This window comes from Gymnoscopelus microlampas, assembly GCF_963454915.1.
Source record: "Gymnoscopelus microlampas genome assembly, chromosome: 5".
Lineage (NCBI taxonomy): Eukaryota > Metazoa > Chordata > Actinopteri > Myctophiformes > Myctophidae > Gymnoscopelus > Gymnoscopelus microlampas.
In genome coordinates, this window is record NC_139942.1 from 53,911,480 (window position 1) to 54,055,658 (window position 144,179).

The following is a 144,179-nucleotide window of genomic DNA, read 5'->3' on the forward strand; positions in this document are numbered from 1 at the left end:
TACGGGTACTTATTGAGGGCCCGTACATAATTGTAACATCCGTGGCCATGGGGTAAGCACTTTATATTTGAAATCTGAACGTTTATGTAGATGTGTGGAGCAAAAAGTGAGAAAGTGCAACCACCAGGTTGAAGTTCATCCATGACCATCGTAACAGACGACCGTCATGTGATCCATGGCACCTGCCATACCTTGCCATACCAATTGACGCCCCTGAAATGGTCTATGAATGAGAACATGAAAAGGCGACTGTAGCAAGTTCTTTATTATCATCTTTGAAGAAACAAAGAAGCAACAATTGTGTCCCTTAAAAATAACCTTTTTTTTCATATATAAAATTTGAGTAATTATAAACAATGTAGAGTAAAAGGGTTATGCATTCCTCAGTGAGAACAGTTTAAAAAGAACTGTGTTACTGGGCCTTCAGGTTGTGGTTCAAAACCATGGCTATAATGGAAGTAAATTGACCCCTGCCCTGCCTGTAACAATCAACATGGTCACTTCCTTAATGCACCACTACAGTGATGCTATTCAAATTGCACACACCTCTTTTATACTAGCTTTGTATGTTTCTTTTAATGTTTATTTCACATGATATCAAACATTTAGTCGATTTAGGGTGTCTTTAAACAACCAAAGTCATTACATTATACGTTTTGTGTCAACAATGACAGTTCACTCAAATCTCTTCTAGTCTTGGCAGTCCAGTGTAGTCTTATTTATTAGTCAGATCCATTTCCTGCCCAGAGACAGATGGCTCAGAAGTAGAAACGCAGAACAGTTCCTTGAGGTCTTCTTGAGTCAACAACAACTTGAGTACACAATCACAGTTGTTCCTGCAGGTTCAACCTCATGTAGACAACCCCTGGCTGAGGAGGTGTTATTGTTACAAGGTCTGATTTGCTGTTTCTGGCGATCATGCTGGTACAATTGGGAGTTTTCACCACTGAAATTTTAACAAGACAAGAGTCCAAAAGAGTCCTGCTAGTGGCACCCTAGAGGCTTGTACTCCTCCTTAAACAAAACCACACCAAATTGCCTTCCCAAAGGTCCCACGCTTTCACTAGTGTGGGGCTACAAATCCAAACAAAATTGAGATTTAAAAAATACTATAATTAGAGGCAGTCTTGGGAGATACTGTGTGCAAGTGCAAATGTTGGCCTAAGGGTTGCTGCTAGAGGAAAGCCCATGGGGTCACCTGTAAACAAGTATGGTTCATCCTCCAGGGAACATGAAGGTGAACAGTACATTCCATGGCAATCAAGCTAGTGTTTGGGGAAATTCTTTTGGGGGGGGGGGTTAAAGGACAGATCCTTAGAGCCCCGCCACAAGGTGGGGCTAAAAAACAATCCCCAACGGTTTTGTAAATGGTGCTTTTTACATAGATTATGCATATACATAGAACCATGCAAGGCACCAACCTGCTCATCGGGAGCAATTAGGGGTCCAGCATCTTGCTCAAGAACACCTCAACAGCGACTCTAGGGGAGCCCGGGATCGAACTGGGAACCTCTCGGTTTGCCATCCGTCCCCTCTACTACCGGCCACTCTTCCGGCCACTCTACCCCTGACCTGGGGTGAAGAGGGTTGGCAGCCCAGACCACTTCATCCGTGAGGAAGAACTAAAAGCTACAGGCTGCGGTGAAACCTGCAGGGAGGGTTTAATCCACCACGACAGGGTGAGATGTTTGTGCCCAGCAGCAACGACGACGCAACGCACAGAAAATCCCCTACTTCTCCTACTCCCCCGTCTCTAACCCAACAAGAGACAGTGGGGGCAGTTAGCATGCCACTTATTGGACACAGGCTGGGCTCTGATCAGCCTCGGTCGGGTCGTCTGGAGCAGTGGTTCTCAAACATTGTCATGTCAAGGACCCCCAAATTGTCACTTATTAGCCCGCGGACCCCCATTTGACAAGATATGCAAAAGGACCCCCATAAGAGAAGATTTTTACGGCTCTAGCAGTGATTCTCAACCATTTTCATTACAAGTACCCCCAGTTTGACATGCATTATTAGGCTACGGACCCCCATTTAATGGCATTTCTATCTCTTGGACCCCAATTCATATTGTAAAATCAATGTTAATGTAACTCTGAGAGTGTAACAAATGCCATACAGACCTTCCCCGGCCTTCCTTACACGGCCATGGATTTTGTTTGGTTGGAACCAAACAATTTGGTTCCATTTGTTACACTCTCAGAGTTACAGACCCATATGGGTCCATTTGGTTCCTATCCATCATTTAGCTGGGGACCCCCTGGAACTCCCTCAAGGACCCCTGGGGGTCCCCGGACCCCACTTTGAGAACCAATGGTCTGGAGGAGGATGTCTGTTGCAAGACCCCGAAAACACCCAGTGACTCCAGGAAAACAACACCGATGATGACGTGCTCAAGTTTGTGCATCGGTTGATGTCTTATCAACATGGAGAAATCCCATGGCTGAATCAGGGAATCAGGGATTTTTTTTTTAATGGCTCAGGATGGGTTCACATCCTCTGGGGATCACATCTCTTTTCTCCTCCCTCCATCATAATCACCTCCTCCGCAGCAAGGGCAGCAACCGCTGCCTCTCCTCCTCCTGCCGTCGCTCCTCCCTCTTCATCTTGTAGTTCCACTTGGGGACCTGAAGGTGGCCGACGCCCGCCCCGCCTCCCCCACGCCCCCTCCTGTGTGACCGCCTCTCCGGGGTGAAGGTAACGCTGGGCGCCTTGCAGAGCATGACCTTGGGCACGACTTGGCCCGGCCGCACGCTGCTCCGCCGCATCATGTTGAGCGGCAGCAGGCTGGCGCGCCGCATGGCCATGGAGGAGACGGCCGCCACGTCCTGCAGCAGCTGCGGCTGCAGCGAGGCCCGGCGCACCGTCTTCTTGGGGATGAGCTGCACGCGCGAGTTCTGGAAGAGCCTCTTGTAGATGTTGAGGCGCTCGGGGCCCTGCCGCTTCAGCTCCTCCAGCCGGCGCTTGCGCAGGATCTCCTGCACGGCGAAGCGCCGCCGGCCGATGCAGGGCGCGCCGCCGCCGCGGCTCACCGTGTGCGCCGCCGTGGCGATCAGCGGCGAGGCCAGGCAGGTGGTCACGCGCACCATGTGGTCCAGGACGCCGTCGTCCACCGGGTCGATCTTGTTGGAGAAGCGGCAGAAGGAGCAGCAGAGGACGAGGTCGGCCAGGCGCCGCCAGCAGGGCCGCGGCTGGCAGGCCCGCGCCACGCGCTCCTGTGGAGGAGGAGCCAAACACACAGAATGAGTTATTATTTTATTTAAGGATGACTAGAGATACAGCATCATGGTTGTATATGCCTCCACCAACCAGTTGATATTTACACGCTGTGTCTGTCTACACTCAGTATACAGTATGTCAGTGGTTTTCAACCTTTTTCATGCCAAGGACCCCTAAATTGATATACATTTGGCCACGGACCCCCATTTGAAAATGTTTTGTGCCAAGGAGAAGCAAAGATATCAGTTAATTTCCACTTTAAAAAATATAAATATTCAAAGATAGGCACACTTTTTCAATGTTTTTCAAAAATAGCTGATCTACAAGCTCATAGCGCGGCACTCGGTGCCGCGCTATGAGCTTGTAGACTGCTATTTTTGAATAGCCAAAGCTAAGTGGTTAAAATGATTGTGACGCTATGTTCAACTAATTTCGCTGGGGACCCCCTGGTACTCCCTCAAGGACCACTGGTGGTCCCCGGACCACTGGTTGAAAACCCCTGCAGTATGTAGTTCATGAGGTCTTTGGAATTTCATTAAAGAGCTAGACCACTTTGGTAGAGGTTTGGGTTGTGTCGTTACCTTGCCATGATGTAACTCCAAAGGTGGGCATGAAATCTAAATAATTACTCCATTGATTAGAAATCGATCATTCAAAATATATATTATGCTCCTCATTGACTTACATTGTACAGTGAAACAGCTCTCAAAGTCACTCTTTTAGCACGTAAACAAACACAAACAAAGTTGATTCAGACAATATAGAACATCATAGAGCTTTTTTTTATGTTAACATCCTGTTGATTTTGCTATTTTAACAGGAAGTTAACATTTTTATTTAAAAAATAAACAGTACTGGGTTTGGTGGTGTTCTGTATTGTCCGAATCAACTTTGTTTGTGTTTGTTTACGGGCTAAAAGAGTGACTTTGAGAGCTGTTTTACCGTACAATGTAAGTCAATGAGGAGCATATTTTCTTTAACATATTTTGCAAGGTCTCAGAGACATTGACCTTTGACCACCTATTTCTAATCAGTTCATCCTCGTGTCCAACTGGATGTTTGGACCAAATGACATTCCCCCAAGGCCTTCAGGAGATATCGCATTCACAACTCTGGGACGGACGGACCAACCGATGGACGGACCACCAGGAAACATACTGTAATGCCTCTGACCAGGGACTGCTGCCCGTGGAGGCGTAAAAACAGTTATGAACCAGATGTATAATCAGCAAATATTTGATTAGTAGCTAACTCAAGATCTACAAACTGTTCACATTTATTTTCAGCGCGTTAATTTGTTTTTTTTCCCAATCCTTTGTTTTCCCAGCAAATTATTCTATAAAGCAATGATTGCTTAGAATCTTAGATAAAGAACTCTCAACATTATTGCGTGTGTATTTATGTTAGAAATCTTCTGTTATCCCGCACAAACGCTGTAGTTCAATATGAATAATTAAGAACACATTCTCAGTATGGTGACGGTTCTGTTTTGAGGGAAAACAGTGTAGTGATTTAAAGGTTGGGTAAGTGATTGTTAAAATAAGTGTTCAATGGCTCTATATTCTGATAGTACTCATTGCTATATACTAGAGAGTTTGCTCAGCAGCTCTCCATGTCTCTCCAGCTCTTTAGTAAACAGAAAAAGCATTGGTAGCACTTTACAATAATGACCCGTTATAAAGCATTTATAAACGTTTATAAGTAGTTTGTAGACTATTAACAAATCATTAACAACCTGTTTGTTGACATTTGTAAATGATTACTAAAACCTTTATAACTACAGTTACAAATCATTTGTAAAGTATTAGTAAGTAGTGAACTATTCATCAATAAGCCATTTATATACATCTGTAAAAGATTATTAAATCATTTGTAACGACCCATTCTAAAGCATTTATAAACGTTTATAAGCAGTTTTTAGACTATTAACAAATCATTAACAACCTGTTTATTGACATTCGTAAATGATTACTAAAACCTTTATAACTACGGTTACAAATCATCTATAAAGGTATTAGTAACTATTCATGAATAAGCCATGTATAATACATCTGTAAATGATTATTAAATCATTTGTAACTGATGTTACATAATATATACAAGCTATTGGTAGCTTGTTCATGTTTAACATATGCTTTGTTAAACATTCCTAAAGTATCTATAAATCCTTAGTACATGTTATTATGTGCCCTATAGTAAAGTGAAGACAGTTCATCATTTACAACTGTCTGTTAATGTGTTTGTTCATGTTTAACATGCTTTGTAAAACATTCCTAAAATATCTATAAATCCTTTGTACATGTTATTATGTGCCCTACAGTAAAGTGAAGACAGTTCATCATTTATGACTGTCTGTTAATGTGGACTTTCTCCTTACCTGTTGCAAACTACCTGGCTTTCATGAATGCAGACACCAAACAATTACTAGAATTATCATTCATGTTAAGCAAATGATGCGTAAGACATTCGTAAAGAGTATGTAAACCATTTGCAGACGTTATCATGAGCCTGAGCCTAGTTGCTTCTTTTGGGCTTGTTTTCATAGACCTGTCCGCTTGTTTCTTTTGCAAAATCTGGCAACACACTGATTACCTGCATTACACCTGCAGTAGCCTACTAGGGAGGAAGTGAACTGTGATGCAGTTGCAGACTGGACAGAAATATGTCTAATTCATGTTTTATGTGTTTTAACTGTCTTGTTGCAGGTGATCGAGGTAACATAAAATGGCTAATCTTACACACATGAAGTAGCATTATGACTAGGGGGTATTTTGATGGTGGCTGTTTGTATCCACAATGTTTGTTTTGATGTGTAGGCTATTACTAGCCTACACATCAAAACAAACATTGTCCTCCATTGCTTAGCAGTTTAGCTTAGCAGCTAAAGCTAACTTGCACTGGGAGGTGGTGACTGCAGAGGCTCCAAGCTGCTACTCTGTGATTCTGTTGTGATTAATTTCTTTGTTTAAATGTCAGTGTGTGTGCTGTGGCCAAGAGTTGCTACATTTTATATCTTAATAAATTGTTGTATACTTGTATACTATATAACGTTACCTTTGCCACTTTTTGATGTCACATGTTTTACTAATCACTGTTAAACATGAAATAATAATGCATAGTCTTCACTTTACAACAAGGCCCATGATAACGTTAGCAAATGGTCAACACACTCTTTACGAATGTCTTACGAATCATATATTAAACATGAAAGATAATTCTAGTAATTGTTTGGCATCTGCATTCATGAAAGCCAGGTAGTTTGCAACAGGTAAGGAGAAAGTCACATTAACAGACAGTTGTAAATGATGAACTGTCTTCACTTTACTATAGGGCACATAATAACATGTACTAAGGATTTATAGATATTTTACTCTACTCAGAGTCATAAGTTTACAAAATGTACTAAAGTACAGTGAACGTCTGTGCGGTTTGTCTTCATCACTGAAAATAACGTACATGTAAACTGATGTCATGTGCAGTTGGGGTGAAGAAACACAACCATTTCACTCCTAATAATACCTTTTTGATTTGACATCCTGACTTGCTACTGTAGCTGAGGCTTGAATCTGTTACCTGCGGCTCACTAGTCAGTGACTCTATCCATTCACCTACAGCTGTTTCCTTGGAATCTGTGGTTCTGAAACGTTTTGTTGTCAACCCCCCAAATTGACATGTATTTGGGCAGTGGACCCCAATGTGAAAAGATGTAGTGTCAGGGCCCCCCATGAAAAAGATTTATATTTATGCTGTAACACATTTTTTTTAAAGTTATTTGTCTTGTTTGTTGTTCAAGTCAAAGCACCAGGAAGGCTGTACTTGTCAGCCATCTGTTAGCTCAATGGGTTGAGACACAGTATTCATGATCCAGAGGCCATGAGTTCAAATCCCATTGATGTCTTTCCTATGATTCTTTCCTTTGCAGACTGGCTTCCAGAAGATCAACTGAAAAGTACCAGGAAGGCTATATTTGTCATCCAACTGTTAGCTCAATGGGTTGAGACGCAGTATACATGATCCAGAGGCCATGAGTTCAAATCCCATTGATGTCTTTCCTATGATTCTTTCCTTTGCAGACTGGCTTCCAGAAGATCAACTGAAAACTACCAGGAAGGCTATATTTGTCATCCAACTGTTAGCTCAATGGGTTGAGACGCAGTATACATGATCCAGAGGCCATGAGTTCAAATCCCATTGATGTCTTTCCTATGATTCTTTCCTTTGCACACTGGCTTCCAGAAGATCAACTGAAAAGTACCAGAAAGGCTGTACTTGTCAGCCATCTGTTAGCTCAATGGGTTGAGACGCAGTATTCATGATCCAGAGGCCATGAGTTCAAATCCCATTGAAGTCTTTCCTATGATTCTTTCCTTTGCAGACTGGCTTCCAGAAGATCAACTGAAAAGTACCAGGAAGGCTGTACTTGTCAGCCATCTGTTAGCTCAATGGGTTGAGACGCAGTATACATGATCCAGAGGCCATGAGTTCAAATCCCATTGATGTCTTTCCTATGATTCTTTCCTTTGCAGACTGGCTTCCAGAAGATCAACTGAAAAGTACCAGGAAAGCTGTACTTGTCAGCCATCTGTTAGCTCAATGGGTTGAGACGCAGTATTCATGATCCAGAGGCCATGAGTTCAAATCCCATTGAAGTCTTTCCTATGATTCTTTCCTTTGCAGACTGGCTTCCAGAAGATCAACTGAAAAGTACCAGGAAGGCTGTACTTGTCAGCCATCTGTTAGCTCAATGGGTTGAGACGCAGTATTCATGATCCAGAGGCCATGAGTTCAAATCCCATTGATGTCTTTCCTATGAATCTTTCCTTGAGTGGGTTCGATTCCCACTCCGAGTCATGTGTCCCCGGTAACTTGGGGCAACGGATAAATTGACTGATATCCTTCGTGATGCTTCCCTTTGCAGAATAACTTATAGAAAAACAAGTTAAAACCACCAGAAAACCTGTAACTCTCAGCCAACAGCATAGCTCAACTGGTAGAGCGTCTGTCCAATAACATGACTTGACTTGAGTGGGTTCGATTCCCACTCGAGTCAAGTGTCCCCGGTAACTTGGGGCAACGAATAAATTGACTGATATCCTTAGTGATGCTTCCCTTAGCAGACTAACTTCTAGAAAAACAAGTTAAAACCACCAGGAAACCTGTAACTCTCAGCCTACAGCATAGCTCAACTGGTAGAGCGTCTGTCCAATAACATGACTTGACTTGAGTGGGTTCGATTCCCACTCGAGTCAAGTGTAACTTGGGGCAACGGATAAATTGATACCGGGGAAACTTGACTCGAGTGGGAATCTAACCCACTCAAGTCAAGTCATGTTATTGGACAGACGCTCTACCTGTTGAGCTATGCTGTAGGCTGAGAGTTACAGGTTTCCTGGTGCTTTTAACTTGACTTGAGTGGGTTCGATTCCCACTCGAGTCAAGTGTAACTTGGGGCAACGGATAAATTGATACCGGGGAAACTTGACTCGAGTGGGAATCTAACCCACTCAAGTCAAGTCATGTTATTGGACAGACGCTCTACCAGTTGAGCTATGCTGTAGGCTGAGAGTTACAGGTTTCCTGGTGGTTTTCACTTGTTTTTCTAGAAGTTAGTCTGCAAAGGGAAGCATCACTAAGGATATCAGTCAATTTATCCGTTGCCCCAAGTTACCGGGGACACTTGACTCGAGTGGGAATCGAAACCCACTCAAGTCAAGTCAAGTCATTGGACAGACGCTCTACCAGTTGAGCTATGCTGTTGGCTGAGAGTTACAGGTTTCCTGGTGGTTTTAACTTGTTTTTCTATAAGTTATTCTGCAAAGGGAAGCATCACGAAGGATATCAGTCAATTTATCCGTTGCCCCAAGTTACCAGGGACACATGACTCGGAGTGGGAATCGAACCCACTCAAGGAAAGATTCATAGGAAAGACATCAATGGGATTTGAACTCATGGCCTCTGGATCATGAATACTGCGTCTCAACCCATTGAGCTAACAGATGGCTGACAAGTACAGCCTTCCTGGTACTTTTCAGTTGATCTTCTGGAAGCCAGTCTGCAAAGGAAAGAATCATAGGAAAGACTTCAATGGGATTTGAACTCATGGCCTCTGGATCATGAATACTGCGTCTCAACCCATTGAGCTAACAGATGGCTGACAAGTACAGCCTTCCTGGTACTTTTCAGTTGATCTTCTGGAAGCCAGTCTGCAAAGGAAAGAATCATAGGAAAGACATCAATGGGATTTGAACTCATGGCCTCTGGATCATGTATACTGCGTCTCAACCCATTGAGCTAACAGTTGGATGACAAATATAGCCTTCCTGGTACTTTTCAGTTGATCTTCTGGAAGCCAGTCTGCAAAGGAAAGAATCATAGGAAAGACATCAATGGGATTTGAACTCATGGCCTCTGGATCATGAATACTGAGTCTCAACCCATTGAGCTAACAGATGGCTGACAAGTACAGCCTTCCTGGTACTTTTCAGTTGATCTTCTGGAAGCCAGTCTGCAAAGGAAAGAATCGTAGGAAAGACATCAATGGGATTTGAACTCATGGCCTCTGGATCATGTATACTGCGTCTCAACCCATTGAGCTAACAGTTGGATGACAAATATAGCCTTCCAGGTAGTTTTCAGTTGATCTTCTGGAAGCCAGTCTGCAAAGGAAAGAATCATAGGAAAGACATCAATGGGATTTGAACTCATGGCCTCTGGATCATGAATACTGCGTCTCAACCCATTGAGCTAACAGATGGCTGACAAGTACAGCCTTCCTGGTACTTTTCAGTTGATCTTCTGGAAGCCAGTCTGCAAAGGAAAGAATCGTAGGAAAGACATCAATGGGATTTGAACTCATGGCCTCTGGATCATGTATACTGCGTCTCAACCCATTGAGCTAACAGTTGGATGACAAATATAGCCTTCCAGGTAGTTTTCAGTTGATCTTCTGGAAGCCAGTCTGCAAAGGAAAGAATCATAGGAAAGACATCAATGGGATTTGAACTCATGGCCTCTGGATCATGAATACTGCGTCTCAACCCATTGAGCTAACAGATGGCTGACAAGTACAGCCTTCCTGGTGCTTTGACTTGAACAACAAACAAGACAAATAACTTTAAAAAAATGTGTTACAGCATAAATATAAATCTTTTTCATGGGGGGCCCTGACACTACATCTTTTCACATTGGGGTCCACTGCCCAAATACATGTCAATTTGGGGGGTTGACAACAAAACGTTTCAGAACCACAGATTCCAAGGAAACAGCTGTAGGTGAATGGATAGAGTCACTGACTAGTGAGCCGCAGGTAACAGATTCAAGCCTCAGCTACAGCAGCAAGTCAGGATGTCAAATCAAATAGGTATTATTAGGAGTGAAATGGTTTTGTTTCTTCACCCCAACTGCACATGACATCAGTTTACATGTACGTTATTTTCAGTGATGAAAACAAACCGCACAGACGTTCACTGTACTTTAGTACATTTTGTAAACTTATGACTCTGAGTAGAGTAAAATATCTATAAATGCTTAGTACATGTTATTATGTGCCCTATAGTAAAGTGAAGACAGTTCATCATTTACAACTGTCTGTTAATGTGACTTTCTCCTTACCTGTTGCAAACTACCTGGCTTTCATGAATGCAGATGCCAAACAATTACTAGAATTATCTTTCATGTTTAATATATGATTCGTAAGACATTCGTAAAGAGTGTGTTGACCATTTGCTAACGTTATCATGGGCCTTGTTGTAAAGTGAAGACTATGCATTATTATTTCATGTTTAACAGTGATTAGTAAAACATGTGACATCAAAAAGTGGCAAAGGTAACGTTATATAGTATACAAGTATACAACAATTTATTAAGATATAAAATGTAGCAACTCTTGGCCACAGCACACACACTGACATTTAAACAAAGAAATGAATCACAACAGAATCACAGAGTAGCAGCTTGGAGCCTCTGCAGTCACCACCTCCCAGTGCAAGTTAGCTTTAGCTGCTAAGCTAAACTGCTAAGCATGGAGGACATTACTAGCCTACACATCAAAACAAACATTGTGGATACAAACAGCCACCATCAAAATACCCCCTAGTCATAATGCTACTTCATGTGTGTAAGATTAGCCATTTTATGTTACCTCGATCACCTGCAACAAGACAGTTAAAACACATAAAACATGAATTAGACATATTTCTGTCCAGTCTGCAACTGCATCACTGTTCACTTCCTCCCTAGTAGGCTACTGCAGGTGTAATGCAGGTAATCAGTGTGTTGCCAGATTTTGCAAAAGAAACAAGCGGACAGGTCTATGAAAACAAGCCCAAAAGAAGCAACTAGGCTCAGGCTCATGATAACGTCTGCAAATGGTTTACATACTCTTTACGAATGTCTTACGCATCATTTGCTTAACATGAATGATAATTCTAGTAATTGTTTGGTGTCTGCATTCATGAAAGCCAGGTAGTTTGCAACAGGTAAGGAGAAAGTCCACATTAACAGACAGTCATAAATGATGAACTGTCTTCACTTTACTGTAGGGCACATAATAACATGTACAAAGGATTTATAGATATTTTAGGAATGTTTTACAAAGCATGTTAAACATGAACAAACACATTAACAGACAGTTGTAAATGATGAACTGTCTTCACTTTACTATAGGGCACATAATAACATGTACTAAGGATTTATAGATACTTTAGGAATGTTTAACAAAGCATATGTTAAACATGAACAAGCTACCAATAGCTTGTATATATTATGTAACATCAGTTACAAATGATTTAATAATCATTTACAGATGTATTATACATGGCTTATTCATGAATAGTTACTAATACCTTTATAGATGATTTGTAACCGTAGTTATAAAGGTTTTAGTAATCATTTACGAATGTCAATAAACAGGTTGTTAATGATTTGTTAATAGTCTACAAACTGCTTATAAACGTTTTTAAATGCTTTAGAATGGGTCGTTACAAATGATTTAATAATCTTTTACAGATGTATATAAATGGCTTATTGATGAATAGTTCACTACTTACTAATACTTTACAAATGATTTGTAACTGTAGTTATAAAGGTTTTAGTAATCATTTACAAATGTCAACAAACAGGTTGTTAATGATTTGTTAATAGTCTACAAACTACTTATAAACGTTTATAAATGCTTTATAACGGGTCATTATTGTAAAGTGCTACCGAAGCATTTTCAGGTCTGGATGCCAATTTCATCCAATCAGGAGAGAGAACTCACACAGGATACAGGACAAACTTGGATGTGAATTTGGAAGTGATGATGACACATTTGGCTGAATTTGGCAACCCACCTGAGAATGTATTTTCTGTCTGTTTATTAAAGAGCTGGAGAGATGGGGAGACCCTCTGTTACTGATGCAATGATTACTATCATCTCTGTGTGTGTGTGTGTGTGTGTGTGTGTGTGTGTGTGTGTGTGTGTGTGTGTGTGTGTGTGTGTGTGTGTGTGTGTGTGTGCGTGCGTGCGTGTGCGTGTGCGTGTGTGTGTGAGTGGTGAAAAGTAAATCATTACATTTACTCAAGTACTGTACAATTACTTACAAGTACTTTATTTTACTGGAGTATTTCCAATTTTCAGTAATTCACTTCTACTGCACTACAGCTCAGGGGCAAATATTGTACTTTTACTCCATTACAAGTTTTTGAAACCTTAGTTACTAGTTACTTTGCAGATTTTGATTATTATTACAAAACATATATGACCCACTTCAGCTAAATTTAAACTTTGGCTATTTGAAAATAGCAGATCTACAAGCTCACAATGCGTCGCGATGCGATGCATTGTGAGCTTGTAGATCTGCTATTTTTAAAATATTTATATATATTTTATATATTTGAAAACTTGTGAAATGGGACATTGTGCATAATGAGTACTTTTACTTTTGGTGCTTGAAATATATTTTGATGGCAATACTTTTGTACTTTTACTCAAGTAAATTTTGATTACCATACTTTTTGTAACAGAGTTTCTAAATTGCAGTATTGATGCTTTTACTTAAGTACAAAATATAAGTATTTTTTCCACCACTGCAATCATCTGTGTGTGTGTGTGTGTGTGTGTGTGTGTGTGTGTGTGTGTGTGTGTGTGTGTGTGTGTGTGTGTGTGTGTGTGTGTGTGTGTGTGTGTGTGTGTGTGTGTGTGTGTGTGTGTTAGTGGTGGTTATATGAACCTCCAGCATGGGCCACTCCAGAGGGAAGGTGTCACAGAACTGCTCGGCACAGGGCTGGGCCATCAGCCTGTCCATCAGCCTGGCCGTGTCATGGCGGCCGGTGAACAGAGCCCACTCCCTCGGGGTCATCTTACGACCGTAGTCCCGGGCCTCCACCTCTGCACCTACAGACATGCAGAGGAAAGCACATGGTCACGTGTGGGAAGTATAGGTCACACAGGTCACCCCATGGAGACTTGAATTCATGGATATTTTTTTGTTTTTGTCGCTTTTCTAAGCCAATAATTTGATGACCGGCAGTGGTTCCGGTAGGAGACACAAAGAGTCTCCTTTGTGTCTCCTACCGGAACCGCTGCAAGTATGTAGTGGTTGCCTGAAATGAACAAAAAACATGAATTTACACAACGCTGATGATAGTCAGTGGAGCTATCTATGAAATCTATGATTTTTTTTTATCTGCAACACGATTGTAAACAATGTAGCGGGCGTCCCTGCTTCATCTCGCTCTCAGCTAAGGGGTCCTTGGCCTGAACAATGTTGAAGACCCCTGCTATAGATCGTTTGTTCAGTAACAGGAGTCTCCATGTCTCTCCAGTTCTTAATTAAACAGAAAATGCATTTTCAGGTCAGGATACCAATTTTATCCAGGATAGAGAAATCAGTCAGGATACATATTAAACAAGTGCAATTGGAAGTGATGACACAAATAAATGAGCAGACAACATTGGAACTGGAACACTATAAAAATGCTAAAGCTGATAAATGGGTATACTCTCTGCTGATTGGGTGAAATGTTGTGACCTACCTGAACCTCTTTTCGTTAAAGAGCTGGAGAGACAGGAAGACTCCTGTTATTGAACAAACACTAAACAGCAACGATATGTTTGACCATGTTTTTTACCGTTTAACATGAGGGCTCTGACGCAGTCGGCCCGGCCCTGCATGGCGGCCTTCATCATGGCCGTGAAGCCGTGGCAGTTCCTCCTCTCGATGTCCAGGCCTGGGAAGTAGTTCAGCAGGTAGTTGGAGATGGTGATGTGACCTGTAGGAGTCAGAGAACAAAGAGAAGTAGTTCAGCAGATAGTTGGAGATGGTGATGTGTCCTGTAGGAGCAGAGAAGAAGTCATTTAAAACCCATTATCTCATTCAATCCGGGAAAGCATCTTTGTCATTTGTGATGTCTTTGGCTATTCAAAAATAGCAGATCTACAAGCTCATAGTGCGGCACCGAGTGCCGCACTATGAGCATGTAGATCTGCTATTTTTTAAATCGTGAAAATGTGTGTGAATCTTTGAATATATATATAGATTTTTACGGCGAACATTTGTCAAAATGTTTTGTTCCAGGGACCCACAGAAGCAAATATTTGAGTTACAAATGTTTGCTTTAGAAAATATATTATTCAAAGATTTGCACAAATTCTCAAGATTTTTGAAAAATAGCAGATCTACAAGCTCATAGCATGGCACAAAGTGACGCGCTACAAGCTTGTATATCTGCTATTTTTTGAATTGCTTAAGTATACAATAATGTTTTTTTAGCTCAAATCTAAAATGACAAAAAAATAATGGGTTGAAAGGCCATAAAACACTAGGCTGATTATGTAGTTTGTTTTCCTTCACAGGTTACAAACTACAGAAGGGTAAAAGCATTAAACCTTATTAGTATAGTTAGTACACCGTGATGTAAACAACACAGCAGCTGCGGCTAATACAATTATTTGTTGCTTGTTGAAAATAACCGTCTTTCGAGCAAAAATAACGTAAAATCAGTTTACTTTCGGATAGCGATGAAGTGTAAATTAGGCTTTTAAAAAGCACTGTGCTGTTGGTGTGTTGACTCATTTTCTCATTTCACCATGAGGTGTTGTGAAGTACTTTGTCATGAAGGGGGATCAATAGTGCCCTTAATGAGGCAGAAAATGAAGAGCTGTGTGTTGCTATTCATCATCGTTAGCACATGAGAGTGGAGGGTTCCAGGGTTTGATGCATGCGGCTGCATCGCTATTGAAATTAGCTGTGATGATTCTAAAAAGCCCGAGTTATAGCCTTCGTCCTACGCCGGTGTCTCACACCGAAAGTATTGGCCGATATACATGCTCACGACGTGGCGAGGATGCGGCGCGTCGTGAGCTTGTATATCGGTTATTTGAAGGGCGCCACACTGTCGTGTGACGAGGTATATATTGGCTAGCAACAAAAAGTTGCCTGTTGTTGCTGTTGTTGTAAACATTGGGCTCCAATGATCTGCTTTGTGCTCTTGTTTGGTCCCATTTGGGAGTTTTCTGGCTCCATTTGCTGCGACAGATTCAAGCGGAGGAAATGTGAAATATTTACATATGAAGAATCTAACGGGGGCTATTCAGCATCATTTGAATTTTTTTATATAACAAAAGCCTGTCACTTTGTTAAGTGCCTGCCACAAAGTGGAACTTGACATTTTTTTCTTCAATAGATTTTCATTGCAAAAAACTTTAAATCCAAGAACTAATATGCATGTATACGTGATATTATAATTTGTGATTTTACGCTTAGATTCCAGTTGTAGTTGCCTTCCCCGGGATTTCTTTCCGTCATGGTATATACGTAGACTGCATTTCTACACTGTATAGCACCTTTATCCAAAGAGCTTTACTTAAATGTTTATCCCACGATTTGTTCATTTTTCACCCATGTGCCAATTACGGAAGGTGTTATCCTGGGCGCTACTCTCCCTCTGCCAGCCTGGGGAGAGCCCAGAACTGCGCTCATGCTTCCTTCAACACATGAGGCGTGAGCAGGCCGCTTCTTATCACCTGACAGGGGGGAGTTTCCCCGGTAGGACGTATAGCGCGTGGAAGGAACATGTTATTCCAACCAGTTCCTTTCCCCTCCATTGGGCGCCCCGGCTGGTCTCAGTATAGAGACCAGGATTACTGCATGTTTTTTTGTGAGGGTACCTACCCTAGGCCGGGGACACGGGGAGAACATGCAAACTCCACACAGAGAGGCCCTTTCACCAACCCCACCTAGGGTATGGGCACTGATGACACGAAGGAGAGAACACGCCCACAGCGCCAACAGAGTCCCCGGCGGGAATCGAACCCAGGACCTTCTAGCAGATGACAGCACTATACCGATATATCAAATGACAGCACTATACCGATATATCAAATGACAGCACTATACCCATATATCAAATGACAGCACTATACCGATATATCAAATGACAGCACTATACCGACTGCGCCCCTTCCCCGGCATTTCTTTCTGTTATGATAGATGGACTGCATTTCTACACTGTATAGCACCTCTATCCAAAGAGCTTTACCATGCATAATATAGGGGTGATGGGCAACCTTTTCAGGATTTCTTTGTTTATTGAGTCATAAGCCCAAGCAGCAGATCACACACGATAGACTTTCCTGCCCGCAGGTCTTCACAACGTCTTCACGCTGAAGGAAGAAGGCCTTGCGGGCAGAAAAGCGTCCGTTGTGTGTGACTATGATCTGCTGCTGGGGCTTATGACTAAATAAACAAGAACTCCTAAAAGGATCAAGTGAGTGCTGGTGATCTTTTCTAAGAGACTATTTCTGCCAGAACCGTTGCACCCGGTAGACGTGAACTGTGAACTATTCTTCAACAATTCAATTACATTCACCCAGAGCCTTCTATTGGAGAGTTGCGTCAACGAGGAGGCAGAAACAGCGCCTGTCACGTGGTTCATGTAAACTCTAAATAGTGACAAACGCTCATAGACTCAGTGGTGTAAAAAGTACCTGCATGTTTTACTTAAGTAAAAGTAGTGTTGTTATATGAGTAAAAGTAGAAACGTATTGGCATCAAAATATACTTTAAGTACCAAAAGTAAAAGTACTAACATGTTTGAACATAGCAGATCTACAAGCTCACAAGTTGTTGTGAGCTTGTAGATCAGCTATTTTCAAATAGCCCATGTATAAAATAGAGCTAAAGTGGTTAATGTATGTTTTATAATATCATAATTTATATCTTAAAAGTAACTAGTAACTGAAGTTGTCAAATAATAACGGATGGCAGAGGCAGCCATGCAAGGGACCAACCTGCTCATTGTGAGCCAGAGGGCCACATCACATATACTGTCGGACAGACACCTCTTACTGTATGTCCATATTTTAACTTTTTTCGGCATTCAATGTCACACAAAAGTAGCAAAAAGTGTGACACGTTTTGAGATTGTAGATCTGCTATTTTTGAATTGGAATCCTGAATGTTTTATTGTTGCTATCTTTTAATTGGAATCCTGAAAAGGTAACATTTTTATTTAATTTCAAATGTATTTAGTTATACTTATGTTAACTTTATGAACTTAAATACAAATACATTGGACATAAAAAAGACAACTTGATTTTAATACTAGTCATTAAGCTACCAATATAGACTGAAGTAATTAAAGCTGGTCATGTTTGCAATTGTAACAGCTGAAATCAATAATATATCAGTATTCTGATATTTACCTGTGGGCCGCATTAAGTGAAGGTGGGGGCCGCATGTGGCCCCCGGGCCACCGGTTGCCCATGTATGAGTTAGACGTTCAGTCAGTCAGTGCCTTGCTCAAGGACAATTTGACACATTTCCCACTCTATACCTCCTGAGCCACCAACGTTACTCCTGTTATCATGCAAAACGCTCACATAGCATGAAATAGTTTTTTTAAACTACATTTTCTGTCTGTGAAAAAAAATGCTCAATTACCTGCTTGTGCTGCTGTGATGAGAGCGGTGTTCCCCTCGTTATCCTGCCAGTTGATGTCGATGTACGGACACTGGGAGAGCGCCATGACCACGTCAACGTAACCCGAGTAACACGCCACCATCAGTCCAGACTGAAACGACAAAAAGGTCTTTTTAGTGTTGATTGATTGATTGATTGAATATTCTATTAGACAAAAATGCAAAACAGCACGAGTACAGTCAAAGTCAAGTCCTTGCAGTCTTGTTTCCATTGGGGTCCTATGTATTCAATTGATCAACATACAAAAAATAACACCAAAATTCAATATCATCACAAATATGAAACATTATATGTACAAAGTATTCTCCTGAAAAGTGAACTTTCAGGGCTGTTTTAAAGGAAGCCAGTGAAGCACATTTTTTTTGAGGGGTGGGGTCAGGGCATTCCACACCTGGGTGGCAGTGCTGTAGAAGGAGAATTTACCCATGTTTGTTTTAAAGGTGGGTCGTGGTGGTACCAGATTCCATGAAATATCCATGAATCCACAAAACTCCTTATGAGCTCATAATACCGTACCGACATCATAGACTGACCTGGCTTAAAGGGGACACAGGCAGGCAGACAGACAGACAGACAGACAGACAGGCAGACAGGCAGGCAGGCAGGCAGACAGAGAGGCAGGCAGACAGGCAGGCAGGCAGGCAGGCAGGCAGGCAGGCAGGCAGGCAGGCAGGCAGGCAGACAGACAGACAGAGTTGCCAGACAGGGGTTAGGCACGGGTGCCAACGTTGGCACAGGGCAGGGGAGGGTGATCACTGGCACACTGGCATAAGTGTGAGAGAGAGGATTTTTCTTTTAAAATGAAATATTCAAAAAGGTTAAGTCAGTTAAATTAAGTCCCCTTCACATCTATATGCAAATTACACCCTGCACATAATTCTACATTCATACAAACTCCTAACTCTGACTAGGGAGGGAGTCTGGGAGATAGGTGGGTTATTGCTCAGTTGTAAGAAGAAGAACACTGTTCTCAAGCTCCAAAAAACCTAACTTTTTATTTATGCAACGTTTTGTCTTCATCAGGCAAATATTCAGACAGAAAAATAAAATTATGAATTGCCTTCTTTCTAAGCCAGTTGTTTCACTTAGTTTCTTGCTACTGTTGTCATTTTTTTTTTTTTTTATGCAGGCGTGGGATGTGCACACAATTCTCTCTGTGTTATTGCTCAGTTGGAAATATTTAATGTGGCTGTGGTGTCATAATTAGACTTAATGCTGATATGGCACACTGACTACCAAGCAAATGTAAACATGGCACTTCACGTCAAAAAGGTTGCCAACCTCCTGGTATAGACCAACATGCTGGATGTCGTACGGCGTAAGAATCAAGTTCAACTACCATGGCATTGTAATCTAAATCCTGTAGGCATAAGTAGCTGCAACCAAACGAGGTGACGCAACAGGAAGTGCAGTGTCACTGTCAGGTCAATGATAAAGGCTCATGTTCTGTACCCAACGTGGAGTAGATGTTCCAGTGATCCCTGGAACCGTTTGTAAACCTGGCGGCCCTATTCTGGGCATGTCATCATAGATGACATTTTTAATTGTATATCGTTGCTGTCGGGCAGAAACCTTGTATCTCCATATTTAAACTTTTTTATGTTTTGTTGTGAATTAATGCCCAACTTCATCATAGAAGAGTGATGCACAAAAGTAGTGAAAATAGCAGATCTACAAGCACACAAGGCAGAAACCTTCTATCTCCATATTTCAACCTTTTAGGTTTTGTTGTACATTAATACCCCTGCTTCATCATACAAGAGTGACGCACAAAAGTAGTGAAAATAGCAGATCTACAAGCTTGTAGATCTGCTATTTTCACTAATTATTGTTTTTAAAATAATAATTTAAAAAAAATGGTTTTGGACTTAAAGGTTTTCACCTGACAGCAACGATATGTAAAAAGTTCTAATGGTTTCAAATATATCTTTTTAAATGGTCAATTTGATTGATTTTTTTCCAAATGTAGTGAAAATAGCCGATCTACAAGCACACAACGCGATGCGAGGCATTTGTGAGCTTTTAGATCAGCTATTTTCACTCATTTAAATTGTTTTTAAAATAATAATAAAAAAGGAATGTTTTTTTTCCACCCGAGAGCAACGATATCTAAAAGGTTCTAATGGTTTTAAAAAAAAAAAAAATGTAACGGTCAATTTGATTTGATTTTTCCCAAAACAGCGAAAACAGCAGATCTAACAGTGAGCTTGTGGATCGCCTATATCATTGGTTCTCAAAGTGGGGTCCGAGGACCCCCAGGGGTACTTGAGGGTGTTCCAGGGGGTCCCCAGCTAAATGATGGACAGGGACCAAATGGACCCATATGGGTCCGTAACTCTGAGAGTGTACAAATGGAACCAAATGGACCCTAACGGGTCCATTTGGTTCCATTTGTACACTCTCAGAGTTAAATTAACATTGATTTTACAATATGAATTGGGGTCCCAGAGACATACATGCCATGAAATGGGGGTCCATAGCCTAATGCATGTCAAACTGGGGGTCCTTGAAATTAAAATGGTTGAAAATCACTGCTAGAGAGCAGCAAAAATCATCTATTATGGGGGTCCCTGGCTTATCTTTTCAAATGGGGGTCCGCGGGCTAATAAGTGTCTATTTGGGGGTCCTTGGCACAAAAAAGTTTGAGAACCACTGGCCTATATTTCCAGCCAACGCAACACCGTCATTCGATGGATGCTGAAGGCTTATTAGGCAGTTAAGAGCTGAGCCCTTATTTCAAGCTGCTTCTTGGGGGGTTTGCGTCGCTCTCTGTGCCATCGACACTCTCCATCTGTTCGCTGGAGGCTTAACCAACCTGCCTATAAGTGCTTCATGAGGATTTACCTCCACAGGACACCAAGTCCCCTGACCTCCTCAATGAGCAGCTATAGGAGCTGATCTGGAGTCAGTCTGCCTGGCCACACGTCCTAATGGTGTCTGCTGCTGGGAACGTTTTCCTGTGCTGACACGGGTTCAGTTTGAAACTGTCTGGTCATCCAGTTTGAACTCTCTTTATTGACTTTAGAGTTTGACTTTGCTACGCACCGGTACTCGCACGTTTTTACTCAAGTGAAAGTATCAATACTGCAATATAGAAGTACTTTGTTACAAGTAAAAGTCCGGAATTCAAAATTTTACTTTAGTAAAAGTACAAAAGTATTGCAGATCTACAAGCGACGCATTGTGAGCTTGTAGATCGGCTATTTTCAAATGGCCGAAATGTATATAGGGCTGAAGTGGTTTTGTAATAATAATCAAAATCTGCAAAGTAACCAGTAACTGAGGTTTTCAAATAATTGTAATGGAGTAAAAGTACAATATTTGACTCTGAGATGTAGTGTAATTGTACTAAAGTACAGTACTTGAGTACATGTACTTAGTTACTTTACACCACTGAAAAAAGCCATATACTGAGAAATGCGTCTGATCTTGATAATCAATAATTAGTCATGAATAATTGTTGTGATGTCTTGATTTCCTATCCTTGTTTACAGAATCCTCTGTGATCCTCTGTTTCAAAACATTATTATCAAATTCGTAGTAGCTTTAGTGGTCTAATCATTTAAATGTGGGCAACCCAGTTTTATGAAAAAGGTAGTGCACGCACATCCGTTGGTCCAGGTGCTTAGACAAACAAAGTATAATGACAAATAATAAAGTCTGCACACTGGTAGTTGCAAAAAGCTCCAGAATGTATTGCTCGTCAACGTTTCGGCCTGTTCAGGCCTTCAACAGGACATATACGTCATATATGTTCTGATGAAGGCCTGAACAGGCCGAAACGTTGACGAGCATTAAATTCTGGAGCTTTTTGCAACCCAGTTTTAGACATGAAAAATAGACATTTTGGGGAAATGCTGCAGACTAGCATTTCCCCAAAAATAAAGTGCTGTTGGCATGTGGCACTAATAGTTAAATCTGCAGCCCCCCCGTATCCCCAAGCATGTATTATCACCCATTTCGGATGCTGTCAATGCACTGAATGGGACATTATTGTCACGTTTAATCAGACTATTGATTGGTCTAAATAGGTGAGATACTGACCTACTGATGGGGCTCAGTAGGTGTTTTCCATAAAGTATCGTTTTGGACCGCGACGGATGCGCGCTGTCTCAAGCGAACTTGATCCACGAGAGGTGCCACCGAGCTAGCTAAAGCGAGCGAGTTGCCGTGCCGAGCATTGCGAAGTTAGCTTGATCCGACTCAGCGCCGTCCAAGTTATGTACCGATAGGCACAGAATGGTAAATCATATTTTGGGGTGAGCGTTTTCCCCAACTTTCATCAACCTACAGAATAACGACAAAACACCTACTGAGCCCTGTGGGTAGGTCAGTATCTCACCTACTTAGACCAATCAATGGTCTAATTAAACGTGATAATGTCCCATTCAGTGCATTGACAGCATCCGAAGCCGGTGGTATTTTAGGTGTATTATCTGATAAATGATCTCCCTCTCTTTCAGTGAGGGACACACTGTTATTGGACACCTACTCTTTTGTTCCTGTCCGTCTCCTTCACTTCCTCCTCCGTGACTCCTTGCCTGATCATGATCTTGACGATGATGGAGTTGTTGTTGCAGCAGGCCTTGAAGAAGGAGATGGCCTCCGGCTCGGGGCTCGGCGAGCGCTGCCACTGGCACGCCGCCAGCGAGTCGTCCGGCGGGTAGAAGGAGTCGTCCGAGATGATGCTCCGATTGTCCGCATCGAGCGAGTCGATGTCCAGCTCCTCGAACTCCTGGTACACCTCGTCGTCATCTTCCCAGTAGTTGGGAATGTAGTCCACGTCCTCCTCCTCCTCCTCGGAACCCTCGGACCCCTCGGACTCGCCGTCCACCGTGATGATGGTGGGCACGTCTGCGGTGATGGGGTTCCTGGTTCCTGGTTCCAGGTTCCCTGTCTCCCCCATCCCCACAGCACCACCGCCTCTTGCCATGCCATTCTGCTGAGCTTTCAAGGAACCCTCTACGCCTGGGACCTCCGTTGTCAACACCATTTAACCCAAAAAACGTCAAATGTGTGTCCACTGTACCACCGCGATACACGCTCGAATCCTGCCATGTGCCGGCTCCTGGTGCCTCCTTACATGACCCGTTACCCCAGTCGCTGCTGCCAGGTCTCCCTTCTTGCAGGTGGTGAAAAAGTTGGAATCCAAAAAGCAGGGTTCGACAGATGGCTGCAGCAGGAAGTCCTTGAGGTTCACTGGACCTGCTACCAGGCCTCCTCCATGGTCTCAGGTTGTCATTGGCGGCAACAACAACAGAACGCAGAAAAACAACAAAAAAACACACAAAAACAACGTAAAAAACAACACAACATCGTCTAGAAAATGTGTGACCTCTACGTTATCCCAGTGACCAGAAGCAATGCACAGGTTGAATTGTACACTCAAAAGAAAACAATAAATTCTCTGCTATTCATAGGAAAACAGACAGCCTTGAACGCTTGATGCATTCACTATAGAAGAGCTCCATTGTGATCCCTGATAGCAACGTATTCCTTCTTCATGGTGGCTCCAAATCCTACTGTTTCTATGTGCCATGTGGCGTTCTCTGAAATCTCCTTCACTCCACAACCGTACCGGCACTTTGATTGGGAAATCCAGCCCTTAATTAAAGAGTAGCTACAGATAGTTTTGTGGGGGAAGCATCACTCCCTTTGGTTGGAAGACTGCTTTAATCACCAACAGCAGTGTAGACTCCTGTTTGTTTCCATGTTGGAGAAACGTTGGCTTTCTTCCAATGATGGCCAGCAATGACGAGAGCAAGTGCTCTCTTGAACTGACACTTGATAATCCCTTTAGTCTCTCTCTCTCTCTCTCTCTCCCTCTCCCCCTCTCTCTCTCTCTCTCTCTCACACACACACACACACACACACACACACACACACACACACACACACACACACACACACACACACACACACACACACACACACACACACACACACTCTCTCTCACTCTTCCATGCTGCCTCAACCTACCCTAAAGGAAATTCTACCGTGGCCATTAAGCATTTTGTTAATTAAACAGTTGTAATAACATACTTTCAGAAAATCTAAACTATAGACGGTAGAGAGGTTACATTCTGAGAGATCCACAAAACAGTGGAAAGCAGCAACTTGATAAGAGCCAAAATAATTATGACTGAACAATGGGAAGCTTCAGTCGCATTGATTTTGTGAAATACTCATTTTAGTGCCTTTGATTGCACCTGGCACTTGTCTGCTATGGGCAGCTAGTGTGTGTGTGTGTGTGTGTGTGTGTGTGTGTGTGTGTGTGTGTGTGTGTGTGTGTGTGTGTGTGTGTGTGTGTGTGTGTGTGTGTGTGTGTGTGTGTGTGTGTGTGTGTGTGTGTGTGTGTGCGCATGCATGCGTGCGTGTGTATGACCACAGCACTCATTGAGAATAACAAAATGTCTTATAGAGAGTGTATAACATCGCGTCACCAGCCTTTCAACCTCGGAGGAAAGCCTGGTATTCGTTCTAAAATTAGCCGTGTGATTCGGTTTAGAAAAAAGGAAAAAATAACAATGGTGGTTCCGGTTGGCGTGGGATTGTCCATGTTCCCCACATAATGCCAATCAATTAGTTTAGTCTCGATAGTCGCGCCACAAGTTAGAATAAAAGATGGACATACCAAACGACTATCATACCAAAACAAACAAAACGACAGTGGTGGGAAAAGTACTTAAATTCTTTACTTAAGTAAAAGTACCAATACTGCAATATAAAAGTACTCTGTTACAAGTAAAAGTCCCAAATTCAAAATTTACTTGAGTAAAAGTACAAAAGTATTGGCATCTAAATGTACTTAAAGTACCAAAAGTAAAAGTACTAAATATTTGAAAATAGCCGATCTACAAGCTCTCAACGCGTCGCGATGCGACGCGTTGAGAGCTTGTAGATCTGCTATTTTCAAATAGCCTAGGTATAAAATATGCCTAAAGTGGTTAATGTATGTTTCATTATATCCTAGTTTATATCTGAAAAGTAACTAGTAACTAAAGTTTTCAAATAATTGTAGTCGAGTAAAAGTACAATATTTGCCTCTGAGATGTAGTGGAGTAGAAGTAAAAGTATTGGAAATTGGAAATACTCAAGTAAAGTACAAATACCTTAAAATTGTACTTAAGTACAGTACTTAAGTAAATGTACTTAGTTACTTTCCACCACTGCAAAACGATTATACCAAACTAAACACGTTTTAAACTAGGGGAATCATTTTGGAGGTGCACGGTGCCGGTGGTTCGGGCCACCTGATGCCGCCGCTCACTGAAGTATACACTATGGGTTTAAGTGGTTAAAGTTCCTCCAGTCATGTGACCTGATGGTCTGACTGACTTGCATCATCAGGCGGTCTATAAACTCGCCGACCCACAAAGGGGTCCCGACCCAGTGTTAGTGTTTGGGAAACAGTGGCCTATAGGATTAGGACAATAGGGATTAGGACAATAATTATTTTTTGCAAAATTCTATTTCACCTAGATCAGTTAGGCCCATGTTTTGCTGTGCAGAGGACACGGCTGCTCCATATCTACAGTGAAAAATCTGTGATACTTTGGGTATGTAAATTGGACCACAAAGTGTCAAACATTTAGCTCTGCAATGGAAGTCCAGTTTCATTTGTCCTCCATGACCCTAATCTGTGGCCAACTCTCTCCCGGTGCTGTTAAGTAAGTGCTGAGCATTAGCAGAAAGCTAATTGGATAATTCAGCAGAAATAACGCCGGGGTCCTGTTAGCTAAGTCGTTGTTCCTGCAGAAGAAGCCTCAGAGGTTAAAGTATCACAAAAATCAAGACATGGTTTTTTAATAATAATTGGTGGATTTTAAAATTAGCCTATTTACCTATTATCTACTGGCCATATACAGTAGGTGACATTTAATTTGGATTTTATATCTCTAAAACAGGGGTCTTCAACGTTTTCAGGCCAGGGACCCCTTGGCTGAGAGGGAGCTAAAGCAGGGACCCACATTATATATTGTATAAACTATGTTTTTTCTCCCATAGATTTCATAGGCAGCTTCGTAGACTTGTGTCAGAGCACTATCATGTTGGATTCATGTTAATGTGTATTTCCAGACATTTAACCAGGCACTTAAATAACACTTAGCAAATCTGACCTTTCACTCTGTACTTAGTCTGCTCTTTCCCCCCCTGTACCAAACTACTTTGCCGAAAATAGCAGATCTACAAGCGCACAACGCCTCGCAGCGCGAGGCGTTGTGTGCTTGTAGATTTGCTATTTTTGGCTAAAGTTCTCAGAATAGGGATGCTTGGTTGAAGAGGTTAATGTAAAAATGACACAAAGATTTGGCGGACCCCCTGTAGTAACTCCAGGACCCCCTGTTGAAGACCCCTGCTCTAAAATATGTTTTTGTTGAGCCATGAATCTATGTAAATGCAAATGTGGCCACCAGAGGGTGCTGAAAGGAGTTCCCTCTAGGTTGCCTTGTGTAGAAAGATACAAGTTCAAAATAAATGGAATAAACTTTGAACCACAATTATGACTCTTCTACACCTGCATCAATATTTACACTGATCTTAGTATATTTTGTATTTGGCATCATCTATTCTATATCAGTCTATATCAGTCACCAGTAATATACTTTATTTATTTATTTAACTATTGTATCCTAATATTTTACAAATGGCATGCATCATAAAATGCTGGCTTCTGCAGTAAACACATTGTAACTATTAGATGAAAATCTATACCATTAAAATGCTACAAATGGATATTCCAATACAGACTTAATGGGATATTTCACTTTAAAAAAAAACGTTGGGTCATTTTATCGTCTACCTCTAGCTCTGGTCCATAGCCTAGACAGTGGAGTTCCTCTCCCCTTAAGGCTATGCTACCGATGAGCCAATACGACCGCGCCACAGGCTACATAACCGGGTCGTCGGGAGTAAAAATGAAGTAAAAAAACAAAGAAGTAGTGTCTCCGTCCGGTGGATTATTTTGCATTTTGGCCAAAAAGTGTATTTTAGACGTGAGGGAGGGGGGGGGGGGGGGGGGGGGGGGGCTCAGAGTGCTCCCACTTAGTAGAGTTGGCTTTCAACTCCATAAAACCGTCTTTGGTTTGGTGAGTAGCGAGAGTGTATTTCTTATTTTTAATCCCGACGACTTTCCAATACTAAACCCGAACCAAACCCGCACCCTAACCCTAACCACACACGGATGCCACATCGTCGGAGAAAAGGTCTGTCGGATTAACGCATGCCTCCCGGTCGTATTGGCTCATTGGTAGCATAGCCTCAAGGGGAGAGGAACTCCACTGTCTAGGCTATGGACCAGAGCAACGTCTACTCAGGCTTTTATTAGCCCCAGCCCCTCAGACCGTTTTTAAGTTGCTTGATTCAGTATTTAGATATTTGATATTCATTTTATCAGACACGCCCCCTTCCTATACAAACCCATTGAATAAAAAATAAATACTGAATCAAGCAACTTAAAAGCGGTCTGGGGGGCTCACAAAAGCCTGAGTAGACGATAAAATAACCCAAAGTTGTTTTGAAAGTGAAATATCCCTTTAAGAGAGCAGTAGAGCACAAGAGACTAAGGTATGGAACGTGCAAACAAGGGTGGATTACCAAACGGGCCCCCCTGCTGGGTGGGCCCCAAGGCAAGGGCTCAGGGACCCCCTAAAAGCCAGAGCCTCTGTGTGAAGTTGCAGCTATTAACTTTGCATTGGTTTTTACATTTGACACATAGTCAAAGGGCTCAGTCATTCATGTCAATAACAGAGCCCCCCCCAAAGTCCTTCTGAAAAAGCAAAGGAAAAGGGCAAAAACATTCACTTTGAAGATGTCATGATAGAGAGAAAGCATCAGGATGGATGCCTCTGAAGTGAGTGTTGTTTATCCCCTCAGGTCATCTGTAGGACTTCAGCTCTGTGGGGAGACCACAGTTCAAAAAGCAAGAGAAAAACATCAGCATTAAAAAGCTTGCAGCTCGGTCTAATCCCTCCACCACGTGCGCACGCACACACGCACACACGCACACAGCACAAAACACCACGGTAACACTTTACTTTAAAGATCGGGTCTATAATGCATCATAATCACATTCATAAGGCTTCATAACACTCATTCCGGATGGAAGCTGTGAGGTTTCCAGTTCGATACCGGGCTTCCCCAGAGTTAGTGTCGACCAGTGGTGGAAAGTAACTAAGTACATTTACTTAAGTACTGTACTTAACTCTCTCAGTGCCAAGCCACGAGTTATCCCGAGTTTTTTCTGAATGCCCTCAGTGCCAGAACGAAAAATCCCAAGGTTTTTTTTGGAAAAGAATGTTCAGAACCCAAGATATCGTCATCCGAAGATTTGCTGCTCCATTCACTCCTTGTTTAACTTATAACTGAAAAAGTCTGTATCTCGCTTCCTAAGCACTTAAAAAAAAAAAAAAAAAAATGCTGGCACAGTATGAACATATTTTTTTTATTTCATACATTATTACATTATAAAACATACATTAACCACTTTAGCCCTATTTTATACATAGGCTATTTGAAAATAGCAGATCTACAAGCTCAGTTGTGAGCTTGTAGATCTGCTATTTTCAAACATTTTAATACTTTTACTTTTGGTACTTTAAGTACATTTTGATGCCAATACTTTTGTACTTTTATATTTTTATTACCGGACTTTTACTTGTAACAGAGTATTTCTACTCTGCAGTATTGATACTTTTACTTAAGGAGGTCCGCTCCGCCCTTGCCGGCGACCCAGCGTCCTTTGGGCTGCCCACCAATTTCCAGGACCTCCACACCAAGGCCGGTGGCCAAATGGAACATCAAGGGGACCAGGGAGTCGGAGCTACATCCGATGGTCAGGAGAAGGACCTCCTGTGTGATGAGAAGGAATCAGAGGGCCCTCATCAGACTCCCCAACAGTTACGGGTAGTGTGTGACAACATGCTACGGAGACTGGGGATGTACCTGCGCTGTTTAGGGGTAGACGTGGCTATATTGGAAATCAACAATGACCACAGAGTCGCAGCCGAGTTGGCTCGAGCAGAGGACCGCACCATACTCACCAGTGGACAGCCATACGACACTTTGCGGTCCCAGGTGGGCGAGGGTCGCTGTTTGGATCTCAGCGTTTCAGAGAAGGCGATAGACCAGGCCATGGGGGTCCTCAGACACTTCAACATTCAGCTCACTCCCAGTGACATCTTCAGCCACTGTGACGTCTGTAACAGTAACCGGTACGTGAAGCTGCCTAGGGCGGACATGGTCCGGATGCTCAAAGAGACAGATAACTGGAATGCACTGGAATGCACTCTGCAGGAAGACGCGGAGCACAGTGGCTCTTTGACCTCTGGTGTGACCCCTGACCTCCCCAGGTACGCCCCCAAGTGTCACTGGGCCCCTGTGTCAGACCTAGACCCAGACACCCTCACATTCCCTGGGGGGGCTGCCATACAGCTCCGTTCGATCCCATACGATCTATCCAGAATACTACACTTCTTCGTCTGCACTGGCTGTGGGAAGGTGTTCTTTGAAGGCCAGCGCTTCTTTCACATCCTTTCCCAGTTCTCGAGCATTCTACGCATCACTGAGGACAATGTGTGTTTAACAACAGCATCCACTGGTGTTGAACAGTAGTGGTAACGCATTCACTAGCTCATTCACTAGCTCCATTAAGGTAATCTGTCATTCAATTTATTATGATCTATATATTATGATCTAATAACTAATAAAATAAACTAAAAGCTCTAAAAGACACAAACATGTTAAATGTTTAATTCTTCTTCATTCTATCGGGTCATAGGGAGATTTTTGCGCAAACCAATCAAATCCAATATGGCCGCCACAATAGCAGATCTGCTATTGTTTTTGAAAAATCGTGAAAAAAGTGTGCAAATCTTTGTATATGTTTTTTAAACATTTTTAACTCAAATCGATTTAAAAAATAAATAGCAGATCTACAAGCTCATAGCGTGGCACTTGGTGCCGCGCTATGAGCTTGTAGATCTGCTATTTTTGAATAGCCAAAGAAATGTTAAAATGACACAGATGCGCTCCCGGTCTTAATGGGTTAACTGTGAAGATGGTAGGTATTCCAGTCTGGAGGGATTCACATGAATGGTAATACATAGCTACAGTACCCAGAACTAGTTAAGAAGCTTATAGGGAGTAGAGGCTGGCGGGTGGCTGACCATGTTTTGACAGGGATGTTCAATTTAGTTGAGGATACAGATCGTTGCTGTCAAGCAGAAACCTTGTATCTCCATTACATTTTATGTTTTATTATTTTTTGGGGCGGTGTAACCGCCCCCTATAAGTGAGGTTTGGACACTGACCAATCCTGCACCGTGATTGGCCAATAGTCTACAACGCAGTCTACAACGCTAACCCTTCCACAGTCAATGCAAATCTATACTTTTGCAAAGTCAGCCAATCACATTACAGCTAGTGTCATCACCACTAGCTGTAATGTGATTGGCTGACTTTGCAAATTCAGGACTGTGATTGGCTAGCGAAACACATGACACATGTGCAGCCCTATGAATAGCAGTATGGACTTAAAAAAAAACACTTTTATGTTTTTTTTTTAAAGTGCATCACTTCCATCACTGTGATGACCACTGTGACCACACCGCCCACTTCACACTGGGTGTGATTTTTGGGGCGGTGTAGCCGCCCCCTATAAGTGAGTTTTGGACACCGACCAAAAGATTTGTATATACCCCCTAACCCTTCCATTGTTAATGCAAATCGATACTTTTGCAAAGTCAGCCAATCACATTACAGGTAGTGTCATCACCACTAACTGTAATGTGATTGGCTGACTTTGCAAATTCAGGACTGTGATTGGCTAGCGAAACACATGACACATGTGCAGCCCTATGAATAGCAGTATGGACTTTAAAAAAAGTCATTTATCCTTTTTTTAAAGTGAGTCATGTTGTGATGACCACACACCGCCCACTTCACACTGGGTGTGATTTTTGGGGCGGTGTAGCCGCCCCCTATAAGTGAGTTTTGGACACCGACCAAAAGATTTGTGTACCCCCTAACCCTTCCATTGTTAATGCAAATCGATACTTTTTTCATATCAGCCAATCACATTACAGCTAGTGTCATCACCACAAACTGTAATGTGATTGGCTGACTTTGCAAATTCAGGACTGTGATTGGCTAGCGAAACACATGACACATGTGCAGCCCTATGAATAGCAGTATGGACTTTAAAAAAAGTCATTTATCCTTTTTTTAAAGTGAGTCATGTTGTGATGACCACACACCGCCCACTTCACACTGGGTGTGATTTTTTTCTTAAATGAATGCCCTACTTCATCATACTAAAGTACAGTCACACAAAAGCAGCAAAATAGCATATTTTTTGCTATTATTGAAGCATTTTGAGTCAAGTAGTTAAGCGTGCCTGCTGTGTGTTTTAATAAATATTGAAACCAGTGCTCGAGTGGCGCAGTGGTAAAGTCCCTGCCCAGTCACGGAGGTTGTGGGCAGGGACTAACCGCAGGGTGATGCGGCTGTCAGCAGGGAATGTTGCGCGGGAGGAGTAGGAGGCTCTACGTCCTCGAGAAAAGGGGGCTATAAAATGTATTGGCTACTCTAAATTTAGAAAAATAAATATTGAACCAATAAAAAGTACATTGGACCCACTGGAACTCAGCAGTGTTGATTTTGACAGCACATTTTGATTTAGTTTTAGTCATAGTCTTTTAAACATTTTCATATCTTAGACATCCGAAATGTTTTAGTTTTAGTCAAGTTTTAGTCGACTAAATATCATAAGATTATAGTCGACTAAATCTACAGTTGATTTAGTAGTGTATTTTGCCGGTGCCTTGATGGCGTCCTAATGGCTGATTTTACACTTGGTTGCATGCTGAAAATAGCCGATCTACAAGCTCACACGTCACAACACGTCGCAGCATGACGCGTTGTGAGCTTGTAGATCGGCTATTGTTTGTAGATCGGCTATTTTCAGAGCGCAACACTGGAGCGCAACCAAACATAAAATGACTCGTCTTTTAGTTCTACTGGATCTCTTCTCCACTAGTCCCTCACTAACATTTTAGTCTAGTTTTTATTTGTTGACTAAATTGTCAGTATGTTTAGTCTTAGTTTTAGTCATCATAGCTTCGTTTTTATTTAGTTTTTATTTAGTTTTCGACAGTGAAAAAAGGGTTTAGTTGACGAAATCAACACTGGAACACAGGTTCTTCATTCTATTTTCTGAAAAGTAACAGCTTTGGACATACAGGGTTTTGTTAGGATATGCAGGGTCATGCTGGCAGAACATCCACTGCAAAACCCCAGGATTTACAGCAACATGCCAGCACAGTGTGAACGTGATAAATCCATTACATGTCATGGAGTGACAGCAGCATCCTAGAAAAATCTGCCAACAACTGTTGAGATGATTTGGTGCCGTTTGTTAAAGGGATAGTTCACCCCCTAAATTACTTTTTTTCTATGGATTAGTCACCCCATGGAGACTTGAATTCATGGATATTTTTTAGTTTTTGTAAATATCCATGAATTAAAGTCTCCATGGGCTGACTAATCCATAGAAAAAGATGAACTATCCTTTTAATGTAAAGAAGACAAGCATGACAGATATGTACTATAATGTATATTGAACATATGTTTTTATTTCTGTAAGTTACAATACACATTGAATACTATTAAGCTGCTTTCTCTGCATGATATTTCGATACGGTGCAGGCTAATTATACAAGCTTGAATTACCAGTCAGCGATTAAGGCTTGTACTGGCTCTCAATAGTTTATTTACGCGGCTTGGTTGAATGCTTGATTCTGATTGGTCAATCACTGAATTCAGCGGTGTCAGTTATTTCTGGATAATGACCGCTGGGCTCAATAACAGACCTCTGTCTGATCAAAAGGCTCAGAGCACCTGCTGCGCTGCTTGACTTTATGCTGTATCAATATGACAGCCATGTAAACAGTGGTGGAAAGTAATTAAGTACATTTACTTAAGTACTGTACTTAAGTACAATTTTGAGGTATTTGTACTTTACTTGAGTATTTCCAATTTCCAATACTTTTACTTCTACTCCACTACATCTCAGAGGCAAATATTGTACTTTTACTCCACTACAATTACTTGAAAAATGTAGTTACTAGTTACTTTTCAGATATATATTATGATATTATAAAACATACATGAACCACTTTAAACCTATTTTATACCTAGGCTATTTGAAAATAGCAGATCTACAAGCTCACAACGCGTTGTGAGCTTGTAGATCGGCTATTTTCAAATATTTAGTACTTTTACTTTTGGTACTTTAAGTACATTTTGATGCCAATACTTTTGTACTTTTACTCAAGTACATTTTTTAATTCTGGACTTTTACTTGTAACAGAGTATTTTTATATTGCAGTATTGGTACTTTTACTTAAGTAAAGAATTTGAGTACTTTTTCCACCACACACAATGTCATTTACAGCTAAACATTTCTCTCAAGAATGTTTTTGAAAACATTTGAAGCGAGAAATAGACAATGCAGTGACCCGAATATCGATTCTTTACTTGCTGTTGTTTTCCGATGCGACGCCTTTTGCCCAGGACGGACGGCCGCAATTGGTGGAATTCTTTCATCGCGTAAGCCAGTGGTTTTCAACCAGTGGTCGGGGGGACCACCAGTGGTCCTTGAGGGAGTACCAGGGGGTCCCCAGGGAAATGAGTTAACATAGCGTCACAATCATTTTAACCACTTAGCTTTGGCTATTCAAAAATAGCAGATATACAAGCTCATAGCGAAGATTAACTGATATCTTTGCTTCTGGCGGTCCCTGGCACAAAACATTTTCAAATGGTGGTCCGCGGCCAAATGCATATCAATTTAGGGGTCCTTGGCATGAAAAAGGTTGAAAGCCACTGCCGTAAGCAATGAAATACTTCCGCTTCGTTGTTACTTTGTTTGTAGAGCTGCTGTTTTTGTTATGAATGCTCCCCCCAGAATACGCATGCTGGTTCCAAGTGGTTTAGGTCATTGGTTCTCAAAGTGGGGTCCGGGGACCCCCAGGGGTACTTGAGGGGGTTCCAGGGGGTCCCCAGCTAAATGATGGACAGGAACCAAATGGACCCTGATGGGTCTGTAACTCTGAGAGTGTACAAATGGAACCAAATGGACCCTAACGGGTCCATTTGGTTCCATTTGTACACTCTCAGAGTTAAATTAACATTGGTTTTACAATGAATTGGGGTCCCAGAGGTATAAATGCCATTAAATGGGGGTCCGTAGCCCTAATGCATGTCAAACTGGGGGTCCTTGAAATTAAATTGGTTGAGAATCACTGCTAGAGAGCCGTAAAAACCTTCTCCTATTGGGGTCCCTGGCTTATCTTTTCAAATGGGGGTCCGCGGGGTAATAAGTGTCAATTTGGGGGTCCTTGACATGAAAAAGTTTGAGAACCACTGGTTTAGGTGAGGAAGAATTCTTAAGGGCTGAAAGGGTTTTTGTTTTTGTCTAGTTTTTTGTGTTTGTCTGCCATGAGGGAACGGCAGCATTCTCAAATTCACCCTTAAATGATTCCGTTGGCTAGACTGGACCATAAGTAGAGTATATGATTAATTAAGCAAGCGGTGTGTTGTTGAGCTCATCGGTCATTATCCAGGAATAACACACCGCTCAATTCCGTGATTGACCAATCAGAATCAAGCATTCAACCAAGCTGAGTAATAAGCAACAAGGGATAATTGACGGCGAGCCGGTCATTGTTGAGAAATAAACCCACGACAGGGCGATTAAATCCCGACGCCAAGCGGAGGGATTTAATCGCCCTGAAGGGGTTCATTTCTAAACAATGACCGGCTCGCCCGTCAGTTATCCCGCTTGACAGTACAAGGCCCTTTAAATGTTTTAGTGTTATGCCTTAACTAGGACAATTGAGAGTCCTTAACATGAACATAACAAATAAAAATAAACTATTCGGAACAGTTTTAGCGGACCGCCTCTTGCAAAAATCAGGTTATGGCCCATTTATTGCAGATGGTATATTATTAAGACCAGGAACGCATCTGTGTCACTTTTTGATTTGAGCTAAAAAAGCATTATTTTACACTTTGGCTATTCAAAAATAGCAGATATACAAGCTCATAGCGCGGCACCGAGTGCCGCGCTATGAGCTTGTAGATCTGCTATTTTTGAAAAATCGTGAAAATGTACACAAACCTTTGAATATATATATATTTTTAAAGCAAACATGTTTAACTAAAATCTTTGCTTCTGGGGGTCCCTGGAACAACATATTTTGAGATGGGGGTCCGCGGCCAAATACATATCATTTTGGGGGTCCTTGACATGAAAAAGATTGAGCACCACTGATATAGAAACACGCGTTTTTCAGAATACTGTTGCATGGATTTAGGAGACATGTAGAATCGGCTTCAGGTCTTAATGGGTTAACCCATTAAAACCGGGAAACCGGATAGCTATGAGATTGTAGATCTGCTATTTTTGTAATTATTTTTTTAATTAGTGCAAATCTTTGAATATATATATATATATATATATTTTTTAACTCAAATCATTGCTTCTGGGGGTCCCTGGAACAACAACATTTTGAGAAAGGGGGTTGGTGGCAAAATACATATCATTTTGGGAGGTCCTTGACATGAAAAAGTCTGAGCAGCAAAATAAGTTAATAAAGCGGCACAATCACTTTAACCCCTTCATCCATATTTTATACTTTAGCTATTCAAGAATAGCAGATCTGCAAGCTCATAGCGCGGCACGAAGTGACGCGCTATGAGCTTGTAGATCTGCTGTTTTTGAATAGCCAAAGTATAAAACAAAGTATACAAATGTGTGCAAATTGAATATAATTTCTTTTTGAGCGTTAATTTAAACTAAAATCTTTGCTTCTGGGGCGCTCTGGCACAAAACATTTTCACATGGGGGTCCGCAGCCAAATATATATCATGCTGGGGGTCCTTGAAATGTGAGAAGTACTGCCTTGGGGGCCCCACTGCTAGCTATAGTACTGGGCAGACATGAATGACGGCTGAACTCTCAAACAATGTGTTACAAACATTTATTATGAATTGAATGCTGCTAAACCAACAACAGGTGGACCTTTTGATGCCTGACACTGCCTTTTTTTATGTGCAAATATAAAAATAGATCATTTGCCTATATAAACTGTAATAACAAGTCTAAAATGTATGACCAGCGCTGTACATGAGGATACTAAAAAGGTTCACTTATAGAACATCAGCATTTCACAGTTTAAATATGTCAATAATGGCCTTAATAACAACACAACACAAGAAAACTCTCCTCTCCAATTAACCCATTAAGACCTGGAACTGTGTCGTTTTTAGATTTGAGCTAAAAAAGCATTATTTTACACTTTGGGCTATTCAAAAATAGCAGATATACAAGCTCATAGCGCGGCACTCGATCTGCTATTTTTGAAAAATCAAGAAAATGTGTGCAAATCTTTGAATATATATATTTCTAAAGCGAACATTTTTAACTCAAATCTTTGCTTCAGGGGGTCCCTGGAACAACATATTTTGATGGGGGTCCATGGCCAAATACATATCATTTTGGGGGTCCTTGACATGAAAAAGATTGAGCACCACTGATATAGAAACATACGTTTTTCAGAAAACTGTTGAGATTTAGGAGACATGTAGAATCGGCTTCAGGTCTCAATGGGTTAAACATGTCAGACATGTTGTGGTTCACCATCCATAGAAATGTTTTTTAAAGACCAACTGATGAATTAACAGTGGTGTAAAGTAACTAAGTACATTTATTCAAGTACTGTACTTAAGTACAATTTTGAGGCATTTTTTACTTTAGTGGAGTATTTCCAATTTTCAGTACTTTGACTTCTACTCCACTATGTTTCAGAGGCAAATATTGTACTTTTATTCCACTACAATTATTTGAAAACTTTAGTTACTAGTTACTTTTTAGATTTAGATTTGTATCATTAAACATACATTAACCGCTTAAGCTCTATATACCTGTATATTTCGGCAATTTGAAAATAGCAGATGTACAAGCTCACAATGTGTCACATTGTGAGCTTGCAGATCTGCTATTTTCAAAAGATTTTTAGACATTTGTAAAACTTGAAATGGGACATTCTGCATAATGAGTACTTTTTTCTTTTGGTATTTTCAGTACATTTTGATGCCAATACTTTTGTACTTTTACTGAAGTAAATTGACTTCCAGACTTTTACTTGTAACGGAGTATTTCTATATTGCAGCATTGATACTTTTACTTAAGTAAAACATTTGAGTGCTTTTTCCACCACTGTGAATTAAACCTGTCAAACAAAGTGATTCACCACCCATTGAAATGTGTTTTTTTTTCTTTCTTTTTTTACAGTTACAAAACTCTTTCAAACCAAAAGACAAATGCAGTGTCAAAATAAATGCAAACTCAGTTCCTCCTTGGGGGAAAAAAACAAAAACAAAATCCACTGTGAAATACTGACATCTATAATAAAAAAACAGAAAAGCGACACACACCCTGAAATCTTGACCGTGCTGCCATCATGGATTGTGAAATGATTGCAAAATTGCATTAATAAAGTGCAACAGATTGAAAAATTGCGCGTCAAAAAAATCGCCTAAAATAAAATAACACCACATTTCAGAAAAAAACTAAAAAATATCTCTTATTATAAAAGCAAAATCAGTCTAATTGGATTTTTATGAATGAGATCACTCGGAGAATTAACTCTACTTCCAATAGCAGCCGTTAAGTATTAAAACAAAATGAAGATTTTAGACTTAAAAAGCTGATCCTATCGACCATTAACAAAGCCACGTTTTTAGAACATTTAGAAAAGGTTTGGAACGCTGTGTTGTGTTTCTTCCAAAAAAAACATAGTAACCATAGTTACCATTATCACTGCTTGCTATGGCTGGCAAACCTGTAAATTGTATTAGTAAACTGTAGGAATAATGAGGTGTATGTGATTTAGAGATCACACATGTGTTGGGTATAGAGGCCTGTCACAATTATTACATTATTTGAGATAATCACAGAATAATCGTCATAATAATTACCATGTTGAAAAATGCTCATATATTTCCAAACATTCTCAAAAATAGTGGGAAATAGCAGATCTACAAGCTCGTGACACGTTTTGAGCTTGTAGATCGGCCACTATTCAATTTAGTCTTTTTTTTAGGTATACATTTATTAAATTATGCAAGTTATTTATTTGTCATATCTGCCATGTGCACCTTTTGTTTAATTAGCCTGAAAGAAAAACAGAATTATTTTTATCCATAATGTTCCAATTAACGACAAATGCAATTAAATCGTTAATCACAATTATTTGAGCGACAATTAAATCGGCAAGTAAAATGTCATAATGGTGACAGCCCTACACGTGTTGGGTAAACGCTGTTAGTTGCATTTGAGACAATGTGACTCTTCTCTTTGAGTCCAGTGATGGAAAGTCACTACGTACATTTACTTAAGTACTGTACTTAAGTACAATTTTGAGATATTTGTACTTTACTTGAGTGTTTCCAATTTCCAATACTTTTATTTCTACTCCACAACATCTGGGATCCAAATATTGTACTTTTACTTTAGTTTAGTTTAGTTACTAGTTACTAGTTACTTTGTAGATTTTGATTATTACAAAACATACATTAACCACTTTTTTATTTCGGCCATTTGAAAACAGCCGATCTACAAGCTCACAATGCGACGCATTGTGAGCTTGTAGATCTGCAATTTTCAAAATATCTTTATACATTTGAAAACTTGAAATGGGGACATTCTGCATAATGAGAACTTTTACGTTTGGTACCTCAAGTACATTTTGATGCCAATACTTAAAAGTACATTTTGAATTCCGGACTTTTACTTGTACAGAGTATTTCTACATAGCAGTATTGATACTTTCATTTAAGTAAAAAAAACGTGAGTACTTTTTCCACCACTGCTGGAGTCCTTCCTCCACTGTATCTGCAAGCAGGATGATTCCTCTTCTTGTGAAATGTCATAAGAGCTGTGGAGATTACACAACGCTCCCCAACTCTTCCTTTGAAATTACAAGATTTAAAAAACAAAAAAACGATGCAAGAAAAGTCTCGGGCTGTGGCTGCTGCTGAGATCGTCTAAAAGATGACGTGTGTCCTTTCGCTCAGTGACAGCTTGTTGTCGGGCTACATAACAGCTTCACTCCAACAACAGCCAATGAAAATAAAAACACGGCAAATAAAAAAAACTACAATCAAATCACTTCTGCACGACACGTTCCTCTTCAGCTTTTTGACGGTTTGTGTTTTTTTTCCAGCAGTCATTTGAGAAATAAGCCAGAACGGAGACCAACAAACAACTGGGGGGCCAATTGCACCACCTCACACTAAGTTCAAACTTAGCCTAGTTATAGCTTAAATGGCTTTTAAAAAAGCCATTTATAACCCATTTAGCCGGGAAAGCATCTCTGTCATTTTTTGATTTCTTTGGCTATTCAAAAATAGCAGATATACAAGCTCATAGCGCCTTGTAGATCTGTTTTTTTTTTTTTTTTATGTGAAACATTGTGCAAATCTTTAAATACATATATTCAATATGTTCAAAGATTTGCACACATTTTCACGATTAAAAAAAAAATAGCAGATCTACAAGCTCATGGCGCGGCACTCGGTGCCGCGCCATGAGCTTGTAGATCTGCTATTTTGGAATAGCCAAAGAAATCTAAAATGACAAGAGATGTGTCTCTGCATTGAATGTGTTTAAGCTATAACTAGGCTAAGTTTGAACTTAGCGCGAGGTGGTGCAACTGGCCTCTGAAGCGTTGCCATTATAATGCAAAATATCCATGGGTTCCTTTCCTCGCCTCCTTCCTGCGCAGCGGCGCTCTAATCAATGTCACTTTAAGTGTCAGGAGAGCTCAAAAGGACACAAAGAGCCCAAATAAATCTTCAAAGCGGAAGCACAACAACAACGAGGTAAAGGTTTCGCTCGACTTATCCCCAGCTTCCAACCGTGCTTCCCTTACTGAATTATTATATACATCGCGATATATAACGGCAGTTGGGGCTGAATATGTTATATCCATTAAGACCGGGAACGCATCTCTGGTCATTTTAGTATGTCTTTGGGCAATTCAAAAATAGCAGATATATTCGGTGCCGAGCTATGAGCTTGTAGATCAAAATCTCTGGAAATCTTTGAATATATATATTTTTAACATTTGTAAAATATTTTGTTGCAGGGAGACCCCCCAGAAGCAAAGATTTGAGTTACAAATGCTCGCTTAAAAAAATATAAATATTCAAAGATTTGCACACATTTTCACGATTTTTTCAAAAATCGCAGCTCTACAAGCTTATGAGCTTGTGAGCTTGTAGATCTAGAGCTTATGAGCTTGTAGATCTACTATTTTTGAATAGCCAAAGAAATCTTAAAAATGGCACAGGTGCGCTACCCGGGTTGAATGGGTGAAATGAACACGTTCTCGGGGGGCATGTACTGTTAAGTTCAACAATATGCTCAAGAAGTTCCAAGATGTTCTGCTTGCTTTCAAATACGTTTGGCAGCTCGTCAGTGTTTAGTGTATTCATTCGCCTCTTAAAACCCTTCATCTGGTTCCTCCCTCACCTCAGTGCATCGTTCTACCTGCACATCCAAAAGGAGGAGGAGGAGGTACGTAGGAGGAGGAGCTGATCCTTGTCTTCTGCTCCTGTGGGGGGGTAGAGGTACCGTACCAGACCAGACCAGACCCGTCGTCTAGCCCTAGGAGGAGGTGTTGTATGAGGCAGGGCTGGCGATCCTGGCCACCTTGCGTTCGTAGTTCACCAGCCGCTGGCCCACCAAGTACCTAGAATGGTAGAGAGAGAGACAAGAGAGTAATCTGATTACTGGGGATGCAATCTGGAAATGTATTGGGATTGAACCAAAAGGACCCCAAAGTTCTGCTTGTGGTGAGGCAGACTATAGAGGAAAAAACACTGAGGCACTCCATCTTCAGGTGAAAACATTTATAATTGATTTAACAGATGAGCAAGGCAACAGCTGACCGACGCGTTTCGACACTTGGGGGTCTTCAACAGGGTCTTAACACTCAGGGTGATTATTAGTCACTCTTTAAACACAGTTTGTGGGTGGCAATCAAGTGATTTTGACCAATGAATGGATGCATTACACATCAGAGGATGCCTTAGCAACCATAACTGACATCATCATATGCAAATATATAAATACATAATATGCAATAAATACATAATACTTATGAACACCATAAGGGACAAAACCAACACCAATACAATCTCGGAACCCAGAGACAACTGAAAAGGAAAAACAGCGACCTCTGCTGTTCGTTCCTCCTCAGTGATACTCTGGGACAATGACGACGCAGCACATGTGCGCAAGGAAACCGGGGTTTAAGTCTGCCTTCAGCGCTCCACTTCCGGGTGGTGCGACTATGTTTTCATTCCCACTAACAATATTTCTACACGGAACACTAACACCACTTCTCCCAGAGAACATGGATGGTTTTGGTTATAAGCCCACTTGTTTCTATGATGAAAGAGTAAGTTAAAATGTGAATATCTTTCTGTGGTTTTGTCTGCTCCGCGGACGCTATTGTTAAATTAGTTTCGGTTAGTTTCCAGAACGGAAGGATCGACGGACACGTGAATCCCGGCCACTACATTTGATTGGGTAAAGCGCGGCCTGCTTCCTGATCTGAAGCCACGCCCACTCCCACACAGTGTGTACACGTTCTGACGAACCTTCAGGACAGATTCCAACGCAGTGCAGAATCTGTTCTTGAGAGATTAACACCAATATAAATAGTTAACTGGGGAGACAGAAAATGCCCTTATTGGGATTGAACTCTTTCCTTCCTTGCCTCCTGAATCTACAACTCTACTACTCATACCAAGATGTATTCCTTGCAGGAGAATGAGCCATGAAGCTACTTCTCGCTGTCAAGGGTTAACATTATGGTACACAGAACTGTGTATTCAAGCTTCACGCTCATCTAGTGTTACTATTCCACCACGATTATAACCACTGTGGTTGGTTGGTTGTGTGTGTGTGTGTGTGTGTGTGTGTGTGTGTGTGTGTGTGTGTGTGTGTGTGTGTGTGTGTGTGTGTGTGTGATTACTGTACTGACTTGTCATTCTTGATGTGCTCGTACAGGCGCTTGAACTGACGTATCTGGAAGTACAGCACGGCCAGCAGGATGGCCACCATCAACAGGAACGGATAGATCCTCCTCTCAACCAGGGTCTGCATGTCTGTCTGCACGCCTGCACACACACACACACACACACACACACACACACACACACACACACACACACACACACACACACACACACACACACACACACACACACACACACACACACACACACACAGTAGGGGAAGAGGTTTATGGAGGAGATCAAATGAAAATAGAAAGAAACAGAGAAGAAGGCTTCGTTCACATTGACGTCATTTCATGAAATGTAAGCACCAGCTGTAAATGCCAAAAAGGACTCAACACAAAACAAAAGGGTCTTTCTCCTTTAGATATCAACCCATTAAGACCGGATACGCATTTGTGTCATCTTATAGAGTTCTTTGGCTATTAAAAAAAATAGCAGATATACAAGCTCATAGCACGGCACCGAGTGCCGCGCTATGAGCTTGTAGATCTGCAATTTTTTGGGAAAAATCAAGAAAATGTGTGCAAATCTTTGAATATATATATTTTTTAAAGCGAACATTTGTAACTCAAATCTTTGCTTCTGGGGGATTCTATAAATGTCTTCTAAATCCTGACAGTTAAAAAAAAGAAACTTCTGTTGCTATCAGTGGTTCTCAAACCTTTTTCATGTCAAGGACTCACACATGTATTTGACTGCGGAGCCCCCCCCCCCCCCCCCCCCATCTCAAAATATTTTGTTCCAGGGACCACCAGAAGCAAAGATTTGAGTTAAAAATGTGTATTATATATTCAAAGATTTGCACACATTTTCACGATTTACTTAAAAAAAAATAGCAGATCTACAGTGCCGCGCTATGAGCTTGTATATCTGCTATGTTTGAATAGCCAAAGAAATCTAAAATGACACAGATGCGTTCCCGGTCTTAAAGGGTTACGGTATTAATTTGTGTGCTGCAAAAAACTGCTGCATCAGTTTTGGGTCAGAAATGAGTTCTTGCAGATTCATCATCTTCAGGTGCTTTATCTTTCGTTCACTCCACGACCAAAGCTCAAGTGGAGCTTGTTGTAAAACCACGAAACGTCTGATTAGAATGTCTAGACTTGATAAAAGTCTCAAACCTACTTCTTTAGTGTTTACATCAAATCAACTTATAAACAGCCTAAAGTCTGTCTTTGATTATGATCATGTTGTGACATAACAACACAAAAGATTTTGTATACATTTTGAAAACTTTAAATGGGACATTCTGCATAATGACTACTTTTACTTTTGGTACTTTAAGTATATTTTGATGCCAATACTGTTGTACTTTTACTAAAGTAAATTCTGAATATGAGGCTATTTACTTGTAACAGAGTATGTCTACATGTGGTAATGATTTTAACCCATTGAGACCTGAAGCCGATTCTACATGTCTCCTAAATCTCAACAGTTTTCTGAAAAACGTGTATGTTTCTATATCAGTGCTGTTCAATCTTTTTCATGTCAAGGACCCCCAAAATGATATGCATTTGGCCGCGGACCCCCATCAAAATATTTTGTTCCAGGGACCCCCAGAGGCAAAGATTTGAGTTAAAAATTGTTCGCTTTAAAAATATATATATATATTCAAAGATTTGCACACATTTTCAAGATTTCTCAAAAATAGCAGATCTACAAGTTCATAGCGCGGCACTTGGTGCCGCGCTATGAACTTGTATATCTGCTATTTTTGAATAGCCCAAAGTGTAAAATAATGCTTTTTAGCTCAAATCTAAAAATGACACAATTCCAGGTCTTAATGGGCTAAGTGAACACAGTCTCACCCAGCAGAGGAACAATCCCCATAGAGATGGTGTAGAGTTAGAGTTAAGTGAACACAGTCTCACCCAGCAGTGGAACTATCCCCATATAGATGGTGTAGAGGGTTAGAGGTGTAGAGTTAGAGTTAAGTGAACACAGTCTCACCCAGCAGAGGAACTATCCCCACAGAGATGGTGTAGAGTTAGGTGTAGAGTTAGAGTTAAGTGAACATAGACTCACCCAGCAGAGGAACTATCCCCATAGAGATGGTGTAGGGCAGACACAGGGACAGCAGCAGCACACCGATGACCGGGGCGGCCAGCCTCCGCACGATGAAATGCAGGTCAATGTGACGGATACCGTTGGCATAGACCTACAGGGGGAAAGAAAAAACACAGGCTCATTTCAAATACATTCCAATTAACTTCAATTGGATTCTGTACCATCAGAAAACATATCGCCGATTGCCGATATGTTCGCGCTAGAAATGCAATAATGTGAGAACAGCTCCACAGTCCTTTAAGCTCGAGTTATACTTTGCCGTACAGCGGGTCGCGTGTCAAAAATCTACACGCTCACAACGCGTCACTTTGTGAGCTTGTAGATCTGCTATTTTCGGCGCATGACCCCGTTGTACGTCGAAGTATACTTGCGGCTGTAACACGTGCAGTGTTAGGTTACAATAGTAACGTGACTGCACACTGTCAATGAACAAACCGAGATGAGACGGCATGACTGTATTTCTGCTGACATGCACCTGTCTCACTCTCTCACTGACCAAAACCTGTGTAGACAACAAAGAATTGTACAACAGATCACTTCCATAGGATGTTCTTTTAGGACTAAGCTAAGATCACAGGCTAGGAGATGAAGTGAAGTTGAAGCAGAGAAGCCTACCTCAGTTTACAGCAACAATATTATTCGGACAAATAATAATCCATGCTGCTGCGGGATAAATCACCCGCCCGGGCTGCCCTCCCCTGTGACTAAAGGGACTCGCAAACACGAGATGTGTCGCGAGTGAATTCACATTTCAAATGGCATTGATTGACTGGTGATATAAACATAAGCTGACACAAGTTTTAATATCCACACTTGACAGCACAAGTTAAGAATGAAGTGGGGGTGGGGGGGACATGCGTTCCTGCGTCATCAAGCTTGGAAATGCACAGCAAGGATTTACAGAAACTAGAGCTGTAGTTTTTAATATATAAATATATATACAGCTATCATCCAACGTACAGTAGCTTATAAACAGACAACTGGGAAAGCAAAAGTAATTGCCTCTTTCCTCTGCTCTCCTCCACTCCATTCAGTAGCCTACCTACCGGGGAGGGGACTGAGTTCTGTAGCCTAGACTCGTCGGAAATAAGCGCAACAAGAGCGTGCCTTCATCATCATCAATCATTACTAGAATGGCTCAAATTGATTAACATTTTGTGCACGCTTTGTATTGCGCTTTACATTTAATCTGGCTATATTTGAAGAGAGAGTTTAATTCTCGAGGAGGCATTATACATTACATTTATTTAGCAAAATAAAATGACAAATATCGTCCAAAACGCCTAATAGAAACATTCGACGACTGGACTCATCCAATCGTCCAACCTTACTTTGCACTAGAATGACTAACAAACACTAAGGGGAGGCGTTGACACTTTCTCACAAGACGTTTTTGAGAATATCCTAAAAGGAAGGCTTGACGACAATAAATGGGATTATGCTTCTGACACTCAACACTCAATCCTTGCTTTTAAAATATCATTATCATGGCCGACAGATCTTCAAGGACACCCAAACAATGAGACAGATGGACATTTTGAAGTTCTTAACCGCTCTTACCTGCTCAATGACTGTTTTGAGCCACCACTGAGGCCCCATGAGAGTGATGGCAGCGATGATTTTGGCATGTAGCACGCCCAGAGCCCAGTCCTGCAACACACACCATCAAAGACACAGGTTTATTATCTTTGACTGTCAGCCTGTAAATGTTCCCTTTAGCCCATTCAGACCGGGAACGCATTCGTGTCATTTTTAGATGTCTTTGGCTATTCAAAAATAGCATATATACAAGCTCATAGCGTGGCACCGAGTGCCGCGCTATGAGCTTGTAGATATGCTATTTTTTGCAAAAACGTTAATTGTTTTGCAAATCTTTGAACATAATATTCTACAAATGTCTTCTAAATCCTAACAGTTTTTTGAAAAAACTTGTGGAGCTATATCAGTGGTGCTCCAACTTTTCCATGTCAAGAACCATGATATGTATTTGGCCGCGGACCCCCATCTCAAAATATGTTGTTCCAGAGACCCCGAAATGCACATATCTGAGTTAAAAAATGTCACTTTAAAACAACGCTATTAGCTTGTATATTTGCAATTTTTTTGAATGGCCAAAGACATCTTAAAATGACACAGATGCGTTCCCGGTCTTTAACACATTGACTGCCTAGATCGAGTTAACTCGATATTAGCTTTACATCACTTGCCTGCCAAGATCGAGTTAACTCGATTTTAGCAAAAAAAAAAAAAAATCATTTTTTTTTTTATTTGACCCAAAGACCAAGGAGATATGAATTTTCGAAGATCTTTACTCTCATCCACTTCCTTGTTAACTTAAAACTTTAAAATTTTGTATCTCGGCTCCTGAGTACTTTTTTTTTTTTCATTGAAAAATCTCTGGCATGAATAACAATAGGCAGTGAAAATAATTCAGGCAGTCAATGTGTTAAAAAGGAGGGGGGAAAAAGTGTTGTGTTTTGCCGCCTGATAAAATGTGTGTGTGTGTAAAGAAATCAAGTCGCACACAGTCCTACCTGCCAGGGATAGAAGAGAGGTGTCTGGTCCAGAGGGACTCTGAGAGGAGCCACGATGACCAGCTCAAACAGCAGACCCAACAGAAGAGGAATCACTCCGGCTAACAGCACTGCCACCGCCACCGTCTTCACGATCTACAGCACACACACACACACACACACACACACACACACACACACACACACACACACACACACACACACACACACACACACACACACACACACACACACACACACACACACACACACACACACACACACACACACACACACACACACACACACACACACAGGGTCAGAACTTAGCTTAGCACTTAACATAGCCTTGACAACCTTGCAGGCTTGTGCAAAGGCTAAAATGTAACTTAGATAGCGTGTTATGTAGACAGATGCCAGGTCATTGTTGACCTGGCATCCTATAGTGTGTGTGTGTTTTTCAATGTACAGGCTGATGATAGGTTCTTGGTTTACGTATGTATTAGTTAAAGGTAGGGTAAGTGATTTGCATTGGTTAAAATAAGTGTTAAATAGCTCTATATTGTGATAGTACTCATTGCTATAGAGTGTTTGTTCAGTAAAAGGAGTCTCCTTGTCTCTCCAGCTCTTTATAAAACAGAAAATGCATTTTCGTTTCAGTTTCAGTTTCAGTTCCAATTTTATCCAACCAGGACAGAGAACTCAATCAGGATACAGATTAAACAAGTGAAATTGGAAGTGATGACACTAAGAAATGAGCAGGCAAAATTGGAACTGGAACACTATACAAATTAAGCTTTAAAAATGGGTACTTTCTCCTGATTGGCTGAGATTTTGACACCTACCGAAAATTTTATTTTCTGTTTATCAAAAAGCTGGAGAGACAGAGAGACATCTGTTACTGAAAAAACACTCTATAGCAATGATTACTATCACAATATAGTATTTTAACCTTTTAACAAAATACTTTTTGTTTTAACCAGAAAATATCACTTACCCTACCTTTAATATTAGATTAATGGTTTACTTATGTATTACTTTATATGTTAGATGACTATTTCTATGCATTTGATGTATTATCTTGTTGTTGTCCTTGCTTACTGCAAGTCGCTATGGATTAAGAGTGTCTGCTAAATGCCTAAATTGTTAATTCTTCTTGTTATAACGCATGATAGGAAAAAAACATGTCATTCTAGTGTTTGTGGTTTTCATGTCCTCACATGAAAACCTGCTCTAACTTAACAGTTGGAGCAGGTTTATCAACCCTCAGGACCATGAAACCCTTTCCAATGTTCAATGCCAAAAAAAACACAATTAAAATCGTTAATTACGATTATTTGTGAGAATATAATCATCAACTTAACCCATTGAGACCTGAAGCCGATTCTACATGTCTCCTAAATCTCAACAGTTTTCTGAAAAACGTATGTTTCTATATCAGTGGTGCTCAATCTTTTTCATGTCAAGGACCCCCAAAATGATATGTATTTGGCCGCCGACCCCCATCAAAATATGTTGTTCCAGGGACCCCCAGAGGCAACGATTTCAGTTAAAAATGTTCGCTTTGAAAATATATATATATAATATATATATTCAAAGATTTGCACACATTTTCACGATTTTTCAAAAATAGCAGATCTACAAGCTCATAGCGCGGCACTCGGTGCCGCGCTATGAGCTTGTATATCTGCTATTTTTGAATAGCCCAAAGTGTAAAATAATGTTTTTTTTAGCTCAAATCTAAAAATGACACCGTTCCAGGTCTTAATGGGTTAAATGTATAAGGGCGACAGCCCTAGTGGTGTGCAGTAACGTTACCATGAGCGTCCACTCGTGCACTTTGATCCAGATCATGTTGGGTCCCTGGGGCATCCAGGCCAGCAGCACGGTGATGCCCCGTATGGACAGCCAGCACACGTAGAGGCCGCTGGCCGCCGTGTACAGCTCATGGACCTTGGCCCCGCCCATCCAGAAGGACATCAGGTAGCGACCCGCAGACACTGGAAGGAAGGGGAACAGGCAGATTAGAAAGGTAGTGGGGATAAAACAACAGTTTCATCAAACTAATCGATTTAATCGATAACGGATCATTTTATACGATAATTGATGAGTAACCTTCGATCCCTATGATGGCCATGTCATTACAGGTGAAACGTTTCAACACATTTCAAAAATAGTAAAACGTGCTCTTGTAGATCTGCTATTTTTAAGTATACAATAGGGCATAAGTGGTTAAAGTGATGTTCAATAATAAGAGAAAAGAAAAAGAAAAAACTTCTTCATTATACAAATAACTTAAAAAGTGAAATCAGTAGAATAATGGCTAGTAGTAGCCCTAAAAGATAGCGCATACATAGTACAATACATACACACAACTTGACAGCACAAGATCTGTTCCTCTATTTGTGTCCAATGAGTCTGAACATCATCTGAACAACTACACCTATAGGCCTGTCACAATTTTTACATAATCGTCTAATCTCAATCATTTTTGATAATAGTTATAATCGTTTCCGTGTTGAAAAATGTTCACACATTTTCAAATATTAAAGGTAGGGTAAGTGATTTGCGTTGGTTAAAATAATTGTTAAATAGCTCTATATTCTGATAGTAATCATTGCTATAGAGTGTTTGTTCAGTAAAAGGAGTCTCCTTGTCTCTCCACCTCTTTATTAAACAGAAAATGCATTTTCGTTTCAGTTTCAGTTTCATTTCCAATTTTATCCAATCAGGACAGAGAACTCAATCAGGATACAGATTAAACAAGTGAAATTGGAAGTGATGACACTAAGAAATGAGCAGACAAAATTGGAACTGGAACACTATACAAATTAACCTTAAAATGGGTACTTTCACCTGATTGGCTGAGATATTGACACCTACCGAAAAATTTATTTTCTGTTTATTAAAGAGCTGGAGAGACAGAGAGACATCTGTTACTGAAAAAACACTCTATAGCAATGATTACTATCAGAATATAGTATTTTAACCTTTTAACAAAATACTTTTTGTTTTAACCAAAAAATATCAAAATGTCACTTCGTGACGCGTTGTAAGCTTGTAGATCAGCTATTTCTGCTTTTTTTTTTTACATGTATAAAATTATTAAATGTGTCAATAATGTCTCTGTATATTTAAGTTATGTGTCATATTTGCCCCGGTGCAATTTTTGATTACGAAGCCTCAAAGGCAAACAGAAATAAAACATGTATTCATAATGTTCCAATGTCCAACGCCAAACACACAATTAAATCGTAAATCGCAATTATTTGACGGACAATTAATCGTCAACTTAAATTTGTAATCGTAACAGCCCTATCTACACCATGCCAGCAGTTAATGATTTGCTTATTTGATCGCTATAGATACAATATGATAATGTGAATATAGTCAATGTTCCACAGACTTCACTGGAAGATGAAGTGATGCATTTTCTAACCATATCATATAATATTCCTTTTGCTGCTGCAATGACCCAATTCCTCCATGTGATCAATAACATTTAATACACAAACACACATCTAATACACAGACAGAAAGGAGCAGAGATGTGGAGGAGCAGGATGAGAGAGCTGGGGGAAGGAGATGAAATGAGATGAGAGGAGGATGGAATGGAGGAGAAGAAAGGAGGTGCAGAAATCACAGAGTGTGTGAGAGAGGGAGAGATGGATGGGAGAGGAGGGAGGATGAGGAGAAAGCAGTGAGCTATTAATCAGACCGCTCCATTCCTCTGTGTGTGTGTGTGTGTGTGTGTGTGTGTGTGTGTGTGTGTGTGTGTGTGTGTGTGTGTGTGTGTGTGTGTGTGTGTGTGTGTGTGTGTGTGTGTGTGTGTGTGTGTGTGGGTGCGTGCGTGCACCGTGAGGACGATGATCACTGAAAATATTTTGTGACTACTTGAAAAAGGTTAAAAAATGGTTAAAAATCCAGGCACTCAACGTACATTTTTTTAATAAACCTCTGGCACCTCAAGTGTTAAAATACCAAAAGTAAAAGTACTCATTATGCAGAATGTCCCATTTCAGATGTTCAAACGTATAAAAATATTTTGGAAATAGCAGATCAACAAGTTCACAATGCGTCGCTGTGAGCTTGTAGATCGGCTATTTTCAAAGGGCCAAAGCATCTATAGGGCTGAAGTGGTTAATGTATGTTTAGTGATAATACTAGTTAACTAGTAACTATAGTGTTCAAATAATTGCAGTGGAGTACAATATTACAATATTTACAATTAGTACAATATTAGCCTCTGAGATGTAATAATGCGATGATTACTATCATCATCAGTGTGTGTGTGTGTGTGTGTGTGTGTGTGTGTGTGTGTGTGTGTGTGTGTGTGTGTGTGTGTGTGTGTGTGTGTGTGTGTGTGTGTGTGTGTGTGTGTGTGTGTGTGTGTGCGTGCGTGCGTGTGTGTGCATCTCTCTCTCACCTGGCAGGGTAAGGCATGTAAGACTGGCCAGCAGTAACGTCACACACATGAAGACGACCAGCAGTAGGATCTAGAGGAAAATAAAACAAGCCTTCATGAGTTCTTTAAGGCCGTAAAACCATTAGGAAAAACACAGAGCCATTTATCTGGGAGCATTCCAATTACTGAGCTATCACATTAATTGATGTGTCTTGATAAGAGAGTGCTCCATAAACTAAATGTTGCATGACATACAAAGTTTTGTTCCAAAGCAAGATATACAGTACACCAACAAACACTTTCCTCCAATAAAACAACACATGACACTACATTTTAATTCTGTATGATACTTTACAACATGATTTTAGTATTTTCACAAATGGTATCGTCTACATTTGAGGGACATTAACCCATTAAGACCTGAAGAAGCATCTGTCTCACATTTTCATTTGAGCTAAAAAGCATTATTTTACACTTTGGCTATTCAAAAATAGCAGATCTACAAGCTCATAGCGCGGCACCGAGTGCCGCGCTATGCATGGTAATCACTGTTAAAATCCATTATACTGTCATTATAAGTCGCTATAAGTGGTCATTTGTTGCTTTGAAAGACTATAGAGACAATTATAATAGTTGATCTTATAAGTCATTATAGAATGCTTCATAATGAATAATGAATGTCTCTCAATGTCTCTCGATGTGGGTCAAAGCATTATGAGCATTAATGAGTTATTAACTATAACAAGACCAGGAGACCTGGTTCTGCCAGACCCAGAATAAATTCCCTTTCATGCCCATGTATGGACGAAAGGGGGACAGACTTTCATGCCCATGTATGGACGAAAGGGGGACAGACTTTTATGCCCATGTATGGACGAAAGGGGGACAGACTTTTATGCCCATGTATGGACGAAAGGGGGACAAAGCCTCATGTAGGCCAACCCCTTGGGTCTGGCAATTATACAGTGTTATAATACGGATTATTATAATACATTATAAGTATGTTTATAATGCATCATAGACATGGGATGCATAGCAAGTGTAACCGAATCATGCATTTCAAGGGGTATCATTTCGTCCCAGATAGATGAATAACACTGCATTTCAAAATCACTCCAGCTGGTATTAGCCCATTAAGACCTGGAACGCATCTGTGTCACTTTAGATTTCTTTGGCTATTCAAAAATAGCAGATCTACAAGCTCATAGCGCGGCACCGAGTGCCGCGCTATGAGCTTGCAGATCTGCTATTTTTGAAAAAATCGTGAAAAAATATTTTTTATATTTTTTTCAAAAAACTGTTAGGTTTTAGATTTTTTTTAAAGAATCACCTCAGATCTTAATGGGTTAAAATAACTGAGTGAATGAAGGCTTTATAGAAAACTGGTTTTGCTCAAACAGTTTCACACGCGGTCTGCTTTTCATGCTGGATCATGCCACCAGCCCAACAGCAGCACTTACTCATGAAGCATTCATGCTCTGCTATGATAACGTGGGCTTAGTCATTCAAAGAAGAAGACTGTCTGCCACTTCAAATGTTGGCATTTGAATTCAAAAGCAAATTCGATGGCTGCGTGAGAAAACTCACAATTTTACTGCCATTCAGAATAATCCTGCACATACCAAGTGTATGTATGTTCACACAAACTATTGACAGAAGCTTTCATTTGACACTGAAAATAAATCAAATATGTTTTTTTTCCTAGAGCCCGACCACTGCTGCCAGATTTTTTTTGTCCAATGCTGATCCCGGTTTGTTGAGTCCTAGTCCTAAATTAATATAATTATATACTGAACTAACCACTTGAACCCCAGCATTCATATTCTGGGGGAATATTAGCCAAAATATAGCCGATCTACAAGCTCACAGCTCACACAACTCGGCTCGCTTTGACCCGTTGTGAGCTTGTAGATTGGCTATTTTTTGGCTAATATTCCCCCAGAAAATGAATTGGTGTAGACGGGGGAAAAAAACTCTATAGGGTTTAAGTGGTTAACCCAGACCAGGAACGCATCTGTGTCACTTTAGATTTATTTAGCTATTCAAAAATAGCAGATCTACAAACTCATAAAGCTACGGGCTTGTAGATCTGCTATTTTTGCAAAATCTTGAACATTTTTGCAAATCTTTGAATATATATATATTTTTTCAAGCAAACATCTTTAACTTAAATCTTTGCTTCTGAGGGGTCACTGGAACAAAATATTTTACAAATGTTCGCTTTAAAAAATAGATATATATTCAAAGATTTGCACACATTTTCACAATTTTTCAAATAACAGATCTGCAAGCTCTGTTAGCGCGGCACTCTGTCTGTATTTTTGAATAGCCAGCAAAATAAAAAAATTCAAAGATGCGTTCCCGGTCTTAATGGGTTAAACATCTACCACTTACATCATTAGCTGTCACCAAGCTGTCACTCACCTTGACGGGGAAGTTGATAGGTCTGTAGTAAGGCTGAAAGCCCACGGGCCCGCCCTGCTGCAGGATGGCCTGGTGGGCCGCGTGAAGACCCTCCCCTAGGCCGCCGGGGACTCCGTTGTTGTTATGGCGACCGGGAGGGTTGTTGTTGTTGTTGTTGTTGATGAATTGGTTGTCTTCGTCGTCATGGTCGCCCAGCAGGTACGAGTGCAGATCACTATGGAGGAAACACACACACACACACACACACACACACACACACACACACACACACACACACACACACACACACACAGTGAGCCTCGGGAATAGAAGAACTTTAGTGTGATTACTGAAGTATGTCAGAGCACTTTACAGCAGTACTATACGTCTTTCTAGACAAAATGAAGTATTGTTTCACCATGATGGATTACGTGGTTGGAATAAAAGATAATCATAACACCAGCAGTAGGTATCCTTTAACCCATTGAGACCTGAAGCCGATTCTACATGTCTCCTAAATCTCAACAGTTTTCTGAAAAACGTATGTTTCTATATCAGTGGTGCTCAATCTTATTTCATGTCAAGGACCCCCAAAATGATATGTATTTGGCCGCGGACCCCATCAAAATATTTTGTTCCAGGGAGGGACCCCCAGAAGCAAAGATTTGAGTTAAAAATATTCGCTATAAAAATATAGATATTCAAAGATTTCCACACATTTTCTCGATTTTTCAAAAATAGCAGATCTACAAGCTCGTAGCGCGGCACTCGGTGCCGCGCTATGAGCTTGTATATCTGCTATTTTTGAATAGCCCAAAGTGTAAAATAATGCTTTTTAGCTCAAATCTAAAAATGACACAGTTCCAGGTCTTAATGGGTTAAGTAATTTCCATTCACGAATATGGTTACATGTCGCCTTTCCGACGTTAACGAACCCTATACCTAACCCTAACCCTAACCTTAACCGCACGCGGAAGCCACTAGTCGGAGTGGCGAGATGTCGGAATGGAAGGCGGTTAGCCGGTTACCCACGAATATATATATTTTTTAAAATACATTTTATTTTAGAATTTTCATTTCTGATAAGCAGCAAGCTAAATAATGCTTCAATTATTTTTGATCGATATAAGGACAAATTTGCGCGACCGTAAAGACGAAGCGGAAGCGGGGAGGAGGCGTCGCAGTCGCTTTTATCCTCTGGTCATTTTCAGAGCTTCCGTTGCTCCAGACTGTATGACGGAATCATAGAAAATTGTGGGAGACAATAGTCTGGCCAAGCAAGACTACGCCAAATACAACTGTAACTTGTTGCAATAAATGGTGCAAAATCCTGAATTCTCTATAGCTGTAAGGTTTGGTGGGTGGCACCAGTGTTCATTTCGTCGACTAAAACTATGAAAAAAAAAGTCGACTACCTTTTTTCACTGACACAAACTTAAGAACTAAATAAAAACTACGATGCTACGATGAATAAAACTAAGACTAAATATATTGACAATTTCATCACAGACAAATAAAAACTAGACTAAAATGTTAGTGAGGGACTATAGTGGAGAAAGAGATCCAGTAGAACTAAAAGACAAGTCATTTTATGTTTGGTTGCACTCAAGTGTTGCGCTCTGAAAATAGATCTACAATAGATCACAACGCGACGCATTGTGGGCTTGTAGATCTGCTATTTTCAGCATGCAACCAAGTGTAAAATCAGCCATTACGACGCCATGAAGGCCCGCCAATATACATTTTAGTCGACTAAATCAACTGTAGATTTAGTCGACTATAATCTTATGATATTTAGTCGACTAAAACTAAACTAAAACTAAAACATTTCAGATGACTAAAATGTGACTAAAACTAAATGGAATTTTATTCAAAAGACTATGAATGAACTAAATGAAAATGTGCTGTCAAAATCAACACTCAACAATCAGCACTCATCACTCACAGCATGTATCCCACGGTGAAGGTCCAGGCGTGGACGAGGCGTTTGAGCCACTGGCGTGTGTGACCCTGTTCCAACAGCGCCGGCAGGACCACCTGCAGCAACAACAGCTCCAGGGACAGCTCACTGACGGGGGCGTCGCTATAAGGAGACAGGAGATAAAAACGTCTAAGACGAGGAAACGTCTTAGTTCACTTCATTATGTTTAATGTAGGGCTGGGACTTTAACTGATTCATTTAGATTAATTAATTACAGAAAATTAACGCGATTAAAAAAAATTAATCACATTTTAATCGCGCTTAGTTTATGCACCACAGAACCTCTCACTGGACGAGTTTCAGGCGTACCGATCATACCAGTGCACCAACCAACAGCCAACACACCCCAGTGCACGCAATGGGACAAGAAGCCGATCAGACTGCTTTGCTTGGCCCAGTGGATGGGAAATTTAGATTTAAAAAACTCTCTTGATGGAAGCGTGGATAAAAACACGGTTGTGTGCAGAACTATTTTTTGTTGCTTAAACTTATGTATTCAACTCATTGATTCACTCATATACCAAAATCTGTTTTAACTGAAAAGAAATTGCTTCTCAGGTCAAATATTGATATGCGATTAAACATGCGATTAATTAGATACATTTTTTTTAATCGAGTCCCAGCCCTAGTTTAATGCATTCAATCTGTGTCATTTTAGATTTGAGAAAGAACCATTATTTTATACTTTGGGCTATTCAAAAATAGCAGATCTACAAGCTCGTAGCACGGCACCGAGTGCCGCGCTACGAGCTTGCAGATCTGCTATTTTTGAAAAAATCTTGAACATTCGTGCAAATCTTTGAATACGTATATTTTTTTTAAACAACATTTTTAACTCAAACCTTTGCTTCTGGGGGGTCCCTGGAACAACATAATTTGATTGGGTCGGCGGCCAAATTTTGGGGGTCCTTGACATGAAAAAGTTTGAGAGCCACTGATATTATAGCAACATAAGTTTTTCAGGAAAACTGTTAGGATTTAGAAGACATTTGTGAAGATTTGCAAACATTTTCAAGATTTTTTTTCCTCCAAAAATAGCAGATCTACAAGCTCGTAGCGGGGCACTCGGTGCCGCGCTGCGAGCTTGTAGATCTGCTATTTTTGATTAGCCAAAGAAAGCTGAAAATGACACAGATGCGTTCCGGGCTTTATAGAAATGGCGTTTCATCATTCCCTATGGCACGAAAGCACGATCAATTCTCGATAATCTCTTCATCGCCGTGGGAAGCTTACGACCATGGAACATGCAAAAATTGCCAATATATCACTTGAGGCCTTGAGGATGCCAGCTTACGATTTAGCATCCCCAGTTGTAAATTAGTCAACATAATTAATTTGGGGATGCTAAATGGCTCGGGTGGGTACAAATCTTTTTTTTTTTCTTTTCCTTTCCTGGGTTAATCTATCAGTACTGAATGAAGATCAGATTTTTTCTCCAGTACCTGTAGAGCATGACGTTGTACGGCAGGAAGTCTGGCATGAACAGCTTAATGATCCTGACAGGAAGCCACAGCATGAGCAGAACTATGGAGCCGAACACCACCTGAAAATGATCCACACACACACACACACACACACACACACACACACACACACACGCTATAAATAAACTATAAATCTAGTGGGCATACCGCCATACATCATCACTAAATATACTCAGATTAAATTAAATAAAAAAACTTGTACAATTTTTTCACAGAGTTAAAGGTAGGGTAAGTGATTTTCTTTGGTTAGAATAAGTGTTAAATAGCTCTATATTCTGATAGTAATCATTGCTATAGAGTGTTTTGTTCAGTAACCGGAGTCTCCATGTCTCTCCAGCTCTTTCAGGTCAGGATACCAATTTTATCCAATCAGGATAGAGAACTCAGTCAGGATACAGATTAAACAAGTGGAATTGGAAGTGATGACACAAAGAAATGAACAGACACAATTTGAACACTATAAAAATTAAGCTGATAAATGGGTACTCTCTCCTGATGGGCTGAAATGTTGTCACCTAACTGAACATGTATTTTCTGTTTATTAAAGAGCTGGAGAGCCAGGGAGACTCCTGTTACTGAACAAACACTCTATAGCAATGATTACTATCATAATATAGATAGAGCTTTAACCTTTTAACAAAAAAACGTTGTTTTAACGAACAAAAATATCACTTACTCTACCTTTAAAAAAAAAACGGAAAACTAAATGAATCTGTGAAAATTAAACTCAAGAGTGTCTGCCATAAATGTACTTGTTCTCAGGCGTGTGTGAAATTCAAGTAAATGTCTTACAAATACGATATAGCTTCATGCTACCCTGCATTGAGTCTAAGATACCTGCATGATTCTGGCTGTCTTTCACATACATTACATTACTACAGTGTGTGAGGTAAACAGAAAAGAGATAAAATTGTGATTATCCACCTTATCAGACTGTTTGAGTTGAATTTGGTGTATGAACCACCATGGTTGAGACAGAGACAGACAGACAGACAGACAGACAGACAGACAGACAGACAGACAGACAGACAGACACAGAACTGACCACAGAGAGAAGGAACCTCCGGAGGTGTCTGTACACAGGGAGGTGGATCATCTCCTGGACTGGGTTGAAGTCTGGGTCATTAAGGTTCCTCAGGAACCATAGCACACCAGGCCGGAGCACCTATGGAAAAAAACGACAACATATTAATGTAACTTTGCAAGTCAAGTAAAGACAAAGTGCCACTTTCTTTCTCTGCAACCTCAATGATTGTTTGGTGTCTGTTCGGGGTACAGACGATAATGTCCTCCTTTTATCTCTTGAGATTAGGGTTTCATTTAATCAGCTAGCAGGTTTTTTTCTACCGTCCGTGATCTCCCCCCGGCAGGAGGATGAAGGAGATAAGGTAAAGGATATCAAGACATTAACCCTTTAAGACCGGGAACGCATCTGTGTCATTGTCAGATTTCGTTGGCTATTCAAAAATAGCAGATCTACAAGCTTGTAGATCTGCTATTTTTGAAAAATCATGAAAATGTGCGCAAATCTTTGAATATTGTATATATTTTTAAAGCGAACGTTTTTTTAACTCTGCTACAACTTCTGGGGGGGTCCCTGGAACAAAATATTTTGAGATGGGGGTCCACGGCCAAATTTTTTATATTTTTTGAGAACCACTGATATTATAGCAAACACGATTTAAAAAAAAAAAAAACTGTTTAGAAGACATTTGTAGAATCCCCAGAAGCAAAGATTTGAGTGACAAATGTTCGCTTTAAAAATACATTATTCAAAGAATTGTACATATTTTTCACGATTTTTCAAAAAATAGCAGATCTACAAGCTCATATCGCGGCACTCGGTGCCGCGATATGAGCTTGTAGATCTGCTATTTTTTGAATAGCCAAATAAATCTTGAAAATTACACAGATGCGTCCCCCGGTCTTAATGGGTTAACTGATGCCTTTAGAGAGACATTGAGTTTTTGTTGCGTCCGTCCCTCAGTCCTTGAGTTAATTACCCCACAGTAACCTTCAAGAATGTAATCAGCCTAGTCGGACCTGCCAAAGTAAATTGGAGTTCAGGGTTCCCACACACTTTCACTAATGAATTTCCAAAACTTTTCCAGATTATTTAACCCAATTTCCAGGCCTATATAAGAATCATTCAGCGCAATAATGAGTCTCTTACATGTGCAATGCCCAAAGACAGGCAGTGTAGCAAAATTAAAGCATAGAATATAGAATGGTATAATTTCATTCCAAATTTCATGCCAAATGTACTAACTACGCATCACGCTGCAGGACGTTGTGAGCTTGTAGATCTGTTCTTTTTGTCACATCCGGTATAGATTAGGCTGCAATCACGCAGCCCGTTCGGTGAAAAACTACTTAAGTTACATATTTTGTGTAATGTTATACATGTTTTGAAGAACGTTTTTATCAACAAAATCAATAGCCAAAAAATATGCAAAGCCAGTGCCGTGCTATGAGCTTGTAGATCTACTATTTATTTTAAATCGTGAAAATGTGTGCAAATCTTTGAATATATATTTTTCAAAGCGAACATTTGTAAAAAATATTTTGTTCCAGGGACCTCCAGAAGCAAAGATTTGAGTTAAAATGTTGTTTAAAAAAATGTATATGTATTCAAAGATTTGCACAAAATGTTCAAGATGTTTCAAAAATAGCAGATCTACAACTTGTATCGTTGCACTCTGTGCCGCGCTACTATCTTGTATATCTGCTATTTCTGAATATCCCAAAGTATAATATAAGGGCTACAGCAACAAATCTAAAATGACACAGTATGCGTTCCTGGTCTTAATGGGTTAAGTATAAATGACAGTTGTTGTACCAGCCACATTGCCAGGCTTTGGTTTGTGTCTGGTGTCATAAAGTTCTACTCTGAACATGAAGCATGTTGATGTGTTTTAGTACAGGAAGTGTCTGGTGTCATAAAGTTCTACTCTGAACATGAAGCATGTTGATGTGTTTTAGTACAGGAATGTGTCTGGTGTCATAAAGTTCTACTCTGAACATGAAGCATGTTGATGTGTTTTAGTACAGGAATGTGTCTGGTGTCATAACGTTCTACTCTGAACATGAAGCATGTTGATGTGTTTTAGTACAGGAATGTGTCTGGTGTCATAAAGTTCTACTCTGAACATGAAGCATGTTGATGTGTTTTAGTACAGGAATGTGTCTGGTGTCATAAAGTTCTACTCTGAACATGAAGCATGTTGATGTGTTTTAGTACAGGAATGTGTCTGGTGTCATAAAGTTCTACTCTGAACATGAAGCATGTTGATGTGTTTTAGTACAGGAATGTGTCTGGTGTCATAAAGTTCTACTCTGAACATGAAGCATGTTGATGTGTTTTAGTACAGGAAGTGTCTGGTGTCATAAAGTTCTACTCTGAACATGAAGCATGTTGATGTGTTTTAGTACAGGAAGTGTCTGGTGTCATAAAGTTCTACTCTGAACATGAAGCATGTTGATGTGTTTTAGTACAGGAATGTGTCTGGTGTCATAAAGTTCTACTCTGAACATGAAGCATGTTGATGTGTTTTAGTACAGGAATGTGTCTGGTGTCATAAAGTTCTACTCTGAACATGAAGCATGTTGATGTGTTTTAGTACAGGAATGTGTCTGGTGTCATAAAGTTCTACTCTGAACATGAAGCATGTTGATGTGTTTTAGTACAGGAATGTGTCTGGTGTCATAACGTTCTACTCTGAACATGAAGCATGTTGATGTGTTTTAGTACAGGAAGTGTCTGGTGTCATAAAGTTCTACTCTGAACATGAAGCATGTTGATGTGTTTTAGTACAGGAAGTGTCTGGTGTCATAAAGTTCTACTCTGAACATGAAGCATGTTGATGTGTTTTAGTACAGGAAGTGTCTGGTGTCATAAAGTTCTACTCTGAACATGAAGCATGTTGATGTGTTTTAGTACAGGAAGTGTCTGGTGTCATAACGTTCTACTCTGAACATGAAGCATGTTGATGTGTTTTAGTACAGGAAGTGTCTGGTGTCATAAAGTTCTACTCTGAACATGAAGCATGTTGATGTGTTTTAGTACAGGAAGTGTCTGGTGTCATAAAGTTCTACTCTGAACATGAAGCATGTTGATGTGTTTTAGTACAGGAAGTGTCTGGTGTCATAAAGTTCTACTCTGAACATGAAGCATGTTGATGTGTTTTAGTACAGGAATGTGTCTGGTGTCATAAAGTTCTACTCTGAACATGAAGCATGTTGATGTGTTTTAGTACAGGAAGTGTCTGGTGTCATAAAGTTCTACTCTGAACATGAAGCATGTTGATGTGTTTTAGTACAGGAAGTGTCTGGTGTCATAACGTTCTACTCTGAACATGAAGCATGTTGATGTGTTTTAGTACAGGAATGTGTCTGGTGTCATAAAGTTCTACTCTGAACATGAAGCATGTTGATGTGTTTTAGTACAGGAATGTGTCTGGTGTCATAACGTTCTACTCTGAACATGAAGCATGTTGATGTGTTTTAGTACAGGAAGTGTCTGGTGTCATAAAGTTCTACTCTGAACATGAAGCATGTTGATGTGTTTTAGTACAGGAATGTGTCTGGTGTCATAACGTTCTACTCTGAACATGAAGCATGTTGATGTGTTTTAGTACAGGAATGTGTCTGGTGGTGAAACAACACTCACCTCTCTGAGCAGAAGGATGAAGGAGGCAAAGTAGAAGACGTAGACCATGCCCACCAGCCAGTGGAGGAACATGGTGGTACCGGGAGCCGAGTCAAAACTCTGCTCCCTGTCCTTCAGAGTGGCATCAAACATCTCCTACAATGAGACATGATGGGACAGGTTACCATAAGATATACTGTAGGTACTGTACATTAATTTCAGGGTTTCATCATACTTGGCACTACCTAGTACATAGTGTATGATCATTAAATGTGTCAGCGAGGTTAAACACTTAAACCCTCAAAATGTAGTTAACTGGACCTGAGTTGTTCCCCCCAGAATATGGTTCAAGTAGTGTTGATTTTGTCGACTAAAACTGACGAAAATGTTGGTCGACTACCTTTTTTTCACTTAAGAAAACGAAATAACAACTAAGCTATGGTGACTAAAACTATGTCTAAATATACTGACAATTTCGTCAACAAATAAAAACTAGACTAAAAAAAAAAACATTTTAGTCGACTAAAATCTTATGATATTTTGTCAAATAAAATTAGACAAAAAGTAAAACATTTCAGACGACTAAAATATGACTAAAACTAAACCGATTTGTTTTCAAAAGACTATGACTAAAACTAAATAAAACATTTCTGTCAAAATCAACACTAGATTCAAGTGCTTAAACAGATGATGTGAGTGATTGAATTACCAGTGAGCAGATATCAAGCCACCAGCCACAGATGAGTGGGAATAAACCGATCTCCATGACAACCAGTAAGGACACCTGGCATAAGAAAAAAGAAGAAAATAAACACAGCCCTTCAGTGAAAATCGATGGCAGTGGCGTGGCAAATGATGTGTTATTGTGTGGCAGTCAAAGAGTTAAGACTCCATTGCTGGGCCCCTCCCTGTTTACCTTGACAACGATGTAGCAGACGCCCAGGAGACGTCTGGACCTGTGGAACCTCACCAATGAAGCTAACGCCTGGGAAATATACCGTTAAGGAACGTACACAGTAATATCATCCTGGAGCAAAACCACCACCACATCAAATCAACATCAGCATGTCCAGTGTAGATGGACTCCTCAAAAGGGTTTAATTTACTACTATATAGTGTATTCATGCAACGTGTTGTGAGCTTGTAGATCAGCTTTTTTCATCATGCAACCAAGTATACAATCTGCCATTATGATGCCATCAAGGCACAGCCAAAATACATTTTAGTCGACTATAACCTTATGATATTTAGTCCACTGAAGCTAGACTAAATCTAAAACATTTCAGAGGACTAAAATATGATTAAAACTAAACGGAATTTGCTGTCAAAATCAACACTGTCATGCACAAAAAGTAGTTGGGGAAGCAGCTACTCTGGGTTCAGTGCTACTAGGGCAAGGGTCCAAAAAAAAGGATAAAGGATAATTCCTTTTAACAGGTCGTTCATGAAAGTCCTTGCGGTCTTGTTTCCAATGAGAACCTGTGAGCAATTAGGGGTTAAGAGTCTTGCTCAGGGACAAATTTCATTTCATCGATACATATGCTGACCTGGCCTGGAATCGAACCTGGGGCAACCAGGGCCTCTGGCTCCCTAGGCGAGCTCACTAACCATTCAGCTATAGCCACCCCTTTTCCATTTCTGGGAAAAAACAGGGAAGAGAGCCACAGAAGGTCCCATAAGAGGATGATAGCAAGTATGCAAACTAAATGATGTCATGATCAAGAATGATATCAGACCAATGAACTCTTATTCCACGGAATGAATATCATGTCAAAGCGAACTCTTAAATTCTTGGAAGATGGAAGATGTTGTTATGTGCCTGATTGATTGAGAAATGACCAGACATGGATGAGGAAGGAGGGAGGGGCCTGACCATAGGGACTGAGTCAGAGATAAAAAGTGTTTAAATACTGAGTAAAGAGATATGAAATGAATTAAAAACAGCATAGAGCACAAACACTGATGGCATGGCCAGACGCCGCTAAGAAGTAAAAAATGTTATGCGTTGTTCAAGCCCGTCAGTGAACTCGTACAAGGTAGTTAAACTAGCTGTATGGTAATGAAACTCTTTTCCCCCAGGATCTAGTACTGACCTTTGCAAGTCCTTCTCTACTCAGAGAAAGAATGGACAGTAATGGGGCTGCATATAGCCCAGTGTTTCTCTAACTATGAGCAAGGACTAAAAATGGGTCACTCACAGCCTTCCCTGTTCCTCCTGGATACCCATATGACAATAATACACGTTTAATAAGCCCCGGTCCAGGAAAAGATACTACATTTACTTCAGTTTGGGTCTCTCCATGTTGACACGACTACTAGCTTGTTAAATGAGCCTGGATCCCAGAGTTAGCTTGTTAAATGAGCCTGGATCCCAGAGTTAAGACAAGACATTACTTATAGCTTTGGTCCCCAGATGACAAGACTAGAACGCTCCAATAGGCCTGACTCTGAGTGACTCACTAGATTAGCTCAGTTTTAGCCTAAAGAAAAGGTGCAATAACTTTTTTTTTGCCAAAAACAAGAATGTATCAAATACAAGTGACTGACTATGGTAAACGATACAGAGCCACCTCCCTGATCAATAGCACCGGGACAATGTGTTTATTTTGGACCACAATTCTTATCATGAGACGATTCTATGATAACAGATGAGAGAAATTACTATAGTATAACCCTTTTTACAGACATTCCACTCTGGATCTCTCTCTCACACACACACACACACACACACACACTTTTTGTTGTCCAATGTAAAGGATACATGACAGAAGATGAGTGAGGCAGCTAGAAGGATGTAGCCCAGTATGGAAGTGATGAGGCCATCGAAGTGAGACGCTCTGACCTGCAACAACATACAGGATATGACATCATCAAAACAGTGTCCACACAACCCACAATCAACCCATTAATCAAACTGTGCAACAACTGTTGTTTGGCCACGTGCGGTCGGTGCTGTGTACTTACATATTCCTCGAAGCCGAGTCCCACAACCGAGAAGTGGCCAATGTGATACGGACAGAAGGCTACAGGGGGGAAAACAACAACAACACAGAGGTAAAGGGTCAAGATCCTCACTGTACTTCCACCCACTCAGCATATCCACCCAAAGTATCACCACACCAAAATGTGAAATCCAGCGTTGATTTCGTCAACTGAAACTGTGACGTAAAATGTTGGTCAACTACCTTTTTTCACTGACGAAAACTAAATAAAAACTAAGCTATGATGACTAAAACTAAGACTAAATATATTGACAATTTCATCAACAAATAAAAACTAGACTAAAATGATAGGGAGGGACTTTTTATGTTTGGATGTCATTTTAGGTTTGGTTGCGCTCGCATGCAACCAAGTGTAAAATCACAGTAGATTTAGTCGACTATAACCTTATGATATTTAGTCGACTAAAACTACACAAAGACTAAAACATTTCAGATGAGTAAAATATGACTAAAACTAAATGGAATTGTATTCAAAAGACTATGACTAAAACTAAATCAAAATGTTCTGTCAAAATCAACACTTGCACTGAAATCCCACAGCCTCTGTATACTATGGCGATATTGCTGTATGTATGTATGCGTGTATGAAGTGAATTGCTCTGCACATACCGAACACCAGGATGAAGAGAGTGTTCAAGGACACGACCCAGAATACGTGCTCCTGCAGAGGACACCAAGAAGAACACACAACACTGAGCATTCATTCCATTTTAACATCATTACATAGGCAGTAGTGGTACAACAGCAACAACGAATAGATGTTTGTGTTTTCTTACCAGAAACACTAGGGAGCCATCCAGACCCAGCATCTGATTAAAACAAAAAGAGAGAACACCAACTCATTAATATCATCTCATAAGATCTACACCAGTCACATGACAGCCATGTTCATGTTCAATATTGTCATGCCTTTACTCCATCATAATGACTCAGTGGAGTGGAGGGACGAACAGAAAGACCAAAGAGAAGACACAATCGAATATACTGTGGAAAATATCAATAATACAGTATAATAGATACAATGCATTGTAAATAAGTGACCCACCCTTTCCCATGTCAGTTCCTCTGCTGCACGGTCCCACTCCAAGGCATTCCAGTTCAAGTCATCTGCATGGAGGAGAAACGGAGACAATGTAGCTCAGTGGTTCTCAACACAAAGGACCCCTCCCACCAAAAGAAATACTTGGCCTCGGACACCTATCTGAAAAGACTTGCCAGGGACCCTCATAAGAGAAGATTTGTCAAAATTGTCAACATTTCTTTTCAAAAATCGCCGAAAAAACGGTTTCCCATTTTGCTAAGGAAACGTGCTGCTATTTCAGTCCTCTGATTAAAAAGAAGAAAAACACCTTTCAGTTTACAGTTTAGGCATTTAGCAGACGCTCTTAATCCAGAGCGATTTACAGTAAGCAAGGACACAAGATAATACATCATAATACATAAAAATAGTAATCTAATAATAAAGTAATGCATAAGTAAACCTTAGAACCTTAAAAGACCCACTGACCTTGACCTCCATTGTTGCCGTCGGCGGCTTCATCCTCCCTCCCCTCGTCTTCATCGTCCTCCTCGTCTTCGTTCTCCAGGTCGGCCTCGTCTCCCTGGTCGCCTGCTTCATCTGGGTCGTTTGGGGCCGGGTCCTCAGGGGGGTGGGCTGCTGCCGGACCCTCTGGGCCGGGCTGGGCGGGGTCCGGGGCTGCATTACCACCACCTGCATCCTGTGGAGGAATCACAGAGTTTGAATTATGATTTACACACAGCTTTCAGCACCACAGAATGCACATCCAGCCTCCAGAGCTGCTTGTGTGTTGTGTTTAATTATAGCCACTGTAGCAGTGTTGATTGTGACATCAAAATCTTTTTACGGGGCCAGGCTTCCAGCATGGACCCGTATTGTTATTCGCATTATTCCATTTCTTCTTCTTCTTCTTCTTCTGCCGTTTTTGCCAGTTCTGGCTGAACCGTGCATACGCTTTTTATGAAACTCGGCCATATGATAGATGGTCATGAAAAACGATCAAAAAATAAATCTCACAATCTTTCGTCAAAAGGTGGCGCTATAGCACTCAGTTGAAAATGCCAACTTTGAACAGGTACAACTCATGCCCTGTTTTACCTACAGCCATAAAACTTCAATACACACATGCGTCTCCTCATGATGAACAACTTTCACGCTCTGACGTTTGACCTCTGACCCTTAGATCTCCCACCATTTCGAATTATATGAAAAACAGTTAAAACCTATCTCCTCCTGGGATTTTTGAGTAATCTGCACGAAACTTTTTACACATGAACTTTGGACCTATACCAAAAAACGTTTGCAAAATATCTTCCATAAGTGAAAAAATGAAGCTTTAATGAGCCAATGAATATTGCAGTTTTATGACAATTATTCATCTGCCCCTAACACATACATGCAGACTTACCATTCTTTGAAACTTTGCAGAAATGTAAAGGGCCATTCCAAATATCACTGAAACCAATCTTACTCCAATTGGTCAAACGGGGGCGCTATAGCAATTTTTTGAAAATTGAAACTTTAAACAGGCAAAAGTCATGCCTCGTTTGGCCGACAGCCATTAGACCTGCTTACACATGTGCCTTGACTAATGAGGAACACATCTATCACGTTGACCAGTAAGCACCGCCCTTAGATTGTCCGCAATCTTGAGCAGTTTGAAAAACACTTAAACCCAGGATTTTTCAGCTATTTGCGTGAAACTGTATGATCAGCGTGATCTCTTTTTTCAGAGGTTTGTCTGTTGGTCCAATAGTGTCCCGCTTAAGTGTATGTCTCACAACCTCAAGGTCACAGGTTCAAGCCTTACTTGGTGCAGACTTCATCTAAGTTGCATTTCACACAACATGACTATCAATGAATACATTTGCAATTGTTAACTCTCTGCCTGCCAGAGTTTTTTCAGAACAGTCTGTAGCCTCTGCCAGGGTTTTGCCATGATTTTGGTACCTGTTCGCGTAGCCACAGATTTTTTTCCTCCAGTATGATTGATCCCCAGATGGTTTCTAATCACAGATGAGATTCAGGTGTGGTTTCACAAATGTCAACGAGGTCATTTTGACCTCGTTGACATGTGTTGTTTGATGTTTCAATATAGCTCAAAACCAGTAGTTTTAAACCAAAAAACAAAGTGAATTGTTTGTCCGTTTGAATTTTAACATTGAAGTGAATGGAGCAGCAAATCTTCGAACATTTTTAGCTCCTAATCTGTTCGTAATTCGACAAGGGTTGAAATAAAAAAAAATGAAAAAAAAAAATGTTTTTTTCCTTTTTTTCCATGACGTATATATACGTCTTTGGCGGACAACAGCTGATAATTAAAAGACGTATATATACGTCATTGGCAGGCATAGAGTTAAAGATAACATGAAATACTTAATTGAGTGTTTTTTACATATTACATTGTGAAAATAGCTGATCTACAATCTCACAACTTTTCAGATAGCAATGAGAGTATTTTTTTTTTTCAATGTATAACATACTTCATTGTGAAAATAGCCGATGATCTGACAACTTTTAATGGTTTGTGAGCTTGTAGATCGGCTACTTTCACTAGTTTTGGTTCTGAGGAGATTTACAATTTCTTCAATGGTAAATGGTTTGTGAACGAGTGATCTTAGTGTTAGTGAAACAGGGGCTTGGTCATGACAGAAGGCAAGAGTTTGTGATCCTCAACAGACAATATCAGCCTGGACAAAGCTATAGCACTATAGGTGGTGTTGCAGCTACCTAAGAGTGCCTCACGACCGCAAGGTTGCCGGTTCAAGCCTCACTTGATGCAGACTCATTTAAGTTGAATTGCAAAAAACATGACTCAATCTATTCCGTTTCCATGGCTCTCTCTCTCTCTCTCTCTTCAATCTATTCCGTTTCTATCTTCAATCTATTCCGTTTTCATGTCTCTCTCTCTTCAATCTATTCCGTTTCTATCTCTCTCTCTCTCTCTCTCTCTCTCTCTCTCTCTCTCTCTCTCTCTCTCTCTCTCTCTCTCTCTCTCTCTCTCTCTCTCTCTCTCTCTCTCTCTCTCTCTCTCTCTCTCTCTCTCTCTCTCTCTCTCTCTCTCTCTCTCTCTCTCTCTCTCTCTCTCTCTCTCTCTCTCTCACTCTCTCAGAGGGTCGGCCATAGCTGAGTGGTTAGTGAGCCCGCCTAGGGAGTCAGAGGCTCTGGTTGCCCCAGGTACGATTCCAGGCCAGGTCAGCAAATGTGTCAATGAAATTTGTCCCTGAGCAAGACTCTTAACCCCTAATTGCTCACAGGCCCTCATTGGAAACAAGACCGCAAGGACTTTCATGAACTGACCTGTTAAAGGAATTTTCTTTCTCTCTCCTGGCCCCGTATTATCGCTGCTTGCAGCTATATTTATGGGGCCAGGCTTCCAGCATGGACCCATATTGTTATTCGCATTATTCCATTTCTTCTTCTTCTGCCACTTTTGGCAGTTCTGGCTGAACCGTGCAGTCGCTTTTTATGAAACTCGGCCATATGATAGATGGTCATGAAAAACGATCAAGAAATAATTCTCACAATCTTTCGTCAAAAGGTGGCGCTATAGCACTCAATTGAAAAATGCCAACTTTGAACAGGTACAACTCATGCCGTGTTTGACCTACAGCCATGAAACTTCGATGCACACATGCGTCTCCTCATGCTGAACAACTTTCACACTCTGACTTTTGACCTCTGACCTTTAGATATCCCACCATTTGGAATTATATGAAAAACAGTTAAAACCTATCTCCTCCTGGGATTTTTGAGTAATCTGCACGAAACTTTTTACACATGAACTTTGGACCTATACCAAAAAACGTTTGCAAAATATCTTCCATAAGTGAAAAAATTAAGCTTTAATGAGCCAATGAATATTGCAGTTTTATGACAATTATTCATCTGCCCCTAACACATACATGCAGACTTACCATTCTTTGAAACTTTGCAGAAATGTAAAGGGCCATTCCAAATATCACTGAAACCAATCTTACTCCAATTGGTCAAACGGGGGCGCTATAGCAATTTTTTGAAAATTGAAACTTTAAACAGGCAAAAGTCATGCCTCGTTTGGCCGACAGCCATTAGACCTGCTTACACATGTGCCTTGACTAATGAGGAACACATCTATCACGTTGACCAGTAAGCACCGCCCTTAGATTGTCCGCAATCTTGAGCAGTTTGAAAAACACTTAAACCCAGGATTTTTCAGCTATTTGCGTGAAACTGTATGATCTGTGTGATCTCCTTTTTCACAGGTTCTTGTCTGTTGGTGGCTTCTCGCTTAAATGTGTGCCCCACAACCTGAAGGTCACCAGTTCAAGCCTCACTTGGTGCAGACTTCATCTGAGTTGCATTTCACACAACATGACTATCAATGAATACATCTGCAATTGTTAAAGATAACATGAAATACTTAATTGAGTGTTTTTTACATACAGCTGATCTACAATCTCACAACTTTTCAGATAGCAATGAGAGTATGTTTTTTCAATGTATAACATACTTCATTGTGAAAATAGCCAATGTACAATCTGACAACTTTTAATGGTTTGTGAGCTTGTAGTTAGGCTACTTTCACTAATTTTGGTTCTGAGGAGATGTACAATTTCTTCATTGGTAAATGGTTTGTGAACGAGTGATCTTAGTGTTAGTGAAACAGGGGCTTGGGTCATGACAGAAGGCAAGAGTTTGTGATCCTCAACAGACAATATCAGCCTGGACAAAGATATAGCACTATAGGTAGTGTTGCAGCTACCTAAGAGTGCTTCATGACCGTAAGGTTGCCGGTTCAAGCCTCACTTGATGCAGACTCATTTAAGTTGAAATGCAAAAAACATGACTCAATCTATTCCGTTTCCATGGCACTCTCTCTCTCTCTCTTCAATCTATTCCATTTCCATGTCTTTCTCTTCAATCTATTCCGTTTCCATGTCTCTCTCTCTGTCTCTTCAATCTATTCCATTTGTCTCTCTCTATGTCTCTCTCTCTCTCTCTCTCTCTCTCTCTCTCTCTCTCTCAGGGGTGGCCATAGCTGAGTGGTTAGTGAGCCCGCCTAGGGAGCCAGAGACTCTGGTTGCCCCAGGTACGATTCCAGGCCAGGTCAGCAAATGTGTCGATGAAATGAAATTTGTCCCTGAGCAAGACTCTTAACCCCTAATTGCTCACAGGCACTCATTGGAAACAAGACCGCAAGGACTTTCATGAACTGACCTGTTAAAGGAATTATCATTTCTCTCTCCTGGCCCCATATTATCGCTGCTTGCAGCTATATTTATGGGGCCAGGCTTCCAGCATGGACCCATATTGTTATTCGCATTATTATGGGGCCAGGCTTCCAGCATGGACCCATATTGTTATTCGCATTATTTCCGTTTCTTCTTCTGCCACTTTTGGCAGTTCTGGCTGAACCGTGCAGTCGCTTTTTATGAAACTCGGCCATATGATAGATGGTCATGAAAAACGATCAAGAAATAATTCTCACAATCTTTCGTCAAAAGGTGGCGCTATAGCACTCAATTGAAAAATGCCAACTTTGAACAGGTACAACTCATGCCCTGTTTCACCTACAGCCATGAAACTTCGATGCACACATGCGTCTCCTCATGCTGAACAACTTTCACACTCTGACTTTTGACCTCTGACCTTTAGATCTCCCACCATTTTGAATTATATGAAAAACAGTTAAAACCTATCTCCTCCTGGGATTTTTGAGTAATCTGCACGAAACTTTTTACACATGAACTTTGGACCTATACCAAAAAACGTTTGCAAAATATCTTCCATAAGTGAAAAAATGAAGCTTTAATGAGCCAATGAATATTGCAGTTTTATGACAATTATTCATCTGCCCCTAACACATACATGCAGACTTACCATTCTTTGAAACTTTGCAGAAATGTAAAGGGCCATTCCAAATATCACTGAAACCAATCTTACTCCAATTGGTCAAACGGGGGCGCTATAGCAATTTTTTGAAAATTGAAACTTTAAACAGGCAAAAGTCATGCCTCGTTTGGCCGACAGCCATTAGACCTGCTTACACATGTGCCTTGACTAATGAGGAACACATCTATCACGTTGACCAGTAATCACCGCCCTTAGATTGTCCGCAATCTTGAGCAGTTTGAAAAACACTTAAACCCAGGATTTTTCAGCTATTTGCGTGAAACTGTATGATTTGTGTGATCTCCTTTTTCACAGGTTCTTGTCTGTTGGTGGCTTCTCGCTTAAATGTGTGCCCCACAACCTGAAGGTCACCAGTTCAAGCCTCACTTGGTGCAGACTTCATCTGAGTTGCATTTCACACAACATGACTATCAATGAATACATCTGCAATTGTTAAAGATAACATGAAATACTTAATTGAGTGTTTTTTACATACAGCTGATCTACAATCTCACAACTTTTCAGATAGCAATGAGAGTATGTTTTTTCAATGTATAACATACTTCATTGTGAAAATAGCCAATGTACAATCTGACAACTTTTAATGGTTTGTGAGCTTGTAGATCGGCTACTTTCACTAATTTTGGTTCTGAGGAGATGTACAATTTCTTCATTGGTAAATGGTTTGTGAACGAGTGATCTTAGTGTTAGTGAAACAGGGGCTTGGGTCATGACAGAAGGCAAGAGTTTGTGATCCTCAACAGACAATATCAGCCTGGACAAAGATATAGCACTATAGGTAGTGTTGCAGCTACCTAAGAGTGCTTCATGACCGTAAGGTTGCCGGTTCAAGCCTCACTTGATGCAGACTCATTTAAGTTGAAATGCAAAAAACATGACTCAATCTATTCCGTTTCCATGTCTTTCTCTTCAATCTATTCCATTTGTCTCTCTCTCTGTCTCTTCAATCTATTCCGTCTCTCTCTCTCTCTGTCTCTTCAATCTATTCCGTCTCTCTCTGTCTCTTCAATCTATTCCGTCTCTCTCTCTCTCTCTCTGTCTCTTCAATCTATTCCGTCTCTCTCTCTCTCTCTCTCTCTCTCTCTCTCTCTCTCTCTCTCTCTCTCTCTCTCTCTCTCTCTCTCTCTCTCTCTCTCTCTCTCTCTCTCTCTCTCTCTCTCTCTCTCTCTCTCTCTCTCTCTCTCTCTCTCTCTCTCTCTCTCTCTCTCTCTCTCTCTCTCTCTCTCTCTCTCTCTCTCTCTCTCTCTCTCTCTCTCTCTCTCTCTCTCTCTCTCTCTCTCTCTCTCTCTCTCTCTCTCTCTCTCTCTCTCTCTCTCTCTGAGGGGTGGCCATAGCTGAGTGGTTAGTGAGCCCGCCTAGGGAGCCAGAGACTCTGGTTGCCCAGGTACGATTCCAGGCCAGGTCAGCAAATGTGTCGATGAAATGAAATTTGTCCCTGAGCAAGACTTAACCCCTAATTGCTCACAGGCACTCATTGGAAACAAGACCGCAAGGACTTTCATGAACTGACCTGTTAAAGGAATTATCATTTCTCTTTCTCTCTCCTGGCCCCATATTATCGCTGCTTGCAGCTATATTTACGGGGCCAGAGCTCTGCTCTGGACACGTATTGTTATTCGCATTATTCTGTCACTTCTTCTTCTTCTTCTTCTTCTTCTTCTGCCACTTTTCGCAGTTCTGGCTGAACCGTGCAGTCGGTTTTTACGAAACTCGGCCATATGGTAGATGGTCATGAAAAACGATCAAAAAATAATTCTCACAATCTTTCGTCCAAAGGTGGCGCTATAGCACTCAATTGAAAATGCCAACTTTGACCAGGTACAACTCATGCCCTGTTTGACCTACAGCCATGAAACTTGGATACACATATGCGTCTCCTCATGCTGAACAACTTTCACACTCTGACTTTTGACCTCTGACCTTTAGATCTCCCACCATTTTGAATTATATGAAAAACAGTCATTGGCTCCTAACTTCTGCATTTTTTCACTTATGGAAAATCCGTTGGAAATTTTTGTAGAAAGTGGTCCAAAGTTCAAGTGTGAAACGTTTCGTGCAGATTGCTCAAAAATCCCAGGAGGAGATAGATTTTAACTATTACAGTTTTATGAAAATTATTCATCTGTGCCTAAAACATACATGCAGACTCACATTTCTTTGAAACTTTGCAGAAATGTAGAGGGTCATTCCAAATATCACTGAAACCAATCTTACTCCAATTGGCCAAAAGGGGGCGCTATAGCAATTTTTTGAAAAGGCAGACTTTAAACAGGCATAAGTCATGCCTCGTTTGGCCGAAAGTCGTGAAACTTGCTTACACATGTGCCTTGACTCATGAGGAACACACGTATCGATTTGACCATTAAGCTCCGCCCTTAGATTTTCCGCAATTTTGAGCAGTTTGAAAAATACTTGTTTTTGCCAGTTCTGGCTTAACCGTGCATACGCTTTTTACGAAACGCGGCCATATGGTAGATGCTCATGAAAAACTACCAAGAAATAATTCTCACACTCATTCGTCAAAGGGTGGCGCTATAGCACTCAATTGAAAGTGCCAACTTTGAACAGGTACAACTCATGCCCTGTTTGACCTACAACCATGAAACTTCGATACACACATGCGTCTCTTCATGCCCGACAACTTTCGTGGTCTGACTTTTGACCTCTGACCTTTAGATCGCCCACCATTTTGAATTATATGAAAAACAGTCATTGGCTCCTAACTTCTGCATTTTTTCACTTATGGAAAATCCGTTGGAAATTTTTGTAGGCAGTGGTCCAAAGTTCATGTGTAAAATGTTTCGTGCAGATTGCTCAAAACTCCCAGGAGGAGATAGATTTTAACTATTACAGTTTTATGAAAATTATTCATCTGTGCCTAAAACATTCATGCAGACTCACATTTCTTTGAAACTTGGCAGAAATGTACAGGGTCATTCCAAATATCACTGAAACCAATCTCACTCCAATTGGCCAAAAGGGGGCGCTATAGCAATTTTTTGAAAAGGCAGACTTTAAACAGGCATAAGTCATGCCTCGTTTGGCCGAAAGTCGTGAAACTTGCTTACACATGTGCCTTGACTCATGAGGAACACACGTATCGATTTGACCATTAAGCTCCGCCCTTAGATTGTCCGCAATTTTGAGCTGTTTGAAAAACACTTAAACCCAGGATTTTTCAGCTATTTGTGTGAAACTGTATCATCTGTCTGATCTCCTTTTTCAAAGTTACTTGTCTGTTGGGCCAATGGCGTCTCCCTTAAATGAATGCCTCACAATCTCAAGGTCGCCAGTTCAAGCCTCACTTGATGCAGACTTAATTTAAGTTGAATTGCAAACAACATGACTGTATCAATGAATACATGTGCAAATGGTAAAAATAACCTGAAATGCTTATTTGAGAGTACGTTTTTTCAACGTATGACATACTTCATTCTGAAAATAGCTGATCTACAATCTCACAACTTTTCATGGTTTGTGAGCTTGTAGATCGGCTACTTTCACTAGTTTTGGTTCTGAGGAGATGTACAATTTCTTCATTGGTAAATGGTTTGTGAACGAGTGATCTTAGTGTTAGTGAAACAGGGGCTTGGTTCATGAAAGAAGGCAAGAGTTTATGATCTTCAACAGACAATATCAGCCCGGACAAAGCTATAGCACTATAGGTAGTGTTGCAGCCTATTAGTCTGAAGGTTGAGAGTTCGAATCCTGTTAATGGCAGTAGGTTGAGATGTCCAATCAAACCATTATGTTTCCATCTCTCTCTCTCATCAATCTATTGTTTCCATGTCACTCTCTCTCTCTTCAATCTATTCCGTTTCCATGTCTCTCTCTCTCTCTATTCACTGGCCCCGTATTATCGCTGCTTGCAGCTATATTTACGGGGCCAGAGCTCTGCTCTGGACACGTATTGTTATTCGCATTATTCTGTCACTTCTTCTTCTTCTTCTTCTTCTTCTTCTTCTTCTGCCACTTTTCGCAGTTCTGGCTGAACCGTGCAGTCGGTTTTTACGAAACTCGGCCATATGGTAGATGGTCATGAAAAACGATCAAAAAATAATTCTCACAATCTTTCGTCCAAAGGTGGCGCTATAGCACTCAATTGAAAATGCCAACTTTGACCAGGTACAACTCATGCCCTGTTTGACCTACAGCCATGAAACTTGGATACACATATGCGTCTCCTCATGCTGAACAACTTTCACACTCTGACTTTTGACCTCTGACCTTTAGATCTCCCACCATTTTGAATTATATGAAAAACAGTCATTGGCTCCTAACTTCTGCATTTTTTCACTTATGGAAAATCCGTTGGAAATTTTTGTAGAAAGTGGTCCAAAGTTCAAGTGTGAAACGTTTCGTGCAGATTGCTCAAAAATCCCAGGAGGAGATAGAGTTTAACTATTACAGTTTTATGAAAATTATTCATCTGTGCCTAAAACATACATGCAGACTCACATTTCTTTGAAACTTTGCAGAAATGTACAGGGTCATTCCAAATATCACTGAAACCAATCTTACTCCAATTGGCCAAAAGGGGGCGCTATAGCAATTTTTTGAAAAGGCAGACTTTAAACAGGCATAAGTCATGCCTCGTTTGGCCGAAAGTCGTGAAACTTGCTTACACATGTGCCTTGACTCATGAGGAACACACGTATCGATTTGACCATTAAGCTCCGCCCTTAGATTTTCCGCAATTTTGAGCAGTTTGAAAAATACTTGTTTTTGCCAGTTCTGGCTTAACCGTGCATACGCTTTTTACGAAACTCGGCCATATGGTAGATGCTCATGAAAAACTACCAAGAAATAATTCTCACACTCATTCGTCAAAGGGTGGCGCTATAGCACTCAATTGAAAGTGCCAACTTTGAACAGGTACAACTTATGCCCTGTTTGACCTACAACCATGAAACTTCGATACACACATGCGTCTCTTCATGCCCGACAACTTTCGTGGTCTGACTTTTGACCTCTGACCTTTAGATCGCCCACCATTTTGAATTATATGAAAAACAGTCATTGGCTCCTAACTTCTGCATTTTTTCACTTATGGAAAATCCGTTGGAAATTTTTGTAGGCAGTGGTCCAAAGTTCATGTGTAAAATGTTTCGTGCAGATTGCTCAAAAATCCCAGGAGGAGATAGATTTTAACTATTACAGTTTTATGAAAATTATTCATCTGTGCCTAAAACATACATGCAGACTCACATTTCTTTGAAACTTGGCAGAAATGTACAGGGTCATTCCAAATATCACTGAAACCAATCTCACTCCAATTGGCCAAAAGGGGGCGCTATAGCAATTTTTTGAAAAGGCAGACTTTAAACAGGCTTAAGTCATGCCTCGTTTGGCCGAAAGTCGTGAAACTTGCTTACATATGCGCCTTGACTCATGAGGAACACATCTATCGCTTTGACCAGTAAGCTCCGCCCTTAGATTGTCCGCAATTTTGAGCAGTTTGAAAAACACTTAAACCCAGGATTTTTCAGCTATTTGCGTGAAACTGTATCATCTGTGTGATCTCCTTTTTCACAGTTACTTATCTGTTGGGCCAATGGCGTCTCCCTTAAATGAAGGCCTCACAATCTCAGGGTCGCCAGTTCAAGCCTCACTTGATGCAGACTTAATTTAAGTTGAATTGCAAACAACATGACTGTATCATTGAATACATGTGCAACTGTTAAAGGTAATGATGAAATGCTTCTTGGAGAGAGTATGTTTTTGCAATGTATGACAAACTTCATTGTGAATATAACCGATCTACAATCTCAAAACTTTTCAGATAGCAACATGTTTCTGAGCTTGTAGATCGGCTGCTTTCACTGGTTCACTTTTATCTTCAACAGATGACCTCAGCCTGGACAAAGCTATAGCCCTATAGGTAGTGTCTCAGCCTGTGAATCCAAAGGTCGAGAGTTTGATTCCTGTCAATGGCAATAGGTTGAGATGTCAATGGGTGAGGTTTTTCACCTGGGATTGCCCCCCTGCGTCCTATATATGACCACCTCAGCTCGGTTGGGCTGAAAAGAATATTCGCCTGTTGGAATCATTTGCTTTGTCTCAATTTCTATCTATTCCCTTTCCATGTCTTATTGTGCTATTATTGCACTTTGCTTTTTGTCTGTCTGTCTGTGGGTGGGTCATTCCACTTTTCAATTGCATTGCACAAAACATAACTGCATCAAATAATGCATGTGCAATTGTTAAAGATAACATGAAATGCTAATTTGAGAGTATTTCATGTTAAAGATAACATGAAATGCTTATTCAAAAGTATTGTTGTCAAAACTCTCTCTCTCTTCAATCTATTCCGTTTCCATGTCTCTCTCTCTCTCTATTCACTGGCCCCGTATTATCGCTGCTTGCAGCTATATTTACGGGGCCAGAGCTCTGCTCTGGACACGTATTGTTATTCGCATTATTCTGTCACTTCTTCTTCTGCCACTTTTCGCAGTTCTGGCTGAACCGTGCAGTCGCTTTTTACGAAACTCGGCCATATGGTAGATGGTCATGAAAAACGATCAAGAAATAATTCTCACACTCATTCGTCAAAAGGTGGCGCTATAGCATTCAATTGAAAAATGGCAACTTTGAACAGGTACAACTCATGCCCTGTTTGACCTACAGCCATGAAACTTGGATACACATATGCGTCTCCTCACGCTGAACAACTTTCACACTCTGACTTTTGACCTCTGACCTTTAGATCTCCCACCATTTTGAATTATATGAAAAACAGTCATTGGCTCCTAACTTCTGCATTTTTTCACTTATGGAAAATCCGTTGGAAATTTTTGTAGAAAGTGGTCCAAAGTTCAAGTGTGAAACGTTTCGTGCAGATTGCTCAAAAATCCCAGGAGGAGATAGATTTTAACTATTACAGTTTTATGAAAATTATTCATCTGTGCCTAAAACATACATGCAGACTCACATTTCTTTGAAACTTTGCAGAAATGTAGAGGGTCATTCCAAATATCACTGAAACCAATCTTACTCCAATTGGCCAAAAGGGGGCGCTATAGCAATTTTTTGAAAAGGCAGACTTTAAACAGGCATAAGTCATGCCTCGTTTGGCCGAAAGTCGTGAAACTTGCTTACACATGTGCCTTGACTCATGAGGAACACACGTATCGATTTGACCATTAATCTCCGCCCTTAGACTTTCCGCAATTTTGAGCAGTTTGAAAAATACTTGTTTTTGCCAGTTCTGGCTTAACCGTGCATACGCTTTTTACGAAACTCGGCCATATGGTAGATGCTCATGAAAAACTACCAAGAAATAGTTCTCACACTCATTCGTCAAAGGGTGGCGCTATAGCACTCAATTGAAAGTGCCAACTTTGAACAGGTACAACTCATGCCCTGTTTGACCTACAACCATGAAACTTCGATACACACATGCGTCTCTTCATGCCCGACAACTTTCGTGGTCTGACTTTTGACCTCTGACCTTTAGATCGCCCACCATTTTGAATTATATGAAAAACAGTCATTGGCTCCTAACTTCTGCATTTTTTCACTTATGGAAAATCCGTTGGAAATTTTTGTAGGCAGTGGTCCAAAGTTCATGTGTAAAATGTTTCGTGCAGATTGCTCAAAAATCCCAGGAGGAGATAGATTTTAACTATTACAGTTTTATGAAAATTATTCATCTGTGCCTAAAACATACATGCAGACTCACATTTCTTTGAAACTTGGCAGAAATGTACAGGGTCATTCCAAATATCACTGAAACCAATCTCACTCCAATTGGCCAAAAGGGGGCGCTATAGCAATTTTTTGAAAAGGCAGACTTTAAACAGGCATAAGTCATGCCTCATTTGGCCGAAAGTCGTGAAACTTGCTTACACATGTGCCTTGACTCATGAGGAACACACGTATCGCTTTGACCAGTAAGCTCCGCCCTTAGATTGTCCGCAATTTTGAGCAGTTTGAAAAACACTTAAACCCAGGATTTCTCAGCTATTTGCGTGGAACTGTATCATCTGTGTCATCTCCTTTTTCACAGTTACTTGTCTGTTGGGCCAATGGCGTCTCCCTTAAATGAATGCCTCACAATCTCAAGGTCGCCAGTTCAAGCCTCACTTGATGCAGACTTCATTTAAGTTGAATTGCAAACAACATGACTGTATCAATGAATACATCTGCAAATGGTAAAGATAACCTGAAATGCTTATTTGAGAGTACGTTTTTTCAACGTATGACATACTTCATTCTGAAAATAGCTGATACAATCTCACAACTTTTCATGGTTTGGTACAATTTCTTCATTGGTAAATGGTTTGTGAACGAGTGATCTTAGTGTTAGTGAAACAGGGGCTTGGTTCATGAAATAAGGCAAGAGTTTATGATCTTCAACAGACAATATCAGCCTGGACAAAGCTATAGCACTATAGGTAGTGTTGCAGCCTATTAGTCTGAAGGTTGAGAGTTCGAATCCTGTTAATGGCAATAGGTTGAGATGTCCAATCAAACCATTATGTTTCCATCTCTCTCTCTCATCAATCTATTGTTTCCATGTCACTCTCTCTCTCTTCAATCTATTCCATTTCCATGTCTCTCTCTCTCTATTCACTGGCCCCGTATTATCGCTGCTTGCAGCTATATTTTTTTATTTAGTTTTAGTCTTTTGAATAAAATGACATTTAGTTTTAGTCATATTTTAGTCATCTAAAATGTTTTAGTTTTAGTCTAGTTTTAGTGGACTAAATATCATAAGATTATAGTCGACTAAATCAACTGTAGATTTAGTCGACAAAAAAATATTGTGGCGGTGCCTTGATGGTGTCGTAATGGCTGATTTTACACTTGATTGCATGCTGAAAATAGCCGATCTACAAGCTCACAACGCGTCGCGCTGCGACGCGTTGTGAGCTTGTAGATCGGCTATTTTCAGAGTGCAACACCCGAGCGCAACCAAACATATCTAGTTTTGGTCAGTGGAAAAAGGTAGTCAACCAACATTTTTCGTCATAGTTTTAGTCGAAGAAATCAACACTGCACTGTAGTGGCAGAAAACCTATGTAGAAGAGAAACCTATGCAGGGGGAGAGTCTATGTAACGTTAGAAGGCCTCTAGAGCAGGATATTGAGTAAAAGTACTCATGCACGGAGAGTAGCTGCTTCTGGGGAAGCAGCTACTCTGAGCAACATTCAGTGCTACAAGGGCAAGGGTCTCTGAAGTCCATTTCTGGGAGAAAAAAAACATGGAAGGGAGCCATAGAAAAGGTCCCATAAGAGGGTGATAGCAAGTATACAAAGTATACAAGAATGATATCAGACCGATGAACTCTTATTTTACTTAATTAATGCGATGACGTCATCCCCAAAAAAGTCACTCCATCCACTCCCATGTTATGAGATTTGGAAAAAAAAACACATCTAGCTCGGATTTCTTCTCGCAGGCTGCGTTTTTGGGTGAAAACGAGCCATATTCAACTGCCGATAGCAACATAACGGACGATCGCGGTTAAAATGTTTTTGTTCTGGTATAGAAGAGACCCTCCCCCTCCCCCCCAGACAGCTTTTGTTTACATCCGTGTCCACATCGTGGCTTCCGTGGGTCTCCGTGGATCGTCAAAATAAGGTAAAAACGCTGGCAGATGCGGATTAATTAATTAACTAATACCTGCCAGTGAATGTGTTAACCCATTGAGACCTGAAGCCGATTCTACATGTCTCCTAAATCTCAACAGTTTTCTGAAAAACCTATGTTTCTATATCAGTGGTGCACAATCTTTTTCATGTCAAGGACCCCCAAAATTATATGTATTTGGCCACGGACCCCCATCAAAATATCTTGTTCCAGGGACCCCCCAGAAGCAACGATTTGAGTTAAAAATGTTCGCTTTAAAAATATATATATTCAAAGATTTTCACACATTTTCACGATTTTTCAAAAATAGCAGATCTACAAGCTCGTAGCGCAGCACTCGGTGCCGCGCTACGAGCTTGTAGATCTGCTATTTTTGAATAGCTCAAAGTGTAAAATAATGCTTTTTAGCTCAAATTACTAAAAATTAGACAGTTCCAGGTCTCAATGGGTTAAATGCTCATGGAAGATGTTGTTATGTGCCTGATAGATTGAGAAAATGTCCAGACATGGATCAGTGAGTGAGTCAGTCAGTCCTGGGCCTCACCTCGTTGTGTGGCGCGGCTGCAGGGCCGTTGTTGTTGGGCTGGTTGTTGGGAGCAGCGGCAGGCTGTGGTTGGTTCTGCTGCTCCAGCCACTGGGGGGCGCCACCATGCACAATCTGCTCTCTGAGCCAGACCAGACTGATGAAGGCACACAGCGTGCAGGTCACCACGAAACAGCCCTGTAGGCAGTCTGCTAGCAGGTTCTCCCTGTGGTGGTGGTGGGGAGGGAGAGGGAGGGAGGGAGGGAGGGAGGGAGGGGGGAAAATATGAATTATGCTTCTAGCAGAAAAGACATGTCACCACAAGACTGTTTAGTTTTTTTTTAATAATAGAGGGATGGTGGAGGACGAGAATGATTAGCACGCCCAGGAACAACAAATCAGACATGGTAGGATGAGTGGGAAAGAGGGAGAGGTAGAAGGAGGGATGAGAGATGGGAGGGATGGACGGACAGAGAATGTCTCGGCGCAATGATTAAAGCTAAATTAAATCTCACGAGTCACGACTGAAATATTTGTTAGGCCAAGACAGTCCTAATCTGCGCTCTGTGAAACAGGGTGACAGCAGCACCCATACACACTAGCGCTGTGTTTCATGAACAATTAGCACAACATGTAAAATGATGATGTTTTGATAGCCATACAGCCAACCGGTTGAATAAATTACATATTTGCTTTTATGAAATGTCAGAGATCAGTTCGGGTTTCCTGGACGATTGAACGTTCAATCTATTGCCAGTTTGATCGTTTCAAATACTCTTTGATCTTAAAAGTACTAATAACTTAACCCTTTAAGACCTGGAACGCATCTGTGTCACTTTAGATTTCTTTGGCTATTCAAAAATAGCAGATATACAAGCTCATAGCGTGGCACCGAGTGCCGCACTATGAGCTTGTAGATCTGCTATTTTTGAAAAATCTTGAAAAGATATATGTTTTTATATATTTTTTTCCAAAAACTGTTAGGATTTAGATTCTTATTAAAGAATCGCCTCAGGTCTAAATAGGTTAAAATAAGCACACAACGCGTCGCAACGTGTTGTTAGCTTGTAGATAGATAGCCTATTTTACGTGCGTGACACACTTCCATAGAAGACATGCAGGCTTCTATGGCATCCAAATAACTGAAATCAGTCCATGTCAGTGCATAATAACACATGAAAAGGATAGCGTGAATTACAATATGGAGGGGGGAAAAAATGCGAACTTACGTTGAAAGCATGTCTAACGGCAGGGTAAGTAGAGAGCTCACAGAGCCTGTAAATAAACACTTGTAGATGCGACCTGGTGACAAAGGAACAGAAGTTGTTGTTAATGTTGTTTTCAATATCAATAGAGCACCAGTCTGCACCACATGTTGTCAGCCATGATGTGATGATGTGTTAGCACTTACATGCTGTGAGGGGCACCACCCCCAGCCAGGCGAACGCCACCAGTGTGTAGTGGAACCAGTATCTAATGGCCGTTCCCACACTGGTCACCAGCCCGGCGAAGATGTCCTGGACGGGCAGGCGAGACGGCATGTCTGGAGAGTAGACTGAAGGAAGAGGAGAGAGAGAGAGAGAGAGAAGGGCTGAGTTAAGCATTATTTATTCTTAAAGTTGCGTGCCGGAGTCATGCACTGAAAATAGCCGATCTACAAGCTCACAACACGTTGCAGCATGACACGTTGTGAGCGCATTTAACACAAACGCATTTTAAATCTGAGGCTTTTTTTGTATTTAATCTATTTAAATAGTTTTGAGAGAAATTGCTGCTATTTGTCCCAAAGTGACTGCAAAAGATTGCAATTTGTCTCAAAAAGCTTTGTACCCTGTACATATAACATGTATATAACGACACAATGTGACATAGCTTTGTTTACACAATGATGTACCCACTCCAACTGTATATACGTTCCCCATTTTAAACTGTTTTTATTATATTTTGACACTTGCTTTGGCAATGTAAATGTATGTTGTCTCATGCCAATAAAGCTCCTTTCAATTCAATTGTGAGCTTGTAGATCACCTATATTCCAGTACACGACAAAGAATAACGCAGGCGGAGTGATTGCACCTCAATCCTCAGTATTTCCTAGCAGCAACGTACTGAACGACTTTAGAGTTGAATGACAAAGAAAACAGAAAAGTAACACTTACTTGGTGTAAATGCAAATCGGTGTTTGCATAATTCACAGTATTCTTTTCGGCTGTGCTTAAGCCACTGAAGCAGGCTGTGAAAGAGAATACATAATGAGTTGTGTTGTCTGTGTCCTTTTGGCACATTTCCATGACTATAAAACTGTTGAGTCCCCCTCCCCAACTGTCTAACATCAGGCAGACAGCACTGTATGCATCACATCACACCACCAGGAAGGGACAAGGTTGTAGACATACAGACTACTGATGTAATCTGGAGGAAGTATGATGTCAGCCTAATTAACACATAATACAGATTTGCATCTGGCAAAAGCATGGTTCTGTTAGATTAGACGCACATTTGTGTATTTAACCAAATATCCTGTAACACAGTGGTTCAATTTTTTTCCATGTAAAGGACCCCCAAAATGATATGTATTTGGCTGCTGACCCCCATTTATTGTTTATTTTTTCTAAATTTTTATCCCATGATTTTGTAACCCCATTTTTTACACCCAGTGCCAATTGTCTATGTAATCCTGGGCACTGCCTTCCCTGTTCCCTCTACCTTCCCTCTGACCCCCATTTCAATATTTTGTTCCAGCGACCCCCAGAAGCACGAATTTGAGTTACAAATGTTCATATATATATATATATATATATATATATATATATATATATATATATATATTCAAAAGGTTTGCACAAATGTTCACGTTTAAAAAAAAATAGCAGATCTACAAGCTCACGGCTGAACATACCATTCCTGATGGATGAACTTGATGCTGCCGGTACAGACACAGGGATAGAACAGAGGCTTGTCATGGCTGCCTTCCGACCGACACACCCGGCAGATGTCTCCTGAGGGAATAACATGAATAATGGCATCAACATCTTCATCACTGCCATCCCAGCACATCATCATATACTACCACTTTCTGTTTTACTTAACATTGTTGTATTTTATTTGTCACTCTGCCCTTTTCACATTTTAGGAATCGGTGACCCTGAGTTAGGACACAGTCGTTCTCAACTTTTTCAGGCCGCGAGCCACCCAAAATAATCATATTTGAACTGGGGACCCCCCAAAATAATCATATTTGAACTGGGGACCCCCCAAAAGAATCATATTTGAACTGGGGACCCCCCCACCCTGACAAGCACTTGGAATTGTAGGAGTTGAGGCATTACATTTAGTTTGACTCTGTTCCACAGATAAGGCATTGTGATCTTGTAGATAGATGGGGGCTAATTTAAACATTTTTGCCTCTTTCTTATATTATTGCACAATGTGGCCAATGTTTGACCGTTTTGTATAGTATAGTTTGTTGATTACTTTTGTTGCAGTTAATGGTCTTTCATTCTCCCTGTGTGCGTTGCTGCTATGTGACACCTGAATGTCCCTCTGGGTATCAATAAAGAGTCTTAATATGATCACAGCTTATCTCATGTTAAATGACAGACACTTGACAACGTCATCTGAGTGATTCAGACTGTATACAGAGTGAGTGACAATGCATAGCAACTTAACACTATGTGAGCCTCCTGAAGGATGATCTAATCAGCCCAAAAAGAGAGCAAAGAATACCCTTCAAATCAAGATAACAACCCCCCACACAGACACATCAGTGTTGATCTATTCCTTTATAACTTTGTCAGTGTACAGATGGAACCTAATGGACCCTTAAAGGATCAGTTGTACACTGTCACTGACAGAGCCTTTTTACTGGATGCAACCACCATAAATGTGTGGTGTAGCTTGTTGTTCAGTATGTATGTATATATATATCACACTGAATGCATGGTCTGTGTGAAGTGTTGCCATTGAAACACAAGCTCAAAGTGACTCTTTTCTTCATTCTATGGTGTTCACAATTTACAATAAGCAGTGATGTAAAGTAACTTACTCACTTAAGTACGTTTTTCTTTACTGGAGTATTTCCAGCTCACAATGCGTCGACGCATTGTGAGCTTGTAGATCTGCTATTTTCAAAAGATTTCTATACAATATATACATTTTGAAAACGTGTGAAATGGGACATTATGCATAATGAGCACTTTCTATTTTGGTAGCCTACTTTAAGTACATTTTTATACCAATACTTTTGAACTTTTTTACTCAAGTAAATTTTGTATTTGAATTTCTCATTTTGAATACCACACTTGTACTTGTAACAGACTATTTCTGCAGTAGGGTATTGATACTTTTACTTCTAAGTTTTAAAAATGTGAGTACTTCTTCCATCACAGCAACTATCACACAGTGTTCACAAACACTGTTAACCAGGGGTCTTCAACAGGGGGTCCGGGAAACCTAGGGGGTCCTCAGAGTTAATATAGGGGGTCCGCCAAATCTTTGTGTGATATGCTTCTTCTTTTTTTACATTAACCACTTGAACCCTAGCATCCCTTTTCTGAGGAGAACTTTAGCCAAAAATAGCCGATCTACAAGCTCACAACGCCTCGCGCTGCGAGGCGTTGTGAGCTTGTAGATCGGCTATTTTTGGCAAAGAATTATAGATGTAGAAGGAAAAAAGAGCAGCAAAAGTTTCGCTGAAACACAATGTTATACAATATAGAGGGGGGTCCCTGCTTCATCTCTCTCTCAGCTAGGGGGTCCTTGGCCTGAAAACGTTGAAGACCCCTGTTAACGGATACAACATGCACTGAGTGAATACAAGCCAGGGCTGGTTGTCATTTACACAGAACATACCAGAAGAATACTAACTAACTAATCAATCAATCAATCAATCACACCAAGAAAGCCTTTATGTTTAAAGCTCCTTCAGATTGGAATAACCTACCGGCAAATATTCGTTCCATTTCATCTTTTTATCTGTTCAAAAATACGCTGTCTTCTTATTTTGAGAGTGCATGTACATGTCTATAATAACTAATTAATAACTATAACATTGTCATATAACCTCTATTAATCACTCTAAATATACTGAAATTCACGATATTGATCTGTCTGTGTTGACTTAATGTTCCATTTTTATGCTTTACATGTTCTGTTGTTTTATGTGTTTGTCCTGTCTGTCTGTCTGTCTGTCTGTCTGTCTGTCTGTCTGTCTGTCTTGTTCTGTTGTGTATCCTGTCATCTGTCTTGTTGTTTACTTGTTTTGTCATATCTGATATTGTTTGTTGAATTGGTTGTTGTACTTGCTTTCTGTTGTTTAATGTTTTGTTTCCCCCTCTGTTTTGTTTTTGTTTTGTTTTGTTTTCTTTGTTTTGTTTTTGGAAAATGTCTATAAAGTGTATCATGTACCTAGGATCCCCTCTAAAACTAGATGCTACATCTCAAGGGGCTATTCCTAATAAAGAATTTCAATATACACTTGTGACAATGATGTGTTATAACTTATAGGCAGGTTATAAGTAACAATAAGAACAGGGACAGGTTTATGTGGATGTCTTCACATCTCTAGCACATTGCAGAGGAGATAATAACAGAAGAAACACACACACACACACAGTGGTGTAAAGTAACTAAATACAATTTTCAGTACTTTCACTTCTACTCCACTACATCTCAGAGGCAAATACTGTACTTTTACTCCACTACAATTATTTGAAAACTTTAGTTACTAGTTTGTATATTTAGATTATTATTACTAAACATGCATTAACCAATGTATCACTACAAGTTCACAACACTTGTTGCTTGTAGATCTGCTATTTTCAAAACATTTGCATACATTGTGACCACTTGTGAAATGGGACATTCTGCACGACGAGTACTTTTACTTTTGGTACTTTTAAGTACATTTTGATGCCAATACTTTTATACTTTTACTCAAGCAAGTATTTAAATACGGGACTTCTACTTGTAAGCAGACAGAGTATATCTAGATTGCAGTATTGATACTTTTACTCAAGTAAAACATTGGAGTACTTCTTCCACCCCTGAGACACAACGACAACAATGGATTAAAGGAGTAGAACAGCTGTTAGCTCAGCTGGCTAACAGATCATAGCATAACACAGAGAATTAGCACCGTTAGCTGTCTGTCTCTCAGACAGGGAGACAGACAGTCTCCTCCCCTGTCTGTCGTAACGCAGGGTCCGTTAACATGTTAAACAGACAGTTATAGGGATATAATAACATGTTCATAACATATAATATTAAAGTATGTTTTAGTTTAGGCTAATATTATTAGCATGTGAGGCTAATCAAAGTGTTACCTTCATCAGCGGTGTCCATCTTGGCTGCTCTGTCCGTCCCTCAGCATAGAACACTGCTGTCTGTCTGTTAGCTCAGTGGCTAATGGTCTAGCTCTGGTCCAGGTCCCCACACACACACACACACACACACACTCACACGCACAGTAGCCTACTAGCCCCAAGTCCCCAGAACCCAGTGGAGTCATTGAAGCCAAATGGACATGCTGGCCATTTGAGGTATTGCAGGTGTGGCCAATGTATATGAACGAGCCCGTGGGGCTCATGTGCTTCACAGGAGCCCCAAATAGGCCGCGCCCATCACATTTTCCAATACGTTTCCAACCCGGAAGAAGGGGTGATTTCGGCCCGAGCGCTGGGTGAGTAACTCAATGCAAGTGGATGGGAGGCGATATCCGGTGGCGGTGCCCTCTCTATTATTTTTAACTCATTGGCTAGCCTCAGTCAGTACTAGCCTGGGATCAAGATCAATGCCATTTTCGGGTTTCAGATCCGGTCCTGAGCGGAAATAACTTTACGTCATCAGGTGGCCGGAACTAGAACTTGCACTGACCGGAACCACTGCTGGTGCCGTGCTGCACCTCCCAAATGATTCCCCTGGGTTTAAAATTGATTTAAATTGGTCATAATAATTGGTATAAATAATGGTTCTCAAACTTTTAAATTTCAAGGACCTCCCTTAACTCTGACAATATATAAAAATGGAACGTTTTTCTTTTTCTTTACGAATTCACCGCGGCTTTCCTCCTGTTCCTCCCCGATGGAAAGACTGGTGAGGCGAGGTTACTCTGGTCCAGGTCCACAGCGTTAGAAGGAGCCGTTATTCCACTGCGCCCCCTACAGGTCTTGTCAATAGAAAAAGTCCATCGACCAGATCTATATGGGGCGCAGTGGAGCAGTTAAAACAATTTTCGCTTTTCTGTCCAGAAAAGTGTATTTTAGACGTGAGATGGGGGGCTCAGAGTGTTCCCACTTAGTAGAGTAAGCTTTCAACATCTTAAACCCGTCTTTGTTTTGGGGAGTAGCAAAAGCGTATATATATATTATTTTTTACTAAAGACGAGAGGCTGCGCTACCGGGGGCGTTCAGGGCAGACAACGGCTGAACAGTAACATAGCGTTATGGAGAAGTCCTTCTATACTGTATTAAAGGGTATTATTAAGTACAAGGTCATACAAGGTTCCATAGTGTAGTGGTTATCACGTCTGCTTAACACGCAGAAGGTCCTGGGTTCGAGCCCCAGTGGAGCCATAATAACATTATGGCTAATAACATCACACGGCTCGGTTTAGATTCAGAACGAATACCAGCAGGCTTTCTTTCCTCCGCGGTGGAAAGTCTGGCGTTGCGAGAGGTCCACCGCGCCCCCTACAGGTCTTGTCAATATGAAAACTCCATTGACCAGATCTGTAGGGGGCGCGGTGGAGCAGCTGAAACACTTTTCCATCCGGTGACATATTTTATTTTCTGACCAAAAATTGTATTTTAGACGTGAGGTGGGGGGCTCAGAGTGTTCCCACTAAGGGAAGTAAGCATTTTGTTTTGTGAGTAGCGAAAGTGTATTTATTTTTATTTTTTTACTAAAGACGAGAGGCAGCGTTACCGGGGGTGTTCAGGGCAGACAACGGCTGACAATACATAGCGTTAAAAATAACTCCTTCTAACGGTATTAATAAGAACTAGCTCATTCCATATAACATAACAGGTTCCATAGTGTAGTGGTTATCACGTCTGCTTTACACGCAGAATGTCCTGGGTTCGAGCCCCAGTGGAGCCTGTTTTTTTTTATGGAGAAATCTCATTTTCAGTGTCTACATTCAGTACAACACAAACTAATGCAAAAATAAACCTACACGGCTGCTATGTGAAATGTAAAGACATGTCAAACTGCTGCTAAAACTCTTAGTTTTAGCAACTTTTCATGGTTTGTTTTGTGACATTATTATTAAAGCCCACAGATCTCTTCATCACACATGATATGGGTCATTCTGTAGTTTCACCACTAGATGGCATCAAAGTACGAAGACATAGTTCATCATCATCATCATCATCACCACCATACAGACACAGCCACACACAGTGTCACATTGTTATTACAACGTTAGCACAATGGGTTGATGACAGCGAGGTGACAATTTAAGGAATTTTAAGACCTTTTCAATAACTATAAAAAAAAAAGAAAACAATGCCATTACTGTATCAAAAGTAATCAACACAACTATACTATAAAAACTGGTCAAACATTGGCCAAATTGTCAAATAATATAAGAGGCAAAAGAAATTGGAAAATAACCGAACTACAAGCTCACAACGCCTCGCTTTTGATAAATATTGTAAAAATAGCAGATCTACAAGCTCACAACGCTTGTAGATCTGCTATTTTTACAATATTTATCTGCGGAACCGAGTCAAAGAAAATGTAACTCCTACATTCCTACAAGTGCTTATCAGGGTGGGGGGTCCCCAGTTCAAACATGATTATTTGGGGGGTCACAGCCTGAAAAGGTTGAGAACCCCTGTGTTAGCATACTGCAAAATCAGCTAGGAAAATTTTCTTCTCAAAGTATTGTACGGAAACAAAGGTATTTTGGCATAATATTTTTGGTGAGATCATTTATTTCTTCTAAATCTGTTACATTCATAACCCTTGCATTCAGCCTTATCATTGATTTGTTTTTTAGGCTGGTCTCATCCGATTTCTTCAGATGGTCAGGAATGGGCAAAATAGCCTATGTGATTTCTTCACATCTATAAACAATACACCAATGCACTGCAACTGCATATTTGATTTATTTCAGTTGTGTAGCTGTAGTCCAGTGATGATGGTCTCAATGTTTGCAATCTGGGAACCCATTCAAAATATGGGGGCACGACCCAGTGGTGTGTTCTAGGTTTTTTCGGAGGGCACAATATAATTATTCCCTCCCACACACACTCCTTTTTTCATTGTGATGATGACGTGCATACGCACATGCGTGTGCATGGTCGCCGAATGAAATTACCGCTCTATTGTTAAGTAGTTAATGTGTGAATTACTTCAAATTATCACCTCAAAACAATAGTCACACTTACTGTAAGCCTTGCCCTCATACGCCTCATTATCACATGAAAAAGGCTATTTGAACTGAAGTCTACATTCTTGCTGTCCCCAGCCCCTCCTCCTGCGTATCAGATACACTTTCTCGGGCGGTTTCTGGATGGCTACGCTTGGCTATGAACATTTTCTGCAGATCACACTACATATATAGCGTAACACGGTAGAACACACCGCTGGCACCACCTCCTGTTTTGTGTAGAAATAGGAACTGGCTTTTGCTCCTCCCCTTTCTTAGTCCACTTTCTCCCGGGTGCTTCTGTGTTTATTCCTACTAACAACAACACTACATGTAAAGGCAGTGGTGCTGACAGATTCAGCTGTTAGTGGAATCTGTTTTGTTTGTTATCATTATCTACACATCTGATTGTGATGATGTATGATCTGGTTCTGTTGTCGACGTCGTTCCGTTTTGTGATTTGAATGTTTTGGCGTCATACACCCAGACGGTGTCTATGCCCTCCCCGGCGGTCTGGTCTGGGACCCAGGTAGGGAAGGGGAAACGACAGGCCACCACCTTGGCTGTAGGCTGCAGCTCCCTGCCCAGCTTCAGCTCCAGCTCATCCATCTATGAACACGTTAACAGAGATAAGACAGGCCTTTACTGATCACAAGGGAATTCAGTTACTAAACACAGATAAAAGGCAACACAAATACACGTAATTCATACAATAACTGAATTTCAAGATTAAATCCATTAAGACCACACAAGCTCACATGAGCTTGTAGATCTGCTATTTTTATTTTTTATTGTGGAAAATGTGTGCAAATCTTTGAATATACTGTATGCATTTTAACATTTTGTCCCTGGAACAACTTATTTTGAGATGGGGGTCCGTGGCCCAAATACATATCATTTTGGGGGGTCGTGAACGCCCACCTCAAAATGTTTTGTTCCAGGGACAGCGCCCTCCCCCCCAGATGCAAAGATTTGAGTTACAAATGCACACATTTTCAAGATTTTTCAAAAAATTGTAGATCTACAAGCTCATGAGCTATTTTTGAATAGCCAAAGAAATCTAAAAATTACACAGACGTGTTCCCGGAATGATTGGGTTATGGATTTGAAGAAGCTCAGCCAGGTCCAAATGAGAGACTCACCATTTGAGGGACTCCAAATATGACAACGTTGGTGTACTGAGAAAAACTAACCTAGGAAGAAAACCACAAATATTATGAAGGAGACAGTGACAGGATGCTTGGTCAGTACTATTAATAATAATAATAATATTGAATTAATTTAAAATAACACACATTTCTCTCAGTGTGCTACCGAATACAACAATACAAATAACAATACAATACAAATAAGTAAGATATAAGAGCAGTTTAATTTGTTAATAGTGGGGTTTTTTTAAGGTATGTCTTAGACATCACTTAAAAAACATCAAGGCTGGGTCCCTTCTTAATTTCATTTGGAAAACTTAAAAGATTATTGTTGTCTGATTCTTCTCTGAGATGTCAGCACACTGCATGTCAGCACACTGTTCAAATTGTTCAGATTTTACAACATAGTATAGAGGGTTTAATTCGTGCTGAATTTGCAGCTCAACAAAGGCTAATTCATCCTAGTGTATGACGGAGGACAATTTAACGATAAATTAAAATCTCCACCATCCGATTATTGTGAGCGTTTTTTTTAAATCACGATAAACTATAATAACGATAATAATTGTGATTATTGTTATGTCATTATTGACATAGAAGCGGCCCTCCTCAAATCATCCTCTGTCTGTCACTGACCTTCCAGAGGTCAGAGATGTGGAAGGAGGTGGATGGACGCACTCCTTCTCTCCAGGCCTTGTAGCGTGAATACCACACCAGCCAGGGGTTCAGCTCAAAGCCAGACGCCTGGAAGCCGTGCTTGGCTGCTGCTATTACCTGTTGTCAATAGAATTATGACAAAAAGGAACTGGGTTACTGTAGCTGCTTCCTGGACCTCATTCCCTCCATTACCCTATGCAGCCAGTGAGCTAAATCAAGTGCAAGTGTATTTTCTTTATTATGTTTTGTTTTGTATGCGTTACATGTTTATGTTTTTCTGATCGTTGTTCATTTTTGTGTTTCTACCAGTTTTACGTTGGTAATTTGAGCCGTAAGAGTGCACAAATAAAACCACCAATAACCAGAACTACTGACTTGTTTTTGGACCACATGAAGGGAATGACAGTTACCACTGTGCTTTTTGAGCAAAGTACCTACAGTAATCATTATGTCAAATGTCAAGGCTTGAAAACTCATACTTTAGTGTAAATGTCTACAACACAGTGAAATCCTTTGTGCTAATTGATCCATTTGGTAACTGTCTGAGAGTGTACAAATGGGTCCATTTGGTTACATTTGTACACTCTCAGTCAAATTAAACACTTGTACAGTGTAGTTTCTATGCATTAACTCCTGTAATCTATTACCATAAGGGATACAGGATAGGTGGGCACTAGGGACATCTGGGTGTAAAATTGGCTATTTTGTCCAAAATTATATTTTAAAGAAAATATTAGAAAAATGGTCTTAACTCATTGAGTGCCAGAATTTTTTATTTTTTTTAAACGCTTGACAATTCTGGCACTCAATTTTACTACCTATGAGTACGTAAAAGAACAGAAACGAATAAACAAAAAATATTTAAAAATGATGTTGTCCCAGTGCCAGAGTTTTTTTCACAAAAAACAAAAAGTGCTTAGGAAGCGAGATACAGCCTTTTTCAGTTCTAAGTTAAACAAGGAGTGGATGGAGCTGCACATCTTCAGATGATGATATCTTGGGTTCTGAACATGTTTTTCAAAAAAAAAAAAAAAAACATTTTTCTTTTCATTTTTATGCTAATTTTTCAAAAACACGTCAAACACGTTGATGGCACGTTGAGCCATAGCGCTAAAAACACGTGAAACGCGTTAATGGCACTCAGTGAGTTAAGTAATGTAAAGTATACATGATTAGATCCTAATTGTCTAATGTTTAAGCATGTTCTCAAACTTTAGTTTTAACATTTTGGGGAAATAATCCAAGTTTGAGGAGGATTTGAGGAGATTTTGAGGAATTTTTACTTTACTGGAGTATTTCCCATTTTCTGTACTTTTAACATAAACATTACTATAGCAAAAAACAAAAACCTACTATCCTCCCGTCTCCACTGCCGATGTCCACCAGTGTCCCCGCTCTGCTCTGGAGGACCCTGAAGACGTTGTGGACCTGGGCGGTGGTGGCGGGGACGAACGGCAGACACACTCTCCTCAGGGCGGGGGCCACGAACGGCACGGTGACCGCATACAGGGCCACCAGAGAGCCCCCCACTAACCCTGTTACCACCAGACCCATTCTGTTCTTCTTCTTCATCCCACTGTCACTGGAGGAGGAAGAGGAGGCTGGTGGTGGATCTGTGTAGTGGTGGAAAAGTACAAAAATATGGGTATCAAAATGTACTTAAAGTACCAAAAGTATAAAGTACACATTATGCAGAATGTCCCATTTTTAAAATAATCAGACTGGCCAAAATATATATAGGGCTGAAGTGGTTAATGTATGTTTTGTAATAATAATCAAAATCTACAAAGTAACTATAATTAAAGTTTTCAAATAAATGTAGTGGAGTAAAAGTAGAACATTTGCCTCTGAGATGTACAGTGGAGCAGAAGTAAAAGCCCTGACAACTGGAAATACTACAGTAAAAGTACTCAAAATTGTACTTAAGTACAGTACTAGCCTTAGATCAAGACTATCGTAGATGTATTTTATCGATTTTTGACATGTTTATCTGTACGACAGTGTTCGCTACCACTCCCCCAGTTTGCACTGCAATGTCACGAGTAAAGGCAAGCTATATTACTCCAAACATCATCATCATTATCATCATTATAACCTTTATTTCAACTCGGAGTACAGTTGAGGGCAAGCCCTCATTTTCAATGTAGCCGAGATACAACATAATCAGCATAATCAACAGGAATACATTTACATACATCAATTAATTAATAATCAGAGAATAGAAATACTCAGTATTTCAAAGAAAGAACAGGAACATTAGATAAAACAGTTACAGTCTGGTACAAAGGTGCTGGAAACCATTGCTCTATATTGACCCAATGAGGGCAGTAGTCTGATTTTTTCTTCTTTTCTGAAACATGTATAAATGCAAAATATAAGGTGCTTACCCGCTAGCCTCAAATGTTAACTAGGTGTACGGCGTGTTAGTGTAATGTATTAGTCCATATTTTTCAATAAATAAAGTGTTTTAATCCCGTCTGTGGCCGATTCTGTCAGAAGTTCCCAATGAGTGGTAGTGACGGTGAAAGTCGGAATTACACTCAATGTAAACAGGAAGTAAACGAGGAGGGGAAATGGCGTTCGGCCACAGACGGCATTTAAAACACTTCTTTATTCAAAAATATGCACTAATACATTTCACAAACACGCCGGACACCTAGTTAACATTTGGGGCAAGCGGGTAAACACCTTATATTGTGCATTTGTACAGAAATACGGGCTTTACTGGTGACATTCCAGGGAAAACTGTGTGAGGGGGGGGGTGGAGCTAAGACTCGTAGAGATAAACATAAATATCAAAATCGACTAAATACGATCTACGTCTTGATCTAAGGCTACTTTAACACCACTGGAACTCACTGTCAGCGGAGCTGCTGCTGGAGGATGAAGACGGATCTGAGTCCAGAAACACTTGTTCTTCTTTTTGTGACATTTTGTAGCGTCAGTATCATTTACAAACGTTTAATGTCATTCATTCAACTGTTACTGTCTGTCTACCACAGTCATTACGTCCCCCTTCGTTGGTCACCGTCAAGTTCTCTCAGCATAGACCGGATCCTGATGTTTATAATACCGATTCTACAAATAAGTATCGTTTGAAAAGTATCTTAAATTAATTATAAACAAAAGAGAGGGTATCGAGCTCTACACGGTTCAAGATCACTGTAGGACAGCATTGGTACGTCGCTGTTATTAGTCCGTGTGGGATACTGTGACTGTTGGCAACATGGTTCCTATCAACAGTGGTGGAAAAAGTACTCACATTTATTTACTGAAGTAAAAGTATCAATACTAAAATGTAGAGATACTCTGTTACAAGTAGAAGTAGAAGTAGAAGTATTACAATCTTTTGAAAATAGATAATAAATAGATAATAAATATCTACAAGCTCACAATGCAGCGATGCGACGCATTGTGAGCTTGTAGATCAGCTTTTTTTTTTCCAAATGGCCGAAATGTAGTGGATGAATGTGGTGGTCATTGTTTTGTAATAATAATCAAACCTAGTACCTAAGATTAAATAATTTTATTGGAGTAAAAGTACAATATTTGTCTCTGAGATAGTGTAGAAGTAAAAGTATAGAAAATTGTAAATACTCCAGAAAGTAAAAGTAGGCCTACCTCAAAATTGTACTTAAGTATAGTAGGCTACTTGAGTACGTATGTACTTTCCACCACATCAACCAGACTGCTCCTCCTTTTTTACTGATGATGGCGATGTTTAAAATAACATAGCCTTGGATCAAGACAATCATACATGTATTTTATCAAATACGTCTATGATAGTCTTCTTGATTTAAGGCTAGCATTACATACACATCAAAGTAAAGTGTAACAAAGAGGCCAGAGAAGGAAAATAATAATATGTATTGAAATAAACAAATTCACAACTATACATAGGCCTATTCAAGAACACATCAAATATACCAGGCAAAAGAAAGGGTCAGATTCAGGTCAAATCAAACAAATAAAGCAGCACATACAGTACATGAACATAAACACAACAATATGAATAAGCAAAAAAACATCCACCCAGAAAATAGAAAATATACATTTCATTCCATGATACCACATGAGGTGCATATGAATCCAATATGTTTCCCTAATTTGTTATTCAGCAAACACATACGTTGAGGGATATTTGGTTTGGGTTCACCATCTGTTCCTAAAGTGGTAACACATGCTTTGCTCCCAGTTTTAATCCAGCATCACTAACTATCAACTGTTCATATTAGGGGGACATTGCTGTGTATTTATAAAATAACCAAAACACACACACACACACACACATTTTTTTTTTATCTTCGCTGAAAATAGACAATCTACATGCTCACTTCACATCTTATAGATCTGCTATTCTTTGCAGAATGTTAGCCCCAGAATATGGATCAAGTGGTTCTCTTTTCATTGATTTGTTTAAATCCCGTTGTAGCAGCGTCTCACTTAGCGTCTGCGTTAGAAATGGTCGGACGTCACATCCGTCCCTGATGATGACAGGCCCGGGTGATGATGGCTGGAGGCGGGACCATCGTCCAGCATCAAGTCGTCGTCATCATCATCGTCCTCCTCGTCCTCCTCCTCCGGCTCACAGCCATTCACCCCGTCCTGGGAGTAGCTGTGCTTCATCACCAGGATGCTCCTGGGCCCGGCCGGCGTGGTGTGCTGGGACGCCAGGGCCGCCGGAGGCCCCCCGTCCGCCTGAATGACGGTTTCCCTCACACTGAGGTTGCTGCGGCTCCCGTGCATGCTCCCGCGCACGCTGCCGTGCATGCTCCCGCCGTGCATGCTCCCGCCGTGCATGCCCTCGTGCTGGGAGCCACAGTGGTGGTCGCGGATGCACTTTGAGGACGAGCGGCGGAGCTTTTGGAACTTCTCGAAGTCCGAGGCCATGGTGGCGTCGGCGGCGAGGTCACCGGACGGTCGGCCTAGCGCACAGAGCTCGTAGTGTGGAGGATCATCAAAGTCTGGATGGAGAGGGCCGGCGTCAAAGGCATCTCTGTGGATGGAAACGGAAAGTGCACGCACACGCACACACACACACACACACTTGAGTTTGAGTGTGTGAATTCAAACTAAAATCAAACAAAACAATTATAATTGGGAGACGCGTCAAAAGACCAAGACCTGCAGTACAAAAGACTACTTTAAATCTTTGAATTTGAAAGGACACTACATGTAGTCTGGCAGGTTTAGACTACAACTGATAAATGTACTTGTCATTACTGCTGACCATTTTCTAAAACATACAGTGGTTTGTTAATGTTCAAGGAAGCCAATCATTTCAGCACTTGCTGAGATTCGCCACTTGCTTGAGATAGGTAATCCAACACTGTGAACTTTATTTCACGGTGCACCTTAATTATTTTGTCAAATTTACTTTACTATTGTAATTTATAATAACTTATAATAATTTAATGGTAATGCGGTACGGTACGGTATAGTATGGTATGGTATTGTATTGTCTATTATAGTACAGTTTAGGCATTTAGCAGGTATTTCTTCTATTATACTACCTCTGTATGATGTATTTCTTATAGTATTACATACCTCTGTATGATGTATTTCTTATAGTATTACATACCTCTGTATGATGTATTTCTTGCGCGGCTGTTTGATCTGGATGATGCAAGCGATAATCAGCATGATGACGGTCAGCCCACACGACACGCCGATGAAGGTGAGGTCTGTGTGGTCCAGGGAGTCCAGGACACTAGGCTTACTCTTCACTGGTTATTATAGGAGGGAGAGAGAACAACATGATGGTGAGGTCGGTGTGGTCCATGGTGTCCAGGATGCTGGACTTACTCTTCACTGGGTGTTATAGGAGGGAAAGAGAGCAACAATGTCTAGAGCTTTGTTCCAAAATATGAGACTTACAAAATATTACAATAATACAACAAAGTGTGAAAATTATTTGCAATAAAATAGTATCCCGGTTATTTCCCAGAAAGTAGATTTGTCAGAACTTTCAACTTGACATTTAGTTGCACATGCACATGATAAGTTATACATTATATATATGTATTCTACATACTGTACTATACATACTGTAATACTACAGGCTAGTTAATGCTCTTTTATGTCTGTTTTGAAGGAGGGTACTAATTTGCTGATGTTGAGTGTCACAATATATTACATTTGCAGTTGTTCTCATCCCAGGGATAGACACAGTTCTGGATGCCATTACACACCAGAGTGGTGTTGATGCACATGTTACTGTGACAGAAGAACGTGTCAGAATCACATGGAGCTGAAAGACACAAGTGACATTGCAGTGAGTACTTGTTCCACCACTGTTTAATGATTACATATAGGTTATATAGTGCAGGGGTCTTCAACGTTTTCAGGCCAAGGACCCCCTAGCTGAGAGAGAGATGAAGCAGGGACCCCCTCTATATTGTATACAATTCAGATAAACCTTTGCTGCTCTTTTTTTCCCTCTACACACCTATAACTCTTTGCCAAAAATAGCCGATCTACAAGCTCACAACGCCTCGCAGCGCGAGGCGTTGTGAGCTTGTATATCGGCTATTTTTGGCTAAAGTTCTCCTCAGAAAAGGGATGCTAGGGTTAAGTGGTTAATTAATGTAAAAAAAAATCATATCACACAAAGATTTGGTGGACCCCCTGTTATAACTCTGAGGACCCCCCTAGGGGTCCCGGACCCCCTGTTGAAGACCCCTGTTATAGTGTGTATAATCTTTGCCCCGGTTTGCCCCAGCAGGGCTCTATGGATACAGCATGTCACATGTTTAGTCTGTCTGTTCATCCAAAACTTTACTTAACCCATTAAGACCTGAAGCCGATTCTACAAATGTCTTCTAAATCCCAACAGTATTCTGAAAAACGTATGTTTCTATATCTAGTGGTGCTCAAACGTTTTCATGTCAAGGACCCCCAAAATGATATGTATTTGGCCGACCCCCCATCTCAAAATATTTGGTTCCAGGGAACCCCCAGAAGCAAAGATTTGAGTTAAAAAGGTTTGCTTTAAAACAATATATATTCAAAGATTTGCACACATGTTCACGATTTGTCAAAAATAGCAGATCTACAAGCTCGTAGTGCGGCACTCGGTGCCGCGCTACGAGCTTGTAGATCTGCTATTTTTGAATAGCTAAAGTGTAAAATAATGTTTTTTTTAGCTCAAATCAAAAAGTGACACAGATGCGTTCCAGGATGGGTTAATAAGATATCTCAAAAAACTACTGGCCATATGGAATCAGGAATTTGCTGCTATAGCGGAGGGTTTGTTAATGATTTGCAGCCTCACGTGACTGGAAGGTGGTGAAGAGGATCTTGGCTCGGCTCCTCCTGCTCCCCTCGTCGGCCCAGAGACGCACCACGGCCACGGACGTGTCCAGCATCACGTCGTTGGCCACCGTGGAGCAGAACTTGTTCCTCAGGTGTTCCACCGAGCTGCTGCCGTCGTAGATGGCCACGAAGTTCCTCTTGCAGTCGTTGGAGTTGTGCATCTCGTACTCCAGGAAACGCAGGTAGACCTGCAGGGGGGGCGGAGTTTAAAATGAATGCGGTTAAGCATTTAGTGTACACTAGTAATCAGTGGTGGAAAAAGTACGCAAATGTTTTACTTAAGTAAAAGTATCAATACTGCAATGTAGAAGTACTCCGTTACAAGTGAAAGTCCGGAATTGAAAATGTACTTGAGTAAAAGTACAAAAGTATTGGTATCAAAATGTACTTAAAGTACCAAAAGTAAAAGTACTAAAATGTTTGAAAATAGGCGAAAATAGGCGATCACAAGCTTGTGAGCTTGTAGATCTGCTATTTTCAAATAGCCTAGGTATAAAATAGGGCTGAAGTGGTTAATGTATGTCTTATAATGTAATAATGTGTATCTGCAAAGTAACTAGTAACTCAAGTTTTCAAATAATTGTAGTGCAGTAAAAGTACAATATTTGCCTCCGAGATGTAGTGGAGTAGAAGTAAAAGTATAGACAATTGGAGAAATACCCCAGTAAAGTGAAAGTACCTCATAATTGTACATAAGTACAGTACTTAGTAAATGTTCTTAGTTACTTTACACCACTCCTAGTGATGAAGTTGAACTAATGTCTGCTATGACTCATATTTATACATACATTTTAGCCTCAACCTTCTTTAGCAAACTGTAGTCGTGTATCATTTACGCACAGTCTAAATATGCAGCAGGAAATGCAGCATCAGCACCACCACCACCAGTGAACATAAGGTAAACCATGTAACATAGCATACATACCCTGGCTTTAGGAGGAGCCCTGATGTACCATCTACAGTCCACAGCATCCTTCTGCAGCGCGGGGTTAACTTGGCCGATCTGGACGGAATCTATGATGCCCTCTGGACCACTCAGCTCAAAGTCACACACTGTTTGAAGTCATGTAGACCAGTTATTATCACCTTTTCTTATTTCAAAGACCCCCCATTTATATATATATATATATATATATATATAATGTTCGTCGACTACCTATTTTCACTGACGAAAACAAAATAAAAACGTAATAAAAATTACTAAAACTAAGACTATAAGAATATATTGACATTTTCGTCAGCAAATAAAAACTAGACTAAAATGTTAGTGAGGGACTAGAGGAGAAGAGATCCAGTAGAACTAAAAGACAAGTCATTTTATGTTTGGTTGCGCTCGGGTGTTGCGCTCTGAAAATAGTAGATCTACAAGCTCACAACGTGGTGTATATATATATGAAAAGGGAACGGGTACATTTGGTTCCATTTGTTCACTCTCTGAGTGAAATACCTGTAAGGGACCATTTGGTGTGAATAATTTAGCTGGGGACCCACTGGAAGGACCCTTGGACCCCATTTTGAGAACCAGCATGTCACTATTCAGGGAATAAACCTCACATAAAACCTTTTATCTCCAGCAGGAATGGAGATTTGGCAATTGGACAAAGGTCTATGTCAATAAAATGCACCTGGGGTGCAAAAGATGTCTCTTGTTCTACTGTATGTCCTGAGATACTGTACGACAGTATTGTCATTCATTTGGACCTTGATTGTGACCAGTGTTGATTTTTATTTAGTCTTCGTCATGGTCTTATGAATAAAATTCCATTTAGTTTTAGTCTAGTTTTAATCGACTAAATATCATAAGATTATAGTCGACTAAATGTACAGTTGATTTAGCCGACTAAAATGTGTTTTGGTGGTGCCTTGATGGGGTCGATGGCTGATTTTACACTTGGTTGCATGATGAAAATAGCCGATCAACAAGCTCACAACGCGTCGCGCTGTGACGCGTTGTGAGCTTGTAGATCTACTATTTTCAGAGCGCCCGAACGCAACCACACATAAAATGACTTGTTTTTTAGTTCTACTGGATCTCTTCTCCTCTAGTCCCTCACTAACATTTTAGTCTAGTTTTTATTTGTTTGACGAAATTGTCAATATATTCTTATAGTCTTAGTTTTAGTAATGTTTTTATTTAGTTTTCGTCAGTGAAAAAAGGTAGTCGATGAACATTTGTCGTCATAGTTTTAGTCGACGAAATCAACACTGATTTTGACATGGAGACATGACTGTATTATGCAATTCTGACCTTGACCACATGATTGTGACATTGACTTTTTGACCCAAAAGTGACTTATCTCTTTGGGGAAGCATTGCACTATGTTTAGCCAAAAACATTGATCAGGAAGCAGAACTGAACATATGAAACTGACTTTCATATTTTGGATAATGTCCTAGTTGTGTAGTATGAATATAATAACTGATAACATAATTAATAGGTAATATTTTGCACATTTTGTCAAGATATCTCATGTTGTTGTATACTTACGGGGCAGAGGTGGGACTTCTCCAAGATGTTTGAAGTCAGGGTCTAACAATATAGAGGACATCAGAGTTAATAAACACAATAACTCAGTATATTCTATTCTCTGAATATAGCTGACAAGGCGTCGCTATGTGACGCACTGTGAGCTTATAGATCTGTTATTTTTACTGAGTGTCCTCCTGGTTTCTTTTTTGCCAAATGTTGGCTATTTGCCTGACATGCCCAGAATAGAGATGCTATAGGGTTCATTTGGTGAAAATTAAGTGTTTTGGGTAGACCGTAAATGGCTTGTGGATCTTTCTCTGGTGGGGCCCCTCATGATAGGCAATTATGCTATGAGGCTAACGATATTACAAAACATAATACAACAGCAACATCTGGCTATGGGTTGCATAAAGACTTGTGCAACTCCATTCACAGTTCCTGTTTAAACCACCAGATGAAGCAAAAACGTGAAGTGTGTAGACAGAGAGGATGTTAAGTTATGTGTGCCCTATATTATAAACCTTTGTGCTGATGAATCTGGTATAGCTATAGGTGGATTATTGCTCCAGCTTAGTCCAGAACAGATTAGGGTCCACCATGTACTGGAGAACCCAGCCTTGAAAATATCATCTTTTTTTTCTTCCACACAGATGCTATAGCTCCTGGCTTGATATTGTGTGAGAGAAAGAACAGTTATGTTTGCACTGCCCCATACCACGCCAGTCAATTTATCTTAAATCAAAATATTGTATATTTTCTTTTTCCGCTCACTTTTGTATGCTTTGGTTTGGAGAATTGGAGACAAACAGAATGTTTTTGAGGGTAAAAATGAGAGGATCTTTATTAATCCTCTCATTTTTCTTACCTCATCTGCTTTCACTTGTAACAGATTATTCAAATTGTAATCTCTCAAGAACAGATTCCGACCTGCGGTGGAATCTGTCGGAGCGGTTCGTCCTAACCAGTGCGCATTGGCTAAAAGTGGGCGTGCCTTCAGATCAGGAAGTGGGCCGCGCTTTACCCAATCAAATGTAGTGGGCGGGATTCACGTGTCCATCCACCATGATCCACCCTCCCCCCCTCGAAACTAGCCGAAACTAATTTAACAATAGCGTCCTCGGAGCGGACAAAACCACGGAAAGATATTCACATTTTAAATTACTCTTTCATCATAGAAACAAGTGGGCTTATAACCAAAACCATCCATGTTCTCTGGGAGAAGTGGTGTTAGTGTTCCGTGTAGAAATATTGTTAGTGGGAATGAAAACATGGTCGCACCAACCGGAAGTGATGCGCTATAGGCAGACATGAAACCGGTGTTTCCCTGCGCTCTAGTCTAACATTATACTCCTGCCAGACTCCACAGAATATCAGAAAAGCAGAGGTCGCTGTTTTTCATTTTCTGTGGGGTCTGGCTACGCGAGACTATTCAAATTGTAAACGGTGTACATCTATGTGTGTGCGTGTGTGTGTGTGTGTGTGTGTGTGTGTGTGTGTGTGTGTGTGTGTGTGTGTGTGTGTGCGCGTAATACACAGAGGCTTCAGAATCTTTGCATTGTGTGTATGTGACAAAGGAGAAATGTGGAAAAGGAAAAGAGAAGGTTTAAGATGGATCCTGTAAATCTTCTCTTAATCTCATTCATCCTGAAACAAATGCTCCATGTACTTAAAGATTAATGCAAGACCACTGTTACAGTGTACATTATTAAGAGAGAGAGAGAGAGAGAGAGAGAGAGAGAGAGAGAGAGAGAGAGAGAGAGAGAGAGAGAAGATGAATTAATTCTCTATCCTCCCAATCATGAGGAGTATAATTAGTCAGAAGATTCGAATTTGGCACGATGGACGGATTACATTTGAATGTAAACAGACAGAACACTGCTTGTCTTGATCTGTAAATAACAGCATCTTGAATAACATTTTAGAGAGAGTAGAAGTCATTTTAGGAGGCCTGGCTTCCAAGGGAAGGTACATACAAAGGATGATGATAGAGAAAATGCAACTGCATTACTTTTCCACCGGGACACGCTGCAGGAGGCAGCACATGATGCAGGAGGCAGCAGGACGTTGCGTCATTTAAAACGAGCGCTTCCAAACTCTGACACAAATTATCACCTGCACGTAATTTATTGACAGAAAGTATCTCATCATAACATGTCTACGATTTTTTTGAAAAAATAAATTGCAGATAGAAAGAGGATAATTCAAGCTTTCCGTACAGCTGCCATGTTGGTGAGTTTAACGTCGTTTAATACAATCAGATAGGACTTCACTTTTCTGTTTGGATGTATGGGCTGTCAAGGCCAGAAAGTAAAACCTTTTCTCCACTCAGTAGGCGTTCCAGCATAACTTCCGGGTACGATGATGTCACACGCATAGCCTCTATAGACAAGCGTCTACACGGTCACTGCTCACCTTGTGTGAAGTTGTACCGGGCAGAGAAGCCGGTGGCCTCCAGCTCGCTGTCGGCCACAAACTTGATGTAGAGATACCGTCCGGTGGAGCGCACGTACAGAGGACTCTCCCGGCCGCAGTAGCGGCCGATGATGGTGGAGAACACGAAGGGCCCGTCACGCACCTCGATGTGGTCAAACTGACAGTCCCAGGACGCCTCGATGGAGTAGTTCTCATCAAAGAACAAGTCGATGCACTGTCTGGGGGAGGCTGGGGAGAGGAGGAGGGGGGGGGGGGAGGAGGAGGATTGGAGAAGAAGAATAAGAGTTACAAGAGGCTTTTTTACCAATTGAAAAAAAATAATAATCAACACTATTTTCACCAACTAAAAAATATGTATAATCTCAGGGCCCTATCTTCCACCAGGCACAAGACAGTGCTAAAAGTAAACCTAGCCGAGCCCTGAGGCCCACAGGGCAGGAGCCTACTTCCTGTTTCCTTAGTGTGAGGCAGCTTGATGCACAAGTACACCCTTAGTATGCTAGTATGTCGCAGGGACTTACCCAATCCAACCCTTGATGCTGAGTGCAAAGCAGGGAGGCATTGGGTACCATTTTTAGAGTCTTTGGTATGACCTGACCGGGGATTGAACCCCAACCTCCCAGTCTCAGGGCGGATACTCTAACCACACAGCCACTGAGATGGTTACAAGACAATGCACAATTATCATCGCTATTTTTCAGACACAGTTATAATTTCCATGCCCAGAGTCTGTGTTGTATAAATAAATACAAAATGATACTGTGCCAATTTAGCACCTGGTGGTTGGTCTTTAAAATGACGTGTTGTCTGGTGCAAAACTATGCCATTGATCAGTGGTTTTCGTCCCTTTTCATATCAAGGCCCATTATTTATTCAGCATTTGAGCCACGGAACCACCGTTTGATGAGATTTAGACTCTCAGAACCAAAGACTTATAATATTTTGTTGTCCTTGGATACGATTTTGTCCACAATTCCATCCATGCTGTATTGATGTTGGTACCATAGGAGAGACAACAGGCAAACGTTGGTCGAAATAACAATTCTTGAAATGAAGATGTTTAACAATAATTGAACTCTTGAGAATGTAAAATGAAACCAAATGGACCCGTGAGGGTCCATTTGGTTTCATTTTACATTCTCAAGAGTTAAAGATCCATAAGGGTCCATTTGGTTTCTAACTCTCCATCATTTAGCCCGGGACCACCTGGAACCCCCCCATGGACCACTGGTGGTCCCTGGATCACTGGTTGAGAACCACTGCCATAGATCATCCAATTAGGGCCCTCAGTGTTAATTCAAGTCTGGGAGAGTGTAACAATTTACCCAAATGGCATTTTTACAGTACTCGGAATTCAACAAACACAGGATTTGACTGTGATATTATCATTCACCACCAAACATGGATGAATTCGCCTCACCTTCTATGATGTAGACACACTCCCTGTCTGCCGGGTATTTCTCGGGGTAGTTGGGCGAGGTGAAGGAGCCTCCATCTGCCTCTTTCACCCAGGTCTCACCACACTCTCCCGCCGGTGTCACTCCTGAGTTATTCTTCACTGAAAACACACAGGACACACACAATGAAGACAGGTCACACACAATTGCATAAAAAAAAACTTTTCTAATTAGTTCTTCTGTGACATGATCCCCATGTAGGGGATTCTAGGGAGCAATAGATTCAAGGTACAAGGTTCATTTTATTTGTCATTTACATGCTTGCAGATGAAACGAACAGTGTTGCCAGATTCTGTGAGAGAAACAAGCAACCCGGTCTAGGTAAACCAGCCCAAAAGAAGCGACTATGGGCCACAATGAGCACTTTAACATATACATCAGCTATTTTCAAATAAAATCTTGCGGGGAAATCATAATAAGCAGATCTGGCAACCCTGGAAATGAAATAGAACAATGGATGGGTTTGTAAAAGGGATGTGGCACGCTCAACTCAAAGGTCTTCACAATAGACAATGATACGGGATGTAAAACTTTGCACAGGAGATTCTCATTACTGAAACATATGTGGGTGGGTGTTTTTCATCTGTATTTTAATGACGTCAAATGCATGCGTGTAAACCTGCGTAGCCATTTGGGTACTCGGAAGAATTTCCTGTGAAACGCCGTGGTGTCGTGTCACGTGTAGTGACCAAAACACAGCTGGGTGTGAGAGGTGTGATGTCTGCTTTGAGGACATGCTTATGCATGTCACGCCAAAATGTGTGAACTTGCTTGGTTCCGTTGATAAGCTTTTTAACTGGTTATTGTAATGATTTTATAATGATCGATCGGGGACACATTGAGTCTCAAACAATCGTCCAAGTCAACATGTTCTAATTTATTGAAAGACAAGCAGTCACATATATACATTGACAGAATTAGTGTTGGACATCGGCAGGGCCCCTTTGCCACATCCTGGGGCGCTATAGCCTCCCCGATTTACAGGAAGTCTTGTAGATGTATTCTGTAGATAACTGTCACTTCTGCAAACATGTTAACAGTTCTAGGCTAGCGTTTTACCAAGAAACGTTAGGGTGACAAAGGGGACAGGAAATAAGAAGCACTGCACCTCAGCACTTCCATCCAGGACAGGTTGAACCCCTAACATAAAGAAAGCCAATTACTTTTTCATTTTGTCAGTGATGTGAAACTGCATACGAGGAGTTAGGTAAAGAAAAGTGAAGTAAAGGAAAGAGCATTATATAATATTTTTTTTTTAGTTAGTTTATTTCATCTCGGTCATTCAGAAAAACATATACATTACAGCATAGAATACAAGACATTGTTCATAGACCGAAAAGGTGAGGGCTGAAGCCGAAGCTTATTATGCCCACCCTACTAATAATGTAAACAAATTATAAGTTTGGTAAAGAAACGAAAATCAAAATAACTGAAGCATTGCAGAGTGTTACATTTCTCACAGAGAAATACTAAACAAAATGAAACAAACTGGGGAAAATACAGATAAACGTGTTTGTAAACAGCTTTGACTTTGTGTCTATTTCTTTAGAAGACACTCTTTTTCTTTTAGTTTGCATTGACGTGCCCGTCAAAACACACGCACGCGCACACACACACACACACACACACACACACACACACACACACTCTCGCACACCCACACACGCGCACGCACGCACACGCACACACACACACACACACACACACACACACACACACACACACACACACACGCACATACACACTTTCACATTTAAATGTTTACTATATATGAAGTGGTTACTTCACATACAGTGTGAACATACAATCTTTGTTGCATTTGTGTGGTTTCACATCTTAATGTAGTATAGAGAACATAATGATGTATATTCACAACAGTTATTCTGTAAAAAAAAAAATCATAGGGCTTATCCATCATTATCATCCATATTTTCAACTAAGTTTGTACAACTTTAACATTAGGGCTCCTGGCCTCCCAAAAGTGTGTGCATGACTCTGGCTTCTATTGGAGTCTCGGGATAGGCAATGTGCACCATAGGCACAACAATATACTTTTAGCAGCTTATATAATACAAAAATAAATGGTCAACATTTTGCCCAAAGAAATTAAAAAGCCCATAAAGGAGTCTGCTGTGACTTGTGGTTAGCCTAGCTGTGAGGCCATGTTAAAGAGGCACCAGTGCATTGCTATGTTGTCTCAATAAGCAGGTTTTGAAATCAATAATAATATCCAGTAGGCTTTTCTTATGAACACAGCACTTAAAAAAAAAACTAACACAAATACCATTTGTGGTTTATAAAAAAGAATATGCCTTGGTGATGTTGAAGTGCTGTGTGTAAGACATGTTTTTTTTTTGCAATTCACATACTGTACCTTGAGCTTTCTTTTTAGTAGTTGTGGTAGTGGACAACCCAGGTATGATGAGACATACAACTATAGCTGTGAGAATAGAGAAGATATACATTTTTATTAGACTGAAGCTGTACAGTAGTGTCACTTGTATACTTATGATTTAGCAGGTAGTTGATGACTGTTGTTTCAATGCAGTGGTGGAAAGTAACTAAGTACATTTACTCAAGTATTGTACAGTACTTAAGTACGCTTTTCAGGATGTTTTACTTTACTGGAGTATTTCCAATTTTCAGTACTTTTACTTCTACTACACTACATCTCAGAGACAAATATTGTACTTTTACTCCACTACAATTATTTGAACACTTTAGTTACTTTGTAGATTTTGATTATTATTACAAAACACACATTAACCACTTCAGCCATATATACATTTCGGCCATTTGAATTGAAAATAGCCGATCTACAAGCTCACAATGCGTCATGAGCTTGTAGATCTGCTATTTTCAAAAGATTAGTAAGCATTCTATACATTTGACATTGTGAAATGGGACATTCTGCATAATGAGTACTTTCAACTTCTGGTACTTTAAGTACATTTTTATACCAATACTTTTGTACTTTTACTCAAGTAAATTTAGAATTCCGGACTTTTGCTTGTAAACAGAGTATTTCTACATTGCAGTATTGATACTTTTACTTAAGTAAAACACGTGAGTACTTTTTCCACCACTGTTTCACTGTAAAATGTGATCCTCTACAAACAGACTTTGGGTTATACACTCACCAAAGAGCAGAAGACGTGTGTGGGCCATCTCTGTACCCAGAGCATACATTCACTCTAATATTGCCATTCAATTCTTGCAGAATACTCACAACGTTGATCAAGTCAGCGTTCTTTGATCAGAGTCTTGCCTACACTGTGTTATACAGTATGACAGTGATAAAATACAAGCTTCATAAAATGGGTAAAATAAATCCAGGTCCATATGTCTCATAAATCCACTATGATGAAGATGTGACGGGTCCGCACAGAGAGGTTCATCATGTTACCCTCTGTCCATCCACAGCTCAATGGATTAGAAAGAGAAAACACACAAATCTTCCCTATAAAGCTCCACCTATAGTCTAGATAATCCTATAAAATATCCCTGTTTGTGTTCCTTTCAGAATTAAACCAAGGGATCATCTGAAATATCAATTAGGGCCTTGTATGAATCCAATTAAAACCCTAGCCTAATATTATATCCACTAAATCATCATTATTCTTATTATTATCATGATCATCATCATCACTATTATTATTAATAAAGAAACAAGTATGTGGGTACGGGCCTGCATTAGTCTATAAATGCAGGAACATCTGTGTGTGTGTGTGTGTGTGTGTGTGTGTGTGTGTGTGTGTGTGTGTGTGTGTGTGTGTGTGTGTGTGTGTGTGTGTGTGTGTGTGTGTGTGTGTGTGTGTGTGTGTGTGTGTGTGTGTGTGTCTCACGCACACGCACACACACACACACACGCACACACACACATTTGAATTCTTTATTTATGTCCACATAAATACAAGGTCTAAAGGACACAAATACTAGTAGTGCAGTTTGACACTGTGGGTTACTACGGCATACCTGCCGACAAAGGCAATCACAGTTACAGACGTAGGGCCAAACAGTCAGTATACGGCTTAAGGGTACAAATAGCAGCGCCGTCTCCAAATAGCGCGACTGCCAATGATAGCTGACACTGAGCAATATTTTGCTAGCTGTTTGGCTTTTCTCTTTGAGAGACCAGCCATCTGAAGGCCTCTAACAACGAGCTTATGAACATGGCCCAGGCTGCCAAATATGAAAACTAAAAGTTTACAGTTGTAGCCCAGTTGCGACATGGTCTGTTCTAGCAGTTGATACTTCAACACTTTAGTTATAAAGGCTTCTTCTAGGCTGTGGTCAAACGTACAGCCAACCTCTAGAATGAGAACCTCTCTGTTATTCTCATCAACAACAACAATATCGGGGGTGTTTGCTGCTATATCAGAGAACATTGAGACATCACTACACAGATTGAACATACTCGGCTTCACAGTGGAGTGCTTATACAGCATTGGAGCAGGTGACCTGAATGTGGAAATGACACACACACACACACACACACACACACACACACACACACACACACACACACACACAAGTTGTTAGAGGGCTTCAAAAGCTTAAGATGGCCCAAATAGGAGGCAAAAAGGCTGGCAAAGTATTGTGCTATCTCTGTAATATATGGAGGAGACACTGTTACTTATACCCATAGAGTACTGAGTGACATGCCTATTGTATCATGAAAACATACGCCATGATTTTGTGAATGTAACCCTACTGCAATATTTGTGTCCCTGTATGTATCCTCCTGTATGTGAACATAAATAAATCGTTAAAATGTCTGTCTGTCTGTCTGTCTGTCTGTCTGTCTGTCTGTCTGTCAGATGTCGCGATACCACTAATCTAATATATCCTACTCTGTCAACTCACGTCGAGCAAGTGGTAACGGGAGGGCTTTGGAATTGCCACTCGGCTGTGGTGGAAGGCAAAGCTGCTTTCATCTCAGCCTACGCATCCTTGCTCTCCCTCAACTTCCTTGCTCTGACTGAGACCTGGATCCCACCAGAAAACACTGCTACGCCCGCGGCTCTGTCAGATGTGTACTCTTTCTCTCACACTCCCAGAGCCGTGCGGATAGGTGGTGGTGCTGGTCTACTAATTTCCAGAAAATGGAAATACTCTCCTGTCTCACTGTCACAATTCTCTCCTACCTCCTTCGAATTTCATGTGGTCACTGTCTCTCATCCAGTCAAGCTCACCATTGCAGTTGTTTATCGCCCACCGGGCCCTGCTGGTGGCTTCCTGGAAGAGCTGGACACTCTAGTCTCTCACTTCCCTGTCGATGGCTCTGGATTCATCCTTTCGTTTCTCGTCGCCTTCGACCTAGTTCTCTCCCCATCTCCCCCTACCCACGAGGCTGGCAACCAACTGGACCTGATCTTCACCAGATGCTGCTCTACAGCTAACCTGTCCGTCACTCCTCTTTCCAGTGAAAAGGTTAGAAAAGGTAAGAAATTATCTGATCACTACTTCATGTCTTACTCTCTCTCTCTCTCCTCTCCCCCCTCACAGCCCCTCCCTACCCACATGATTTCCTCACGTCGCAACCTTCGCACACTATCCTCCACTGATCTCTCCTCCTCTGTTCTCTCTGCTCTCCCTGCCCCTGAATCCTTTGCTCTTCTATCCCCTGACACCGCCACTGATCTTCTTTTCTCTACCCTATCCTCTTCTCTAGACCATCTCTGTCCCCTCACCACCAGGCCTGCACGCCAAACTCCACCTGCCCCCTGGTTGTCGGACTCAGTGCGTACTGAGAGACGGAGCCTGAGAGCGGCTGAGCGCAAATGGAGAAATGGCAACCTCCCGGAGGACCTTCTTACCTTCCAAACTCTCCTTTCTACCTTTTCCTCCTCTCTATCAGCTGCTAAAGCTGCTTTCTTCTGCACTAAAATTCAGGCTTCTGCTTCCAACCCTAAAAAACTATTTGAAACTTTCTCCTCTCTCCTGCAACCACCTCCCCCTCCTCCCTCCTCCTCCCTCCTCCCTGACGACTTCGCCAACTTCTTTGACAAGAAGGTGAACGATATCCGATCCTCCTTCACTCCTCCCCCGGCTGATGCCCTGCGCACTACCCACACCTGTCTGCCTTCCACCCCTCCCTCCCTATCTTCATCTACTCCTCCTCCCTCTCTATCCCACTTCTCTCCCCTCTCCTCTAAAGAGGTCCTTCTCCTTGTTACCTCTAGTCGCCCCACCTCATGCTCCCTGGACCCGGTCCCATCCCCTCTGCTGCAGTCCTCTGCACCTGAACTCCTTCCCTTCTTAACCCACCTTATTAACACCTCTCTGACGTCTGGCTACTTTCCCTCTGCTTTCAAGACTGCCAGAGTCACCCCCCTCCTGAAGAAACCGACACTTGACCCCTCTGAGATCAAGAACTACAGACCGGTTTCCCTTCTATCCTTCCTATCTAAAACTCTCGAACGTGCTGTCTTTAAACAACTGTCTTCCTACCTCCACCAGAACAACCTCCTGGACTCCAACCAGTCGGGGTTCAAAGTGGGTCACTCGACAGAGACTGCCCTCCTGGCAGTGACGGAGTCGCTCCATGCCGCTAGAGCGAACTCTCTCTCCTCCGTCCTGATACTCCTGGACCTGTCTGCAGCGTTCGACACAGTGAACCACCAGATCCTCCTCTCCACCCTCGAGGGGATGGGTGTCTCAGGCTCTGCACTCTCCCTGTTTGCATCCTACCTGACGGGTCGCTCCTACCAGGTGATGCTGAGAGGGTCTGTGTCAGAACCACACAGGCTCACTACTGGGGTTCCCCAAGGCTCGGTTCTGGGTCCTCTTCTTTTCTCTCTCTACACTACATCTCTTGGTGCTGTCATCCACTCCCATGGCTTTTCCTACCACTGCTATGCCGATGACACCCAGCTGATCCTCTCATTCCCCCCCTCTGACACACAAGTGGAGGCACGCATTGCTGCTTGTCTGGCTGACATCTCGGAGTGGATGTCGACGAACCACCTGAAGCTCAACCTGGACAAGACCGAGCTGATGTTCATCCCGGGGAAGGGCTGTCCTCACCGAGACATGGCCATCACCATTGAGAATGCTGTGGTGACGTCAACTCGGACTGCGAAGAATCTGGGTGTGACCCTGGACGATCAACTGTCGTTCTCGGCTAACATCGCATCAGTGACACGGTCCTGCAGATTCCTCCTCTACAACATCAGGAGGATTCGCCCCTTCCTCACGGAGAAAACAGCCCAGGTGCTCATCCAGGCTCTTGTCATCTCCCGCCTGGACTACTGCAACTCCCTCTTTGCTGGTGCTCCGGCATCAGCCATCAGACCTCTGGAGCTTGTTCAGAAAGCTGCGGCTCGTCTGGTGTTCAACCGCCCCAAGTTCTCCCACACAACTATCCTTCTCCGTTCTCTGCACTGGCTCCCCGTAGCAGCTCGCATTCAGTTTAAAACCCTGGTGCTAGCCTATAGAGCAGTGAAAGGAACAGCTCCTTCTTACCTCCGGGTTTTGGTCAATGCCCACACCCCTGCCCGACCACTCCGGTCTGCCACCTCGGGGCGACTGACTCCCTCGCCACTCAACGGTCCTTCTGGTCGATCGACACGGTCACGACTTTTTTCTGTTCTGGCCCCACAGTGGTGGAATGAACTTCCCACTGATGTCAGGACAGCAGAGTCACTGCCCATCTTTCGCCGCAGGCTGAAAACCCACCTCTTCAGGAAACACTATCCTTCCTCTTTGCCTGGCCTACTTGTTGTTAACTAGTTGTACGAACTCTTGTTTTATTTTTGTATTGTTTTATTGGATCTTGTTTAGTCGATACACTTATTTGTTTTAGCTCGTGCTCATTTGATTTTGCCATTTTTGTCTCATCTGTTTAAGAAAGTAGGTAGCTGATATATTGCACTTTTACCTTAGCGCTAGGTATACTCTTGGTTGCTTGTTTTTGCAGGAAAGGTACTTAAAACTTCTGGTGATTAGTAGTTTTCGTTCCCTACCTATGTTGAATACACTTATTGTAAGTCGCTTTGGATAAAAGCGTCTGCTAAATGACTGTAATGTAATGTAATGTAATGTCTGCCTGCCTGCCTGCCTGCGTGCCTGCGTGTACCATTTAGGCTAAAAGGAATAACAAAAAAAGTCCTGCATGGGGTCTTGTTTCCATTGAGGTCCTATGGAATCAATTCCTCAACAGAGCATAGAATATGAACACATTAATACATACATGGACTGGCCCCTATACTGTCTGCTGTCAGTTTGCCAACACTGAGTGTTGTGAGGACTGCAGTTTTCTCCAGTTGGGCCGAGCTTAGAAATCTGCATACAAGTTTCACTTCTCTGCAGTTCAAAGTGAAAAAACAGGATGTGATCACAGAGAGGAAGCTCTGTGTGTGCAATGTGCACAGTGGTGTAAAGTAACTAGGTACATTTACTCAAGTACTGTACTTAAGTACAATTTTGAGGTATTTTTTACTTTACTGGAGATCTACAAGCTCACAATGCGGCGCACTCACAATGCGGCGCAATGCGGCGCATTGTGAGCTTGTTGATCGGCTATTTTCAAAAGATTTTTATAATGAGTACTTTCTACTTTTGGTACTTTAAGTACATTTTGGTACCAATACTTTTTACTTTTACTCCAGTACATGGTACTCCTAACCACAAACGTACACTTGCAAAAAAGCCCGCTCTCTGTATGAACATCTGTATGAACTGAAACAGATCAAGAGTTCTCATCTTTCAACTCGAATCAGAACACATTTTATTGTAAAATCACTCCATTAGAAGAGTAAAAGTATTCTTTTTTTTTTTTTTTTTTACAGCTACAGGAAGAGAAAATTAGAAAGGGGAAATACATTAAAATAGGACAGCACGTTTGTTTTCTCCCTTTTTACGCACACATTTCTACAGAGAGCATGTCAGTGTTTCACGTGGGACTCTTCATCTTCATGGTTTCAGGTAAAATAAACCTACAAATTATATTAACATGTTTGGTTTACACCATGGTTGATGCGTCTAAACTTCAGCTATAATACACATCACTGGTCTTGGACTTTTGCTTTTCCTCATAGACCTAAAAGTGACCTTTTGTGGACTATGTGGTTGAACTTGACACATTGATACTCTATGCTATATTGCTATATTGCAGTGGTGGAAAAAGTACTGACATGTTTTACTTAAGTAAAAGTATCAATACCACAATGCAGAAGTACTCTGTTACAAGTAAAAGGCCTGTGTTCAAAATGTTACTTGAGTAAAAGTACAAAAGTATTGGCATCAAAATATACTTAAAGTACCAAAAGTAAAAGTACTAAAATGTTTGAAAATAGCAGATCTACAAGCTCACAACGTGTCGTGGTTGTGAGATTGTAGACCTATGTATAAAATAGGGAAAAAAAGGCCTAAAGTGGTTAATGTGTGTTTTATAATAGGCCTATAATAATTTACATCTGCAAAGTTACTAGTACCTAAAGTTTTCAAATAATTGTAGTGGAGTAAAAGTACAATATTTTCCTCTGAGATGTAGTCGAGTAGAAGTAAAAGTATGAAAATGGGAAATACTCCAGTAAAGTAAAAAATCCTCAAAAGTGTACTTAAATACAGTACTTGAGTAAATGTACTTAGTTACTTTACACCACTGCTATATTGCAAATATGTAGATACCTTTTTTGTTTTTGATTCCTTAATTTTTTCTCTCCTTTTTCCCCATTTTGTCTTACACTTTATAGTATATTTAGTGTATAATGCTGATAACGTTTTGTGATTTCCAGCGGTGCCCAGTGATGTGAAGCAAGAGCATGTTCTCAAGGGAAAGAATCTCCTTCTACTCATCCAGAAACCTGACCTGGTACAAGACCGTGAAGAACTTCAGTGGAAATTCAACGCCAAGAACATTGTAAAATACACTTTCAGAGACAAAAAGAAAACAAACTATACAAATTACCAAGAAAGGGTTAATTTTTCAGAAGAAAATTATTCTTTGTTGTTGAAGAATCTACAAAAAAGTGACAGTGGACTTTACCAAGCAATAGTAGAAATAGGATCTGAAGACGTACCTGTTGCACAGTACAATGTGACAGTTGAAGGTAGGTTTCTTTTAATTAATCCAAAACATGAAAGTTTATGCTTAAGCAACAAAATGGCCTCTGCTTTGACACAGTCAAATTGTATAATGGTTATGAAAAGATTTCCAAATACAAGTACACTTAAAATGTCTATTTTAGAAGCTTTTTGACAAATGTAAGGTAATAACTAAACCTATTCTATGTGCTATATAAATCACATTCTTAACTCATTCAGTCCCCAGCTTATTTATGGCAGTTTGGCTCTGAGTGCCACAGCCAAAATTCAATGTAAAGAAAGTGCTTAGGAGCCGAGATACAGCCTTTTTCAGTAAGAAGTTAAACAAAGAGTGAATGGAGCAGAATATTTTCAAATCATCATATCTTGGGTTCTGAACACTTTTTTCAAAGACGTCCAGTGGCACTCAGGGCTTATTAAAACGGACGTCTTAGACGTCCAGTGGCACTGAATGAGTTAACATTAGTGATCGAGAAAATCATTCAGCATGTGGGTAAGAACAGATTTGGATGTTAAGACGGTTTGGTGCATCTGGGGTTAGCGTCTCGCGTTTTCCTCTTAACAAAAAGATAAGAGAAAATAGAGAGAATGAAGAGAAATGTAAAAGAAAGTTTCTAAATAAATAAAATAAAAAGTTGCTGCACGAGTTCCTTTTCCCCATTTGGAGAACCACCTGTCAGCTGGTTAGGACACATAGAGGCCAAATACCTCAAAATAAAATGGAAATATAAAATGCCAGTGTTGTTGTGGTGGGTAAGTGGGTTAGTCCATTAGCCACTGTGGTACCACTGTTGTGTCAGTGTGTGTACGGCATAGACTGGAAATACATTAAAATGCAATAAACATCAGTGCTGTGTGAACCCATTAATTGCTGATAAACATTCAATCCCTCAAGAAGACCATTCCAGGTCAAAACGTTGGTTATCATTAACCCATTCAGACCGGTAACGCATCTGTGTCATTTTTAGAATTCTTTGACTATTCAAAAATTGCAGATATGAGCTTGTAGATCTGCTATTTATTTTTATTTTTTTAATTTGCGCAAATCTTTGAATAAATATATCATTATTTTTAAAGCAAACGTTTGTAACTCAAATCTTTGCTTCTAAGGGGTTCTACAAATGTCTTCTAAATCATAACATATATTTGAAGGAATATATGTTGCTATAATCAGTGGTTCTCAAACTTTTCTCATGTCAAGGGCCCCCAAAATGATATGCATTTGGCCGCCGACCCCCATCTCAAAATATTATGTTCCAGGGACCCCCAGAATTCAACACGTTCACAAACCCACATTAGATATACCAGTCCGCGTAAGAGCAGTGAACAAGGAAAGACTGCTTTCATGTATTATGCTCCACACAAATGGAACAAACTTCAGGATTCTCTGAAACTGGTGCGATTGGTCTCAATAGAGACATTTAGGGTGCTTCTCGATGACACACTACATAGTGATTGCACCTGCTTCATGTAACTCTATGTTTTTTTTGCATCTGTGACGTTGTAATATGATTCAAATATTTGTTGTTGTTTTTCATTGTGTATGTATTGTATTTTATATGCTGTCATCAGGGCGTAACCCTCTCAACGGGCTTCCCTGAATAAATAAAGGAAAAAGAAGAAAGAAAAGAAAGAAGCAAAGATTTGAGTTAAAAATGTTTGTTTTTAAATATATATATATATATATATATATTCAAAGATTTGCAAATATTTCAAGATTTTACAAAAATAGCAGATCTACAAGCTTATAGAGCAGCACTCTGTGCCGTTCTATGAGCTTGTAGATCTGCTATTTTTAATAGCCAAAGTATAAAATAATGGTTAAAGTGGTTACACAGATGCGTTCTCGGTTTTAATGGGTTAAATTGTTCTGCATGTGGCTGTGTGCAATGTGCAGCCTTTTCTTCACTTTTAGACTGCTGATAAACATTAACATATACTGCCCTCAGAACAGAGGTCGCACAAACCCTAGTACAAAATAGTAGCCTACATCTACATGTACAAGCTCACGAGGCGTCGCAATGCGAGCTTGTAGATCAGCTCTTTTTAGCTAAGAGCTTTGGTGTAGAGGAAAGACTGGAGGAGGCCAAGTTCAAAGAAGTATACAGGGTTTAAATTAAAATGTTAAATAAAGACCTTGATGTTTGTTTCAGATGCAGTGACCCCAGCAGACCAGGCAGGGGCCCAAGTGTCCTCCAGCCCCGGTTCCTGTTACCTGACTGTGTGGAGTTTATTGATGGGGAATGTTATTGTATTTTTATTTCCTTTCTAATTTTTGAACAAAAATCCTGCACACTGCTCTTGCTCAGCAGCATCAGTTTTTATTCAAAGGGATCAAGACATCTGTCAATTTGAATAAAGGCTTATGCTGCTGAGCAAGAGCAGTGTGAGGGATTTTTGTTCATGAAATACTTTTTTCATGATTGCTGGATTTGCCACTGTCCATCGCCCCTGGATCTGAACAAAGTGGATGAGCAAATATTTCCTTTGCATAGATTTCTAATTTGTGAAAATGAATTATATACTGTCTTACCTTTACTCTGTATCGCAAAATACCTGTAATAAATATTTGGATCCTCCTTTCAAATACATGTCTAAATGGGATTCTGTCACAATGGATTTTATCCATTATTATTATGTTTTTCCTGGTTTAGTTGTAAAACAATGGTATTGTGTATAGGCTATATTGGACCTGAAAGGCTAGTTTGAAAAGTCCTTGGACCAAAAGTATATTTGGTTCTAAATAAATAATGAGACAAACACACAAACACTCTTGCACTCTTTAAAGAAAGAAGCAGCCTGTAAATCATGTGTGATTCTAAGGGTGGCTTTATGTTGGATTATTTTAAAGAGCCATGTCTCGAATGGAAGAAGAGGGGGGGGCACCAAGATACATTTTGCTGTGAGCAGTCCAAGCAAATTCTGTCATTAAGGTCTATCTATCCCTTACAACCATAAGTAGGACCTATTGGTTTAAGGATTGGTTATAATCAGTGGTGTAAAGTAACTAAGTACATACAGTATAATCAAGTACTGTACTTAAGTACAATTTTGGGGTATTTTCACTTTACTGGAGTATTTCCAATTTTCTGTACTTTTACTTCCACACTCCACTACATCTCAGAGGCAAATATTGTACTTTTACTCCACTACAATTATGTGAAAACTTTAGTTACTAGTCACTTTGTAGATTTGGATTATTATTACAAGGCACCACTTCAGCCATATATACATTTCGGCCATTTGAAAATAGCCGATCTACAAGCACACAATTAGTCGCGATGCAACGCATTGTGAGCTTGTAGATCAGCTATTTTCAAAAGATATATTTTTTGGGAAAACTTGTGAAATGGGACATTCTGAATAACGAGTACTTTTACTTTTGGTACTTTAAATACATTTTGATGCCAATACTTTTGTACTTTTACTCAAGTATTTTTTTTATTCTGGACTTTTACTTGTAATATTTCTACATTGCAGTATTGATACTTTTATTTAAGTACAGCATTTGAGTACTTTTTCCACCAATGCTTTTGCAAAAAATAGTTCAAATACAAAGACAATTTGCAACAACCGGAAGTTGTTGTGGTTCAAACAGGACAAAGCACTGTGGGCTACCAATTCATGCACTTGAAGAGAACGTGCATAGTACTTATGAGCAGAGAAAGTGCATAGTACTTCCTTTCTACATGCAGTCTTCCACACAGAGCAGCTTTAGCGTTGAGAATGTCTGCATTTAAGGTCGTGGGACTCCTCATCTGCATAGCAGCTTCAGGTATGATGAACTCCTACCTATATATTTATTTATATTCAGAATATATATTTGGTTGTTAACATTGTTGTTGAAAAATACTATAGCTGAAGTGTAGACATAACCATGAAGCCAGTGGTGGAAAAAGTACTCCCATTTTTTGCTTAAGTAAAAGTATCATTACTGCAATATAAAAAGTACTCTGTTACAAGAAAAAGTCCGCAATTCAAAATGTACTTGAGTAAAAGTACAAAAGTATTGGTATCAAAATGTACTCAAAGTACCAAAAGTAAAAGTACTCATTATGCAGAATGTCCCATTTCAAGTTTTCAAATGTATAAACATCTTTTGAAAAGAGCAGATCTACAAGCTCACAATGCGTCACATTGTGAGCTTGTAGATAAGACTCAAGTAAAGTACAAATACCTCAAAATCGTACTTAAGTACAGTACTTGAGTACACGTACTTAGTTACTTTGCACCACTGCTTCTATGTATATATTTATATTCAGAATATATATTTGGTTGTTAACGTTGTATAGTTGAAGTGTAGACATAACCATGAAGCCTAATTGAAACATGGCTTTACCGTATTAATTTTTCCTAAGCTGAAATTCTAATAGTTGGGAGATTGGCAATTGGTTTATTTATATATTTTTTAATTGTTTATTATATCATTATAAACACTTTCTGTATTATTTTGATGTTGTGTTGATTGAATATTTGATTAGACAAAAATGCAAAACAGCACAAGTACAGTTAAACACTAGTCTTGGTCTAAAAGGATAACACCAGTCTTGTTTCCATTGGGGTCCTATGTATTAAAAAATGACTCATGTGTCATAAAAAAATAATAATGTGTAATAATTAATTTCCAGGGGTGTCCAGTGATGTGAAGCAAGAGCACGTTCTGAAGGGACAGGATGTACATCTACACATCCAGAGACCTGAGCTGATACAACACCCTGAAAAGCTTGAGTGGAAATTCAACACCAAGAAAATAGTAAAATACACTTTCAGTGATGAAAAAAACCCTCCAAAAATATATCAAAACTACCAAGGAGGAAGAGTTCATTTTTCTATTGAAAATTATTCTTTGCTATTGGAGAATCTACAGCAACAAGACAGTGGACTTTACCAAGCAACAGTGTCTAAAGACGAAGATATCACTGTTTCACAGTACAATGTGATCGTCCAAGGTAGGTTCATGTTTCTAATGTTCCTTAATGTTGTGAAGAAAACCATGCCAACTACAGCTATATCTTCTGGTTTTGTCCTGTCTTGAAAAAGTGCTGGGACAATATTAGTACGGAAATGACACAGGTTCTGAAAATTAAAGTAAACATCAGCCACAAATACATCCTGTTGGGTAAAATACCAAAGAGAATAGACAGAACTGAAGACAAGTACCTTATTAAAATATTAAGATTAATGGCCCTCAAACTTAAAACAAAAAACTGGTTTCAGAAACGAAGCCCTAGTGTAGAGAAATGGACGGAGCTAATGGAACAAATAAAAGTAATGGAGCAGTTAACATATAAAATCAGTCAATCTTAGTAAGAGTAGTACTCTGTGGTGTAAATGGGAGAGATACATGGAAAGTGTGGGCGTGGATGGGAGATGACGATTCAGCACCTCAGCTTAACTAAAAGCACAGTATAGAATGTTATTGGAAATAAATAAGGAAGAGTCAACAACCAAATGGGGGGAGCACTTGAACATGTGAACACGTGCCTCTGTATCTTGCTTTTCCTGTCTTTTTCTTTTTTCCCCTTTTTACTGATGTATATTTTGTGTCAATGTTTTTGTCTTATTCTTTTGTCTTATTCATTTATTGTCCCTGTTTTGTTTTTGTCCCGATGTGGTATTTAGTTTTGTCTCTGCAGTTGACATGACTGCATCACTGTGGTGTCCACAGGACAAAATGTTGTTAAATATAAACGTATTTTCTTTCTTTCAGATGCAGTGTCTCCAGTACATCTGGCCGTGGTCCCAGTGTCGTCCAGCTCTGGTTCCTGTAACCTGACAGTGACCTGCAGCAGCCATGACTCTTCTGTCACAAATACCTTTACATGTGACAACAACCATCACTGCTCTCAGCACGGAGGAGGAGAGAGTTCAGAGGTCACAACCTCCACCGGTCGCCTCTCTGTCTACCTATCTGAGGGGTCAGTCGTCGTCTGTAACCATAGCAACCAGGTCAGCAGGAGCAACGACACCAAGCAGATTACACCTCTGATGTGTCAACTGGATTCAGGTGAAACATGTTTCACTTTTCATGTTTTAATACATTTTCTTAGTACGGTAATAAGTCCAAAAGCTTAACAAGAGTACGGGCCATATTCTGAGGCTGGCAGGTTGGTGTGTGGCATGCAGCTCATAGGTGAACTGATAATTTCAGGAGGTGGTGTGCTTTCCCCAATTTCCCACCAAATTATGCGATATATAAACAATGGCAAATAAAGTCCCCCGTCCCCCCCCAATATCAATCCATTCTGGCACATCCTAAATGTTGTCAAGTGATATATGGTATAAAGTCATGCATTTATTGTGTGTGTTCACAGGGGAGGATGTTGACAGTCATACGTCAGTAATGTCATACGTTATTGTGGGATGCGTGGCTGCACTGGCTGGCATATGTGGAGCTGCTATCATTGCTGTCTGCATTTATAACAAATGTAAGTTCCAGCATTACAGTACTTTCACCATTTCACCACTGAATGAAAAGAGCATCCATTTCATACACACGCACTGTGCAAAAAAACATTTAATATGCAAGCTTTCAGTTAGAGACCTTCTTCAAGGCATGATGAACAGGTATACTGTAGCACAGTGTTGTAAAGTAACTACAAACATTCCATGAGGAGTGCCGGATGTTTCATTTTATCCATATTTCCTGGCGACAAAAGCGTAGTTTAAAAACACAAAAGTAAGGCTTATTATAAGAGGGTGAATACAGTAAAGAAAGTGGGTATCATATTCATAATTGACTGGCACCAATTTTCTTTTTCTGTTTTCTTTTTTTCAGGGAATGCAAAAATATACATGCCAAATACAATATATGGTTCTCTTCAGGTAAGACTCTTTTAAATCACTTTTTATCATCACTGCCTGAGCTTTGCCAGCTGCACTGGGAAAAATCGTTTCTAAGTTTTTGTTTAAAGTTGAAGAAAAGTTAGTTACAGTACACAGATTAAAGGGCTAGTTCACTCCCAAAATAACTTTTTTTTCTATCGATTAGTCACCCCATGGAGACTTGAATTCATGGATATATTTTTTTGTCGCCAATAAGCCAATAATTTGATGACCGGCAGCGGTTCAGGTAGAAGACACAAAGAGTCTCCTTTGTGTCTCCTACCGGAACCGCTGCCTACCGGTCCGCCGGTCATCAAATTATTGGCTTAGGAATGAGACAAAAACTAAATAATATCCATGAATTCCAAGTCTCCATAGGTGACTAATCGATATAATTGTTTTGGGTGAACTATCCCTTTAATACACTGTATTAGAAATAAGTGTGTGTGTGGGGGGGGGGGTGAGTGACGGGGTGAGTGACGGTAAACTTTATGAAAGAAAGTCAAATGATGTGTTTTTGATCTCTAGCTTCCAGCAATGGTGAATCCAGGACCTGTTAATGGCCAGGAGGATCCTGGACCTGAAGTTTCTTCTCCACCAACCATCTACTCTTTACTTCAGAATCCCTCTGTATCTACGGCCACCACCCAGACCAGAGACACCACGACTATGACCTCTGACACCGTGTATGCTAAGGTTGAAAAACCTAATAGACGAGTCACAGTCACACACCCAACCAACCACTGATAAGAGTACATTTACTCAAGTACTGTACTTAAGTAACATTTTTATGTAGTTGTACTTTACTTGAGTATTTCCAATTTCCAATACTTTTACTTGTACTCCACTACATCTCAGAGGCAAATGTATTGTTACAAGTTACTTTTTAGATTTTGATTATTATTACAAAACATACATTAACCACTTCAGCCCTATATACATTTCGACCATTTGAAAATAGCCGATCTACAAGCTCGCGATGCGACACAGTGTGAGCTTGTAGATCTGCTATTTTCCACGTATTTTTATACATTTGAAAACTTGAAATGGGACATTCTGCATAATTAGTACTTTTACTTTTGGTACTTTAAGTACATTTTGATGTCAAAATGGCAATTCTTTTGTACTTTTACTAAGTACATTTTTTATTATGCTTTTAACAGAGTATTTCTATATTGCAGTATTGATACTTTTATTGCAAAGTAAAAAAAAATTATGACAAACACAGAATCTAATTGTAAAGGGCTGGTCAATACATGAATATTAATTGAAGCTTTATTTGGGGAATATTTGCAGTAGATGTTTACAGTAAAGCATTTTGATGCACTGACTGTGGGGAGGAATGTAATATAGTGGTACAGTATATGTTTCCACCTGGTGGTTACAATATGCAATGGCAGTTTTATTATTAGGCTACTGTAGGCTGCATCCTGAACCTGAAAAGGTTAGGTTTGAGTTGACAATGTCATTTAGCCAAAGACAAACACGTGAGGAGGTGGAACAAGCTGCCTGTGAGCATATTGAAGTGCTCATGTGGCCAATTATAGTCGCTTCTTTTGGGCTTGTTTTCATAGATTTGGTTGCTTATTCCTCTCGTAAATTCTGGCAATTGTGAGGCTCCTGTAGCAGGAGCCTCACTGAGGGCTTTAACATTGGACACCATACACCCAAAGTTTACTTCATAGGCTCAAGCCTTTGATTGCCTTTCAATAAAATCACATTTGATAGATATAAGTATCACCTACATCTTACTGATTAGAGAATTTTATAGTTTTGTAATCAGTTCATTATTTCCTGCGTAATCGATGAATAAAACTGAAGTGTGTCATTTGGAGAGCATTGCGCGACGCACGCATTGTCTTCTTTGAGACTATCATCTTATATAAACACAATTAACACAAGGAATTGACACTCTCACTTCTGCTGATTATAGGAAAATTATAATCACAGAGATTTGTTGAGAATTAGGAGAGAGGGAGAACTCTAATGTTGTGCCGCTGTGTGCCCTGGCCGTCTGTCCATTGCAGGCGCGCCCTACCAAACCAAGTTGGCATTGCGGGTGGTTTTAGATTCCGCTATGTGCTTTCCCACGTGTGTGGCCAAAATAGCAATTTTGGGGATAAAGCAACAACACGCCCACAGGCACACCTCCATGCGCAAATAATGCAGTTGGCATAATGAATAGTGGGTATAGCGGCCGCAAAATACAGTTTAGGAACAGTGCTAGCTCCCTTGTCTGTATTATACGGGTAATGGCGGGTGCGGGTATAGCAGTGCCAAAAATAGGGGCCTAGGTCTTTTGCCCTCATGTTTTTTTAATGTTTTTTAGATGTGTTGTTTTTATATGCAAATGTTTTTATTCTGTGCTGTAGCACTTTGAGGTTTGTTTCAAATGTAAAGTGCAATATAAATAAAATGTATTATTATTTTTACTTAATAATTATTTTTATATAGTATATATATATTATTTTTATATGATTTATATATTTTAATATATTTTTTAATATAATTATTTTTACATAGAAGGCTTGTCAGTCATCTATGATGTATCTATTAGGTAGGGATGACTCAGAGAGCAGAGGCTATACAAAAGCCACTTTATCACACATCCAAAGTCTCATCAGTCACAGACAGTAGGCCTACACATTTAAAATGACTGCACATCAAATCCAAATAATCAGTGAACGGCGCACTGTCCATTTGACCAAACAAACATATCAGCAGTGGTTATTCATTTATAATGCCCTGTGTGGCAATAAGCTCCCATTGGCTTTCTTTTCTTTCTTTTTTTTAATCCAATTTAGTTGACCTTGTATTTGAACTGTACTGTAATGTGCTTTTTTTCTGCAAACTTCTAAATAAAGTATTCAATCAATAAGCTCCCATTCTATTCAACTTAATTTTTGGAACCAAAAACTAGGGGATATCAAACATACACATTTGACTCATCACTCCACGAATGAACAGTGAACAAGGAAATCTTCTATGCTCCCAACAAATGGAACCAACTCCAGGACAACTGGTATAGAGACATTTAAGGTGGATTCAGACTATGGTCCCAGGTGCGAGTTATTGCCACACGTTTGCACGTGCTGGCCTGTACTTGTTGAGTGAGGCTTTCCTCTCAGACATAAAGCCACTAGTTATGTATTTGTGGCTGAAATTTACATGTATACCCATCTCAAGCTGCCTGTGACCGTACAAGAGAACAGTTTTCAGTACATCAGGGATATAAATAAGATGGACGTGTATGAATAGTGTGCAATAGGGAAGAACAAATCATCAAAGGTATAAGACTGATACAGTATATGTCTTGTTTGTATTCACACGATCATTGTTCACATCTACCTTACAATTTGAATCCTGCGCCATGTCGGTTGTCCGTTGTATGTATGTATGTATAAGAGTGATGCAACACTGCATCACTCTTACTGTCTGTCTGAAACTTTACACTACATCATCACAACAAACCAACCTGTTACCAAGACGACGATGAGACGGTCGTCCCGAATATGGACACAACGCCAGTGTGACGTAATCTCACGACACGATGAGACGGTCGTCCCGAATATGGACACAACGCCAGTGTGACGTCAGCATGACATCACATCCTACCGACGTCAGCATGACATCACATCCTATGCGCCAAAACTTTACACTACATCATCACAACAAACCAACCTGTTACCAAGACGACGATGACGATGAGACGGTCGTCCCGAATATGGACACAACGCCAGTGTGACGTAATCTCACGACACAATGAGACGGTCGTCCCGAATATGGACACAACGCCAGTGTGACGTCAGCATGACATCACATCCTACCGACGTCAGCATGACATCACATCCTACCTATAAATTCTAGGATGCCGTCAGATCGCACCAGTTCGACGGCTTCCATCCTCAACACAACCCACGCCGCCAAAATGACCACCACTTCACCCCACGAAGGAACTCTCTCCACCACAATGACGACAACTTCATCCGACAAAGGTACTCATTCCACTCTGTCTTCTCACACGCCACTTACGCCACGTAATGTATATCTGCAAACTATAAGTAAATGCCAGTGGTGACCCACGCCTGGAGGAGTTCGACAAGTGGACTCTCAGCATTGGCGATGGCACAGCCAATGATGACAACAACTTCGTCTCCATCCCCGAGGACATGTGTTTCCACATTCAAGCCAACACCGCCCTTGACAACACAGCAGAGGAGAACTCCATGAAGGAGTTCTGCAACACCATCTTCCCTGACTTGCCCAACAACTTCACTAACACTGGGTGGATGGATGGCAGATCACTGCTTGCCCCTACCAACAGGGAAGTCGACACCATCAATGACATCATGGAGACCTGGATGCCAGGTACCTCCACCAAGCTCAGCAGTGCTGACACCCTGGAACACGACCAAGACGCAATGCGCTTCAACGTGGAATATCTAAACACCCTCTGCCCCCATGGATTTCCCAGGCACATCATCACCCTCAAGCCTGGCATGCCTTTGATGCTACTCCGCAACATCAGCCCCAAAGACGGACTCTGCAATGGGACAAAACTCTTATTCCAGAGGACCCTCAACAACAAGCTGCTGCTGTGCAAAATAGCAGCCACGCAAAAGGAGGTCCTCATCCCTCGAATAAAGTTCATTCCTGATGCTGGACTTTTCACTTTTGACTGGGCCAGGCGACAGTTTCCAGTCCGCACTGCTTTCGCCACCACCATCAACAAATCACAAGGGCAAACACTTACAACAGTTGGGGTCTGGCTTCGATCCCCTGTCTTCACTCACGGACAGCTCTATGTTGCCAGTTCAAGAACCGGTGACCCAGCAGCCCTGAAGTATGCCATACACCAGCAGGAAAACCACACTGAAAACGTCACTGAAAACGTGGTTTTCACAAAAGTGCTTCTTCCCCACTGAGGTAAGGCTGTCGCATTCTTCCATGTGTCGTTTCTGATTGCTCTACATTACTAACAATGCCTACAACTTCACACAAACATCACTGTCTTCACTCTCACATGATCCATGGTGGACGTCTCACATTGTGTGCTTGACTCCTGCCTTCGCCTTTTCTCCCATTCTGCAGGCTCTGCCATGACAACCTGTGGGCCTGACGACGTCGCCACTGTCTTTCACACCATTTCATTCGTATACACCTTTTACACCAATAAACTGCTCACTTCATCTCCTGCCATTTGGTCTCTCTTTTAACATTGTACACCACTGCACACTGCTCACAGGTCTGCCATGCCAGGTGTGAGTAATCACAAAGTGGGTTTGGGTCATTGCAGAGGTGATGCACGTCACCTCTTTGTGAAGTGGGTATTTTCAAAGCCTGCCGTGGATTTAAGGGAGCACAAAACTCTCTCTCACACTGTGAGGTGCCTGTCATGGGGCACTGCCAAGTGGACGACGCGTCGCGCTAGACGTTCGGGCCGCGTAGCGGCCCGAACTTCTAGTCTTTATACAACTAACATAAATATGACTATTGTACCATTGTAATGGCATTAAATATAAAATATGTTAAGTTCACTAAGTCATTCATTTCACTAAAAGTTCATAAATGTACAAACTCTACTGCTACTGTACATGACAATAATAAACCATGTAATAATTAAAATATACATAAAGACCTACTCTTGTTTTTTTTAATCTTTTGTGAAATTCTGGTGACTGTGAAGCATCTCTTGACAACTGGTCAGCAGAAACAAGATGCTGGTCTTCTAACATATCTTGCTAAATAGTAACCTACATCTACAGTACATGTACAAGCTCACGACATGTCACAATCCGATGCGTTGTGAGCTTGTAGATCAGCTCTTTATAGCTCTTAAATGCTTAAAGAAAGGAGGAGGCCATGTTCAGAGCCCTGGGGGACCCCAGTCAAAGAAGTATAAAGGGTTTAAAATGTTAAATAAAAACTTTGATGTTTGTTTCAGATGCAGTGACCCCAGCAGTCCTACACCCAGCAGGGCCCCCAGTGTCCTTCAGCCCCGATTCCATGTTACCTGACTGTGTGGACTTTATAGATGGGGAATTTTATTGTATTTTTTGATATCCGGACTTTTACTTGTAACAGAGTACTTTTACTTAAAGGGTAAGACCACTTTGGTAGAGGTTTGGGTTGTGTATTTACCTTGCCATGATGTAACTCCAAAGGTGGGCAAGAAATAACAAATAATTGCTCGATTGATTAGAAATTGATAATTCAAAATATGCTCCTCATTGACTTACATTGTACGGTAAAACAGCTCTCAAAGTCACTCTTTTAGCACATAAATGAACCCAAACATAGCTGATTCAGACAATATAGATCATCACCAAACCCAGTACTGTTTGTTTTTTTAATAAAAATGTCAACTTCCTGTTGATTTTACTATTTGAAGATCTGGATCCGGATCCGCCGATCCAGTCCGGGTTTTCTACTTATTAAAAATGGCAAAATCAACAGGAAGTTGACATTTTTATAAAAAAAAAAAAACAGTACTAGGTTTGGTGATGTTCTATATTATCTGAATCAACTTTGTTTGCGTTCGTTTTTGTGCTAAAAGAGTGACTTTGAGAGCAGTTTTACCGTACAATGTAAGTCAATGAGGAGCATATTTTGAATTATCAATTTCTAATCAATGGAGCAATTATTTTTTATTTCTTGCCCACATTTGGAGTTACATCATGGCAAGGTAACTACACAACCCAAACCTCTATCAAAGTGGTCTTGCCCTTTAAGTAAAACATTTGAGTACAATGTGGAAATTATACAAGCCAGTCGGTGGCATAATTCATATTACACATAAAATGTGTGTGTGTGTGTGTGTGTGTGTGTGTGTGTGTGTGTGTGTGTGTGTGTGTGTGTGTGTGTGTATATATATATATATATATATATATATATATATATATATATATATATATATATATATATATATATATATATATATATATATATATATATATATATATATATATATATATATATATATATATATATATATATATATATAGCATCGTAATAAACAATCATCATAAATGCATTATTATGCATCATAACAAGTGCATTATGATGCATTATAAAAGTGATTATAATGCATTATATAAAGTGGTACAGCGTATTCTTCAACAGCATAGATAGGAGCATGACACAAGTATCTTTTGTAAAAACGAGTTCAAATCGAAGACAATGTGCAATAACCGGAAGTTGCGGTTTAAACGTGACAGAGCATGTGGCTATAAATTCATGCACTTGAGAAACAATGAGAATAGAAAGGCATAGTACTTCCTTTCTACATACAGTCTTCCATACAGAGCAGCTTGCCGTTGAGAATGTCTGCTTTTTAGGTATAGTGGGACTCCTCATCTGCATAGCAGCTTCAGGTATGATGAAATCCTATCTATATATTTATTTATATTCAGAATATATATTTGTTTGTAACTTGTTAACGTTGTTGTTGAAACCTACTATAATTGAAGTGTGTACACATAACCATGAGGCCAGTGATGGAAAACGTATTCAAATGTTTTACTTAAGTAAAAGTATCAATACTGCAATATAAAAATATTCTGTTACGAGTAAAAGTCCGGAATTCAAAACGTACTTGAGTAAAAGTACAAAAGTATTGGCATCGAAATGTACTTAAAGTACCATAAGTAAAAGTAGTCATTGTGCTGAATGTCCCACTTCAAGTTTTCAAATGTATAAAAATCTTTCATAAATGCGACGCATTGTGAGCTTGTAGATCGGTTATTTTCCAACGGCCAAAATATATATAGGGCTGAAGTGGTTAATGTATGTTTTGTAATAATAATCCAAATCTACAAAGTTACAAGTAACTAAAGTTTTCAAATAATTGTATATTTATGCATACATTTAATGTATACACAGTGGTGGACACTATCAGAGTAAAAAAACTTCAAAGAAGGAAACCTATCACAGTACACACTCTGCACTGGGATCTACATCATGGGTATTCAACAGGGGGTTTGTGACCCCTATGCAGTCCTCGGAGTCACTGTAGGGGGGCCACCCATTTTTATTTTATGATCCTTTTTTTGTTTTGTTTTAAATATCTGAAAATATGCATGAATCCAACATACTATAATAGCAAATATCAATTGTAAGAAAGACTACCAAACTACCCCCAACCCCCACTGTGTGGAGGACAGTAGCAATTTAAGCAACAGATAAGTTAAACAATATAGACCCAGTCAAGTAAAAGTGAACATACATCATATAATTATAAATATGAATGATAATGGTTCACAGATAAGCCCTAATAAAAGATCCTACCTACTGTAGCAAGTTCACACTTTTGAGCGTTACTTGCATAATGTCCTATTATGTAAACCAAATGTTGCATAGCGAATGCTGACAACTTGAACTAAATTTGCTATTTCCGTGCCTTTTATAGTCTGGTTTTAACAAGAAACATGGAGACTGCTATGCTCAACCAAAACGTTTTCAGAATGAGAATACAAAGTGACCTAAGATACATTGCATTGAATGAGAGCAAGGTGGAGAGCAACTGTGGTTCAACAAGACCCATATTTAAATAAGAGAAGGGCAATTTCTCCTATGAAAGCAAACAGGCAGGTGCTCAAACACTGGTTGGGTCCTATGTGTGCACCTGATGGAGACACTGCATGCTACACAGGTCATAGGTTAAATAAACTGCATGCACAGGTCACAGGTTAAACTGCATGCTACACAGGTTACAGGTTAAATAAACTGCATGCTACACATGTTACAGGTTAAACTGCATGCTACACAGGTCACAGGTTAAACTGCATGCTACACAGGTTACAGGTTAAATAAACTGCATGCTACACAGGTTACAGGTTAAACTGCATGCTACACAGGTCACATGTTAAACTGCATGCTACACAGGGACTACTAGGGAGTCATAACGTTGCTAAAGAAATTAGTGCTGAATTGTCAGATGTCATGAAAGCTGTGAAGAACACACCCTGTTCTACTTCACCATTCTGAGGTTCGATGGATGGATCCTTATTTATCACGCATGTTGAAGTCATGTGTCTAGTCAGGAGTTTTTACTTCTCCAAAACTGCACAGAGCTTGCTGACAATTTCTTTTGCTGTTCAACTTTCTCCTTAATTCTCATTCTCCACCTTTTTGGTTACGATATAACAGGGACTGTTAACAGCGCCACACACTGTTGATAGAGAAGAATTTCGAGAATTTGAGGTGAAGATGCATCGTTGTAAAAAGTTTGCAGTCATATTACTCCTACTGGCGTCGAGCTCTCTGTCGGCTCTGATCTTTCTGCTGCGTGACAACAACATTCTTCAGGTGAGAACTCGATGTTGAGTGAAATTATTTCATGGCATTTCATTTCTAAACACCAACAATCAAAAAAAGCCTGTATAACTCAATGCATTCCTTCCTTTCCCCCTTTAACTTCAGTATTTAAACTGATATTTCTATAGTCACTCTTGCTAATATTTGTTAATCTCCTCTCCTCAAACCCTCAGATTACCCAACAGATCACACTTAAAATCAATTTGAGCACCATCCTCCTTGAAGGTTCTCCTCCTCAACACCACAATATCAGCCTCTGGAGCTGCCAGGGACAGAAGCTGTCTCCTGAGGATGCTCTGGAGGAACACTCCCTCCTAGACTCCATAGACTGGCCTGAACATCCACACTTTCCTACAGGCGTGTACTTCAATCAGACCAGTGACCCCGCACACAGCCACTTCACTATCCTCCCAGCAGAGGGAGGTAGAGAGCGGCACGTAGGGGGGCATCTGCAGGCTCTCATCCAAATGCACGACTTCCAGGGACGGCCCAAACGCTACGGGGGAGACGTCTTGCTCGCTCGGCTGCACGAGCCGACCCTCGGAGCGGGCGTGGCGGGGCAGGTGGTGGACCACCTGAACGGCTCCTACTCTGCCGTGTTGCCCTTGCTCTGGGCGGGCCGTGCGCAGGTGGAGGTGACACTGGTTCATCCCAGCGAAGCCGTCACGGTGCTGCGCAGACTGACCAGGGAGCAGCCAGACAGAATATTCTTCCAGAGCGAGTATCGCTCAGGCTCTGTCTCTGAAACCACAGTTTGTAATGTTTGTCTGCCAGCAAGCCAGCAGCAGCCACTTTGCAATCATACAGACCTCCACACGGGGGAGCCCTGGTACTGCTACAAGCCTAAACAGCTGAACTGTGACAAACGCATCACCCACGTCAAGGGAGGCTTCAACCAAAACATCAGATCTGATGAACAGACACTCTTTCAAAAGTAAGCAAGGGGGAAAAACTGATCTCTTGTTTTCTTGGTCATTTTTTTTTCTTCTTTTTGTTTTGCTCAATACTAAATAAATCTTGTGTCTATTTCTCCACAGTCTGATCAACATGAAAGTCCCAGTTAAAGCTTCAGGGTCTGACAGTGTCAGAGTGTTGCCTAAGGAAAAAGGTGAATGATGAAACTAGCTATTAAAGGGGTATTTCACTAAAAAACGTCCTGGGTCATTTTAATATCCTGCACTCTGGATAGTTTTTAAGTTCAATATTTAGATAATTGATATTTATTTGATCAGACACGCCCCCATCCTTTATAATTCCATTGAACTTTACACACCATTTTAACCATGTCAAAGCTGAAAACACGTACCTGGTTCTAGTGGCTGATATTGTCCTTCTAATGCGTGAGGGGCTGTTTTAACAATTAATTAGTCTCTTTCTTTTTTTCATTTGCAAAAACAAAAAACGACACATCAGAAGGACAATATCAGCCACCAGAACCAGGGACGTGTGTTTTACGTGAGTCTAACACGGTTACAATTGAAGTTCAATGGACTTATATAGAAGGGTAGCATGCATGCTGAATATAAAATGTCTACATATTGAATCAAACTACTTAAAAACGGTGTGGGGTGCACAAAAGCCAGAGTAGACGTTTAAAATTAAAAGTGTTTTAAAATACAACAACAGCCACGCTGTTCCCATGTGGATCCTGACTTCCACCGTGTGATGTTTTCTAAATGAATGTTTTACTTGTTGTTCACATAAACGACCCAGAGTTGAAGAACTGCAGCGTGACGCCCCCTGGACCCCCCTCTGGACCCCCCCCTGGACCCCCCTCTGGATATTACTACCAGGGGGTGTGGCGAGCCCTCGGTGGCACCACAGTGCATCAGTTCAGCGATGCCTCTGCCATCACACAGTGCCTGAGAAACAAGGCCGTACACATGTATGGAGACTCCACCGCTAGACAGTGGTTCGAGTACCTCACTGCAACGTTACCAGGTAACATGTACTGGCCACGGACGCCCTTTTGATTCAATGTTTTAACTCCGTGACCCCCCATTCTACATTGAGGGTGTTCATTTATCTCAGGGTGTTACAGATCCGTTTTTGGCACCCCCTGGTCCATACCCCGGACATCTTGAATTTAGCTCCTTCAGCTCCATAGCTCCATCAAAACTGTCTTTCTGTCAAAAGAATGGTTCTAACCTGCTCCACAGAAAACACAAGCATATACTGTAGAGATGGAGAAATGACTTCAATTTACTTTTCTTGACCAGCAACTAGTTAGGACTGCTGCACAGTATTACTCCATCTTCTGCCCACAGTCTGAAAATCCACTAGCATATGGTTTCATGTCAATTATGCAATAAGTCATAGACTCTAGACTCTATTTTTTTTTATTTTAAACAATTCTGTCCTAATTGAAAATCAGATTCATAGTGGTTATATTTGAACATATTTAAAAATGACTACTTTCATACATATTTTGTAGTGTAATGATTTCAAGTGAACTTAAGTGACATTAAACTACTCCTTATTTGTCTAGGGACCATCCAGTCAAGGACCCCTGGTGGGCTGGGGACCAATCACCACCCTAGCACTCCTAATTTAATTTCGTCAGCACCTCATCTGTTTAGATATTCACATTATGTTACTTACAGTAGATCATAAGCCATGTGTTTGAGTAGACAGATGCTGATGTCTACCTGCTAGCCTACACACATGCTTGTTTTAGCAGCACTCACTCACACACACTTGTTGTAGGATTCATGACGCCTACTCTGATTTTGCTCTGTATTAGTATGTCTCTCTGGATAAGAGCCTCCAGCTCTCCCCCCAACTGTGTGAAACGTGTAGATCTCTCTGTTCCAGACCTCAAGGAGATGGACCTGCACAGCCCAAAGCAAGTCGGACCGTTCATGGCGGTGGACACCGGCCATAACATCGTGGTGAAGTACCGCTGCCACGCACCCCCGATACGCTTCCCCACCGTTCGCACCAGCGAGCTGCGCTACGTGGCCAACGAGCTGGACGGCCTGGCCGGGGGTCCCGACACCGTGGTGGTCCTCAGCGTCTGGTCCCACTTTGGCACGTTCCCCGTCGAGGTCTACATCCGCCGGCTGCGGGGTATCCGCGGGTCCGTGGTGCGCCTCCTGGACAGGGCTCCCGGGACCCTCGTGGTCGTCCGCACGCCGAACCTCAAAGCTCTGGACCTCTACGAGACCCTGACCAACAGTGACTGGTACTCGTGGCAGCAGAACAGGGTGCTCAGGGCCATGTTCAAGGGCCTGAGTGTTGTTCTGGTGGACGCCTGGGAGATGACGCTGGCACACGACCTGCCTCATCATCTGCATCCACAGCCCCCCATTATCAAAAATATGATCCATGTTCTCTTGTCAAACATCTGCCCACAGACACAGAGGTGACCGACTAGGCTTGTGTGATAATGTAATACAAATCTAATCATGTGGCTATCAGGAACCACATAGGAACGCTGTGGCTCCAGTGTGGATGTCAGACTTCATGTGGTTCAGCCTGTGACGGCATTCATGTGATGTTAGGATCGTGATGACAGTGTGTAAATACGGGCACATCATCACACCCTTACTCCATTCACGGCTCTGGCTTCCCATCTCCTCCCGGACAGAATACAAGATCTCTGTTAAAGTAGTAGTTCACCCAAAAACAAAATCTTATATTCTATCAATTACACACCCCATGAAGCATTGAATTCATGGAGATTTTTTAGTTTTGTCACATTCCTAAGCCAATGATTTGATGACCGGCGGAAAGATGCTAATGTATCCGGTAGGAGACTCAAAGGAGTCTCTTTGAGTCTCCTACCGGAAATACACCCGGTCATCAAATGATTGGCTCAGGAATGCGTCAAAACCCCCCAAAAAAATCCTATACCTCAAGGAACTGCTCAAGCCTCAAACCTCCTCTCTGGATAACCACCTCCTAGCCCCCATCACCAAGCTCCTCCCACCCCCATCACCAAGCTCCGCCCCATGGGCTTCGACCAGGCTTTCTGTTCAGCTGCCCCTCCACTGTGGAACTCACTCCTGGACCGGCTAAGAGCTCCTCAGTCTATTGATGTTTTCAAGAGAGGACTAAAGACTTTCCTTTTTAATAAAGCATTCAGGTTAGATTTTCCTGTTTTACCCTCTAGGTTTTTTGCCCCCAAGTTTTTAAATGTTTTTTTAGGCTCTTTTTATTTTAGATGTGTTGTTTTATGCAAATGTTTTTATTTCATGCTGTAGCACTTTGAGGTTTGTTTCAAATGTAAAATAAAATGTATTATTTTGTATCATTTATTTTATTATTATTATTATTATTATTATTATGTCAGTAATCTATGATGTATTTATTAGGTAGGGATGACTCCTATTTTCAATACTTTTCTACTCCACTACATCTCAGAGGCAAACAGTGTACTTTTTACTCCACCACAATAATTTGAAAACTTTAGTTACTAGTTACTTTGTAGATATTGATTATTATTACAAAACATACACTAACCACTTCAGCCCTATCTAAACTTTGGCTGTTTACTTTAAGTATATTTTGATGCCATTGCCCATTACGTTTGTACTTTTACTCAAGTCAATTTTGATTACCCAACTTTTACTCGAAAACACAGTGTTTCTACATAGTACTTAGTACTTCTTCCACCACTGTTTATGAGGCGTGTTTCCTTCCTTCCTTCATTTATAAGGCCCTGTTTTATTTGACAATAAGCTCCAATTGTATTCGACTTCATTTTTAGAAATGAATTTATACCCGTCTCAAGCTGCCTGTGACCATACAAGAGAATTGTTTTCAGTACATCAGGGATATAAATAAGATGGATGTGTATGAATAGTGTGCAATAGGGGGAAGAACCAATCATCAAAGGTAAGACTGATACAGTATATGTCTCGTTTGTATTCACGCGATCATTGTTAAAAAATGGTCGCTTTAAAAGTATAAGTAATATACGGTCGAAGGACCATATAAAAGACCAAATACTCAACTGGTTGTTTAAGACCTGACCCAAGACCTGCTGTGATGGTATCCAAGCAGGAATTAAACCGATATGCCCCTTGGCCACAGAGGGAGAAGGAGAATCAGTGGGAACGAATATGTGGGACGTGATTATCTGGGTTGTAAGGCCAGCTATAGAGGTAGTTGATGTCTCTGGGTATCGCCGATGGATTTGAACTAACCCTGGCGATTCCTTTGCCTTTCATGTCGTTGGCTATACGGTGCTGGCTGTAAATAACGTTTCAGAGCATACTTGCCAGCATTGGTCATAAATGGATACCACCACGAGCTAGACGAGCTAGATTCTTCAACTTCAGAACACTTTCCTACAGGCCGGCGTGTACTTCAATCAGACCTTTCTTCAGTTTAGACTGCTGATAAATATTAACATTATACTGCCCTCAAAACAGAGGTCGCACAAACCCTAGTAAAAAATAGTAACCTACATCTACATGTACAAGCTCACGACACGTCACAATCCGATGCGTTGTGAGCTTGTAGATCAGCTCTTTATAGCTCTTAAAGGCTTAAAGAAAGGAGGAGGCCAAGTTCAGACCAGATGTAATATTTTTTTTCCCTTGACCCCCCCCAGACCTCCAAATATGTTTCTGTGGCCCCCCCTGAGTAACTGGAGGAAAATGCATGACCCCCCCCCCCCCCCCCCCCCCCATAAACCATATTTTTTATATTCACAACCAACGAACATAAAATGAATACTGATCGTTTCTGACGTTTATTATAGGCCCTGTTTAGCGCCCTATTTCACGTCAGGGTCCATTTGGTTCCATACTGTATGTGTCCTCTTGGGGTTACAAAAACACCCTAAACGAAAGAAAGATTGATTAACTACTTTAACTAGGCCAACAAGGCTACTCGTTTAAAATCAAGCTGTCAAAAACACAGAGTCGGACATGAGAGTCAGTCAGTCAGTCAGTCAGTCAGTCAGTCAGTCAGTCAGTCAGTCAGTCAGTCAGTCAGTCTCTCTCTCTCTCTCTCTCTCTCTCTCTCATTACAAAGTTAAGGGAGAAAAAGTTTATAGACCATAAACAAGAAAAATACCTACGGGGCGAAAATTCCCCCAGGGCTAGAGTCCTTTATCTTCTACCCAAAATCCACAAGGACCCAAACAGCTGGACTATTCCTTATGAAATTCCACCTGCACGCCCAATTGTCTCGGATTGTAACTCAGAAACATATGCCACAGCAGAATATATTGAGTTCTACTTAAACCCACTATCTGTAAAACACCCAAGCTATATTAAGGATACATATGACTTTATTGACAAAATAAAAAACATCACGGTTCCTCAGGGTGCCTTCTTGTTTTCAATAGATGTTGATAGCCTTTATACCAACATAAATACATTAGCGGGAATGAAAGCAATCAGAGATATCTTTAAAAAGTATCCTGACAGACAAAGACCAGACGCAGAATTATTGGAACTACTAGAATTAAATTTGACCAAAAACGACTTTTCATTTGATGGGAAAACCTTCCTTCAGATCAGTGGAACAGCCATGGGAAAGAAATTTGCGCCATCCTACGCAAATATATATTTGGCTTTATGGGAAGAAACCGCCCTTAAAAAATGCAGATTCAAACCCACACATTATTTTAGGTTTCTAGATGATATTTTTGGAGTATTTGAGCACTCCACAGAGGAATTTGAGCAATTCATACGAGTCTTAAACACACATCATGCCTCAATAACAGTGAAATATGTCACAAACAAAGAACACATTGACTTCTTGGATGTTACAGTCTTCAAAGGGAAAGATTTTAACACCACCGGCAAACTAGACTCAAAGGTGTTTTTTAAGGAGACTGATACACATGCACTGCTCCACAAGACATCCTTCCATCCAACCCATTGTTTCGCAGGAATAGTCAAGTCTCAACTCCTACGTTTCAAGAGAATCTGCACACAAACAGCAGATTTTGAAAATGCCTGCAAAACTCTATTCACAGCATTAAGGAAACGTGGATATACAAGAACATTCCTCAGGAAATCATACAACACATTCCAGGAAGTGAAAGTAAGGAATGAGAAACCCACACTAGCCTTAGTAACCACATTTTCCAGCCAAAGTTTATTGGCAAACAGAGCCATCAAAAACAATTTTGAAAACAGGGGGGGAAACCTCCTACAGAACTTTAAGATAATTTCGGCCTATAGGAAAAACAAAAATCTGAAAGACTACTTGATCCACAGCAAATTGAAGCCATGGAACCAAGTAGCACGGGCAAGGCCTAACTACTTTAGCCCGAAACAAACGGTTAAAAACAGGACAAACAAAAACATTATTAGCCTAAGACAGAACATCACATACAACACCAGAAATTGTGTTTATCTGATTACTTGCCAAGTGTGTGGATTACAGTATGTAGGAGAGACAGGCAACTCCATAGCAATTAGAATAAGCCAACACAGGTACACCATTAATAATGAAAAAGATACCCATTTATTAATTGTTCAACACTTTATGACACATGGGATTGATGCCATAAAAGTATGCGGCTTGGAATTCAATGACTGCTGGACAATTGGACAGAGAAGATTCCATGAAAAAGAATGGATTACAAGACTTAGCACAAAATATCCAGGAGGCCTAAACTTCTAAACTGCCCAAAAAAACTGAAACTATCCACATACTCTTACTAAACTAAACAATAGAGTTGATCACCTACATCAACCACAAAGTGGAGGGGGAGATCTCATTGTTGAGCTAATGAGAATATCAATGAAGGCACATTGATACCAAGAGCCATCAAAATTTGGACCATCAACAGGGAGCTAATTGTCTTCCAAATTGGAGGTGTGAACATCAGAACTGTGGATATGCTACTTGTTTCCAAAACTGTATCCCCTCAGTATCTACCCCATAGTCATAAAAAATATAGTGTAAACACATCCTTAAATGGAATTAGGAAATAGTTTTAACCCGAGGGTATGCGGTCACCCTGACTCAGAGATTAGACGCCTCTGCCCTGCACAGTCTAATAGAAAGCACAAAGCTTTAGAAAATAAGTCTGCCTCATCCAGGCAGTTGGCCAGGAGCCACTTTGAGTGGTAGTTGGGATAAACGCAGTCAGTGGAGCAAACGCAGTCCGCACCAATAATATTTACGATTCTGTCCCTATCGGTACATAACTCGGACGGCGCTGAGTCGACTAGCAGCCCAGCGGCTGGTCGACGCGGGCACTCGCGCCTGGAGGCGCGAGGGCGCGTCTCCTCAGCCTTAAGGTCTGCTGAGTCGGCGCGCCTCCGTCATGGCCCATAACTTATAATTATAAATTATAGGGAAAACACATCCTTAAATGGAATTAGGAAATGCTTTTACCTTTAGTCTAGGTAAACTTAATTATTTGCAAAACATGACATCCCTTATTCAAAACAGATGGCGAATGCATTCTTCTCTTTATAGGGCCTACACAGGTAATAAAATTGCCTGTGAGACCTTCATGAATTGAACCTCACAGTCAGCAGTCAGTCAGTCAGTCAGTCAGTCAGTCAGTCAGTCAGTCAGTCAGTCAGTCAGTCAGTCAGTCAGTCAGTCAGTCAGTCAGTCAGTCAGTCAGTCAGACTCTCTCTCTCTCTCTCTCTCTCTCTCTCTCTCTCTCTCTCTCTCTCTCTCTCTCTCTCTCTCTCTCTCTCTCTCTCTCTCTCTCTCTCTCTCTCTCTCTCTCTCTCTCTCTCTCTCTCTCTCTCTCTCTCTCTCTCTCTCTCTCTCTCTCTCTCTCTCTCTCTCTCTCTCTCTCTCTCTCTCTCTCTCTCTCTCTCTCTCTCTCTCTCTCTCTCTCACACCTGGCGTCCACTGTTTGGACGACTGATGCTAGGTTCTTGGTTGACCTATGATCCTATTACTGAGGCACTACACAGTCTCTATGCATTTGATGTATGTGTTTACCTTGTTTATTGTAAGTCACTCTGGATTTAGAGCATCTGCTAAATGCCTACATTGTAAATTGTAAGTGTGTTGTGCAAACCATACAGAATGGTACTGTATAGGCTTATGAAATATATTTTTTCACTTTATGGGAGAAAACTGAAGACAAAAGATAAAAAAAGAGAAGTATGACTAAGTTACAGAAGTGGTACATTTTATCACCAACTTCATGTCATGGGTAGACTGGAAACATTACATTACATTACAGTCATTTAGCAGACGCTTTTATCCAAAGTGACTTAATAAGTGCATTCAACATAGGTAGGGAAACAAAACTACTAATCACCAGAAGTCTTAAGTGCATTTTCTGCTAAAACAAGCAACCAAGAGTATACCTATAGTGCTAAGGTAAAAGTGCAGATCATCCCAGTAAACATTTACCTTCACTTCCTTAATCTTGTGGCGGAGCAAAACAACAAAGAGAAAAAGAAAATGAAATGAGAAACAACAAATAAATACAGTGATGTAAAAATCACACACTGTAAAACAACACACTGTTTTACAAAAGGCAGCCTGGGAATATTAATAACAGCGGCCCTCATATGTGAGAAATAATAATAATGATAAGTAGTGAAAGCTCATCTGTCAATCAAATAAATACAATAAAATAAATACTAATTAAAGGGCCCCAGCATGATAATCTAAGACCTCTACGGTCTGTTTTACAAACCAGTATTGTACTGCAAAATGTTTGCAGTACAACTGTAAAATGTTTTACTTAAGTAAAAGTATCAATACTGCAATGTAGATATACTCTGTTACAAGTAGAAGTCCCGTATTCAAAATGTACTTGAGTAAAAGTACTTAAAGGTTCTATGACATTCATTTTCACTTTTTTTATTTTTTAAATGATTTTTTGGGGGTTTTATGACCTCAATTACACCCAAAAAATCTGAACTTTGAACATTCAGTGCTCTCTGAAACCATGCTCTCTGAAACCAAGACAATGTTGGCATATGGAACAAAAGTGTGTTCTCTTTCGTCATCTTTGTAGAAGGTGAGTAACTTAAGTAATTAATCTAATGCTGACGGAGGTGGAAAGTAACTAAGTACATGTACTCAAGTACCTGCTGTACTTGAGTATAATTTTAAGGTATTTTTTACTTGACTGGAGTATTCCAATTTGCAGTACTTTTACTTTATTCCAATACATCTCAGAGAAAAATATTATACTTTTACTCCACGACAATTATTTGAAAACTTTAGTAACTACTAGTTGCTTTGTAGATTTTAATTATTATGACAAAACATACATAAACCACTTCAGCCCTATTTAAACTTTGGCTAATTGAAAATAGCCGATCTACAAGCTCAAGTGATGCAACACGTGTTGATTTTAGCCATGGACCCCCATCTGAAAATGTTTTGTGCCAGGGACCCCCAGAAGAAAACATTTGTCTTAAAAATTAAAAAGTATAAAAACAATGTTCAAATACTGCACAAAAATAGCAGCTTGCATCACGCGGGTGAACTGGTTTTAGAGTATTAGGTATTGTACAATATGGTCAAATTGGACAATATATATAGCTCTGTTTTCATCATGTGTATCATGGGTGCAGCCATGGGTGGGCCATGGCCCACCTACATAGAAAGCTGGCCCACCCAATCGATTTAACAAAATAATAATATATATATTTTAATTCATTTTAAATGTTTTGATAATAAATTGGTAAAATCAGGCAAAAATAAGAATTAAATAACATAACCCTAACCTAACCCAAACCCCACATAAAGTTGCCAAAAACAGAAAAAAAGTATCAAAATCCACCCAAAAAATGCAAAATGAGTCCATGAGTCCAGGACTTATTATTGTATCCAAAGCCAATGTCATTTGGTATTGTACAGTATGGTCAAATTGGACAATATAGCTCTGTTTTCATCATGTGTATCATGGGTGCAGCCATGGGGTGGGCCTGGGTGGGCCGTGGCCCACCTATATAGAAAGCTGTCCCACGCTATTGATTTTGCAAAAAAAAATATATACATATATTTTAATTGAATTTAAATGTTTTGACAATAATTGAATTTAAATGTTTTGACAATAAATCGGTAAAATCAGGCAAAAATAAGAATGAAATAACATAACCCTAACCTAACCCAAACCCTAACTCTAAAACCGAAATAAAGTTGACAAAAACAGAAATCAAAATCCACCCAAAACTGCGAAATTTCGCCCAAAACAGTCCACCAAAAGTCCATCCCCCCCACCTTCTGAGAGCCTGTGACGCCCCTGCTATACATTCATGCACTTGAGAAACAATGAGAATAGAAAGGCATAGTACTTCCTTTCTACATACAGTCTTCCATACAGAGCAGCTTGCCGTTGAGAATGTCTGCTTTTTAGGTATAG

General features: G+C 40.6%; 6 protein-coding genes and 1 long non-coding RNA gene across 7 annotated transcripts in view; 3 read left to right on the forward strand and 4 right to left on the reverse strand.

Moving 5' to 3' along the window:
* Positions 1–2,537: 2,537 nt before the first annotated feature.
* Positions 2,538–23,175, reverse strand: ankrd33bb (ankyrin repeat domain 33Bb; the record flags this gene model as incomplete). The annotated part of the gene is made up of 5 exons (XM_084057004.1): positions 2,538–3,215; positions 13,431–13,594; positions 14,332–14,472; positions 18,144–18,273; positions 22,675–23,175. The coding sequence occupies 5 exons, from the start codon at positions 23,173–23,175 to the stop codon at positions 2,538–2,540; spliced, it is 1,614 nt and encodes a 537-aa protein (XP_083913130.1).
* A 16,718-nt stretch (positions 23,176–39,893) lies between these two features.
* LOC311046355 (E3 ubiquitin-protein ligase MARCHF6-like) lies at positions 39,894–88,319 on the reverse strand. The gene is made up of 26 exons (XM_084058608.1): positions 88,195–88,319; positions 84,771–84,870; positions 84,031–84,104; positions 83,283–83,426; positions 83,101–83,173; positions 81,893–82,097; positions 66,349–66,559; positions 65,887–65,948; positions 65,618–65,650; positions 65,451–65,502; positions 64,804–64,862; positions 64,601–64,681; positions 62,756–62,824; positions 62,549–62,623; positions 61,861–61,995; positions 58,237–58,356; positions 57,150–57,250; positions 55,672–55,809; positions 53,748–53,961; positions 51,345–51,414; positions 48,737–48,918; positions 46,940–47,074; positions 45,966–46,055; positions 44,364–44,496; positions 42,302–42,437; positions 39,894–41,002 (listed from the first exon to the last, which is right to left on the reverse strand). The coding sequence occupies exons 1-26, from the start codon at positions 88,211–88,213 to the stop codon at positions 40,918–40,920; spliced, it is 2,796 nt and encodes a 931-aa protein (XP_083914734.1). The 5' UTR covers positions 88,214–88,319; the 3' UTR covers positions 39,894–40,917.
* Positions 88,320–90,672: 2,353 nt separating this feature from the next.
* Positions 90,673–96,183, reverse strand: atpsckmt (fATP synthase c subunit lysine N-methyltransferase). Its single transcript, XM_084057407.1, has 5 exons — positions 95,909–96,183; positions 94,403–94,662; positions 93,029–93,166; positions 92,387–92,437; positions 90,673–91,853 (listed from the first exon to the last, which is right to left on the reverse strand). Exons 1-5 carry the CDS (start codon positions 95,979–95,981, stop codon positions 91,641–91,643), a joined length of 735 nt encoding a protein of 244 aa, XP_083913533.1. The 5' UTR covers positions 95,982–96,183; the 3' UTR covers positions 90,673–91,640.
* A 1,281-nt stretch (positions 96,184–97,464) lies between these two features.
* Positions 97,465–109,217, reverse strand: LOC311045381 (neuropilin and tolloid-like protein 1). The gene is made up of 9 exons (XM_084057226.1): positions 109,098–109,217; positions 106,687–106,824; positions 105,246–105,494; positions 102,852–102,893; positions 101,289–101,416; positions 100,323–100,551; positions 99,186–99,299; positions 98,631–98,775; positions 97,465–98,045 (listed from the first exon to the last, which is right to left on the reverse strand). The coding sequence occupies exons 1-9, from the start codon at positions 109,186–109,188 to the stop codon at positions 97,505–97,507; spliced, it is 1,677 nt and encodes a 558-aa protein (XP_083913352.1). The 5' UTR covers positions 109,189–109,217; the 3' UTR covers positions 97,465–97,504.
* A 6,250-nt stretch (positions 109,218–115,467) lies between these two features.
* LOC311046366 lies at positions 115,468–119,336 on the forward strand. The gene is made up of 3 exons (XR_014600869.1): positions 115,468–115,651; positions 116,464–116,778; positions 118,927–119,336. It is a non-coding gene; the product is annotated as an uncharacterized lncRNA (long non-coding RNA).
* A 1,160-nt stretch (positions 119,337–120,496) lies between these two features.
* Positions 120,497–144,179, forward strand: part of LOC311046364 (uncharacterized protein) — a 48,342-nt gene continuing 24,659 nt past the window's right edge. Inside the window, exon 1 of the mRNA XM_084058621.1 lies at positions 120,497–120,548. Coding sequence (XP_083914747.1) covers positions 120,500–120,548 — 49 coding nt within the window. The 5' untranslated portion in view covers positions 120,497–120,499. The remainder of the gene's footprint in view (positions 120,549–144,179) is intronic.
* LOC311045986 (NXPE family member 3-like) lies at positions 125,851–136,554 on the forward strand (the record flags this gene model as incomplete). Its single annotated transcript, XM_084058056.1, has 7 exons — positions 125,851–125,863; positions 127,661–128,478; positions 132,746–132,904; positions 133,087–133,847; positions 133,951–134,021; positions 134,627–134,854; positions 135,728–136,554. The coding sequence occupies 7 exons, from the start codon at positions 125,851–125,853 to the stop codon at positions 136,279–136,281; spliced, it is 2,604 nt and encodes an 867-aa protein (XP_083914182.1). The 3' UTR covers positions 136,282–136,554.

What these genes read in the sequence shown, in the direction of transcription:
- atpsckmt (XM_084057407.1), bottom strand. Translation starts at nt 95,981, where the DNA reads ATGTCACAAAAAGAAGAACAAGTGTTTCTGGACTCAGATCCGTCTTCA. An exon ending in GCAGTGGAGACGGGAGGATA is followed by an intron (nt 93,167 to 94,402) that starts GTAGGTTTTTGT and finishes TATTGACAACAG; the next exon opens with GTAATAGCAGCAGCCAAGCA. An exon ending in TATTTGGAGTCCCTCAAATG is followed by an intron (nt 91,854 to 92,386) that starts GTGAGTCTCTCA and finishes ACGTGTTCATAG; the next exon opens with ATGGATGAGCTGGAGCTGAA.
- LOC311046355 (XM_084058608.1), bottom strand. An exon ending in CCGATTTGCATTTACACCAA is followed by an intron (nt 83,427 to 84,030) that starts GTAAGTGTTACT and finishes CTCTTCCTTCAG; the next exon opens with TCTACTCTCCAGACATGCCG. An exon ending in GAGCACATCAAGAATGACAA is followed by an intron (nt 41,003 to 42,301) that starts GTCAGTACAGTA and finishes CTACCATTCTAG; the next exon opens with GTACTTGGTGGGCCAGCGGC.
- LOC311045381 (XM_084057226.1), bottom strand. Translation starts at nt 109,188, where the DNA reads ATGTATATCTTCTCTATTCTCACAGCTATAGTTGTATGTCTCATCATA. An exon ending in GGGCTCCTCCTAAAGCCAGG is followed by an intron (nt 100,552 to 101,288) that starts GTATGTATGCTA and finishes CCCCCCCTGCAG; the next exon opens with GTCTACCTGCGTTTCCTGGA. An exon ending in AAGAAATACATCATACAGAG is followed by an intron (nt 98,046 to 98,630) that starts GTATGTAATACT and finishes TTCCATCCACAG; the next exon opens with AGATGCCTTTGACGCCGGCC.